General features: G+C 47.5%; 3 protein-coding genes and 2 long non-coding RNA genes across 36 annotated transcripts; 3 read left to right on the plus strand and 2 right to left on the minus strand.

The window, feature by feature from the left end:
• Positions 1,094-10,932, minus strand: LOC110261314 (zinc finger protein OZF-like). Of its 4 annotated transcripts, XR_002345364.1 has the most exons (6): positions 10,722-10,908; positions 8,217-8,255; positions 6,431-6,557; positions 3,723-5,087; positions 1,396-1,453; positions 1,094-1,278 (listed from the first exon to the last, which is right to left on the minus strand). XR_002345364.1 is itself a non-coding variant. In XM_021097307.1 (5 exons), exons 1-4 carry the CDS (start codon positions 10,785-10,787, stop codon positions 3,757-3,759), a joined length of 1,563 nt encoding a protein of 520 aa, XP_020952966.1. In that variant the 5' UTR covers positions 10,788-10,851; the 3' UTR covers positions 1,094-1,453; positions 3,723-3,756. The 4 variants fall into 4 exon arrangements, 1 of the variants encoding a protein (XP_020952966.1); XR_002345367.1 differs by adding an exon at positions 5,283-5,874 and having other exon boundaries at positions 1,094-5,087; positions 10,722-10,932; XM_021097307.1 differs by having other exon boundaries at positions 1,094-1,453; positions 10,722-10,851.
• LOC110261312 (zinc finger protein 548-like) lies at positions 10,991-29,298 on the plus strand. Of its 9 annotated transcripts, none has more exons than XM_021097300.1 (6): positions 16,156-17,317; positions 17,719-18,196; positions 20,468-20,509; positions 23,325-23,390; positions 23,806-23,932; positions 25,388-27,295. In XM_021097300.1, the coding sequence occupies exons 4-6, from the start codon at positions 23,346-23,348 to the stop codon at positions 27,007-27,009; spliced, it is 1,794 nt and encodes a 597-aa protein (XP_020952959.1). In that variant the 5' UTR covers positions 16,156-17,317; positions 17,719-18,196; positions 20,468-20,509; positions 23,325-23,345; the 3' UTR covers positions 27,010-27,295. The 9 variants fall into 9 exon arrangements, with proteins under 9 accessions (XP_020952964.1, XP_020952961.1, XP_020952959.1 ...); XM_021097301.1 differs by having other exon boundaries at positions 17,719-17,901; XM_021097296.1 differs by lacking the exon at positions 23,325-23,390.
• LOC110261319 lies at positions 37,163-54,170 on the plus strand. 2 transcript variants are annotated; one of them, XR_002345369.1, is made up of 5 exons: positions 37,163-37,429; positions 49,680-49,823; positions 51,815-51,883; positions 52,589-52,806; positions 53,002-54,170. It is a non-coding gene; the product is annotated as an uncharacterized LOC110261319 (long non-coding RNA). The 2 variants fall into 2 exon arrangements; XR_002345370.1 differs by lacking the exon at positions 51,815-51,883.
• LOC110261328 lies at positions 62,452-78,639 on the minus strand. The gene is made up of 4 exons (XR_002345384.1): positions 78,185-78,639; positions 69,472-69,579; positions 67,939-68,023; positions 62,452-63,092 (listed from the first exon to the last, which is right to left on the minus strand). It is a non-coding gene; the product is annotated as an uncharacterized LOC110261328 (long non-coding RNA).
• LOC110261321 (zinc finger protein 17-like) lies at positions 90,169-107,326 on the plus strand. Of its 20 annotated transcripts, none has more exons than XR_002345373.1 (6): positions 90,170-90,469; positions 93,842-93,968; positions 95,087-96,542; positions 99,975-104,038; positions 104,595-104,955; positions 105,381-107,326. XR_002345373.1 is itself a non-coding variant. In XM_021097323.1 (5 exons), exon 4 carries the CDS (start codon positions 95,164-95,166, stop codon positions 96,526-96,528), a length of 1,365 nt encoding a protein of 454 aa, XP_020952982.1. In that variant the 5' UTR covers positions 90,170-90,469; positions 93,842-93,968; positions 94,681-94,855; positions 95,087-95,163; the 3' UTR covers positions 96,529-96,542; positions 99,975-107,326. The 20 variants fall into 20 exon arrangements, 8 of the variants coding, with proteins under 8 accessions (XP_020952982.1, XP_020952980.1, XP_020952988.1 ...); XR_002345380.1 differs by lacking the exon at positions 104,595-104,955 and having other exon boundaries at positions 99,975-100,053; positions 103,912-104,038; XR_002345371.1 differs by having other exon boundaries at positions 99,975-104,955.

Consider the following 114,328-nt stretch of genomic DNA (forward strand, 5'->3'; position numbering starts at 1 on the left):
AGCTTCTCCAAATGTGAAACTGAGAGAGAGACCTAACCTGCCCAACCTCCCTGTACGGCAAATTATTAGTATAAACAACATAGGACAGCCCAAGCTCTGAGGTAATGAAACAGTCTCGTTAGGCCAAAAGTTTCAGGGATTTACAGGTTATGATCAACAGATTGGACAGCTCAGGCCTGTGATGGAATCCCTCACCCAGGTCCAGTAAAAATACTCAAAACTTGTGCCTTTCCTTTTTAGTACATTTTTCTCTTATCTAAGATTATTTATGGGTGTCTGTACAATGGAAAGAGTAGAAAGGTATGCTGCTGCACATATTCCCAAGTCCATACTAGGTAACCTAGAAATTGTGCCCCACAGCGTTAACAGCAGCTCATGACTAACAAATTCTTGAGCTTGTCTTACAGAACCACAGATAGGAGAACAACATGTTAAGACTCCTCAGCTTGATCATCACCTTCACTGATGAAGCTCGCTGCGGTGTTTTTCTCCCCACCCCCCTCCCCCCGCCTTAGTGGCATACCCTCTAGCTTCACATGGCCTAGGTCTTTTCACAGGACTCCTAGAGATAACAGCTCACTTAGGGATCGCTATAGTATTGGCCACTTCAGTTGCTTCTTAGAACCTTGGAGTCAGCCCTTATCCAGTTTGAGCTGGTTAATACTGACTGGAACCACCAACCCCTAAAACTGGGCCTGCACAGACGTCCAATGAATGCCCTTTTGATAGTGAAGGCCCCCAAACTGCACCCACAGATCAGGGTGTCTCCAATGTTGAAAAAGCATGTAATGCAGATCCACCTGCACACAGATTACCTCAGCTTTTTTCTACCTCTGATCACTGTCCCCACACCTGAGACCATCCTGCCTCTTCATTCCCTAAATATCTCCAGCATCTCAGTTCCATGATGGTAGATCTGAGACTTGTTCTATTGTCTCCATGTTCGGCTGCCTTGTGAACTTTCTCTCCTGCAAACCTTGGTATCTCAGCCTCTGGCTGGATACACCCTCTGGTTCACTAACAACCTCACATTCACAGCTTGAAACTGCCCAGGTTAGAGCACTTATACCAGGGAAATAGGCAAACACCTAAATCAAGGGTAGAATGCTTGTTTTATTAATTTTCTAAACTAAGGGAGACAATGTTAATAATAAGGACTATAATGGTGTGAGCATATTCATTCCACCCAGCAAAGTCTCTGAAGTCAAGTTCCAATGCATTTCTTTTACTGTCTTCTCAATGAATAATCACAGAAATTTTATCAAGAACAATAGACACCTGGCAAATGAACACAAATAAAAATATTCAACATTATGAATCATTACAGAAATGCAATCAGACCATAGTCAGATACCTCTACATGCTTTTAAAACACATAATATTAAAAATACTGACCGTACAAAACAGGTACCGGTGAGGAATGTAGGGAAAATGAAATGTTCCCATACTGTGCCTGGGAATGCAAAAAGGCAGTCATTCATTTTAGAATTTAAAACCATATGTTCATATAAAGAGTTTTTTGTACATGTTCATAAGTAAGTTTATCTGGGGGTAGCAAAACTGGAAACAAACTACAAAACCCTTGAAGTTCCTCTTGTGGCTCAGTGGGTTAAGAACCCAACCTAGCGTCAGTGAAGGATCCGGCATTGCCGCAAGCTATGGCATAGGTCTGCAGCTGGGGGTCCAACTGAACCCCTAGCCTGGGAACTTCCACAGGTACAGCTATAAAAATAAAAAGTCCAAAAAAACTACAAAACCCTATACATTAATAGATGAGTGGATGAACAATCAAATGGTAGTATACCCAAACTGTATTGTTCATAAATTAAAAAATGAACAATTCACATTTGTAGCTTAAATGATCCTCAAAATACTTCTGCATTGTCAAAGATAAATATAAGAAATGAACATTGAGATTCCAATGATATTAGAAGTCTTTCTAGACATTAATTGTGGAAAAAAAGCAAATCAACAGTAGTTGCCTGGGTGACATGTGGTATGAGAGTGATGGGTATTTGTTATGATGATGGTTTGATGGGTTTATAAACATTAAAATTTACCGAGTTGTACATTTTAGGTATGTTCTATTCAGTGTATACTAACTATGGAGCTCGGTTAAGTTCTAATAAAAATTGGCTTCACATAAAAATCTGAATCTCTTGGAGTTCCCATCATGGCTTAGTGGGTTAATGAATCCAACTAGGAACCATGAGGTTTTGGGTTTGATCCCTGGTCTTGCTCAGTGGGTTAAGGATTCAGCGTTGCTGTGAGCTGTGGTGTAGGTCGCAGACAAGCCTTGGATCCCATATTGCTATGGCTCTGGCCTAGGCTGGTAGCTACAGCTCCGACTGGACCCCTAGCATGGGAACCTCCATGTGCCACAGGTGCGGCCGGAGCAAAGATAAAATCTTAATCTATTTCCTGAATGTCTTTTTCAGTAGGGCTCTGGCAACTGCCATGTTACTTCACCTCCTCTCTCTGTGTCGTGGGAGGAATTCTGTCTCAATAGCAATGAAGACTGGTGAGCAAGGAAAGCTGTTTCCACTTGAGTCATCCAGGAACACTGCCTGGATCATAAAACTCAACATTCCAGGACAACACAATTTCTACTCTTTCCATTTTTTTCCCCCTACTGTGCAGCAGTGTCCTTGAGAGAAACAATTTGGAGATGCTTTGGGAATCCTAAACTTTACATTATTCAGACTGACAGGGACTCAGTCCACAGGAGAGAAACACCTCTGGAGCTCCTGAGACTTTCTGCAGAAACCTGATCCTGAACCACCCTACTCACAGGAACATCTGTGGATGCAACTTTACAATGGGTTCATCCCTTTTTGCTTGTTAAACTTCCTTAATTCCCTGTGTGTTTCTGTACCATGTATGGTACCCACTTAATGTCTACAATGTAACACTCAGTAATGCCAGGTTAGAGCGCAAAGCTCTTTTGCAACTGGAGCTAGTCAACATCTTCTCTGGAACAGTATTGGGGTATTATGTGACACCCCCTGTGAAGAAGAGAACAACTTATGCTACTCCAAAAAACACTGGTGGTTCTCAGGGTGACTTCTAGACCCACCAAAAAGTCTGACACCCAGGTCACAAGACTAATCACACAAAGCCCTGCTGTCTACCCCAGGAGCCCTTGGACCACTACGCCAGTTAGACTAAAACTGGAGTGAACTCTATTCTCTGCCATGATGCTATTCCCACTGAGGGAATACCATGTTCCCAAACAAGGTGACTTGGAGCTGGAACAATCCGTCCTGAGCATGACATGAGACAATGCCACTGAAGATAAAACTCTGTAAGCCATTCAGAACCCAGATTGCATTCCCTTGGTCAAAGCTGGTTATGTCCATGTCCTAGTCAGTTAGATACAAGAGAAGGACAACATTCACATGCTCAGGCTGTGCATGCTTCCCTACCCAGGATGGGTGAGCACAAAGGTCTATCTAGCCTGTCAGACTGAGGGGTGATGCTTAGTATGGGGATCTGCCACTCAGTAGAGGCAAGATGACTTCTGCCACAGAACCTCACAGTGACTTAAGTCTGGCAAAGGCCCAGGGCAGGTTAGAAAGTACAGCATGGCTCCTTAGAAGGTTTCTGTCAATCTGGAACTCAGAGTCCATCTCCACACTAGCAATGTTCAGATGTACGATGCTCAGTTGATGACTCCCCCACAGTCTCTTTAATATGATGCACTAACTAAGGACATAGCTCACCCAGTGCTCTCCTCCTCCCATTTGAAGGCCTTTCTTAAGCATGAACTTTCTGGTGACGAAGGAGGTTGGACCTCCGGCTGAAAGCTTTCCTACATTCGCTGCATTTGTAAGGTCTGTCTTGGCTGTGAAGTTTCTGGTGCTCAATCAGAGCAGCTCTTTGACAGAAGACTTTTCCACATTTGCTACACTCAAGAGGTCTTTCTCTGGTGTGCACTTTTCGGTGCTGAGTCAGTCGGGTGCTTTGGCTGAACACTTCTCCACATTTGATGCACTCATACAGTCTTTCTCCAGTGTGAATTCTCTGGTGCTGAGTGAGGCCAAAGCTTTGGCTAAAAAGTTTCCCACATTCAGTGCACTTGTAAGGCCTTGCTCCAGTGTGAACCCTCTGGTGCTTGATGAGAGTAGAGCTTTGGCTAAAAAGTTTCCCACATTCATGGCATTCATATGGCTTTTCACCGGTGTGGATTCTCTGATGTTTAATGAGGCTGGGACTTTGATTAAAGAATTTCCCACATTCGTTGCACTCATAAGGCCTTGTGCCTGTGTGAACTCGCCTGTGCTTAATTAGGTTGGAATTGGAGGTAAAGAATTTTCCACATTCATCACATTTATAAGGCCGTGACCCAGTGTGAATTCTCTGATGTTCATTAAGACTGGAGCTTTGGCTGAAGAACTTCCCACAGTCACTGCACTCATAAGGCCTTTCTCCAGTGTGAATTCGCTGGTGCCGAACAAGTGTGGGTTTGTTGCTAAAAGCTTTCCCGCATGAACTGCACTCATAAGGCCTTTCTCCAGTGTGGACTCTCTGGTGCTGAACAAGTATGTGCTTATAGCTGAAGCTTTTCCCACATTCGCTGCACTCATAAGGTCTCTCTCCAGTGTGAACTCTCTGGTGCTGAGCAAGCCTGTATTTACGACAGAAAGCTTTCCCACATTCACTGCACTCATATTGCCTTTGCACACTAGGAAAGGCCTCCACACACACAGTGTCCTTTTGTGGTGTGAGCTGAAGCTGGACAAGGCCACAGATACCAGGGAAATCCTTCCCAGCCTCCTGGCATGTGGCAGACACCGTGGATGCATAGACTATGTGGCTCTTCATAAAAGCCTTATCCATATCTGTTCTAAACATGTTCTTTCCATTGTGCTGGTGAAATTGCACTCCTGACTCACACAGGTTCTGGCCAGGGTGTGTTCTCAGCTCTTTAGCTACATGCAAACCACCTCCTATGTCCAGGCAACACTTTTTCCAAGCATATGCCTTCTGGGTGGACAGGTCTGCCTTTGAAGGATTTATGTGGGGCCCTTCTACAGAAATAGTCTGCTCAGAAAGTGTCTCCTTGTCATCAACTCCAGGCCAGCAACCTGAAAGAAGAGAAATACAAATGCCCTCGTATAGTTTTCGGTAGAAGGGGGCAGCCCCATCCCAGATATGTGTCTGACATACCAGGGAATAAGTCCATCAGACTATTTTCAAGACAAAGGAGCTGGGTGCAGGGTAGGAGAGGGCTGCTGTGCAGATTCTGGGCCTCTACACATCACAGAACAGGGAAGACTCACCAGGCAAAAGACACAAGGATGGGGTGAAGTGCACGGAGGAGCCAGGGATCCACTACTCCTCCAGAAACGGTTTTCACCAGGGCCTTGGCTGCTAGTGTCCTGTGTGCTGTGTGGAAGGGTGTGTCCAGCCCCAGGAAAATCCAACTGTCCCTGAGGAGCTGGTGTTCAAGGACTATCTTAAGACGGGTGCAGACCTTATGACACATTACGTTTAGGCCACATTACCCAAGCACAGCAGAGTAAGGATGGAGAGGATCAGGGAGGAGTGGAAGACAGAGGTGAGGGACAATCCTGGGCCGGAAGGCAGAGTAGAAATGAGAGAAGGAGCAAAGTGTCAAGAATGGGCAGGAAAGGCAGAAATGAGGTACACAGCCCCTGGCCATGGCACCCAAACAGTGCGGGGCACAGGACATGTTCCTGGTATGGTGTGAACCCAGCTGTGACATCACATCCTCCCCCAGATGTGAATCACCAGGGCCAGGCCCACTCTGAGGCCCTCTTGCTGTGCCTGGAGTCATGTCCACTCTGTCATGTACCCAGGGTTCTCCTCCCAGCTCCAGCTGGACAACATGGGACCTAGAAGATGCAAGTCCTAAGGGAAAGACAGGACAGGTGAGTGGTCAGTACTGGCCCAGGGGGGCAACCAATCCCAAACAATCTCGGGAAAGAAAAATAACACCACAAAACAAATCTCTGCGGGGGCGGGGGGGATGTCCTCACAGAGACAGCCAGGTGGACCCCACAGACAGGGACCCTATTGGGTCCCAACAACTCCCGACACAGTGAGGCCCCAGGAAACGTCAACTAGGAGGGGGCAGAACCTGGAGCCCAGAGGTCTACAGCATGGGGTCTACAGAGTCCCCTTAGCAGAGAGGGGCTGAGACTAATGGAACCCTCTGGACTAATTCTAACTCTCTGGGGGAAGAAAACCTTCACTGAATAAACTTCAGGGGCTGGTACTGGGGCTACTTGTGAAAGGAGGGAGCAGACACACTCACCCAGCCCTGGCACCCACAGCACATATGACAGGGAAGCAGTAACAGACATGTGCCCCTTGTCTAGCTGTGAAAAGTGTGGAGCTGTTCTTACAAAAGAAGGGAAAAGGCACAGACCTTTCCAGGGTGCCGGGAGAGGTATGAGCGCCTTACCCAATGATGCAACAAGTGCAAAGGTCTCCAGCATCACATCTCGGTACAGGAGTCTCTGGGCCTCATGAAGAAGCTTCCATTCCTCCTGGGAAAAGTACACAGCCACGTCCTCAAAGGTCACAGAGCCCTGTGATGACGGGGACAGAGGTGTCCATAAGCAGGCTCTCTCCCCAGGACCTCAGGAGTACCTATAACACCAGCCCACATTCACTCCGTGCTCATCATCCTCTCCAGCTCTCTCACTTAGAGGGCCAATACCTCTCTTTGCTTCCTTGAGCACGAGCTCCACCCCTCAGCAACAGGCAGGTGGAGAGACAGATGCCATCTAAACTGTGGGCCTGGGATCAGGGCCCTGGGTTCACAAGTCCTTCCCACATGCGTATTACTCATCAGACCTCCACGTACATCTGACCCCATCGCTACCACCTGGCCCACAAAACTGCCACATCCCCTGCCTCCTCACATACCCTTCTGCACATGGCATTCAGGAAGTACTTGGCCAATGCAACACAACCCCACTGTACCCCACGTCTCCACTGGCAGCTCCCCAGCCCTCTTCTGAAGGCTTCCCCACCAGGCCTTGTTCGAGACTCCAACTTCCGTCGCACCATGCGGATCTAACGACCTCTGGTCAGGTTCCACTTCTTCCCTGGACATGAGGTCTCTTCATCAGGTACAATCTCTGTCCCTTTAACAGCCACTCAAAATCCACACCCACGGGACACATCTTGGGTAAAGTCACTTGACATTCTGACAGACACTCCCCAGGTTCCATCACAAAATGCTATTAAGTCTATGGGAGAAGAAGTAAGCACCAGCCTGACACTGTTGTCAGTTCACATCTGTTTCTGTTTTACTTCGGCCTCAATGTCATGGCCACTCCCCCACGAAAACCTAGGCCACCTGCTGGACTTTTCATCACAATCTACCTTTCCATAGTAACTCCTCCTCCTTGTCTGTCTTTGGGAGGTCCACAGCCCTCTCCCTTCCTCTCTCCCCTAATGGCATCCTGAAGTCCTCCCTAGCACTCTAGATCTGAATGTTCAGCTCTCCACTGGTCTCCTGTACTGTGAAGTCTCTGGGACATGTGAACCTCAATATAGCCAAAACCCAATTCCTAATATTCTCACTAGAACGTACTCATACCACAGACTTCCCCATCTCAGCTGATGGCACACCCACCCTTCCAGGTGCAAAGGAGACAAAACTTTAGTCATCTGTGACCCCTCCACATTACAACAGCTGGTCAGTCCCTACTTCAAAACAAATCCAGAGGCCAAGTGTTTCTCCTACCTCCACACCCACCACTCTGGTCCTGCCACAACCAACACTCACCTGGATGCATGCAATTGCTTCTGGAATGGTCTGCTTCTTGTCTTCCTTGCCCTCAGTCTATTCTGCACTCGGCAGCCAGGGGTAGCCTCTTAAGTCCTAAGTCAGATCACTTTTGTCTTCGGTTCCAAAAATTCCATGGCTGCCATCACTCTCAAACAGAAACCCCACTTCTCAGGCTACCATCTAGGCCTGACTCTGGCCCCCTTGCTATGTGTTCTCACCAGATAGTAGCAGAGACCTCCAAGTCATGGGACACCCCCATCTCAGTCTCATCCCCAAGCATTTGTACATACTAACCCTTGTGACTAACACAACCTTTCGTATCTCTGTGAAATCTCTCCACATAACCTCAGGCCTAGACTTAGAAACCTGAGCTTAGAGTTTCTCCAGGATCTCCAGATAAGGCCAGGAAAAGCGGCATTAAAAGAGTTCCAAGACACCTGATACTTACTGGAGCGGGGTCCATAAATGGTTCAGCTGAACGTGGAACCTGTGGGAAAGGCAGAGCCAGGCAACTTTAACTCCCATCAGTAATACAGGTAGAAAAGATTTGTGAGTGAACCACTTAATATTTCAAGTGATGATGTATGGTCAAGGGAAAATAAGGCATGTAAAAGAGGGCAGAAGATATTATGGACTGTATCACAAAGCCATGTGGCAATGTCAAGAAAAGGCTTTCCAGAAGTGGGAAAAACAAGTGCAAAGACTCTCTAACAAGGTCATGTGTGGTGTGTCTGAGTAGTATCCATGAGGCTAGTATGTCTGGACCCTAGTGAGCCACAAGAATTAGGAATCAAGCTGTGGAGGAAAAATGGCTGTGGCATATCATATAATACTACTATAATCCAGAACCAGAAATACCAAAATTGAGTCTCATTTTATGTACAGGTCTGTTTCTGACACTTCCACTTGATGCCCTTATTCTTTTTCTCCTTTGCTAATAATACATTCTTTTTTGGTAAGATTTTTATTTTTCCTATTATAGTTGATCAATAATATATTCCTATCTCTTTTTTAATTTTTTAAAATCTTATTTTTTGGGTTTTTTTTTTTTTTTTTTTTTGTCTTTTTAGGGAAGACCTATGGAAGTTCCCAAACTAGGGACCAAATTGGAGCTGCAGCTGCCAGCCTAGGCCACACCCACATCTATTCCATCTGGGACCTCCACCACAGCTCATAGCAACACTGGATCCTTAACCCACTGAGCAAGGTCAGAGATTGAGCCTGCATCCTCGTGGATACTAAATGGGTCTATTACCTCTGAGCCATGAGAAGAACCCCTATTCACATATTGTGATGTTGAAATTTTCCCGAGAATAATTTCCTACATGTTTTTCTTTCCTGTGGTAGAGAGCAGACCACCATTTACTGGCTATACATTCAAAATGAATGTCTGGGAGTTCCTGTCGTGGCTCAGTGGTTAACGAATCTGACTAGGAACCATGAGGTTGTGGGTTCGGTCCCTGGCCTCCCTCAGTGGGTTAAGAATCCGGTGTTGCCATGAGCTGTGGCATAGGTTGCAGATGCAGCTCAGATCCCTCATTGCTGTGGATGTGGAGTAGGCCAGCGGCTACAGCTCCGATTTGACCCCTAGCCTGGGAACCTTGATATGTTGTGGGTGTGGACCTAAAAAGCAAAATAAGGAAATTAATTAATAAAATAAAAAATAAAGAGAATATTTTTAAAAACTTAAAAATCAAAAAAAAAAATAAAGTTGACATCTCACCTGGGAACTTCCATATGCCACAGGTGTGGCCTTATTAAAAAGACAAAAAAAAAAAAAAATCAAGAAATAAAATAAAATTTAAGAATTTTTTTTGGAGTAAGTTTATGAATGCATAAAAAAATGTGCATCAAAAAAATGTGTGTCAAAACATAATATGCAATAGTCTAAATATAATAATTTCATTCAAAGAACGACGTTAGAATTGGTAACATGGATCAAAACAAGATCAAAAAGTGGATATGTTAAATGCAATAATAATTTTAACATATACACTAGAAAAATGTGTGCTTAATATACCCCAGAATGGAAGGCAAGTATGGCTACAGTAACCATGTTTATAAATGCAGAGAACAATTACACACACACACACACCTAAACAAAGAAAATCCTTCTACAGGAGAATTTATAGACTTAAAAAAAAATAATTATTTATTTATTTATTTTTGTCTTTTCCAGGGCCACACTCGCGGCACCTGGAGGTTCCCAGGCTAGGGGTCTAATCAGAGCTGTAGTCACCGGCCTACACCACTGCCACAGCAAGGTGGGATCCGAGCCGTGTCTGCGACCTACACCACAGCTCACAGCAACGACGGAGCCTTAACCCACTGAGCAAAGGCAGGGATCGAACACGCAACCTCATGGTTCCTAGTCGGATTCGTTTCCGCTGCACCACGAAGGGAACTCCAGAGAACTTATAGACATTTTACTCCCATATTCATACTCTATGATACTCTACAAAAATGGAATGAATTGACAGGACGAAAAATACTGGTAAAGTCACACCATACTGAACAAATGAAAAACAGTAATTTTATGATCCCATTCGTTAAAAGTTTTGAAACAAGCGATTGAAACTCCAGTCGTTGAATATTTTCCACAGACGGGCAAAACTATCAAGAAAAGCAAGGACATGTTTACTTGAACATCAGATAATACGTTAACTTTGGGGGGATGGGGTTGTTTTGGAAGCACAGGCGGCTTCTAGGGGCTTATTCGCACATCTAGACCTGAGCGGTGAACGGATATTAATTTTAGAGTTGCTTATGCAACTGCATATGGAGGTTCCGCGCAATTTTTTTCTACGCAGGTTATATTTCAAAATTCGGAAAGCCAAGGTTTGGGGAGATAAATACATATAAACACGGGACACTGGTACGAGAACAATGATAAGAACAAAAATACTGCGGCATGAGAAGAGCGGGGAGAGGGACCGGAGGATGCAGCACTTACCAGAGGCGGGCCCATCAGCGCGTCCGCCGCCAGGGGAGTCTGTGCGCGAAGGTGCGGCCTAGGCATCGCCGCAAAGCGCCTTCCCGATTCGCTTCTCTTAGGCGGGTCAGCGGTCCCAAAGCTCGGGGAACAGATCCCAATTTACAAAATGTCGCCCATGGTGGACGCCGGAAGGCCCGCCCAGACGCCATCATCTCCCCCGGAAGCGCGCACTGCCCTCTGGGTAATGCAGTTCACAGCACCGCCGCCAGGACAGGAGACCCGGCTCCCCACCGGCAGGAAAGGTCCCGCTTCACCGCGAGGGTTGCTGGGAAGGGGTGTCCTCAGGCTCTGAGAATGGCCCTGGGTTCCATGCTTCCCAAGTGGGTCGCGCCCGGATTTCCATGGATTGTCGTCTGGACTGATCACAGGGAGGTAGGGAGAGAGGCGTTTCTCAAACCTACAAAACCAGGTGGGCACTTGATACCAGGTTCTCGCTCAGAGAGCACAGCCTTCCTGAGCTGGAGTCCAATAAATATCGTCTTACTGTTCTTCAATACCTGTAGGTGGAAGCTTTAGACTCAGTTTACAAGTTTTGTTGCTGAAACTTGACCTCTGTATACTGATCCTGAGTTAAATTATGGAGACAGAATTTTGGGTGAAATAGAAAAAAACAGTTTTATTTCTTTGCCAGACAAAGGCACCTACAGCAGCCCTCCCCCCAAACTGGCCCACCCTGGAGGGGGTAGTGAGGAATCTTATAGTGTTCAAGTAGCAGAGCAGGATCAGCTGATGGACATTCTCCTTATTGGTTGAGGTAATTGGGAGTCAGTCAGTGTCATCAACCTTCTGGTTCCAACCTTCTGGTTCTGGGCACTTACATGCTAGTGGGAAGCATACAGTTAACTTACTCCAACTGGTAGGAGTTTGAGTATCTGCAAAACAGCTCAAAGGAGATGGCTCAGATATTTATACTCCTTGAGTCCTTGCCAGAAATAAGTTGCTACCAGTATCTGTTGCAGAAGCCTCCCCTCCTCTACTGTATAGTAATGTGGCACAGGGCTTATGAATCATCCTTGAAGTACTCAGAGGAGGCAGAAAGCTCTGCCTTCCCTTCATCTGGAGGACTCACCAGTCACTTGACTTTTGAGGTGCCTCATTCCCTCCCCATTGAAATGAGGTTTTGTTTTGTTTTATTTTGTTTTTGGCTATTCAGAACGTTGGGCCAGGGATCAAACCCTTGCCACAGCAGCAACCCAAGTCACTGCAGTGACAATGCCAGATCCTTAACCTGCTGTGTCACATGGGAGCTCCCTCATTGAATTGTTTTGGATGGAATATGACCCAGCTTTGGACAAAAGGACTCTAGCTGGCTTCTACAAGCAGCCTGTGGAGATTTCCCTTCTTTGTATATTTGATTGACTTGTAATGGTTGGGTTAATTTTTTTTTCCACCCTCAGAGTCACCCAACCCAGGAGTCTCCAGCTCACAGTACTGGTGTTTGTGATGATAAAATTCTCTTTTTTTTTTTTTTTTTTTTTTTGTCTTTACTTGAGCCGCTCCCACAGCATATGGAGGTTCCCAGGCTAGGGTTCTAATTGGAGTTGTAGCCACCGGTCTATGCCAGAGCCACAGCAATGCAGGATCCGGGCCACATCTGCAACCCACTCCACAGCTCGTGGCAATGCCAGATCCTTAATCCACTGAGCAAGGCCAGGGATGGAACCTGCAACCTCATGGTTCCTAGTCGGATTCGTTAACCACTGCACCACGACGGAAACTCCTGTGATGATAAAATTCTTAATTGACTAAGGGAAGTATACCAGTGGTGTTCTATTTATTATGTGCTGAATGTGGAGATCAGAATTAGACTGCCAAAATAAAAGAGTGAACCTCTAGCTGTATTTACTACTCAGGTGGGAGAAGCAAGAGGATAAAGAATAGTTGTCAATCCATATTTGGTTCAATTTGCCTTGCTGTTCAAAGCCTCCTGGGAAAGTCTGAAGAATGTCACCAATTTCCTTGTCCTGGATATTGAAGATGGTTTGTTTCCCAGAAGAGCTTGAGGACAGGCATTTGGCAATAGCATGTGTTGGGAATCTCGTCCACAGAGGATGTCCCTTATTCCTCATCATTGTTGGGGGATGGCTAACTAGGGCATGTCATTCCACAAGGGGAGGTGTCAGATGAAGTCCCCAGCAGACCACTAGGCCAAACCAAATGAATGGCAAGGCAGCAGGACCATGGAGTAGTTTAGATAAACTCTCAACACCCGAGAAATGAGAGTTGTGGCAAACCTCAGAGGTTCATGGAAAACCTTGTCACATGCAGGACGTAGAGGGTTGGGGGGTATACTGTCCTCCTAAATTAGAAATAAATCCTAGAAAAGACTCAAGCGGGAGTTCCCGTCATGGCGCAGTGGTTAATGAATCCAACTAGGAACCATGAGGTTGCAGGTTCGGTCCCTGCCCTTGCTCAGTGGGTTAAGGATCCAGCGTTGCCGTGAGCTGTGGTGTAGGTCACAGACACGGCTTGGATCCCGTGTTGCTGTGGCTCTGGCATAGGCTGGTGGCTCCAGCTCCAATTCGACCCCTAGCCTGGGAACCTCCATATGCCGCGGGAGCGGCCCAAGAAATAGCTAAAAAGACAAAAAAAAAAAGAATCAAGCGTTATCTTATAGAAAAATAATAGCGTTATTGTTCATAAAGTTTGAAAATCAGGGATATGCAGCTTTCAGCTGTAAATGAAAGTAGTTTTGGGGGTGAAATGAAGGAGGTGAGGGATTTTTAAAAGTAAAAGCTGCAGAAGCCACAGTTGAGAGATTTTGTTTGTTTGTTTGTTTTTGTTTTTTCTAGGGCCGCACCCATGGCATATGGAGGTTCCCAGGCTAGGGGTCCAATCGGAGCTGTTGCTGCCGACCTATGCCAGAGCCACAACAATGCCAGATCCGAGCCGCATCTGTGACCTACACCACAGTTCATGGCAACGCTGGATCCTTAACCCACTGAGCGAAGCCAGGGATCGAACCCACCCGCAAACTCATGGTTCCTAGTTGGATTCGTTAACCACTGAGCCATGACAGGAACTCTGCAGTTGAGAGATTTTTTAAGGAGACTGGATGGCCCTTGCAGCTAGACCATGAGTCTTTGTGGAACTGAGCAGAAAACTATAGAGCTCCCGGTGGACAGAACCTCCCATCCATCCCAGTGTCCCCTGACTCTTATTGTTCAAAAGCTTTAGCCTAGGCCTTCCTACAGTTCCAAAGAACCAATTTAATCAGATAATTAAAATGCAGAAACAATGGAAAGCATTCAAGCAAGACAAAATAATGATAGTTTAGCCATCAAACAAAGTTAAGGGCTTTTTTTTTTTTTTTTTTTTTTTTTTTTTTTTTGGTCTTTTTAGAGCCACACCTGCAGCACATGGAAATTCCCGGCTAGGGTCAAATCAGAGCTGTAGCTACCAGCCTACCCCACAGCCACAGCACCACCAGATCTGAATGTTGTCTGCATCCTACACTGCAGCTTCCGGCAATGCCAGATCCTTAATCCACTGAGGGAGGTCAAGGATAGAGATCCTCCTGGACACTAGTCAGGTTCATAATCAACTGAGCCACAATGGGAACTCCCAGTCAAGGACCTTTAGTTCCTTCTCAAGGTCTGTAGATAATATTCTGAGCCATGTGCTTGAGTTGTTTTGCAGAGTCTAAAATCCCTTCCAGGAGTTCCCGTCGTGGCTCAGTGGTTCATGAATCTGACTAGGAACCATGAGGTTGCAGGTTTGATCCCTGGCCTTGCTCAGTGGGTTAAGGATCCGGCATTGCCATGAGCTATGGTGTAGGTCACAGACGCAGCTTGGATCTGGCATTGCTGTGGCTCTGGTGTAGGCCAGCGGCTACGGCTCCAATTAGACCCTTAGCCTGGGAACCTCCATATGCTGCGGGAGCGGCTCTAGAAAAGGCAAAAAGACCAAAAAAATTAAAAAATAAATAAAATCCCTTCCAGGTGAAGGAAGTTAACTGGATGCTGATCATCAGACCATTTGAGCCATAAAATTGATTTTTGAGATTCCCGAAATATCACCCTGTTAACTCACAATCAACCAATTAGAGAATTTTGCATAAGCTGGTCACACTCCCTGTGACTTTCTCCCTCACTCTGACATTAAAAACCCTTCCCTGGAACCCCATCAGAGACTGGATCTTTTGACCATGAGTTTCCTTTTCTGCTTGCTTAGCATTCTGCAATAAATCTTTTTCCTTTACCACAACCCAGTGTCAGGAGATTGGCTTTACTGTGCACGGGGTGAGCTGACACAAGTTTGGTTCAGTAATACTTGCAGCCTGAGTGCAAGGTTTTGATGATTAGCTGTTATTGGAGCTTCTTTTTGGAGGCCTTTCTAGATAGGACCCTTAGCAGATTCAGAAGTCCTTACAGTTTTTGTTCATAGATATTTTTAAAAAATATTGTAAGTGACTGAACCACAGGTCTGTCATGACTGCCTGACTCCATTTTATGTTGGGTCTCTGTTAAACACAATGGGTCCATTTTCTATGTTTTTTCTTAGGGAATTTATTTTTATTTTTCATTAGAGAAGGTTACTTTATTTTTTCAATGCCTTTATGACCAAAGTATCAGGGAGTACCTAGGAGGGGACATCTCTTACTGAGCAGGAAGTGAACACTATGTTATGGTTTGTTCTTGGGGTGTTTATACTATATGATATTAATATTACATGTGCAATATGTTTGTGATACTGCAAAACATGACTTGCAAGAAAGAAATTTTTAGTTTGGCCTCACCATAAATGAATGCAAAATAGACAAATACAGAATCTAAGAAAACATGTGACATTCCTGCATACACAGAGCAGCTGGCAATCCTATTCCAGATGTGTTATATGCATCTACAATTTTGCGTAAAATCTAGTATGTGCTAAACACTTCTTAGATCTGTAAATACACACCACAACACAGCTTCCACATACATTCTCACCTTTCTAGCAAGACTTTCAAAAGATCCTGCAACCCCTCCAATCAGTTAATTAGACACATTTTCAAGTATAAATAATCATATTGGAATTGTCTTGTGATGCAGCAGGTTAAGGATTCAGTTATAACTGCAGCAGCCTGGGTTGCTGCTGTGGTGAGGGTTTTATCCCTGGCCCAGGAACTTCCACATGCCAGGCCCAACCCATAAAAAAATGAAAAAAAAAATTTTTAAAAAGGAATCATATGGAGTTACTATTGTGGTTCAGCAATAAAGAACCAAGTAGTATCCATGAGGATGTGGGTTTGATTCCTGGCCCTGCTCAGTGGGTTAAGGGTCTGGTATTGCTGTCAGGTACAGTATAAGTCTCAGAGGTGGCTCAGATCTGGCATTGCTCTGGCGGTGGTGTAGGCTGACAGCTGCAGCTCTGATTTGACCCCTAGCCTGGGAACTTCCATATGCCATGGGTGCAGCCCTAAATAAATAAATAAATAAATAACATTTTGAGTGTGGCCACAGGCTCAGCTTCATTCTCTGGCTTTTCTACTATTATTGTTATTACTATTAGCCTCACCCCTTGGCAAGTGGAAGTTCCTGGGCCATGGAACTTAGCCACAGCAGCAACCCATGCAACTGCAGTGACAACGCCGGATCTTTAACCCACTGGGCCACAAGCAAACTCCCCAGATTCTTGAAATAATGGAAGATAGCTCAGATATGGAGAAATATATATTGTTTGAAGAAACATTTTGCTCACTAGGTTTAAACAGAATCACTGCCTATACAACTAGAAAAGCTGATCATTTGAGACCCAAAATCACAGTTTCAAACATTCAACCAATTGTGTATCTCCTGTCATTATTTCTCCATCATCCCCACCATGGCTCTCTCTGAAGTCTTTTCTTTCTTGTCCTGGAACAATATGCCGAATTTCATTAAACCTAATCCAGAACTTCAGTCAACGTGTATTTGAAAAGCGACGATATAGCAAATAGCTATGAGTGTCCCTTTGGACGAGCAGACTTGGGGAGAACTTGCTGTGTTTCGGAGTCTGAAATAAAAGGTCCCTAAATTTTCTGTGAGTATTCCCAGAGAGCTCTCCAGAAATCTGGGAGCGTTCCCTTTAAGAGCAAGGGACGCACCCGCCTCGTGTTTGGAGCCAGGGAACTCCACTTCCCAGAGCCTCTTTTGGAGCCTCTAAGCCTCTACCACACACAAAGGAAGTGAGTAGGGGCTGTGAAATTTACAGGTGTGGCAGAAGCGGAACTACATTACCCAGAGGTCGCTGCGTGCGAGGATGCCCCATTCGACCCAATGAAAACGTAGGGGAGGGACGCACACGTGCGTACGTATTGCGTGGGGAGGGACTTCCGGCGCTTCCTCTTGCAGTGTTTGAATAACTTCGAGTTGTTCGCGGATTAATGGGCAGAGCGTCTTTTGGGGGACACCGAGGTGACGGAGCGGAAAAGCCGGAGAAGAGGCGTGGTTCCCGCTGCCCAGAAGCGGATGCGAGGCCCTCTGAACCCGTAGTTGACGGCGGTGCCCTCGTTCCCGTCCCGCTCACCACCTCCCCAGTCCCCGCTCTTCCCACGGCAGGTGGCAAAGGCAGCGCCGATGAGCCCGGCTCAGGTGGGTCCCATGTCTCCCGGGCCCCCACCTGGCCCGCCTCCCGCCTCCGAGGACCAAATTCGGACCGAGGAGCGCCCGCTCATCTTCTCTGCGGGTCAGCCTCAGAGTCCAGAGCAGAGGGCAGCCTTGGGAGGGTCGCCCTTTAAGCCAGTGGGCTGGGGTGCGGGCGAGAGTTTGCTGGGGGCCGCCTGTGCACGGCTTGCAGGTGCTGCGGAGTCGGCAGCGTTGGGGAAACCCGGGGTGTCTCCCCTGAAAAGTTAGCCTGAGCTTCTGGAATCCATGGAAGGTTGTGAAGGCAGTGGGGATGAGATGACCATGTCCGAAGTGAGTTTATTTTTTTACTTGTTTCTTTTTTCAATGCAGTGGTTTTGTTTTTGTTTGTTTTGGTTTCATTTTCTTAGCATGCAGAATTTCCCCGGCCAGGAATCGAACCCACGCTACATCAGTGACAATGCTGGATCCATAACCTCTAGGCCACCAGGGAACTCCCCAAAGTTAGAAGTTTAAATTTTGGAAAACTGGATGCCAATGGAGGCAGGGAGACTGCGGAGGAGACGACCACGATAGAACCAAGGAGAATTATGGTAGGGGCTGGACGAGGGTGGTTTCGGGACAGGGGAAATACGAAGAGATTCTCCTTCAAAGAAGGAGCAGTTGGATTCCCTCATTTGTAGAATACGATTGTAAGCAAAGGCGGGAATGAAACACCATCCCAAAGTTTTTGCCCGAATATCTGAAAAAGCACGTAGATGGGCAGGTTGCTGCAATGAGTAGGTTCGGGGAGTAAGATGGTGAGTTGTTCTTGGACATGTTGGTCCCGAGATGTTTCGAGATCACCATATGGTTCACCAAATGGAGACACTATACGTGGAGGAGAAGGTAAGAGTCTGGAGGCAGAGGAAGGAGGCGGGATGGGAGACCTCAAAGGAGTGGCGGGTGTGGACGGGCCAGGGCGTGGCCTGGGGATGGGATTGAGGAGGCACTCTTAGGACTGTGACTTGAGATGGACCCTGTGGTGAGGGAGGGCAGGAGATGGGGGGCAGGTGTCCGCATCCCTGATGGGCCACAGACAAGAGCAGGCCTGGCGCAGGAGGATCGTGGCCTGTGTGAAGAAAAGGAGGGCTGGACGGGACAGGGCGCTTCCCTGCAGTGGCGCCTGCAGTGTGTGCTGGTGTGGGTCCTCCACTTGCAGGCTCTGCTGAGCCCAGGGCCACTTGAGATAGAACAAGGGGAAGGCGGGCCAGGCTGGCGCAGCCACTGCGTCCTAGACCAGGGCCCTGCCACCTCACCTCCACCCCCGAGGGCCAGAGAGGTGGTCCCCTGCTTCAGTCAAGGGCTCCCCTGCTCCCTTTTGAGGCTGACTTAGTAGGTAGGCCGGGTTGCTGAATGGACTAATAGCTGACTTACCTGCCCAGCTCTTCCTTACAGCTCATTAACTAAGAGTGTGTGAAAGGCTACTTCCTGTTGTGGCTCAGCAGGTTAAGAACCCAACATAGTATCCATGAGGAGATGGGTTCAATCCCTAGCCTCGCTCAGTCTGTGGCATAGATTGCAGATGGAGATGTGGCTCAGATCTGTTGTTACTGTGTCTGTGGCATAGGCCTGCAATTGCAGTTCCATTTCAATCTATAGCCCGGGCAACTTCGATATGCTGCAGGTGCGGCTGTATTTAAAAAAGGTATGAAACATTTATTAATTTATACATTAATTAGGAGTTCCTTGGTGGCTCAGTGGGTAAAGGATCTGGCACTGTCATCACTGTGGCACTGATTCCCTCCCTGGCGCAGGAATTTCTGCATGCTATGGGTAAGGCCAAAGGGGGAAAAAGATTTAAAAAGTAAATAGGATGTCCCATTGTGACTCATCGGGTTAAAAACCTGACTGATATCCATGGAAGGTGCGGGTTTGATCTCTGACTTTGTTCAGTGGGTTAGGATCCAGAGTTGCCAGAAGCTGCATCATAGGTTGCAAATGAAGCTCAAATCCTATGTTGCTGTGATGTAGCCTGCAATTGCAGCTTTGATTTTAGCCCCAGCCCATGAACGTCTGTATGCTGCAGGTGTGGCTCTAAAAAGAAAAAAAAGAAACTAATTAACTAATATTCCTCTAAATGCATATCTACAGGCGATTAGAAATGATCCTCTAGCCTTGGTTAAACGTATGCAAACATTTTTGATTGGCTCTGCATTGAATTACCTCTAGGTATTTACTTACAATGCAAAGTTTTGTATATAGCAGCCTCTGAAATCTTAAGAAGAAGTGAAAATGGGAGTTGCCGTTGTGGCTCAGTGGTTAACCAATTCGACTAGAAACCGTGACGTTGCGGGTTTGATCCCTGGCCTCGCTCGGTGGGTTGAGGATCCGGTGTGGCCGTGAGCTGTGGTGTAGGTCGCAGATGCGGCTCGGATCCTGCTTTGCTGTGGCTGTGGTGTAGGCCAGTTTCTGCAGCTCTGATTAGACCCCTAGCCTGGGAACCTCCATATGCCATGAGTGCCACCCTAGAAAAAGACAAAAAGACAAAAAAAGAAGAAGAAGTGAAAATGAAGACCCGGAGTTCCTGTCGTGGCTCAGTGGTGAATGAATCCGACTAGGAACTACAAGGTTGTGGATTCGATCCCTGGCCTTGCTCAGTGAGTTAAGGGTCTGGTGCTGCCGAGAGCTGTGGTGTAGGTTGCAGACGTGGTTGGGATCCCACGTTGCTGTGGCTCTGGCATAGGCCAGGGTCTACAGCTCTGATTAGACCCCTAGCCTGGGAACCTCCATATGCTGTGGGAAGCAGCCCTAGAAAAGGGAAAAAAAAAAAAAGAAGACCCCAAACTTCAAAACTCTACCACTTCATTTGCTATGGACATATGTATACAACTGTGGACTCCGTGGACAGTCATAGGTGATACATGGTATGAATTCCTTCCATTAGATACTAACGTGAGCCCCATGAGGTTGGAAGCATTTTATCCCCGTAAGCCTTTACTTTCCCCTGAAGCTCAGGGAGTCCTTCTCCAGGGTCACCCAGCTGCTAAGAGGCAGTACTGTTTTCTGAGGAACTGAGCTGAGGCTGTCAGCTGCGGTCCAGGGCAAGGAAGGGTGGCCCAGCTCGGCTGTAGGGTCCTACATTGTTACCTGTGTCTCATGGCTTCCTTCTTCCCCCAGGGCCCCATGGCAGCGGCAGAAATGCTTACGGACCCCGAACAGGTGAGTGGAGGGTCACCCTGCTACTCAGGCCCCCAGGGAAGGGTAGTGTCCCACGACCTGTGTCCCTTCTCCTGCGTCTGTAGACCTCGTGCTTTCCCCAGGCCTGGGGTCCTGTATTTAGTCTCAGGTATTCTGGAACAGTTCCATTTCTGACACCTGATGGGGTGAGACGGGGCAGGGCCTCCTGACCACCGGACGCAGAAGGTTCACACAGCTGCAGGTGAGACCTGGCGGGCAAGTTCAGGGAACTGCAGGTCTCTGTTACATCTGGTGGAAATGGGAGCTGGGGGAGCAGGACACAGGTCTCAGATCTCAGAGAGGTCCTGGTCCCCCAAGCTCAGGTTGGTGGGTGGTGGGTGAGTTTGAAGCAGAGGAGGAAGGTGCCATGACCCAGGTTTGGACGGGCTTCCTCTGGCTGCAGGTTGGCAGAAGGCGGGGAGGGGGTGGGGGAGAGTGGGGGGAGGTGGAGGCAGGAATACCTGGGGGCAGTTTCCTGCAATAATCCAGGAGAGTGTTGGTGACACAACTTCTACAGTGGTAGCTGTGGAGGGAGAGCAGTGCTTGGCTTCTGGATGTGTTGTGAACTAGAGCTGCCTGTGTTGCTTGTGGTGGAGAGAGAGGGACTCAAGGACGTGGGCCAAAAGGAGGAATCAGGGCCAAGTCCAGGAATCTGGCTGTGCTTGGTTTTGTTTTTTTTTAATTTTAATTTTTTTCTTTTGTCTTTTTAGGGCTGCTTCCCTTGGCATATGGAGGTTCCCAGGCTATGGGTCTAATCAGAGCTACAGCTGCAGGCCTATGCCAGAGCCATAGCAATGTCAGATCCAAACTGAGTCTGTGACCTACACCACAGCTCATGGCAATGCCAGATCCTTAACCCACTGAGTAAGGCCGGCGATCAAACCCACAACCTCATGGTTCCTAGTTGGATTCGTTTCTGCTGCACCACGAAGGGAACTCTTTTTTTTTTTAATGATTTTTATTTTTTCCATGATAGCTGGTGTCCAGTGACCCGTCAGTTTTCTACTGTACAGCAAGGTGACCCAGTCGCACATACATGTATCCATTCTTTTTCTCACATTATCATATTCCATCCTACGTGACTAGATAGAGTTCTCAGTGCTGTACAGCAGGAGCTCATTGCTTATCCATTCCAAAGGCAATAGTTTGCATCTGCTAACCTCAGATTCCCAGTCTATCCCATTCCCTCCCACTCGGCAACCACAAGTCTGTTCTCCAAGTCCGTGATTTTCTTTTCTTTTCTTTTTTTTTTTTTTTTTTTTTTTTATTTTTTTTATTTTTTGTCTTTTTGCCATTTCTTGGGCCGCTCCCACGGCATATGGAGATTCCCAGGCTAGGGGTTGAATTGGAGCTGTAGCCACTGGCCTATGCCAGAGCCACAGCAACACGGGATCCGAGCCGTGTCTGCAACCTACACCACAGCTCACGGCAACGCCGGATCGTTAACCCTCTGAACAAGGGCAGGGACCGAACCCACAACCTCATGGTTCCTAGTCGGATTCATTAGCCACTGCGCCACCATGGGAACTCCGTGATTTTCTTTTCTGTGGAGAGGTTCATTTGTGCCATATGTTAGATTCCACATATAAGTGGTATCATATGGTATTTGATAAGTCATATTTCTTTCTGACTTATTTCACTTAGCATGAGAGTCTCTAGTTCCATCCATGTTGTTGCAAATGGCAGGAATCCGGCCTTGTTAGGAAGGATGGATCCACTACACTCGGCCCGGGGTGGTGGGGTGTCAGGTGTAGAAGGAACTTTCAGATGGAACGAGCAGAGTCGGGTTTTTTCCATATCACAGTTGTTTTAGGGACTCCCAGGAGATGGGGGACACTTTTACACAGAGATCTGGAGTTGAGAGGATGGATTCAGGATGGAGGCAGACATAACATAGTGGCTGGTGTGTAGGCAAGGATGAAGTGGACCAGCTGTAGGCAGCATCCCCTCTAGTTGATGGTGGCGATGCCATGAGAGGATGAGAAGTGGGGATGAAGGGCCTGAGGACTAGTTTCTTGGGTTGGGTACAGGCTGGTAATGGGGGCATCACCAGCACAGATGAGGGAGCAGGCGGGATGTAGGAGGGAGAATGCCTCCTGAGGGCAGAGGGGACACTTGATGGCTCTTGAGGGAGGACATGGGATCAGTTAGAAGAGGTACTATACCTGGGGAGGTTAGTGTAGCTGAGACACTGTGAAGCACAGAGGAGGGAGAGGGCGAAGGGCACAGGGGGTCTCATCTAGAAAAGGTGACTAGCTGAGTGTGGGGGGGCACCCAAGAAACAGGACAGGTAAGGAGACCTTCCAGGCAGGGCTTGGGGCCGGCAGCATTCAGGGGGAGGACTGGGCTAAATTGAAGGCTAGGAGCACTTGCCATTCCCTGCCTAGGTTCCGTGTGCAGAGTGCTCTGGAGGGTCAGAGGAAGGTACAGCCCAACGCGTGCCAGGCGGGTCAGGAGGCGGGTAGATGGTTGGCGCCAGGCCCTGGCCCTGGGCTTAGGAGGAAGGACAACTCTGAGTTTGGTTGTCTGAGGGTCAGCCTGGGGTCCCAGGACACGGGACAGTAGGGGAGGGCTGGGGCCCTGCATTCAGGGCCCCAGCCTAGGTGGTGCTGTCGCTCGACCCCTCCCCCGAAGCTCGTGCCCTGTGGTGGACGCAGTGATCGGTGGTACCGAGGAGCACAGGCCCCAGTGCACAGGACCTGGGGGACCTGGGCCATCTAGGGGGGCCTGGGAGGGGTACGTGTGGGGACAGGGTGGGGTCCTGAGGAGGGCAGGGCAACAGTGAGCGTACCCACAGGATCTTCGCTTGTGGAGCTGAATGGAGACACAGCGAGACCCACATGGAAGGAGGGTGTCATCACGTGTATGTCCCCGGAGCAGAAGGCCCACCGTGTACCACAGGCCCTGTGGGAAGTGCCAGATGTGGTCTGCAGGCCTGAGCACAGGAATAGGGAGGGAGTGGTCAGACCCTTTCAGACTTTGGAGGGAAGTGCAGGGAGGGTTGGAAGGAAAGCTGAGGGGTGGCTATTGGTCGGATTCTTGTGTGCCTGGGACTGGGGGCTGTCCTGGTGGCTGGTTCCTGCCCTGGGCTGATGAGCAGGGGAAGTACTGGCTTGGGGGTGAGAGTGATCACGGAGCAGGTTCAGGGTGTGGGCTCTGGGCCTGGCCGTTCGCTTAGCCCTGTAACTCACGGCTGGCAGGTGGATGAATGCAGAATCCACAGAAGGACAGTTAAAAGCAGAAGCTGTTCATGAACCACACTCTTCCCGTTCTGGCAGGGCCGTGTGGTCTTTGAGGACGTGGCCATATCTTTCTCCCAGGAGGAGTGGGGGCTCCTGGATGAGGCTCAGAGACGCTTGTACCATGCCGTGATGACGGAGATCTTGGCACTTTTGACCTCACCAGGTAAGGTGTGCACTCTCGGCCTGTGTCCTGGGCTGGGCTCTGTCCTCCTCACGCTGAGGCCATGGGTCCCCCTGCCTTCCAGTCTCCTGGCCCCTGTGGTGTTGGTGCCGGGGCTGGATCATGTGTACAGGGTCATCCTTCTCCCCAAGCAGCCCCGTCTCTCCTACTCTGAATGCTCGTGAGACGGGACTGAGGGGTCAGAAATCTGGATCTGGTCTCAGACGCCCTCAGCCTGGCCTGTCCCCGGGTGAGTCACTCGGTCTAGATGCTTGGAACTTGGTGCCGAGGGCGTCCCCTTCTCTTGCTGACATTCCTTTCAGGCACCAACCTAACTGCTCATTTGGGGACCACAGGTTGTTCCCCAGTCTCCCCTGTGAAGGTCTTATGATTTCAGGATGGTGGGTGTCCTGTGTTTGATCTTGTCTGCATGTGGGCTGGCCTCTCCCTTTCCTGTCTCTCACCCAGGACTGGCCTCTCTCAGGTGCCACGTCAGTGCTCACCTGGGGCAACGGGGCAGCCCCTGGGTACCTGCTAGTGTGGGTTTTACAACATCAGTGGCCAGAGATGTTCAAAAGTGCACGACTTTGTTGCAGGGTGGCTGGGAAAGGGTGTGGACAGGGCTGGGTCCTGTGTTCCCTGTTGGTTGATGGTGAACCACCTCATTTCTGCCTTTTCTTCCCCATTTTTGTTTCTTCTGCCACACTGCACGCACACCAGTGTGGCCCTGACTTGTCACATGTTCTGTCTCATTGCTCCCTCTGCAGCGATGCTCGTTTGACTGTGTGTAAGGTGTTGTGACGTCTGCACGTATTCTCATTGCATTTCGTAGTCAGGTGTTTCTAGGTCTAGACACAGCCTCCTCCAAAGAGCTCACTAGTCCCCAGTAGCCACAGGTGTGTTGAGAGCCATCTGCAGAGCACTGACGTGCAGTCCTGTCGCTCCCCCCCGGCTACGGTCTGAATGTTTATGTCGCCCCAGAGTTTATCTTTTGCAAACCTCCTGCCCAGGGCGACAGTGTTAGGAGGTGGGGTTCGGGTTTATCAGGGGCCTGGTCATGGAGGCAGAGTCTTCATGAGTGGGGGTCCGTGCCCATATGATAGGACCACACACAGCTTCCCAGCTCCTCCTCTGTGCGAGGACACAGGGAGACGTCTGCCACCCAGAGGAGTGCAGACTGGCCTCGGGTTCCAGCCTCTGCAAGTGGGAGAGAGATTTCTGTTCTTCAGAGGCCAGCCTGTCTGTAGTACTTTGTATAGCTGCCCAAACAGACCGAGAGTGTACCTCTTTCTCCTCTCCTGACCTGTGTCAGGGCTCTCTCATCATGGGAGCTGCCCAGGTCCATCTCAGCACAGCAGGCCCTCCTGTCGTGGGCTCTGGTCCTGGGTGTGTCACTTCTGATCCGCTGCCCTTCCCACCAGAATCACCATGCACTTCACCAGCATTTCTCTGCCACAGGTTGTTGGCATGGAGCCCAGGATGAGGAGGCACGATCTGAGCAAGCTCTTTCTGTGGCAGTGTCACCAGCCAGGACTCCAGAGCCAGATCCATCCACGAGGACGGCCCGGCCATGTGAGATGTGTGACCCACTCTGCAAATGCCTTGTGCGCCTGCCCAAGCAGGATGGAATGTACCCTGATCGAGGGCCACACGTTGGTGTGACAAACCTTTTCCAGCAGGAAAAGCATCAGGTTAGAGATAAACTTTCCAGAAGGGATGAGGGGCAGCCTTCCTGTCTGACAAAGAGCAGCATTCACATAGCAGATGGGACCTCGACATGCACAGGAGATGGGAAGGACCTCCCAGGCATCACAGGCCTCCTGCAGCAGCCGGGCCCTCACAGTGTGGGGAAGCCACACAGGGACACTGCGTGTGGGGACGCCTTTGGTGGTGGACAGCGTGACTACAGGTGCACTCAGTGTGGGAAAGCCTTCAGCCGAGAAAAGATACTTGTTGAGCACCAGAAAATCCACACTGGTGTAAGGCCTTATGAGTGCAGCAGCTGTGGGCTGGCCTTTGTTCGAAAGTTTCACCTTGTTCAGCACCAGAGAATCCACACTGGAGAAATGCCTTTTCAGTGCAGTGAATGCGGGAAATGCTTTAGGTACAACTCCACACTCATTAGTCATCAGAGAGTTCACCGTGGTGGAGTAAGGTCTTATGAGTGCAGCAAATGTGGGGAATTCTTCAAATACAATGCCAATTTTATGAAACATCAGCGAATTCACAATGGAGAAAGGCCTTATGAGTGCAGAGAATGTGGAAAGTTTTTCAGGTACAACTATCGATTGGTAAGACATGGCCGAGTTCATACTGGAGAAAGGCCCTACGAGTGCAGTGAATGTGGGAAATTTTTCAGGTACAGTTCCACATTCATTAGACATCAGAGAGTTCACACTGCAGAAAGGCCATATAAGTGTAACGAATGTGGGAAAACATTTAGGTACAACTCCACACTCATTAAGCACCAGAGAGTTCACACTGGAGAAAGGCCTTATGAGTGCAGTGAATGTGGGAAATTCTTTCGGTACACCTCTACCCTCATTAGACATCAAAGAATTCATACTGTAGAGAGGCCCTATGAGTGCAGCTTGTGTGGGGAATTCTTCAGGTGCAAGTCCAAGCTTATTAAACATTGGCAGATTCACACTGGAGAAAGGCCTTATGAGTGCAGTGAATGTGGCAAAGCCTTTAGGTACCACTGCAGACTCATTAGACATAAGAGAGTTCACAGTGGAGAAAGGCCTTATGAGTGCAGTGAATGTGGGAAGTTCTTTCGGTACAGCTCCAACCTCATTAAGCACTGGAGAAATCACACTGGAGAGAGGCCGTATGAGTGCAGCGAATGTGGGAAAGCCTTTAGCCACAGGCACATACTTGTGGAGCATCAGAAAATCCATACTGGAGAAAGGCCTTATGAGTGCAGCAAATGTCAGAAAGCCTTCATTAGAAAGTCTCACCTCGTTCATCACCAGAAGATCCACAGTGAAGAAGATGCGAGTGCTGTGATTATGGGGAACTCTTTGGATGCTACTTCAGCCTCATTAAGCAGAGAATTCACAGCAGTAAAGGCCTTATGAAAGGATCTGTTGTACAGCATAGGGAACTATATGCAATATCTTGTAATAATCTATAATGGAAAAGAATCTGAAAAATAATTATATGTGTGTGTGTGTATATATATATATGTAACTGAATCAATTTGCTATACATCTGTAACTCTGTAAATCAACTGTACTTGAATTACAAAAAATAAAAGGCCTTATGAATACAGAGGTCCCGGTACATCAGGTGCTACTCCAAACTCCTTAAACCAGAGAAGCACCTGATGAGCTGATGTCGAAGTGGGCCTTAGGAGTCAGAAAATATGGGAACTTGTTTGGTACAGCTCCACTCATTGGACCAAGAGCTCACACTGGAGGAAGGCCTTCTGAGAACAGTGAATATAAGTCTTTAGGTGAAACTCCAACTCCATCAGAGATTTCGCAGTGGAGATAGGCCTCACTGCAGCGATCATGGGCATATGTTTAGCCGTAACTCCCAGTTCATTCAAGCGCCAAAAAGTTCACACTTGAAGGAGTATCAAAGATAGGGAAGGACTTCAGAAAAATATCTGCTCTAATCTTTCCCTAAGAACTACTTTAATATAGTATGTATATATTTTATTGTAGTAAGATATACATAACAAAATTTACCCTTTACCATTATAATTGCATGATTTAGTGTCTTTAAAAACTCATAGGGGTATGGGGAAGAGTTCCCATCGTGGCTCGGTTGTTAACGAATCTGACTAGGAACCATGAGGTTGTGGGTTTGATCCCTGGCCTTGCTCAGTGGGTTGAGGATCCGGCATTGCCATGAGCTCTGGTGTAGGTTGCAGATCTGGCTCAGATCCTGTGTCGCTGTGGCTCTGGCGTAGGCCAGAGGCTACAGCTCCAATTGGACCCCTAGCCTGGGAACCTCTGTATGCCACAGGTGTGGCCCTGGAAAAGACAAAAAACAAAAACAAAACTCATTGAAGGAGTTCCCTTCATGGCTTGGTGGTTAACAAACCTGACTAGGATCCATGAGGATGCAGGTTCGATCCCTGGCCTCGGTCTTTGGGTTAAGGGTCCGGTGTTGCCGTGAGCTGTGGTGTAGGTCACAGACATGGCTTGGATCCCGTGTGGCTGTGGTCTAGGCCAGTGGCTATAGCTCCGATTCAACCCCCAGCCTGGGAACTTATATATGCCTCAGTTGTGACCCTAAAACAAAAAAGAAAGAAAAACAAAACACCAAACTCATTGTGTTCTCTTGTGTTGCAGCAAGTTAAGAATCCAGTATTGTCACTGCAGTGGCTTTGGTCTCTGCTGTGGTGTCCCTTGCCCGGGAACTTCCATATGTCCCAGTGTGGCCAAAAAATAAGAATTCGCATATTGTGCAACTAATTTTCAGAATTCTTTTCATCAATAACTTTTTGGAGTTCCTGTCGTGGCACAGCGGAAGTGCATCCAACTAGGAACCATGAGGTAGCGGATTTGATCCCTGGCCTCGCTTAGTGGATTAAGGATCTGGCATTGCCGTGAGCTGTGGTATAGGTCCCAGACTCAGCTTGAATCCTACATTGCTCTGGCTGTGGCGTAGGCTGGCAACTGTAGCTCTGATTTGACCCCTAGCCTGGGAACTTCCACATGCCACGGGTGTGGTCCTAAAAAGCAAAGCAAAACAAAACAAAAAGAAACAACTAACTTTTCCTACTCCCTACCTATTCAACTTGGCAACCTCTTTCTCATACTTAGTCTATGAATTTGACTACTCTGGATACTTTCTATACGTATAATCAATCGTTTTTCATTTCTTTGCCACTCGTTTATTTAGCTTAGTGTAATTTTCCCATAATAAGTTTTTCTCGTCATTTTCTCATCTTTTGAGAAGGAATCAGAATTGACCTGCCTAAGACATGGAGATGGGTGCTGATGATCATAAGTTTGACTGATAGGGTATATAGAGAAACAGGAGATCCAGATTTTATATAGAATACTTAATAACAGCTTTACCGACATACACTAAACTTCATTTATTAAAAGTGCAAAATGTTGGAATCTAAAATGTGACAAATGAATTCATCTACGAAACAGACTCACAGACATAGAGAACAGACTTGGGGTTGCCAGAGGCAATGGGGGTGAAGGAAAGAAGTATTGAGAGTTTGTGATTAGCAGATGAAAACTATTAAACATCGGATGGATAAAAAATGTCCTACTATATAGCACAGGGAAATATAGTCAATATCCTGTGATAAAGTGTAATGGAAGAGAATATATTCACTTTGCTATAGAATAGAAATTAACACAATATTGTGAATCAACTGCAATAAAAAATTTTAAAGTTTTTTCTGTTTTGTCTTTTTAGGGCCACACCCAAGGCACATGGAAGTTTCCAGGCCAGGGGTCGAATCAGAGCTGCAGCAACTGTGACCTACACCACAGCTTAAGGCGTCTCGGGGTATTGAACCCACTGAGTGAAGCCAGGGATGGAACCGACATCCTCATGGATACTAACTGGGTTCTCACCCTGCTGAGTCACAACGGGAACTCCAAATGTTTTAAAAGTTTAAAATGTATTTTCACATATCTGCACAAGGGAACCATCACCAAAGGCATGATAAAGTGCATGCCCATTACTTAGAGAATTTCCATTGGGCTCTTTGTTCTTTGTTATCCTCTCTCTCCTAACCCTACCCAACTTGCCATCTCAGGTACATGTTACAGTTTGCATTTTCTAGTTTTTTATATATGCAATTACTCCTATATGGCTGTTTGCATTTTCTAGTCTTTTTCTAGTCTTTTATATATGCAAATACTCCTATATGGCTGTTTTCACTAAGTGCATAAATGTATTTTTTGTTTTATTCGTATGTACAAAGGAATAACATCAAATAAGAATAAGCAAGTCTCTTATATGTGAGCGTTGCATTGTTCCTAAGCAAATATGCTTTTCATGTTCTGACAGTCACTGAGAAAAAGTTGTTTAAAGTATGAAGTGAAGTTGAAACTAAGTAATTTATTTGTCTGCCAAGACCAGCTCAGTGGGTTAGGGGTGAAGAACAGGTGCTGTGAAACTTAAGGAAAAAGTTAACATAAAACAAGACACAACAGAGACATTTATCTTAATTAAAGGTGGGAACTGGGGGACTCAATGTCTCTGGGACCAAGAGCCCCGCCTCAAGAAACCACACTGCTTTTATTGTGCTCTTTAGGATGACGTCAAGGGAGGAGGGGGCTATAGGTGCGGGATATAGGTTTTTTGTTTTTATTATTTTAAAAGTCACATAGTTGACAGATGGTTAAGCTTTTACTCTGACCTTTAGGTATTTAACAATCATTAGCATTTGAGGAAGCTTGGCCTTAGCTATCTAAGCATAGCATCTAGAGAATCCTCACTGTGCTTCCGCAAATGGCCTGCCTAGCTTTGCACCTTGGTTCTCTTTGCTAATGCACATTCTGCTAACGACCCCTCATAAACCACTAGGGGCCGTGAGGTTGTGAGGTTCCTCTTTCTCTTATTCTTTTTTTTTTTTTTTTTTTTTTTTGACTTTTTGCTATTTCTTTGGGCCGCTCCCGCGGCATATGGAGGTTCCCAGGCTAGGGGTCGAATCGCAGCTATAGCCGCTGGCCTACACCAGAGCCACAGCAGCGCAGGATCCAAGCCGAGTCTGCGACCTACACCACAGCTCACGGCAACACCGGATCCTTAACCCACTGAGCAAGGGCAGGGATTGAACCTGCAACCTCATGGTTCCAAGTCAGATTCGTTAACCACTGCGCCACCACAGGAACTCCCTCTTTCTCTTATTCTTAAGAGGGAATATCATGCTGTGCGAATGGCATGCCAATCGGCACAGGTCTGGCGTGCCTAGACCAATGCATTAGGTCCTCATTCAGCTGACCCTGTGAATAACTTACGCCTTTAAGTCTTTGTTCTTAAGCTTAAGTCTTTTACCAGCACTGCAACTGTTTTTCAAGCAGGAAGATGGGGTAAAGCAGGACAAGATGGAGTGTTCAGCAAAGAAGCTCAGAAAATATTGCAGAAGATGGCTGGCAACATTTGTCCTCTTTTTTTTTGGCCACATGGGCCAAGGATTGAACCCACGCCACAGCAATGACCTGAGCTGCAGTTGTGACAGTGCCAGATCTTTAACTCGCTGTGCCAAAAGGGCATTCCCTGAAACTAGTAAGTTAAAAGGAAATTCAGTTTCATATGAATGTATTATCAATAAAAGAATTTTGAATCAATTGCCTTGTACACAAGAGTCCACTGATGTGTCTTTCTAAATTTTTCCCTTCTTTTTAGGACTGTACCTGTGGCATGTTGAAGTTTCTGGGCCAGGAATTGAACCGACACAACAGGTGCGGCAACACTGGGTCCATTTTTTTTTTTTTTTTTTTTTTTAGAGACCCACCCAAGGCATATGGCGGTTCCCAGGCTAGGTGTCAAATTGGAGCTGCAGCTGCAAGCTTACATGACAGCTCACAGCAACCCCGGGTCCTTAATCCATTGAGCAAGGCCCGGGATAAACCTGCATCCTCATGGTTACTAGTCGTGTTCGCTACCGCTGAGCCACAATGGGAATTCCAATACCAGATCCTTCACCAGCAGCACCACAAGGGAACTTCCTAAATTTTCCTCTTCTTATTTGACTTCCTTTTACTGGTAGTGTCTTTATTTTTTATTTGTCTTTTGCCTTTCTATGGCCACAGTCACAGCATATGAAGGTTCCCAGGCTAGGGGTCTAATCAGAGCTGTAGCTGCTGGCCTATACCACAGCCACAGCAACGTGGGATCCGAGCCATGGCTGTGACCTACACCACAGCTCACGGCAACGCCAGATCCTTAACCCACTGCGCAAGGCCAGGGATCGAATCCACAACCTCATGGTTCCTAGTCGGATTTGTTTCCACTGCGCCACAATGGGAACTCCTTTTTTTTTTTTCAGTAGGGTCTTTAAGCTTTGTTTTTGTGTCATAAAATTTCTTAGTGAATTTTTAAAATCACTAAGAAATTTTAATTTTAATTTTAAAATTAAAAAATTTTTAGTAAAATACACAACACAAAAAGTTATCATCTTACCATTTTAAGTGTTCAGGTCTATGATGTATTGGGATCTCCAGAGAAACAGATCTGTGTGTGTGTGTGTGTGTGTGTGTGTGTAGAGAGAAAGGAGAGAGGTGTATTTTTTTTTTCTTTTTTAGGGCCTCACCCATGGCATATTGAAATTCCCTGGCTAGGGGTCAAATCAGCTGCAGCTGCAGGCCTATGCCACAGCCACAGCAATGCCAGATCCGAGTAGGACCTACATGTGGGACCTACACTACAGCTCACAGTAATGCTGGATCCTTAATCCACTGAGTGAGACCAGGGATCGAACCCCGAATCCTCATGGATACTAGTTGAGTTCTTAACCCTGAGCCACAGTGGGAACTCTAAGAGGTGTATTTTTAAAGGTCTTAGCTGGTGATTGTGATGGCCTGGAAAGTCCAAAATCTGCAGGGTAGGCTGGCAGGCTCTGGACCCAGGGAAGTGCTACAGTTCAAGGCCAGAGGCAGTTTGCTGGTATAATTCCTTCTTTGAAGTTCTCATTTAATCCTCAAACCAAGTGCCTCTTAAGAAAGTGAAAAATTACGAAGGTCAACAGGCATTATAGAATGGGAAATCAAAAGAGAATAGTTTTCAAGCGACAACTAGGAAACAAATGCAGATGCCACTGTCTGGTTGTATTTTTAAAATCTCAATGTGCTCAAAATATTAACTGAAAAATTTAAGATAGTTATATCTAAATTTAAGGCTTTCGGAGTTCCCATCATGGCTCAGTGGTTAACGAATCCGACTAGGAACCAGGAGGTTGCAGGTTCAATTCCTGGCCTTTCTCAGAGGGTTAAGGATCTGGCGTTGCCATAAGCTGTGGTATAGGTCGCAGACACGTCTCGGATCTGGCATTGCTGTGGCTCTAGCGTAGGCCAGCGACTACAGCTCCAATTAGACCTCAAGCCTGGGAACCTCCATATGCCACAGGAGCAGCCCTAGAAAAGGCAAAAAGACATAAATACATACATACATACATAAACTTAAGGTTTTCTGTTCCATAAGGCTCATGACAGTCAAAATTTAGAGATTTGAGTGGTTGAGAGAAAATGCTTTAAATGTGTAAGTGTGCCTATTTGCAGATAATTTTATTTTATTTATTTATTTATTTATTTATTTATTTATTGTCTTTTTAACTTTCCTAGGGCCGCTTCCCGCGGCATATGGCCAGAGCCACAGCAACGCAGGATCCGAGCCGCGTCTGCAACCTACACCACAGCTCACCGCAACGCCGGATCCTTAACCCACTGAGCAAGGCCAGAGACCGAACCCAAAACCTCATGGTTCCTGGTTGGATTTGTTAACCACTGCGCCATGACGAGAACTCCTGCAGATAATTTTAGACATACAAGTTTTAGATTCTTAATAGGAAAGAAGAACTCAAAGTCCTTAGAAATGAACAAAACAGGAACAGCTAGAGGGAATTCCATTTTCTGTCCTGGCGTGTAAGAAGATACACTTGACCACTCCATCCTAACAGCAAGTAAAAAGCTGAAAGTACTGGACAAACAACTACTCTTGTTAGGTTCCTAAGAAAAGGCGTGAGTTCCAGTTTATATTTGCCGTGTCCACTGTCAATGTGTATAGTCAACCTCACTCACCTGAAAAAGGAAAAGGGTATCTATAATAGTGAGATGTCTTATTTTCTTAACCGGTCACATGTTGAACATTAGTTTAATTTTCACCCATTTTTCCAATTTGTCTCTGCCAGGCCTTCAGGTAGGCTGAGGTTTCTTCATTTTTGTTTGTTTTTCAACTTGGTGGATATACCAAAAATTCAAATCGAGAACAGTCTGACTCCAAGGGGTTCTGCCTTCATCATGTTGCTGCAGGTTTATTTTTGGACATGCATTTACCGTGACCTTCTCCAGGGTATCCCCTCGATCTGGGACATCTTGCTCTAGGGACCCACTGAGAGCAGCAACTCTTGGTAATAAAGAGTACTCATCATCACCCAGGCAGTAAAGCACTTCCCCTTTTGCCTACGTGAAGGAGCCCAAAATGACCAAGTGGCTGTGTCATGTTCCACTTCATGTTCGGAATATTATTCTTCTGGTGGACGTTTTCTCCCTTAAAGAACAAGGCCTCTGGGAGTTCCCAGTGTGGCTCAGTAGAAATGAATCTGACTAGCATCCATGAGAATTCAGGTTCAGTCCCTCAGTGTTAAGGACCCGGTGTTGCCATGAGCTGTGGTATAGGTCACAGATGCATCTTGGATCTGGCATGGCTGTGGCTGTGGTGTAGGCTGGCAGCTACAGCTCTGATTCAGCCCCTAGCCTGGGAACCTCTATATGCCGCAAGTGCGGCCCAAAAAGACAAAAGATAAAATAAGACAACAATATCTGGTCGTGTAAAATTTGAAATTTTTTTCTAACTCCATATGCACATATACATGGAAGTAAAGGAGAAATATTGCATGGGACATGCTTATTATAAAAACTATTTGTTGTGTTTCTGAAGGAAATTATAACTCAGTTTCATACCTCTTTAGTGATACTTCCCTGGGAATTTGCCTCTCCTTAACATTTCCTTGTTTTGTAGTATTTGTTCATAAATATCCTTGTAGTTACCCTCAATATTCCATTTAGTTTGTTTCATAGCTTCCAGTGTAGTCCTACCCAACTTATTTCATTCCTTTGTCCATTGAACACTCCTTATTGAGACACGGGCATAAAAGAAGCACTGCGAAAAACAGCAAAAAAAAATAAACAAAAGAGAAGCACTGTGAGATGAAGGGCAGATGATGATGTACAGTGTTGCAGACCATGACGACTTCTCCTTTGATTTTCAGAAATCTTTTGTCAGGAGTTCCCATTGTGGTGCAGTGGAAATGAATCCGACTAGCATCCATGAAGATGCAGGTTTGATCCCTGGCCTCACTCAGTGGGTTAAGGATCCGGTGTTGGCGTGAGCTGCGGTGTAGGTTGCAGATGTGACTTGGATCCCGAGTTGCTATGGCTCTGGCATGGGCCAACACCTGTAGCTCTGATTTGACCCCTAGCCAGGGACTTCCATATGCCGTGGTTTCAGCCCTAAAAAGCAAAAAATATATACACATACATATATATGTATATATTTATCCACATCCCTGTTAATAACAATCTTATTTTATCATCTTCTTTACTAGTAGTGGAAAACTTACATCTCTCATGCTTAACTGTTCTTACATGCTGGTTGATAGTTAGCTGCCCATCATTTCCAACATTGAACAATTGCATTGTGGCAGGTTTTTGTAAAGCATTGCAAAATCTGACTACAAGATAATTAAGGCATCCTCACAAATTAGTTCTGGAATTGGGATAGAAATCATTAAATACAGGAAATTCCCTGTATATGCAGAATTGGCCATACAATTGCAGATATGTGTCATGAACATACCACTGTGCCTGAAACCAAGTAGGGGCTTACTGAACATGTGTTAGAACAGTAAATACACATGGCATTACAGTACCTCTATTCCTTTTTACTTTTAGAGCAGTAGCTTCAAAATGTCACCTCGACCTGTCACTCCAAGATGTAGAGAGCAATGTTTTCAAATCTGAATAGGAATCATTTTTTAGATTAAACACTGATTGTGGCCAAACTTCCAGGAAATCCACAGGTTCAGTTTCATTTTCTGACATTTCACACTTCACTATGTCTCACATCAATTTCACTATCTTCACCTTTTTTGGTCTATAACAAATGTTTCTCTAGAATATTGTCAATTTTGTTGAATAACTATAATCATTATTAATAACTTCTTATAATATCCATTTCATAAGAAATTTTAAGAGGTAATTTCAACTCCCTGTGCATTCACTGTTGCTGCAATTTCAGGTGAATTGCTAAATCAGTTCTCATGCAAGGAGATGAGATCTTGAAATCCCAAAACTTTGTCTCCTGGATAAGATGCCCCCTTTGCACCTGGGCTTCCACGGTTAGAAGGTCATACACTATCTTGGCACGAAATGTGATCATTGGTTCTTCTGTAGAGAGAGGTTTCAGATTTTAAAAGAAATGGATGATATCTCAGGTAGAGAAAAATAAAACATCTCAATAAAAGTGTTGCTTGCTAGGTTGGGACACAATCACTGATTATCCAGGCAGGAAAGACATCCCTCTCCAACTCTCTCTTATGCCCTGTCTGGGGTATTTTCTTTTATACTGGTCATGAAACAGCCTCCAAACTTCAGTCTACATGTATTTGACAAGCAACGAGAGAGCTGACAGCCATGAGTGGACCTAGAGTGTCATCATGATGAGGCCTGACCATTTGGGTGTGTAGATTTGGGAACTTGCTGTGTGTGGTTTTGTTTCCTTTTTTCGTCTTTTGTCTTTTTAGGGTCGCACCCCTGTGGTATATGGAAGTTCCCAGACTAGGGGATGAATTGGAGCTGCAGCCGCCGCCTTACACCGCAGCCACAGCAAGCAAATCAGGAAACCAGCTGTGTCTGTGACCTACACCATAGCTCACAGCAACACCTGATTCTTAACCCACTGCGCGAGGCCAGGAATGGAACCCGAGTCCTCAGGGATACTAGTCGGGTTCCTTAACCGATGAGCCAAGACAGGAACTCCTCGCTGTGTTTCATAGAATCTGCAGTAACAGGTCTCTAACTTTTCTGGGCTTTTCCAGTAGTGCTCTCCAAAGCTGGGTACTTCCAGCTTTAAGAATAGAGGAAGCTCGGTTTCATCTTTTTTTTTTTTTTTTTTCTTCCTTTTTACGAGGCACCCATGGGCATATGGAAGTTCCCAGGGTAGGGGTGCAACAGAAGTCTAAGTCACAGCACAGCAACACCGAACCCCAGCCACATCTGCCACCCACTCCGCAGCTTGCAGCAACCCAAGATCCATAACCCACTGAGGGAGGCCAGGTATGGAATCCGCATCCTCACGGAGACTATAGGGGGTCTTGAACCCGCTGAGCCAAAATGGGAACATCTCCCGCCCCAACTTTGAAGGCAGGGAAGTCCCAGAGCGCCTGAAGAAGCCCTCAACAGCCAGACTTTGGGTCCTCAAAGATGAGCAGCTGGGAAAACCAAGTCTCCAGGTTGCGCTCCTTCCGAGGCGGCGACTGAGCCAATGAAAGCCTAGAGGCGGGACGTACACGTGCGTGCGCATCGCGCGGGGGCGGGACTTCCGGCGCTCCGTGCAGCCTTTCCGTTACTCTCCGGCAGTTATCCCGTTCTACACGCCGATGTCCCCTAGGTGGGCACCGAGGTAACGGAGCGGAAAAGCAGGAGGAGAGGCGTGGTGCCCGCTGTCTAGAAGCGGATGCGAGGCCCCCTGAGCCCGCAGTTGACGGCGGTGCCCTCGTTCCCGCCCTGCTCGCCGCCTCTCCCGGCGCCGCTCTTCCCACGGCCGGTGGCCGAGGCCGCGCCGATGAACCCGGCTCAGGTGGGTGCTGCGTCTCCCGGGCCCCCACCCGGTGTGACTCTCGCCTCCGAGGACCAAATGCGGACGGAGGGGAGCCCTGTCAGTTCCCTGCGGCTCAGTCCCAGAGTCCAGAGCAGAGGGCGGCCCTGGGAGCGGTCGCCCTTTCATCCAGTGGGCGGGAGTGCGGGCGAGAGTTTGCTGGCGGCCGCCTTTGAACGGCTGCAGGTGCTACGGAGTCGTCAGCATTGGGGCAACCCGGGGTGTTTTGTGTTGGGGAGAAGGTGTCTCCCCTGAAACGTCATCCTGAGCCGATGGAATCTATGCAAGGTTATAAATGCAGTGGGTAAGAGAGGCTGCGATGTTGTGATTTACAAGGAATATGTTTGTTCATTCAGGTGGCCAAAATGTATTTTTCATGTGAATATGTTTTTGGTTCACAGTTTCAGTCTCACAGCTCCCAAAACCCTTGGAATTTCCTAAGTGTTGAGAGTGGTGGTATCCTTTGCCATGTGAATGAGGTGACTTTTGGAGACACCTAAGAATAGGAGGTGGTTACCAAGAAAACCAAACATATGACTAGAGGCTTGGCACATTCGGTCCCACCTCTCCCCCCTTAAAGGAGAGAAGAGGGCCTCGAGGTTGACTCTGGATTCAATAGCCAATTATTGAATCAATTATGCCTGTATAATGAAGCCACACAAAAAATAGGATTCAGAGAGCTTCCATGTCGTGAAGACATGGAGGTGTTGGAAGGGTAATGCTGCCTGGAAGCCCCTGTTCATATTTTCCATCTGGCTGTTCTTGAGTTGTGCTCTTTTATCACCTACCAGTAATCTAGTAAGGAAAATGTTTTTTGTTTTGTTTTGTTTTTTGTCTTTTTTAGGGCTGTACCTGTGGCATATGGAGGTTCCCAAGGTAGCGGTTTAATCCGAGCTGTAGCTGGCGACCTACACCACAGCCACAGCAATGCCAGATCCAAGCCGCATCTGCAGCCTACACCACAGCTCATGGCAATGCCAGATCCTTAACCCACTGGGCGAGGCCAGGGATCGAACCCACAACCTCATTGTTCCTAGTCGGATTCGTTTCCACTGCGCCGAGGCGGGTATTTGGGTCAGTCCCATTTCTGACCATGGACAGGTTTTTGTTTTTTTGTTTTTTTTGTTTTTTGTCTTTTTGTCTTTTTGCTATTCTTTGGGCCGCTCCCGTGGCATGTGGTGTTCCCAGGCTAGGGGTCGAATCAGAGCTGTAGCCACCGGCCTACGCCAGAGCCACAGCAACGCGGGATCTGAGCTGCGTCTGCAACCTACACCACAGCTCACGGCAACGCCGGATCCTTAACCCACTGAGCAAGGCCAGGGACCGAACCTGCAACCTCATGGTTCCTAGTCGGATTTGTTAACCACTGCACCACAACGGGAACTCCATGGACAGGTTTTGATGTGACACGAGTGCTGGGCACAGGAGCCAGAATGGTCAAAAGCTTTCAGGTGCCTCTTCGCTGAGATATTTAGGAAAGTGCAAATTCCTATCATAGCAGATGGTACAGGGAGCAGGCCTAGAATGACAGCCTTGGTTTTATGCCTCTCATCTGAGGACAGTGGGAAATAGGGAAGGTTTGGAACAGAGGAGAGTGGTGTTTTGACCCAGATTTCAACAGACTCCCTCTGGCTGCAGACTGGGTGGATTGCGGGGGTGAAGGTACAGTTTGGGTGACCTCTGAGTGAGTTCCGGCCCCTGTGCTGGTTCTCGTTCATTGGATGGGAGTGCTCATTGGACGGGAGTGGTGGCCGTGCAGGTGGGGGGAGTGGTTGGCTTCGAGTTGCATGTTGCAGAGAGCTGGGCACGCTTTCTTTGTGTGTGTGTGTATGTGTGTGTGTGTGTGTGTGTGTGTGTGTGTTGAATTAATGAACAAGTGGATAAGTGAATAAATGGGAGATGAAACTGTGTAAAGGTATATATGTATTCAAATATGAGGGCTGGAGTTCCCATCGTGGCACAGCGGAAACAGATCCACTAGGAACCATGAGGTTGTGGGTTCGATCACTGGCCTTGCCCAGTGGGCCAAGGATCCAGCATTGCCATGAGTTGTGGGGTAGGTGCGGCTAGGATCCCAAGTTGCTGAGGCTGTGGTGCAGGCCGGCAGCTGCAGCTCGACCAGACCCGCAGCCTGGGAAACTCCACACATGGTGAGTACAGCCCTAAAAAAAAAAAAAAAAAAAAAAAAAAGCAGGCACGCTTTCTGATGTGGCGCGCGAAGGAGCCGGAGAGATGAGTTGGAAGTGGGATTTGGGGACAGCCTCAAGGTTTTGGCCTTGTTGGGAAGAATGGATGAATGTTCCATGAATTAGGATGTGGAAGATCAGCCGTGGAAGGAGGTTTCAGAGGGATTATGAGGAATCCAGTTTTTGCCCCTCTGGTGTTCCAGAGACTCCAAGTGGACACGCCTGGTGAGCTGTGGGCTGGCGGATCTGGAGTTGAGTGGAGGCATTCAGGTTGCAGACAGCCACGATAGAGCAGCCAGTTTGTGGACCCCTATAGAACTGTGGGTCAGATTTCAGAGGGGGCATCATTTGTGGTGATAGTGCCCTTAGGAACAAGGGACGGGAGGATGGGGCCGAATCTTTGTCTCAGGTGGGCCCCTGAGCGGTCGTGCGGGACATCACACACAGCAGGGAGGAGCCAGAGTGGCTGGGGGCAGTGGGGTGCCTGTGTGGGGGGGTGTTACAAGGTCAGGGGGCCATCTTAGGGGACGGTGGGCATGAGGTGGATGCTGAGTTATGTCAGGAAGAAGGGTAGGTGTCAGTGAGGTCAAGGCAGTGTTTATCACCCCTCTGTGGACTCAGCAAGCTTTCAGAGTGACCCTTACCTGGACGGATGCACTCGGACTGGCAGATTAGGTACGGGGGAAATGGGATCATCTACGGGGGTTGCTCGTCTGCAGTTTTGTCTTCTTCTTTTTATTTTTTTTGGCTGCACCTTCAGCATGAAGAAGTTCCGGGGCCAAGGATTGAATGCTCGACACAGCAGAGACCCGAGTCACTGCCTTGACCATGCTAGATCCTTAACCCGCTGGGCCACAGGAGAGCTAGTCGGCAGGGTTTTTGTTTTTTGTCTTTTTAGGGCACATGGAAGTTCCCAGGCTAGGGGTCACATTGGAGCTGTATCCGCTGGCCTACACCAGAGCAAAACCAGATCCCAGCTGTATCTGCAACCTACACCACAGCTCATGGCAACCCCGGATCCTTAACCTACTGAGGGAGGCCAGGGATGGAACCTGTGTCCCCATGGATACTAGTTGGGTTCCTTACGGCTGAGCCACCACAGGAACAGTTTCATAGTCTGCAGTTGTGAATGAGGGTTCATTGGAGAGAGACAGTCAAGCCTGCTGCTGAGGCGGCCTGTGGAGAAGGGCAGCAATGGCAGAGTGCCAAGAACCTTGAGGTCCTCACAGAGGTTTCTGTGGCTCAGGTGGTTTTTTTTGGTCTTTTTGTCTTTTTAAGGCCACACCCACGGCATATGGAGGTTCCCAGGCTAGGGATCTAATCGGAACTGTAGCCACCGGCCTACACCACAGCCACAGAAAACGGGATCCCAGCTGCGTCTGCGACCTACACCACCACTCATGGTGACACCGGGTCCTGAGCAAGGACCCACTGAGTGAGGCCAGGGATCGGACCCTCGTCCTCATGGATGCTAGTCGGGTTTGTCAACTGCTGAGCCACGATGGGAACTCCTGTGGCTGAGTTTTAAAGCAAGAAACAGGGCCAGAGGGAAGACCTTCAGGTGAGGGCTTGGTGCCCTCTGGCACCAGGACACTTTGGTGTTTTGGGGCAGGCCTGGGACGGATTAAGATGCTGGATGCATTTGCTGTGCACTGCCTGGGTTCCACGTGCAGGGTGGAGAAATGCACTGCTGTGGTCTGGGAGTTTGGCCAGAGTCATGAAGGAAATGGGTCCACAGAGTGATGTGCAGGTGAGGGGTGAGCGTGGTTGACCCCGGCCTGTGGCACTTACTGTGGAATGAAGTGACTGAGTCTGCTTGTCTGGGAGGTACCTTCTGGGGATCTCTGGGAAGTCACCTGACAGAAGAGGGGTGGAGTCCACGTCTCAGGCCAGAGCCTGGGTGGTGCTTTTCTGCCCCCTCCTTTGCCTTTGTAAACTCTGGATACCAGACCCAGTGATCAGTGGCAGTGAGAGAACAGGCACCGTTGCCACCAGGACCTGGTAACTCTTCCTGATGGGGAAGCTGGGGGGAGGAGGCCCGGATGTGTGGGAGAAAGTTATACAACCATTGTACCTGCCAGATTTTCATTTATGGACATATACATGAGTAAATGACAACATGGAGAGGCCAATATCGTTGAAAGATGTTTTCTTTTTTTTTTTTTAATTTGTTTCTTGTCTTTTTTGTCTTTTTTTAGGGCCGCACCTGTGGCACATGGAGGTTCCTAGGCTGGGGTCTAATCGGAGCTGTAGCCGCTGGCCTACACCAGAGCCACAGCAATGAGGGATCCGAGCCACGTCTGCGACCTACACCAGAGCTCATGGTAACACCGGATCCTTAACCCACTGCGTGAGGCCAGGGATCGAATCCGAAACCTCAGGGTTCCTAGTCAGATTCGTTTCTGCTGTGCCATGACGGGAACTCTGAGAGGGATTTTCATTATTTATATTTCCCTGGTGTGCAGTGAACACCGTGTCCCACAGGGCCATGTTAGGAATACCAGATTTGATCAAGGGGAGGCCTAGGTCAGATCCTTGATTGGGGTTTTCCCAGAGCAATTGTGGAGACCAAGGGGGAGAGTTGAGGATTGACTAACCCAACAGGGTGGGAACACAGACCCACCTATCAGCAGACAGTCTGCCTAAAGTCATCCTAGGTACACAACCCCCTCTAATGACACCCCTCCCCTGCCCACCGGAGGGACAAGAGCTGCTCCACCCACCAGGGGGCAGGCACTAGTGCCTCCCACCAGGAAGGCTGTGCTAACCCTGGATCAACTTCAACCGCCATGGGGCAGACACCAGAAGCAAGAGGGGCTACAGTCCTGCAGCCCACAGAAGGGAGACCACAGATACACAAAGCCAGACAAAATGAAACAGCACAGTGATATGTTCCAGACAGTGGAACAAAAGAAAACTCCAGAAGAACAAGTAAGTGAAGTGGAGATAGGCAAGCTACATGAAAAGTCAGAGTAACCAGAGTAAGGATCATCCAAGATCCCGGGGCGGGGAGAGGCACAGATTGAAGGATTTCTAGGCTTTCATCTGTATTAGTGTGTTTAGTACTGTTGACCCGTTGTCGTTCAGAAGCTGTGTGGTCGAGTGAGGCTCTTGCTGATTGACCATTGCATAGGGGCCTAGGGCTGTCACTGACTGGATGTCTTTCAGGACCTGGTGGGGTGCAATAGTCTATTACTGTTTGGTCGAATTTCAAAAGCTTGTTCCTATCAATGATTTGCTAACTTCTAGAAGCTTAGTTTCTCTGTTGAGGCTCCCATTGACTTGATGAATTTCAGAACACATGTACTGATCAGAAATTATCTCTTCTAAACAATGGTTATTTGTTCACAACTTTGGATTGTGGCCAAGTGAAAAATCTTTTCCCTTTCCTGAGTATGAAGAATAAGACCTTTAATTCTCAGTGTCCTGTTTTGGTTTTCCCTTAGCCAAGCCGGAGGGAAACCATGAGGCACTGGCCAAATCTAACTGCCAAGTTTTTGGAAAGCATTACAAAAAGCTGCGAATAGGATGTTTTCATTGTGCTGACAAAGTCAATGCAGGACCCAGGGAAAAAATCTTGAAATACATGACGTGTGCCGTGTATACAGAACGGCTGTCAAGCCTACTCCTAATCTGTTCCGTGCACCTACCATTGTGACTGAAAGCCAGTAGGTGCTCATGGTACATTTGTCAGGGCAGTGAACACACACCACAGCATAGCTTCCTTATTCGTTTTCAACTTTCTAGCAAATCTGAATTTTTGTCCTCACCTCTCCTGCCAAGCAGTTAGTTGGCAATGTTTTCAGGCCTGTGAAGGAATCACATTTTGAAGACCTGTATGCTTCATGTGGGAACTACAGTACCCAGAAGCCACAGCTTGCTCCATTTTGTAGTCCAGGTGAACACATTTCAGGTGCTTCTGGAATGAATCTGTGTCTCGAAGGCTGTAGTCCCAACAATCCCCAGATACATGCTGCTTTAGTTCATCAGGTCTTCGTTTCTAAAATTTTGATTAATACTCATAACACATAAAAGTATTATGTAATTGACTGTGTTGTCATTAATGTTTACTTTCCATCTCCTTTGACTGGAATGACTGCGTCATAAGGGCAGAGGGGTCTTGACTCTTTGGATCTCGATGTGTCCTGTGCAGCCAGATTGGTGCCTTGAATGGGGAAGGCACCTAATGAGTGTTTGCTAAGGAGGGGATAAATAGGAGGCCACAGATGCCCTGTTTGTTTTTAGTGTTCTGGCAAAGCTGTCTGCTCTCTTTACATTTCCCCTTAAACTAAAATAAGAAGATATAAATCAATAATAAATCACAATTTTGAGAGCCTTCGTCACTACCAGCTCAGCTTCATTTCCTCACTTCTTAGACTTCTGCGTCCCTTCAAACTTCACTGAGAGCCTAACCTTCTTTAAATAACTAAATAATGATTGATTTCAGCAATTTCAACATTTCGTAATTTTTTTTTCTGAGATAATCTCACCTCTCCATGCACTGTCACTGTATTTGCAGTTGAAATGGTATTAACTCCCCAGCAGGGAAGGGAGATCACGGGGAGTTCTCCTCATGGCTCAGCGGTTAATAAACCTAACTAGGATCCATGACCCCTGACCTCACTCAGTGGGTTAAGGATCCGGCGTTGCTGTGAGCTGTGGTGTAGGTCACAGATGTGGCTCAGATCCTGCGTTGCTGTGGCCGTGGCTTAGGCCAGCACCTGTAGCTCCAATTTGACCCCTAGCCTGGGAACGTCCATATGTCGCGCAGGTGCGGCCCTTAAAAAAAAAGCAGGAGAGAAAAAAAAAAAAAAAAAAAAAAAACAAGAAAAGAGATCATGTAGTCCAGTCCTTTATCTCAGGGTTCAGATGCCCCCTTTCCAAGTAAGCTGTGACTGTGACCATGGAGTCACTGTCCAGACGTAAATCACTCTTCTTTTTAGATAGGTAGACCTTAGTTTTTAGAAAAAACTTGTGTTCCAAAACAGAGAGTTCCACTTGTGGCACAGAGAAACGAATCCAACTAGTTAGTATCCGTGAGGATGCGGGTTTGATTCCTGGCTTTGCTCAGTGGGTTAAGGATTCAGGGTTGGTGTGAGCTGCGGTGTAGGGTGCAGACATGGCTACATTGTTTCTAAAGTACCTTAAGGAGTTCAGTCCTTGCTCAGCAGAAACAAATCTGATTAGCATACATGAGGATGCAGGTTTGATCCCCAGCCTCACTCAGTGGGTTAAGTGTCTTGCATTGCTATGAGCTGTGGTATAGGTCACAGATGTGACTAGGATCCCACGTGGCTGTGGCGTAGGCCAGGAGCTACAGCTCTGATTGGACCCCTAGCCTGGGAACCTCCATATGCTTTGTGTGGCCCTAAAAAGACAAAAAAAAAAAAAAAAAGTTAAGTGCCTTTCTTGGATTGTTTAATTTTTAAAAAAGTTTTTATTTCTTCTTTGTAGTTGACTTACAATGCTGTGCCAATTTTCTGCTGTATGACAAAGTAGCCCAGTCATACATATATATACATTCCCTTGCTTATATTATTTTCCATCATGGTCTATCCCAAGACTGAATATAGTTCCCTGTGGGTTTGTTTTTTTTTGCGGGGGGGGCTGCACCCAAGGCACATGAAGGTTCCCAGGCTAGGGGTCTAATTAGAGCTGCAGCTGCCGGCTTGCACCACAGCTATAGCAATGCCAGATCTGAGCTGCATCTGTGACCTACACCCCAGCTTACAGCAATTCCGGATCTTTAACCCACTGATCGAGGCCAGGGATCGAACCGGCAACCTCATGGTTCCCAGTCAGATTCATTTCTACTGCGCCATGACAGGAACTCCTAGCTCCCTGTGTTATGCAGTAGGATTGCATTGCGTAAACATTCTAAATGTAATAGTTTGCATCTACTAACCCCAAACTCCAGTCCATCCCACTCCCTCCTTCCTCCCTTGGCTGCCACAAGTCCGTTCTCTATGTCTGTGAGTCTGTTTCTTTCCTGTAGGTTAAGTTCATTTGTGCCGTATTTTAGTTTCTCTTCCTGATTTACGTCACTAAGTATGAGAATCTCTAGTTGCATCCATGTAGCTGTAAATGGCATTATTTTGTTCTTTTTTTTTGGCTGAGTACTCTTCCACCGTATATATGTACCACATCTTCTTTAATATATTTATCAGTCAGTGGATATTTAGGTTGTTTCCATGGCTTGGCTATTGCAAATAGTGGTGCAGTGAACACTGAGGTGCATGTATTTTTTATTTTATTTTATTTTCCTGCTGTACAGCATGGGGATCAAGTTACTCTTACATGTGTACATTTTTTCCCCCACCCTTTGTTCTGCTGCAATATGAGTATCTAGACATAGTTCTCAATGCTACTCAGCAGGATCTCCTTGTAAATCTATTCTAAGTTGTATCTGATAACCCCAAGCTCTCATGTATCTTTTTGAATTGTAGTTTTGTCCAGATATATGCCGAGGAGTGGGGTTGTTGGATCATACGGTAGTTCTTTCTTTCTTCTTTTTATTTATTAATTTTTTAAAAAGTACTTATTTATTTTGTCTTTTTGCCTTTTTTAGGGCTGTACCCGCAACATCTGGAGGTTCCCAGGCTAGGGGTCTAATCGGAGCTGTATCCGCTGGCCTACGCCAGAGCCACAGCAACGCGGGATCCGGGATGTGTATGCGACCTACACCACAGCTCATGGCAATGCCGGATCCTTAACCCACTGAGCAAGGCCAGGGATCGAACCCGCAACCTCATGGTTCCTAGTCAGGTTCGTTAACCACTGAACCGCGATGGGAACTCCTTTATTTATTAATTTTTTTTGGCTCTTTAGGGCCACACCTGTGGCACATGGAGGTTCCCAGGCCAGGGTTCAATCGGCCACAGCCATAACAATGCCGTATTGGAGCCCATGTACTACCTGTGCCATAGCTTGTGGCAATGCCAATCCTTAACCCACTGAGCAAGACCAGGGATGCAACCTGCATCCTCATGGATACTAGTCAGGTTATTAACCAGCTGAGCTGCAAGGGGAACTCTTCATATGCTAGTTCTCTATTTGGTTTTCTAAGGTACCTCCATATTGTTTTCCGTAGTGGTTGTGCCAGTTTACATTCCCATCAAGTGTAGGAGGGTTCCTTTTCCCCTACACTCCAGCATTTGTAGACTTACTAATGATGGCCATTCTGACTGGTGTGAGGTGGTACTTCACTGTAATTTTGATTTGTATTTCCCTAGTAATTAGTGATGTTGAGCATTCTTTCACGTACCTACCCACCATTCATGTCTTCTTTGGAGAAATATCTGTTTAGGTCTTCTGCCCATTTTTCAATTGGGTTCTTTTTTTGTTGTTGTTGAGTTGTATGAGTTGTTTGTATATTTTGGAAATTAAGCCATTGTTGGTTGATTCATTTGCAACAGTTTCCTCCCATTCCATAGGTTGTCTGTTCATTTTTTTAAATGATTTCCTTTGCTGTGCAGAAGCTTGTAAACTTGCTTATTTGCCCCCCCCCCCTTTTTGGTCTTTTTTAGGGTCACACCCACAGCATATGAGGTTGAATCAGAGCTGCAGCCGCTGGCCTACGGTAGTCAGAGCAATGCGGGATCCGAGCCTATACCACATCTCACAGCAACGCCGGATCCTTAACCCACCAAGCAAGGCCAGGGATTGAACCTACATCCTTGTGGATGCTAGTCAGATTCGTTTCCACTGAGGAGGACAGGAACTCCTGTCCCATTTGTTTATTTTTGTTTTTATTTTTATTGCCTTGGGAGAATGACCTAAGAAAACATTTGAGTGGTTGATGTCAGAATGTTTTGCCTGTGTTCTCTTCTTGGAGTTTTATGGTGCAATGTCTTATATTTAAGTCTCTAAGCCATTTCGAGTTTATTTTGGGGCATGGTGTGAGGGTATGTTCTAGTTTCATTGATTTACGTGCAGCTGTCCAGTTTTCCCAGCACCACTTGCTGAAGAGATTGTCTTTTTCCCATTTCATATTCTTGCCTCCTTCGTTGAAACTTAATTGACCGTGTCTGGGTTTATTTCCAGGTTTTCTATTTGGTTCCATTGATCTGTATGTCTGTTTTGGTAACAGTACCACACTGTCTTGATTACTGTAGCTTTACAACATTGAATGAAGCCTGAAAGAGTTATGCCTCCTGCTTAGTTTTTGTTCCTCAGAATTGTTTTGGCAATTCTGTTTTTTTTTTTTTTTTTATGGTTCCATATAAATTAAACCTGCATCCCATTGCTGCATAGAAGCCACCAATCACATTGTACCACAGCGGGAACTCTGCTTTTCTTTTTGGGGGGCTGTGCTTGTAACACTTGGAAATTCCCGAGCCACTGTTTGAACCTGAGTTACAGCAGTGACAACATCAGATCCTTAACTACTAGGCCACCAGGGAATTCTCTCTTTGGTTTCCTTGATAATTTTGCTAACTCTGTGGACTGTAGTTTAGTTTCACTTGCTTGTTTTTTAAAACTTTTTATGAGAGCTCCTGCTGTGGCGCAACAGGATTGGCAGTGTCTTGGAAGCATTAGGACTCAGGTTTGTTCCCTGGCCAGGCACAGTGAGTTAAGGATGCGGCATTGCCACAGCTGCAGCTTAAGTTGCAACTGTTTCTTGGATCTGATCTCTGGCCCAGAAGCTCCATGTGCAGTGGGGTGGCCAGAAATGAAAAAAAAAATTTTTTTTAAGTGACACTTTTTACGAATGGATTCATCTAAGTAATATGTGTGTTTTACTTCATTTACACAATATGGTGTGACTTTACCCATGTTTTTAATGGATATCAATTCATTTTCCTTTTTGAGCAGTATCCTATAATATAAATATATGAATAAATATCTTTATATATTCTCCTGTTGAAGGCTTTTCTTTTTTTCAAGACTCTTGAGGAGTTCCCGTTGAGGTCCAGGGGAAACAAATCCAATTAGTATCCATGAGGATTCGGGTTCTATCTCTGGCCTTGCTTAGTGGGTCAGAGATCCAACATTGCTGTGAGCTGCAGTCTGGATCCTGTGTTGCTGTGGCTGTGGTGTAGGGCAGCAGCTGTAGCTCCAATTCAACCCCTGGTCTGGGACCTCCATATGCCACAGGTGCAGCCCTAAATAGCACACACACAAAAAAACAAAACAACCTTTTTTTGGAAGGGGTCATCTGCATATTTTTCTTTTTTTCTTTTTTTTTTTTTTTTTTCAGTTTTTTTATGGTTGCATCTTCAGGATACAGAAGTCCCCAGGCTAGGGGTTGAATTGGAGCTTCAGCTGCTGGCCTATGCCCCAGCCACAGCAATGCCAGATCCAAACCGCATCTGTGACCTACTCAGCAGCCTGCAGCAACACTGGATCTAACCCACTGAGTGAGGCCAGGGATTGAACTTGCATCCTCATGAATACTGGTCAGGTTCTTAACCTGGTGGGCCACAAGGGGAACTCCTGCTTTCTGTATTTATAAATATTCCTACTGTAGCCATACTTACCATTTGTTCTAGGGTATATAAAGCATGCATTTGTCTAATATGTAAGTTAAAATTATTATTGTATTGTGTGAGTATATGTATTTTTAAATATTACACATTTACTTATTTTAATTGGGTTATTCCTAGAAATAATTCCAGCAAAATTTGATCAGACATAAAAACCCATCAAATCTGATTAAATATAAAAATGCTGAATTGAGATTTTTGGAGGAATCTCCCCAAAATGAGGTTCTTGGAGGATAAAGTCAGTATAAAAGATGGGAGTTCTAGGAGTTCCCCTTGTGACACAGTTGGTTAAGGATCTTTCATTGTCTTTGAGGTGGCATGGGTTTGATCCTTGGCATTGCCAAAGCTCTGAAATTTCTCTAGAGTTGCCCTGGAATTTCCATATGCCATGGGTATGGCTGAAAAAGAAAAAAAGATGAGAGTTCTTTTTAGCACAATGGGTTAAGGATACAGTATTGTCACTGCAGTGGCTCAGGCAGAAGATGTTTCGCATACTGTTTTTGGTGTATTTGTGATATGCAGTTTCAGGAATACAGTGAGCATTTTTTTTTTCTTTTATAGGAGGCAAGTCTCTAACTGAAGACAAGGGTTTGATAGACTACGGACATTGGTTTGTACATTCAGATCAGTTCCAGCTGACCCCTAAGATATGTCAGTAATTGGTTTAATCTAGAGAGACATTCTGTATTGCTTCTTGCTTTAACTGTAAGTAAAAACCTTTTTAAAAATGTATTTTATTTTCAGATTGATATATTTTGTTGTAAATCTTTTAAAGTTTAGTTTTTCTAAGTGTTATAGGATTTTGGGTTCTTGTCTGTCTGCAAGGTGAAAAATAAGACTGAAGCAGGTGGAGGAGAATGGACGAACAGGTCAAAATTCTTATTGTATTTAAATGACTATTTCTTTTTACTCCACATTACTAATTTTTTTTTTTTTTGTCTTTTGTCTTTTTTGTTGTTGTTGTTGCTATTTCTTGGGCCGCTCCCGCGGCATATGGAGGTTCCCAGGCTAGGGGTTGAATCGGAGCTGTAGCCACCAGCCTACGCCAGAGCCACAGCAACGCGGGATCCGAGCCGAGTCTGCAACCTACACCACAGCTCACGGCAACGCCGGATTGTTAACCCACTGAGCAAGGGCAGGGATCGAACCCGCAACCTCATGGTTCCTAGTCGGATTCGTTAACCACTGCGCCACGACGGGAACTCCCACATTACTAATTTTAACTTCGTTCTCTGAAATTACTATATTACTCCTTTTCTTTTTACTCACTGCACCACATGTGTTTGACAAACACTTTTGCATTTTGTAAACTTTTCATTTTACAGTATACACACACTTAGAGGTTTAAAAGTCAGAAGTGACATCCAGTTATTCCAAACAACTGGATGTCAAAACTTTTAACCCCTTCATGCGAGATTTATCATCAGTACAAAGTTACTACATGGTGGTTTTGTTCTCTACCATGGGAGATAAAAGCATGTAGGAAATTACAGGAGTTCCCGTTGTGGCTCAGTGGTTAACGAATCCGACTAGGAACCACGAGGTTGCGGGTTCGATCCCTGCCTATTTAAAAAAAGAAAAAAAGAAAAAGAAATTACAGATGATCTCTATGAATAGTTATGGATCTGTGGTGACCTAGCAGTTAAGGATTTGGTGTTGTCACTGCAGTGGCTAGGGAACGTGCTAAAGGCACAGCCAAAAAAAAAAAAAAAAAGCTAAACGTAAACAGTAGAGGAGTTCTCTTGTGCCTCGGTGGTTTAGGGGTCTGACATTTTCGCTGCAGTGGCTGGGGTCCCTACTTTGGCATGCATTTGATCCCGGGCCTAGGAATTTATGTATGCCACAGGTGTGGCCAAAAAAGACAAAAATAATAAAATGTACATATTCTTGAATTCTTTTATACAATGTTATAATAATTCCACATCAGAATTTAATTTATGGAGTATTTAAGCTAGACTTTTATGTAAGACAATAATTTTCAATATAACCAAAGTAAAATTTGAAAAGGAACAATAGCTCGCAGCCAGCTTTGAGGGCCAACTATGCACAAGAAGAGAAGTATGTATAAAAGATAGAAAAAGGTAATCAAATGGAGGTGTCAGAAACAGACCTGTGTGTGAAATGAGACTGGATTGATATTTCTGGCTCTGGACTGTAATGACGTTGTATGACCTGCCACAACCATTTCCTCCACAATGTGATCTCTTACTCTTCTGGCTCATTGGGTTCCAGTCACACTAGCCTTGTGGATACTACTCAAATACACCAGACATGACCTTGACAGAGTCTTTGTACTTATTTTACCTCTTCTGGAAAGCCTTTTCTCAACATATCCGCATGACTATGGCACAACTCTATCATGCCTCTATGCTCTCTTATATCCATTATTTTATTATCACTCTTCCTTGGCTTGACAACTAGAGATCCTAGAGAAACTCTTAAGCTCAGGTCTGAGGTTATATGGAGAGATTTCCCCGAGATACGAAAGGTTGTGTTAGGTACATGGATTAGTATGTACAAATGCTTGGGGATGAGCTTGAGATGGGGGTGTTCCATGACTTGGAGGTCTCTGTTACTGTCTGGCGAGGACAGATGGCAGGGGGCCAGAGTCAGGCCTAGATGGTAGCCATAGAATTTTTGGAACTGAGGAAAGAAGTGATTTGACTTAGGACTTAAGAGGCTACCCCTGACTGCAGAGTGCAGAACAGACTGAGGGCGAGGAAGACAAGAAGGAGCCCATCCCAGAAGCAATTGCATGCATCCAGGTGAGTGTTGGTTGTGGCAGGACCAGAGTGGTGGGTGTGGAGGTAGGAGAAACACTTGGCCTCTGGATTTGTTTTGAAGTAGCGGCTGACCAGCTGTTGTAATGTGGAGGGGTCACAGATGACTCTAAAGTCCCCTTTGCATCTGGAACAGTGGATGCGCCACCAGCTGAGATGGGGAAGTCAGTGGTAGGAGTACTTTCTAATGAGAATATTAGGAATTGGGTTTTGGCCTTGTTGAGGTTCACATGTTCCAGAGACTCCACAGTATAGGAGACCAGTATAGAGCTGAACAGGTAGGTCTTGAGGACATGCAGAAGGGGGTTGTCACAAAGTCAAGGAAGAGGAATGGTCATCAGCAAGAAAGTAGGGAGCAGGAGAAGGGAAAGTCCAGCAGGAAGCTAAGGTTTTCATGGCTCAGAATTAGTCCAGAGGGTTCCATTAGTCTCAGCCCCTCTCTGCTAAGTGGACCTCTGGGCTCCAGGTTCTGCCCCCTCCTAGTTAACGTTTCCTGGGACCTCACTGTATTGGGAGTTGTTGGGACCCAATAGGGTCCCTGTCTGTGGGGTCCATCTGGCTGTCTCTGTGAGGACACCCCCCCCCCCAGAGATTCGTTTTGTGGTGTTATTTTTCTTTTCCGAGATTGTTTGGGATTGGTTGTCCTCCTGGGCCAGTACTGACCACTCACCTGTCCTGTCTTTCCCTTAGGACTTGCATCTTCTAGGTCCCATGTTGTCCAGCTAGAGCTGAGAGGGAGTGGACATGGCTCCAGGCACAGCACGAGAGCCTCAGAGTGGGCCTGGCCCTGGTGATTCACATCTGGGGGAGGGTGTGATGTCACAGCTGGGTTCACATCATACCAGGAACATGTCCTGTGCCCAGCACTGTTTGGGTGTGTTGCACCCCAACCTTGAGTCTTTTGCCTGGTGAGTCCTCCCTGTTCTGTGACATGTAGAGGCCCAGAACCTGCAAAGCAGCCCTTTCCTACCCTGCCCCTCCCCCTTGTCCTAAAACTAGTCCCGTGGACTTATTCCCTGGTATGTTGGAACACATATCTGTGATGGGGCTGCCCCCTTTCTACCAAAATCTGCATGAGTTCATTTTTATTTCTCTACTTTTAGGCTGCTGACATGGAGCTGAGGACCAATAGACACCTTCTGGGCAGAATATTTCTGTAGAAGTGCCCCAGATACATCCTTCAACGGCAGACTTGTCCACCCAGACGACCTGTCCCTGGGAGAGGTGTAGGCTGGAAGAGCTGCACAGTCCCTGCTTCCACATTGTCGTCACATTGCGGGAAGCTGGGGAGGATTTCCCTGGTAGCTCTGGCTTCCCCCTCCCAGCAGCCCTGGGATCTATTTGCTTTCCTTTAACAAAGACTTCGCCTGCTTGCTGCCTGTGTGTTCCTGGAGTTCATTTCTTTGACTGCCCTGATCAGGAACCCGGATTCCCATATCATCTTTCTGGTGGTATCTTTTGGGGACTAGTCTGGGATCCAATCCAATACATCTGCACTCATAAGAACGTCTGAGTCCCTGCCAGATCTCCAGCAACAGATTCATGGGATGTCTGATCCAGCTCGCCCTCTGGAACTAGTTGACCTCTTCCTCCTGGTGGAAATATTTCATCACCATAGCCATCATCATGATCTTTAATCCTTTTATTTGGACCCTATATAATTAATTGTATTTCTCACTTCATTACATCCCAGTTAAAAACTATGGACCTGGAGTTCCCGTCGTGGCTCAGGGGTTAACGAATCCGACTAGGAACCATGAGGTTGCAGGTTCAACCCCTGGCCTTGCCCAGTGGGTTAAGGATCTGCCATTGCTGTGAGCTGTGGTGTAGGCCACAGACATGGCTCAGATCCCACGTTGCTGTGGCTCTGGTATAGGCTGGTGGCTATAGCTCTGATTTGACGCCCTAGCCTGGGAACCTCCATATGCCGTGGGAGCAGCCCTAGAAAAGGAAAAAAGACACCCCCCCCAAAAAAAAAAAAAAAAAACTTAATTGAGCTATATAGTCAGTTTGCCTTGAACTAACATACCTAAAATGTATGGCTTGGTAAATTTTAATCTGCCTAAGCCCATGGAATGATCATCATAACATTCATCACTCCTCTATCTTTTGACATTTCTCCCTAGGCCCCCAGGCTCTGCCACTTTTTCACCTTCAGTTAGTGTTTTCTAGACTTCTTTTTCCTGAAAATAATACTCTGTGAACATGTACAGAAAATTCTTTATATGAACATATGACTTTAAAATGAAAGCTCTTTTTACATCCCCATGGACAGTATGGGAGTGTTTGTTCACTTTCCCTGTCTATATTCTTTCATTAAAAAAAAAATTTTTTTTTTTTTTTTTTTTTTTTGAATAGGCAGGAAATCTAAGCTAGGACAACTGAGGGGTTCCTGTCCTGGCTCAGCAGTTAAGAAAGCTGACAAATTTGACCCCTGGCCTCTCTCAATGGGTTGGGGATCCAATATTACCCTGAGCTGTGGTGTAGGTTATGGTCGAGGCTCAGTTCCTCTGCTGTAGGCTGACAGCCGTAGCTCTGATTTGACCCCTAGCCTGAGAACCTCTATATGCCCCTGGTGTCACCCTAAAAAGAAAGAAAACCTATCTCTACACAGGCCAAGATAAAGTCCAAAGAAAATGGTGACTACGTGGGGCAAATGCTCTCATGGTCACGTCATAGGAAACATGGATTTCAGCATGACTGACCAACCACAATTGACGGAAAATAAATGCCCTCCACTCCACCCCAGGGGGGTTGGCGGGGGGGGGCCTTAAAGGGGGAGTACATCTGTACTATGTAACACTATGTGTGTTGAAATATGGCAAAAGTGATGGTGAACTGTAATCTCATCAAAAACAAAGCAAAAGGTGACCTGGGCATCTCAGAACATGATTGTGTTAAAAGAACCTGGTTCATAACCGTGAGGATGCTGGATCCCTGGCCTCTCCCCGTGGCTTAAGAAACTAGCATTGCTGTGAGCTGTGGTGTAGGACGGCATTCCACCCCCTAAGCCTGGGAGTTTTCATATGCCATTGGTGCGGCCCTAAATCCATTTCTTGGATTATTTTTGTCTTTTTAGGGCTACACCCTGGCATACGGAGGTTCCCAGGCTAGGGGTCTAATCGGAGCTAGAGCTGCCAGCCTACACCAGAGCCACAGCAAAGTCAGATCCGAGCTGTGTCTGCGACCTACACCCCAGCTCATGGCGACGCTAGATCCTTAACCCACTGAGCTAGGCCAGGGATCGAACACACAACCTCATGGTTCCTAGTCGGATTCGTTTCCACTGCATAACGATGTGAACTCCCAGCCTTCCTTTTTAAACAAAAGAACAAAAATACTACTTAGTTGTGAAGGAAGAAATTTTCACCTACTGAGGAACAGGGACACTTTAGGGGCTGGAGGCTGAGGCTAAATCAGAAAAAAAGATGGGGCCTGTGATGAGACCCTCCTGCGAGCGTAGCCCAGTACCTGGGCCCACGCTCACAGCCCACTTGTCTCCCTGACCCCCAGGCGGTGGGGGGCAGAGGTGCCAGGGGCCCATGGACGTGGGGCTTCAGGTCGCCAAGCAGGTTCGCCCCCAGGAAGCAAACCTCCGCAGAGGCACCTCCGCCCAGGCTGTCGCGCCCTCCTCGGGGCTCCCTGCGTGGCCCGGCCCCAGTTCCATCTCCAGACCCGAGGCACCCGCTCCTGCTCCCAGCGGCGCTGGTCGACCCTTCCCACCGAAGCCTGCGGATACAATATGCTAAGCGAGCACGATGCGCGCCCGTCCCGCAGGACCGGGAGGATCCCGCCAGCGCTGCCGGCCTCCCGGAACTCTGCTTCGGGCACCGCTAGCAAATCCCTTCGCTTATGAAAGTCGCCACCGCTCCGGAGGGAAGCGACGGTATCAAGTGGCCACCACAGAGTCCCCTGTGGCGCAGTGGGTTAAAGACCCGGTGTTGTCCCTCCTGTGGCACAGGTTCAATCCCTGGCAGGGGACCTTCCACAGGTGCTGCCCAAAGGAAAAAAGAGAGAGAGAAGTGGCCGCCAGAAAGCAGCCGCCAAGGGCTCAAACTTCAGCGGGGAGGATCCCCACAGCGGGCCGCCCACACGCCCGACCTCGCCCCAGCCCACCCCCAAGCGGGTCTCACGGGTTACAAATTCCCAGGCTCCAGTTACAGTGTTGCGGAAACCGCAAAAACCGTGGCAACGGAAGGAGACAAACAGCACTCGGAGATATGGAAAAGCAAGGTTTATTCAGCACCGGTGCTGGCTCAGAGGAGTCACCTCCAGAGTCTGAGCAGCAGGTCTTTGTTCTCACTAACTTTTATACACTACAAGGTCTTGATTTTTCCATGTAAGCATCCCGGACCTCCCCCATCCCCAAGCAGACAGTGTTCCTCCCTAGGAAACAGAGCAAGCAAGGTTACAGAAGTGGAACTGATAAGCAATGCTGCGTACCTGATTAGCAGGGCTGCTGGCTTGGACAGAGAGCACATAGTTGTTACATTATTACAAGAAGGGTGGCATAGTGATGAGCACAGCTGGAAAGGCTTGCAGCTGCCTTCTTAGCCAAGGGGGGGTTGTTCTTTAGTTAAAACTCCATTTCGGAGTTCCCGTCGTGGCGCAGTGGTTAACGAATCCGACTAGGAACCATGAGGTTGCGGGTTCGGTCCCTGCCCTTGCTCAGTGGGTTAACGATCCGGCGTTGCCGTGAGCTGTGGTGTAGGTTGCAGACGCGGCTCGGATCCTGCGTTGCTGTGGCTCTGGCGTAGGCCAGTGGCTACAGCTCCGATTCAACCCCTAGCCTGGGAACCTCCATATGCCGCGGGAGCGGCCCAAGAAATAGCAACAACAACAATAACAACAACAACAAAAGACAAAAAAAACAAAACAAAACAAAACAAAAAAAAAACTCCATTTCAACAGCACACTTGGTTTCGCTTCCTGTCCCAGAGGGGAGGTCACTACCTAGCTCTTCCTGACACTGTGGTCCTAAAGGCCCAGTCCCAGGTCCTGCTTCCTGAGCCTGCACGTGACAGGCCTCATGGGGCCCTACCTGGCCTGTGGGGCCTCTCCTCTCCCCAGGGAAGTTGCCATGCTATTAGGCATGCCTGTCCTCACTCGGTCACCACCATAAATTACAATCTCTGACCACATTTTTACAGAGTTGTAAGACTGGCAAGAGATTTATTTAGCTTTTCAAAAGACTGATGTACATCTCAAAGGGACAGAGAATTTACAAATAGAAATTTGTGAAGTTGAATGATCTGAGAAAAGAGATTGGAGGAGATTCATTGCAGAAAGTTCCAAATACCTAATGTTCTGAAAAGGTTACAGCATGTCCCAGTGAACAAGGTAACTCAGCCCAAGCAAATTACCTATGCCTGCTTGCTTGCAGCTTTTGGCAACTCAGAGTAACCATTTCCCTGCCAGTGCTTTCATGAATAGGAAATGTGTGACCCCAGGTTTAGTGCTTTGAGGGCTCTTTCCCTGTGTTCTTACTTGTCACAAGTAATAAATGCTTCTGCTTTAATTGACTTAGTGAGCCAGAGACTATGAAACTCCTAGAGGAAAACATAGGCAGAACACTCTTTGACATAAATCACAGCAACATCTTATTTGATCCACCTCCTAGAATAATGACAATACAGACACAAATAAACCAGTGAGACCTAATCAAACTCAAAAGTTTGGATCGCAAAGGAAACTATTAAACGAATGAAAAGACAACCCATAGAACGGGAGAAAATCTTTGCCAACGATGCAACAGACAAGGGCCTAAATATACAAACAATTCATGCAACTCAACAACAAAAATGAAACAACCCAACTGAAAAATGGGCAGAGACCTAAAATAGACATTTCTCCAAAGAAGACAAACAGATGGCAAACAGGCCTCTGAAAAAATGCTCAATATCATGAATTATTAGAGGAATGCAAATCAAAACTGCAGTGAGGTACCACCTCACACCAGCCAGAATGGCCACCATTAACAAGTCAACAAATAGCAGATCCTGGCGAGGGTATGGAGAAGAAGGTACCCTCCTCCACTGGTGGTGGGAATGTGTTTTTTGGTCTGGGTTTTTTTTTTTTTTGGTTTTGCTTTTTAGGGCCACCCCCATGGCATGTGGAAGTTCCCAGGCTAGGGGTCCAATCAGAGCTGTAGCGGCTGGCCTGCTCCACAGCCACCGCTACACAGGTCTCGAGGTGTGCCTGTGACCTACACTAGAGCTCACGGCAACACCGGATCCTTAACCCACTGAGGGAGGCTAGGGATTGAACCTGCATCCTCATGGATGCTAGTCAGATTCACTTCTGCTGAGCCACGACAGGAACTCCTGGTGGGGGGAATGTTAACTGGTGCAACCACTACGGAAAACAGTATGGAGGTACGGCAGGAAACTAAATATAGAACGACCATGTGATACAGCAATCCCACTGCTGGGTATACATCCAGACAACACTTTCGTTGAAAGATATACACAGGCACCCTATGTTCATAGCAGCGCTATTCACAACAGCCAAGACATGGAAGCATCCAAGGTGTCCATCCAGAGACAAATGGATTAAGAAGACGTGGTACATACTTATACCATGGAATATGACTCAGCCATAAAAAAGACAAACTAATGCCACGGGCAGCAACATGCATGGAACTAGAGACTCTCGTCCTAAGTGAAGTAAGCCAGAAAGCAAAAGACGAATAGCATATATCACTTACTTGTGGAATCTAAAATATGGAACAGCCGATCCTATCGAACACAAACAAACGAGAGAGAGAGAGGTCATGGCCAAGGAGAGCAGACTTGGGGTTCTCAAGGGGGCGAGGGGAGGGAGTGGTGTGGATGGGCATTTGGGGGTGTTTTGGCTGCAAACGGTTATGTCGGGGATGGATGGGCAGTGGGACCCTCCTGTACAGCTCAGGGAAATGTGTGTGATTGGGTCACTCTGCGATGCAAAAGAACTTGAGAAAACACTGTAAATTAATTTTTAAAATTCGTGAAAAAAAAGGTACTGGGTGTGTTCGGTGAGTGTGCACCCCAAGGGAAGGACCCATTGAGTCTGGAAACAATAATGGCACATCGCAGCGCAACTCGGAGGCCATGCGCGGGTGTCCTGGGGACACTGCGAAGGCCGCAGGCAGACTCCCCTCAACAAGCCTCTGCACACGCGTGCGTTAGACCACGTCCACGACAGAAAAGACGTGTGACCGGGGTGCCCTGGTGGATCCCTGAGCCACTGCAGGGACAAGGCCATGTCCTTAACCCGCTTCGCCACAAGAGAACTTCTGCCCACGCCAGCTTTTTGAGCTCAGCTCCTTGTTGCCGACCAACCGTGAGCTCGCATATTCATCAGAGTGACTCCATGGCGGTAGAGACCGCCGGCAACCGCCTGGTCAAGGAGCATCCGCGGGCCTGCTGCATCTGCCCGTCTCCGGCCTTTCATTTCCACCGCGACCACGCGGCTCTGCGGGGCGAGGGCCACTGGGTCTGCCGCCCACTTGGAGGAAGAGGACCGCAAGGGCGCCCGCCGAGCTCCCTGGCAGATGCAACACCAGCGCAGCGGCGGCGCGTGTTCGGGGAGGTTCAGGAGCTGCCGCCGAGGGGTTAAAACCCGGGACGACAAGGAAGCCTGTGCAGGCCCTGGGTTCTCCACGCGCAGACGCCCACCTCGCGCACTTGCTGGAGAGCCCGGTCCCGGGTGAGCCGGTGAACCGCCTCGAGAAGATCGGCGACCGCCTGCCCACCCTCTGCAGGCTGCCCGGCCCCCAGCTGGGCCGGGTGAGTTTCTCCGGGAGGTTTCACCCTCAGGCACCGCGAGGAGCCTCCGGCGCCGGTGCCTCTGAGGAGCCCCTCCCGTGTCGGGGCTTCTGCCTGATGCCTCTCTCTGCAGCCCCGGGGCAGCCTTTTCACCACCCTAGAGCCCTCTCCCAAGCCGTGATGCAAATGGGAACAGCAGAGCTTTTTGCAGGGACAGAAAGTGTCTGCGAAGGGTTGTAAAGTGCCTGGAACTTTCGGAGGCAGACTAGGATGCCTGCAGGCAGGCGTGAGTGGGTTTCCCCGTTACTCCTCCAGCCTTATTTCCGGGACGCTCTTACCAAGCAGGGTGTTTTGAAATTCCTCCCTTGGGATTGTCTTTGGTGCTAACTTCAAATATGCATGAAAGAATCAGTGTGACCTTTGGTTTAATAAAACTATTGTCCAGGAGTTCCCTAGTGGCTCGGCAGGTTATGAACCCGCGTTGTCACTGCAGTGGCTCAGGTTTGATCTCTGGCCTCAGAACCTGCATGCTGAGGGTGTAGGGAAAAAAATATTGTCCAGAAAGACATAAAAGTAATCATGTCCTCACTTTGAACCCTCCTTGGAGCCTTTTATATGATCAAATACATAACTCTGTAGGGTTTTTTTTTTTTTTTTTGGTTGCAATTGTTTTATTTTTAAATAATTCAATGAATTTTATATTTATTGTTATACAACCATGATAACAACCTAATTTTATTTTATCTTATTTATTTATTTTTGTCTTTTTGCCATTTCTTGGGCCGCTCCCGCAGCATATGGAGGTTCCCAGGCTAGGGGTCCATTCGGAGCCATAGCCCCCAGCCTACGCCAGAGCCACAGCAACTCGCAATCCGAGCTTCCTCTGCAACCTACACCACAGCTCACGGCAATGCTGGATCGTTAACCCACTGAGCAAGGCCAGGGATCAAACCCGAAACCTCATGGTTCCTAGTCGGATGCGTTAACCACTGCGCCACGACGGGAACTCCCACAACCTAATTTAAGATTATTTCTATCCCAACACCCAATCCACCCTTCCCTCCCCCTGCCTGTCCCCTTTGATAACCATAAATTTTTCAAAGTCTGCCAGTCTCTTTCTGTTCTACAAATAAGTTCATTTGTATCCTTATTTTATTTAGGGCCACACCCAAGGCATATGGAACTTCCCAGACTAGGAGTTGAATTGGAGCCGTAGCCCCTGACCTACACCACAGCTCATGGCAGCACCAGATTCTTAACCCACTGAGCGAGGCCAGGGATCCAACCTGTGTCCTCATGGATACTAGTTGGGTTCATTACCACTGAGCCACAACAGTAACTCCGTGTAAACTTTTTGATGATGTCCATTCTGACTGATGTAAGATGGTACCTCATTTTAGTTTTGGGGTTTTGTGTGGCGGGTGGGGGGGTGGGTGCTTAGGGCTGCACTGACGTAAGATTTTTAACTAAGGAACAACGCCCCCCCCCCCCCCGCCTTGGCTAAAAAGGTACCTGCAAGCCTTTTCAGCTATGCTTGCCTCATACCACCCTTCTTGTAATAATGTAGCAACCATGTACCCTATGTCCAAGCCAGAAGCCCTGCTAATTGTGTTCCCAGCATTGCTTATCAGTTCTGCTTCTGTAACCTTGCTTGCTCAGTTTCTTAGGGAGGAACAGTGTCTGCTTGGGGAAGGGGGGAGGTCCGGGATGCTTAAGAGGGAAAATCAAGACCTTGTAATGTATCAAAGTTGCAGAGAACAAAGACCTGGTGCTCAGACTCTGGAGGTGACTCCTCTGAGCCCGCACCAGAGCTGAATAATCCTTGCTTTTCCATATCTCCGAGTGCTGTTTGTCTCCTTCCACTGCCATGGTTTTTGTGGTTTCCACAACAGCACCAGCAACATATGCAGGTTCCCAGGCAAGGGGGCAAATCCGAGCTGCAGCTGCTGGCCTACATACACCACAGCCACAGCAATGCCAGATCCGAGTTAAGTCTTGGACCTACACCATAGCTAATGGCAACACTCGATCCTTAACCCACTGAGTGAGGCCAGGGATCGAACCCAACTCCTCATGGATACTCGTCAGGTTTGTTACCAGTAAGCCACCAGGGGAACTCCCCTCATTGTAATGTTGATTTTCAATTCCCTAATAGTGCTGTGGAGCATCTTTTTATGTCTTTTATTTTTGTCTTTTTGCCACTTCTTCGGCCGCTCCCGCGGCATATGGAGGTTCCCAAGCTAGGGGTCGAATTGGAACTGTAGACACCGGCCTACACCAGAGCCACAGCAAAGTGGGATCCGAGCCGTGTCTGCAACCTACACCACAGATCACAGCAACGCTGGATCATTAACCCACTGAGCAAGAGCAGGGACCGAACCCACAACCTCATGGTTCCTAGTTGGATTCGTTAACCACTGCGCCATGACGGGAACTCCTTTTTATGTGTTTTTTGCCCAGGTTTTTGTCTTTGGAGAAATGTCTGTTTAGATCTTCTGCCCCCTCCCCCCTTTTGGTCTTTATAGGGCTGCATATGCGACACATAGAGGCTCCCAAGCCAGGGTCTAATCAGAGTTACAGCTGCCGGCCTTTACCACAGCCACAGCAATGTAGATTGGAGGTTCGTCTGTGACGTACACCACAGCTCACTGAAAGGCCAGATCCCTAACGCACTGAGCGAGGCCAGAGATTGAACCCGCAACCTCATGGTTCCTGGTTAGACTCGTTTCCGCTGCGCCACGACGGGAACTCCGAGAGCTATTCTTTATCCTCGATTTTCCCTCCTGAGAGTAAATACAAACTAGAGGTCCCCAAAAAATCTGTTGACTCTTTTATTCTGGCAGAGCAGGGAGTATCTACTCTCAGTCCGTCCACAGCAGATATTAAATAGCATCCCACGAATAAACATCCTTCATCTATAAGAACCTTATCACCACACACACCTGCAGGGTGAGCTGGGCAGTCCTGGGGTGGGTGAGTCTCAGGGTGGAAAAAAATCAACCCAACTCTTACAAGTCAGTCAAATATACTAAGAAGGTAAATCTCCATAAGCCACTTGCAGAAGCCAGCTAGAGTCCTCTTGTCCAAAGCTGGGTCATAACCCACCAAAAACAATCAGTGGGGAGGGAAAGAGGCAGCTCAAAAGTCAAGCAACTGGTGAGTCGTCCAGATGAAGGAAAAGCAGAGCTTTCTGTCCTCTCTGAGCACCTCAAGGAGGATTCTTGAGCCCTGTGATCCCCTGGTATACAGTAGAGAAAGGTTCCTATAACAGCTACTGGCAGCAGCTTATTTTTGCCAAGGACTCCAGGCAGGTCCGAAAGTGCAAGGTGCATCCTGAAATCTTCCAGTCTTCTTGGTACTTAAGAGAATTTCCCTAGGATGTCTGGATGCATGAGGTTCCATGTCTGGCTGATTTCTCCTCCACAAAGGCTAATCTCCAGAGCTTTGCTCTGAAATTGTAGAACAAGGGAAGAGGACATTGCATGCATTTCGAAGACGTTTCTCCAATTTAAATTTATTAGAGTTGTTGGAGTTTAGGTTAAGAGCTGAATAACTGTCAGCAGTCACTACACTCACAATACTCTTCCGGGTGCATCGTTGCTTTGCAAGATTTAAACATTCTTTTTTGGCCGTGCCTGTAGGATGTGGAAGTTCCCGGGCCAGGGACTGAACCCGCACCACAGCAGTAACCCAAGCCACTGCAGTGACAATGCTGGATCCTTAACCCGATTTTGCCACCAGAGAACTCCCAGATTTAAATGTTCTTGATAGTGGGACACAACACAATGACACCTGGGCAGATAAAAGGCAGAATTCTCTGTGACTCAGGGCTTAAAAAGAGAGAAGGGCATCAAGGAAGACCACACACTGGGCCGTCCAGCAGACACAGCAAGCAACCTGGAGCTGCAGAGAGCACCCTATATATAGCAAGTCTCCTGGGGCCAGCTAGGTGTCCTAGGCTCCCTGAGGATTGCTTGTCTGGAATAACTTCATGGGGTCAGGGGCATACAGGCTGACTCTAGTTGCCTGGTACCCTGCCTCTGGGACAGAAGGAATGGTGTACAGCAGCCCAGAGGCTGAGCGCCTGATACAGAGAGTGGTTGGCTGTGGACTTAATCAGCTGCTCCAAAAGGGGAAATGAGTAGCCTCAAGCCAGGGACTCAAAGCTGGATCAAGACACTATTTTCATAAAAGTACAGAGCAAAACACTGTGGAACTGCCATAAAGACAAACATCTAGACCACTGAAACAGAACAGAGGGCCCAGAACTGAAAGCCAGTATACTTGATCAAATAATTAACAAGAGTGTCAAGACGATTCCATAGAAGAACAGTCTTTCCCACAGATTGTAGGCAAGTGGCTCTCTCCATTCAAATGAACAAAGTTGGACCCTGACCTTAACCACATCCAAAAATGTGCTCAAAATGGATCAGACCTAACAAGAAGAGGTAAACTCATAAAACTCTTAGATGAAGGCATGGGGGAAAGCTTCATGACATTGGGTTTGGAAATAACTTCTTGGCACTGACATGAAAAGCATAGGAAACAAAAGCAAAACTAGGTAAAGTTACAAACGTCTGTGCAAAGGACACAATCAGCAGTGAAAAAGCAACCTAATAAATAGAAGACAAACATTTGAAAATCCTATGTGTGATAAGTGGTTTGTATCTAGATTGTATAAAGAACTGCTATAACGCATCCATAAGAACACAACTTGATTTTAAAAGGGGCAAACATAAGACGTTTTTACAAAGAATGAACACAAATGGCCAAGAAGGCATGATCACTAATCAGTAGGGAAATGCTATAACAAAAAACAAAAAAACCCCAAAACCCACAATGAAGGAGAAACTACCTCATACCCATTAGGACAGCTACTATGAAACCTGAAATGGAAAGCAGAATTAAGTTGATGAAGATGCAGACATTAGAACGATGTGAAGTTTTGATGGGAATATAACATGCTCAAGCTGGTAAAACAGGTCGACATATTAAAAATAGCATGATCACATGATCCAGGAATTCTACTTCTGTTTATACCCCCAGAAGAACTGAAAGCAGTATTTTCAAGGAGGTATGTGTGGAAGTTCCCTTGTGGCGCAGCAGGTTAAAGATCCAGCATTGCTGCAGCTGTGGCACAGGTCACAATGTGGCATGGGTTCAATCCCTGGCTCAGGAACTTCCACATGCCAAACAAACAAAAGAACAAATCAAGGAGCTATCTGTGCAGTCATTTTCACAGCAGCACTTTTTGCGAATGAGTTTTTTTTTTTTTTTTTTTTTTTTTTTTTGTCTTTTGTTGCTATTTCTTGGGCCGCTCCCGCGGCATATGGAGGTTCCCAGGCTCGGGGTCGAATCGGAGCTGTAGCCACCAGCCTACACCAGAGCCACAGCAACGCTGGATCCGAGCCGCGTCTGCAACCTACACGTCAGCTCACGGCAATGCCGGATCGTTAACCCACTGAGCAAGGGCAAGGACTGAACCTGCAACCTCATGGTTCCTAGACGGACTCGTTAACCACTGCGCCACGACGGGAACTCCGAGTTTTGTTTTTTAATTGCTACACCGACGGCATTTGGAGGTTCCCATGCTAGGGGTCGGAATCCGAGCTGTAGCCACTGGCCTATGCCACAGCCACAGCCACAGCAGTTCAAGCCACATCTGCAACGTACACCACAGCTCATGGCAGATCCAGATCCTTAACCCACTAAGCGAGACCAGGGATCAAACCTGTGTCCTCATGGATACTAGTCAGATTCGTTTCCCCTGAGCGATGATAGGAACTCCTACAGCAGCACTCTTGTAACAGCCCAAAATATGGAAACAAGGGAAGTGTCCATCCATGGATGAGGGGATAAAGAAGTGGGATACACACACGACAGAGTATTCTTCAGCCTCAAACAAAAAGGGCCTCTGAAACATGATGTGTGAGAGATGAAACTTGAGACCATGGTAACTGAAGTAAGCTATTCACAAAATAAACAAAAACTCTATGAGTCTTCTTACAGGAGGCAGCTAGGGCAGTCAATTTCAAGGAGCCAGAGAATAGAACAGTGGTTGCCAGGGGTCAGGGGAGGAGAGGAGAAGGAGTTACTCTTTCATGGGTACAGAGCTTCACTTCTGCAAGAGGAGAGTAGCTCTGGAGATGAGTTAGCTGCACGACAGTGTGAATGCACCTCACAGGATTGAACTGACACTACACTAGGATGCAAATTTTCTGTATGTGTATTTTAACGCAATAAGAAGGGGGAAAAAACCCCAAAGTACAGAACGTGTACTTCACAGTGTCCATCAGAGCAGACTTTTGGCTGAAGTCCTTTCCCCATGTGCTTCCTTCCTAAGCCCTTTTCCTGGTGTGAACTTTTTGGAGCCAAATGAATGGGAGCTACAGACTCTCCAGCATTCACTTCACTTAGAAGGCATTTCTCCAGTGTCACCTCAACAATGTTGAAAGAGGCCAGAGTTGTATATAAAGATGTTCCCATATTTGCTGTTCTCATAAGGCCTCGCAGCAACATGAATTCGCTGCTGTGTGCTGAGGCTGGAGTTGGACTGTTAAAAGTTCCCACAGCAGCTGCACTCCTAAGGCATTTCTCTAGCGGCATGTGTCCAGCGTCTAATGACTATGGAGCTGCAGTAAGAGTTTCCTACGTCAATGCCTGCAGCAGGCCTTTCTCCAGGATGAGTTCTCTGATGTCTAATGAGCATGAAGCGGTACCAAAACAATTTCCCACACTTGCCGCCCTCTTAAGGCCTTTCTCCAGTGTGGACTCTCTGATGACTAATGAGTGAGGAGTTGTCCATAAAGCATTTCCCACATTCGCCACACTCCTAAGCCCTTGCTCCAGTGTGGATTTTCTGGTGCTCCACAATTTTGTCTTTGCGGCTGAAAGCTTTCCCACATGCTCTGCACTCAAAAGGCTTTTCACCACTGTCGATTTTCTGATGCTCAGCAAGTGTATATTTGCGGGTGAAAGCTTTCCTGCAGTCACTGCCCTTGTACGGCCTTTCCCCAGTGTGAACTCTCTGATGTCTAGTGAGTGTGGAACGGTTCCTGAAGAATTTTCCACATTCACTGCAACCATAAGGTCTTTCTTCAGTGTGGGTTTTCTGGTGACTCAGGAGTTGGGACAGTCTAAGGAAGGCCTTCCCACACGGGCTGCATTCAAGAGGCCTTGGCTGGGTGTGAATTCTCTGGCGGTCATCAAGGCCAGATATTTCTGTAAAGAATACCCCCCAGGAGTTCCCGTCGTGGCGCAGTAGAAATAAATCCGAGTAGGAACCATGAGGTTGTGGGTTCGATCCCTCAGTGGGTTAAGGATCCGGAATTGCCGTGAGCTGTGGCATAGGTCACAGATGCGGCTCGGATCCCGTGTTGCTGTGGCTCTGGTGTAGGCTGGCAGCTACAGCTCCGATTCGACCCCGAGCCTGAGGACCTCCATACGCTGTGGGAGCAGCCCAAGAAATGGCAAAAAGACAAAAAAAAAAAAAAAAAAAAAAAAGAACACCCCACATTCTGAGTGCCCATAAAGCCTAGCTTCACTGTGGATTTTCTGGGGCCGGCTGAGGTGGGACTTTCTAAGGAAGGCCTTCCCACATTCCCTCTTCTCAGAAATCTTTCATCCAGCATGCATCTCTTCATGGTCAACCAGTATATGGTTACGGCTGAAGGCTTTCCCACACTGAGTGCCTGTTGTGAAAGGCCTCTCCACCTGCGGTGTCCCCACGTGGCTTTCCCACAGGGTGAAGAGTCTGTTGTTGGAGAGGGCCTGGGCTGGCTGGGAAGTCCTTCCCACCTTCCCTGCAGGCCAAGGTCTCCTCTGTCATGTGGACAACGCAGTTCCTTTCTGGAACGTTTCTCTCTAATGTTGCACTTTTGGTGCTGGTAAAGTCTTGCCCCCCAAGTGGACAGTCCTCGCCCAGAGTGCGTTCCATCTTGCTCGGCCAGGAACATGATGGCTTTCAAGAGTGAGCTACAGGAGTTCCCGTCGTGGCTCAGTGGTTAACGAACCCAACTAGGAACCATGTGGTGGCAGGTTTGATCCCTGGCCTTGCTCAGTAGGTTAAGGATCCGGTGTTGCCGTGAGCTGTGGTGTAGATGAGCTGTGGTATAGGTTGCAGACTCGGCTCAGATCCCACGTTGCTGTGGCTCTGGCGTAGGCCAGTGGCTACAGCTCCGATTGGACCCCTAGCTTGGAAACCTCCATATGCCATGGGAGCGGCCCTCAAAAGGCAAAAAGACGAAAAAAAAAAAAAAAAAAAAAAAAAAAAAAAGAGTGAGCTACATGTCTCACAGGGCTGGGTCTTCCAGATGGTGACACTCCCTAGAAACGCCTTGCGCTGAGGGTGGCTCCTCAGGCTGGTCTCCATGCCAACAACCTGTAAACAGAAAGAGGCTGGTGACACAAGTTGACATCGGTGGGAGGGGCAGCCCCACCACAATGTGTGTCAGACACACCCACGAGCAAGTCCACAGGACTGCTGACAGGCAGCAGGGATGAGAGCTGTGCAGAGCTGGGCCTGGGAGGCTCATATGACAGGAAAGCCCCAATGCAGGTAAAGACACAAGGAGAAGCTACAAGGTAGGGAGAAGGGTCCCCAGTTGACTCCTTTGCAAATGGCTTTGCACAGACCACGGCTGCTGGGGAGAGTGAGCACTGTGTAGAGGGCTGTGTCCAGACCGAGAAGTGTCTGATCATGACCCAGGAGCTGCTGTCTACGGACTGTTTCAAGATGAGTGCAAATGTCGAAATACCTTGAATATCAGTCAAACGTTGAAAACATGGCAAAGGCAGCAGTTAAAGGGAACGAATGAGACAGAGGCTACAAAAGTGGGGGAGATGGGGATTGGAAGATGAGAAACGACAACGGGGAAAGAAAAGATGGAAAGAAGTGTGACCACTGTCCTCAGCATTACCCAATGGTGGAGACGGGCATGGTTTCCAGTGTGGTTTATAGCCAGGTTTTTTTTTTTTTTTTTTTTTTTTTGTGGGGGGGTTGTCTTTTTAGGGCTGTACCTGAGGCACATGGAGGTTCCCAGGCTAGGGGTCAAATCAGAGCTATTCTGCCAGCCTACACCACAGCCACAGCAACGCCAGATCCAAGCTGCATCTGTGACTTACACCACAGCTCACGACAATGCTGGATCCTTAACCCACTGAGCGAGGCCGGGAATCAAATCCACGTCCTCAGGGATACTAGTCAGGTTCGTTAGCCGCTAAGCCACAATGGGAACTCCCATAGCCAGTTTTGATGACACACCCTCTCCCCTCTCCCAAGCTCCAGAGCCTTTTCCCTTTGGCCCCGATGGGAGTAACATCCATCCCGTCAGGCACCCAGGGCCCTCCCTCTTCCTCACGGTGAGCATCTACATGGGGCCCGGCACACACCAGCACAGGTGAAACACAGGGACAGGGAGGGGACAGCATGCCCCAGAGCGGGCCAACACAACAGCCCACATTCTACAATCACGAGAACGGCACAGGAGAGTCTTGTAAAGTTGGGAGTCTCTACCAGTGGTGCCCACGAATTTTGGCATAGGCAGGTCCCTAAAAAATGTCAGCAAGAGGAAGGAAGAAGACCTCCATGCATCTGAACAGAGTGTCCTGACCAGGGACAGGCACGGCTGCAGAGCAGCAGCGAATGGGGCTGCTTGGGGAGAGGTGGCTGGGCGCACCCAGCCTGGGAATGCCTCCCACACGCATATGCAAGGGAACCACGAGAGGAAGTCTCCACCCTTTGTCTGCTTGTGGGAAAGCCAGAGCTGCCCTGGGAAAGGGGAAAAAGACAGCCCAGCCCAGGACACTGGGTGGGTGCGGGGGCCTTACCCAGTGAGGACAGAAGCGCCAAGGTCTCCAGCATCACGTGGTGGTCCAGGCATTTCTGAGCCTCATCGAGGAGCCCCCACTCCTCCTGGGAGAAAAGTACAGCCACGTCTGTAAAACACACAAGTCCCAACGTGAGAAAAACAATCTAAAGTATTCCTTCCAGCTATGTGAAAAAAAAATAAATAAATAAAAGAAAATAAAAATGCAGACCTACATGAAAAAAAAAAAAAAAAAAAAAAAAAAAAGAACCCACACAAGTCCTGGCCAAGATGGAGACGGTTCAATCAAGGATCCTGGCAGCTCCTCTCCCAGGATCCTTGGTCTCCTCCCCCACTCCACTCCCTCCTCCCCTCCGCCCCAGCTCGCCAAGTGCGGAAGAGACACAAGGTCTGGTGGTACCAGTGTCTCTGTCCCTTCTTTTCACAGATCACTGTGCCCAGAACACAATAAAGACAAGTGGCGGGGTGACCATCATCTAAATTCTGGTACCTGGATTTCCCATAGTCGCTCAGTGGTTAACGAATCCAACTAGGAACCATGAGGGTGCGGGTTTGACCCCTGGCTTTGCTCAGTGTGTTAAGGATCCGGCATTGCCGTGAGTTGTGGCGTGGGTTGCAGACACAGCCCGGATCCCATGTTGCTGTGGCTCTGGCATAGGCCGGTGGCTACAGCTCCGATTCGACCCCTAGCCTGGGAACCTCCATATGCTGCAGGTGTGGCCCTAGACAAGGCAAAGAGACAAAAACAAACAAACATAAATAAATAAATAAACTCTGGTCCCAGAAGGGGAACGCTACCCCACTTTTAGTCAGTTACTCGCAGGCCCCCCCCAACGCTCCTTCCAGACAACCGAACTTGAACTGCCATCCTCCCTGAAGTGCCCAGGGTCAGGGCCTCGGGCTACACGCTCCCGCTCCTCCCCACCTGCACAGCATTTAGAGGGACCCTCTCTGCACATCTGGTCCTGCTTCCGCAACTCCGTTCCTGACAGCCAGCAGCCCGCCATGCCACTGTGCCCGTGGAAGCCACACAGTGTTTTATAAATGGGATCAGAGGCCTATTTTGCCCCAGCCTCCCCTAGAAGGCCCAAGTTCCCCGGTGCCAGAGAGCACCAGGCTCCCTCTGTAGTCCTCCTGACCTGGCCCTGTCACTCACGTCACACTCACAGCCCCAAACCTAACATGAAGCCCTCTTGACTGGGCCCTCGACCGTGTCTCCACACGCTGTCCCACAAGCATTCACAGCCTCTCTTCATCTGACCCTCATTCAAAGCCCAGCTGCACCTAACTCCCCGCCCCTACCTCAGGCCTAGCAATGCTCCCGGCTGATCCACCTAAACTCCCCTCCCAGCTGGAATTAAATGATGCAGGCCTGACCAAGAGTCCCCACAAATCCCAGGTGGGTCACAAGAGGGGTAGTAAGCCCTGCTGATGCCGGCAGCACACTCACCAACACCTGAGCTCCTCACGGAGATGCCTCCATGTCTATCTCAGGTCTGCGGCCCCTGGAAGCCGTTTACACTCGTCTACCCTGAAACCCTCAGGGGCACATCCCCTTTCTCCGACCACCAGCCGCTCCACTTCCTCATCTGTCTCCGTGACACACACCAACACCATTCAGGTTGCCAACAGAGACACACACCTCACCTCCTCCTTCCCATTCCTGCCACCAAAACCCTCACAAAGTTTCCTCCAAAACCTGATGCACAGCTGTCCTTCTGTCCACTGCGCTGGGGCTGTCTGCGACCTGGACACGGCTCCTCAGTTCCAGACCTGTGTTCCTTTCTTTTTCTTTCTCTCTCTCTTTTTTTTTTTTGTTTTTGTTTTTTTTGGCCATGTCTGTGGCATGTGGAAGTTCCTAGGGCAGGGATCAAACCCACACCACAGCAGTGACCCAAGCGACTGCCGTGACAATGCTGGACCCATATCATGCTGAGCCAAAGGGAACTCCACATTCTGCTTTTTAAGGTTTTCAGAGAATGTGATGTATATTAACTATTAGCAATTACTATAGATAAGGAGATCTTGTGGCTCAGTGGTCAATGAACCTGACTAGCAGCCATGAAGATGTGGGTTCGATCCCTGGCTTCACTCAGTGGGTGAAGGATCCGGCGTTGTCATGAGCTGTGGTGTAGCTCGCAGAGGTGGCTGGGATCCCTCATTGCTGTGGTTGTGGCGTAGGCTGGCAGGTTCAGCTCCCATTGGACTTCTAGCCTGGGAACCTCTATATGCCGTGGGTGAGGCCCTAAGGAAACAAAAACAAACAAACAAACAAAAAAAACCCCATAACACTATAAGTAAATTAACATTACAATAAATTTTAATAAACGGTCCCCATATTTAATTTACTGAACGTATTCCTTGCTCTCTCTCTTTTTACTTTTTCCGCCGCCCCTTGGAAAATGGAGTTCCCAGGTCAGGGATGAGTTCCGATCTACTCCACTGGAGCTGTGGCAATGGTAGATCCTGTAACCCACTGTGCCAGGCCTGGGATTAAACCTGTGACCTGGCGCTGCAGAGATGCTGCTGATTCCATTGCCACCGCAGGAACTCCTGAATGTATTCATTTCTAATCGCCTCTCAATGTGTAAATATTTTTAAATTAAAAAAATCTTTATGGCTGCACTTGGGGCACATGGAAGCTCCTGAGCCAGGGACTGAACCTGAGCTGCAACTGGGACCTACACTACAGCACTGCCAGATCCTTAGCCAACTGTGTCTGGGTGGGGATCAAACCCATGCCTCCACAGCGACCCAAGCTGCTACAGTTGGATTTTTTTTTTTTTCTTTTCCATTTTTGGACACCTGTGGCATATGGAGTTCCTGGGCCAGGAATCAGATCCAAGCCACAGATGTGACCTACACTACAGCAACACCAGATCCTTTAACTCACTATGAGGGATCAAACCCTCATCCTGGCGTTACAGAGACACCATGGATCTCATTGTGCCACAGCAGGAACACCTGCAGTAGGATTTTTTTTTTCTTTTTGTCTTTTTGCCATTTCTTGAGCCACTCTGGCGGCATATGGAGGTTCCCAGGCTAGGGGTCCAACTGGAGCCGTAGCCACCGGCCTACGCCAGAGCCACAGCAACGTGGGATCCAAGCTGTGTCTTCGAACTACACCGCAGCTCACGGCAACGACGGATCCTTAACCCACTGAGCAAGGCCAGGGATCGATCCTGTAATCCCATGGTTCCTAGTCGGATTCTTAATCACTGCGCCACCGCAAGACCATTGGTTAACTGACATTTTGATTCGTGTTTCATACATTGTGAGTTCAAGGAGTTGTCGGGAGAGTTTCAGCAGGCAGGGCTGTTGCTTTTCCTTTATACAAACAAGCCAGTCTCCTGTTTGCAAAGATCCCCTCCAGTGTACCTGCAGGATCCACTCACTATAGCACTTTCATTCCTCTTGCCCTGAGCGGTGGAGGGCGCGAGCCAGCAGTGTGCTTGTCGGGAACGCAACTCCTCCACAAAGCTGGCTATTTCTTGGACCTGCAGGGGTGAGTCTACACTTCCGTACACTTCCATCTCCACCCAGGCCAACAATTTGCCACAATCAAGCATCCTTTTCTACAGACACAGGACAGAACACCTCCCGAGCTGGATAGGTTCCTTTATGGAGGGAACATCAGGGATGAAGAAACCCCTAGGCCCTAAACTGAGAGTCTCAGCTCTTCTCCCACTTCAAGGCCCATCAAAAGTGGCATCCTTGAGACACTTTCTCCTCAGTCCCATTCCCAGGTCATGCTCTGGTTCAGCCCACACCCTCCAGCCCTGGAAGAGCCTCAGCCCAGCGCCTCTGCCCAGCAGCCAGATCTTTATGTCCACATACACATGGGATGCCTCAAGCTCGAGAGATGGCAGGAGCTCTCATCTAAAATTCCTCTCAGGATCTTCACGCTGGAATATGCTCCTTGTCATGACTTCCCCAACTCAACTCTTCCAGATGAAAAAAAAAAAAAAAACACAACAAAACAAAACCTTGAAATGGTCTTTTACTCCCTACTGCTGCTCACAGCTGTAGGTGGTGCATGAAAAAGTCCTGTAGACTCTAGGGATGAAATTAGGGCAGAATCTCATCCAATCACGCATGTGCCACGACCTCCGGGTCTTAACATAATTTTCCAGGAGTCTGTGGTGGTGGTCTTCTCTTGCAGTCTCCCTGCCCACAGCGCACCCGGTCTTCCAAATTTTATTTTATTATTTTATTTTATTTTGTTGTCTTTTTGCCATTTCTTGGGCCGCTCCCGCGGCATATGGAGATTCCCAGGCTAGAGGTCCAAGCAGAGCTGTAGCCGCTGGCCTATACCAGAGCCACAGCAACGCGGGATCCAAGCTGCGTCTTCGACCTACACCACAGCTCACAGCAACTCGGGATCCTTAAACCTCTGAGCAAGGCCAGGGATCGAACCCTCAACCTCCTGGTTCCTAGTTGGATTCATTAACCACCTAGCCACGACGGGAACTCCCAAATTTTAAACTTCTATCTCTGGACACAGTTATCTTATCCCCACTCCTTTCACAATTATCCGTGGATCCCAGCAGCTCAGGCCGACGTTCCAAGGGAGACACCTCCTACCCCCTGGCCCCGATACAAGACACCCTGGGTTGCCCCAATACTGCGGACTCCGTGTACCTGCCAGCCGCACACAGGCGGCCCCAGCCAACTCTCGTCCGCAGTCCAGCAAATGGGCAGAAAGGGCGACCCTCCCAAGGCCGCCCTCTGCTCTGAACTCTGAGGCTGATCCGCAGGGAACTAAGCGGACGCCTCTCTGTCCGAGTTTGGTCCTCGGGCTGGGTGGGGGCCTGGGAGACACAGGACCCACCTGAGCCGGGCTCAACAGTGCAGTCTCGACCACCGGCAATGGGGTATCGGAACCTGGAGAGGCGACCAGAGGGGCGAGAACGAGAGCACCGCAATAAACTCCGGGCTCGGGGGGCTTCACATTCTCCTCTGGTCAGCGGGGAACACGCCTCTCCTTACACAGATGGAAATAACAGGTCCTGAACCTTTCTGGGCTTTTCTAGGCCCACTCTCCAAATATGGTTGAATCTCCTTTAAGGGTAAGCAATGCCCCTGCTGGAGTCAGGACCTCCTTTGCCCAGTATTATTGTGGCTCCCTCTTGCCTTTAAAAAGAAAAGTAAAATTTCTTCACTGCACCTGTGGCCCTTGGAAGTTCCTGGGCCAGGTACTGAACCTGTGCCACAGCAGAACCCAAGCCACAACAATGACAACACCAGATCCCTAACCCACTGAGCCACCAGGGAACTCCCCTTTGCTTTTCATAGACCAGGTAGGAAGTCACCTACTCGGTGAGAGATAGTAGGTAGTGGCAGTAAACCACATTACCCAGAAGTCTTTTTGGTGCCAGGTCACTCAGGTGGCACAGCCTTCTGGGTGGAGTAGTTTCCACTGCCTGCATTACCTGGGCCCTCTAAGAACATCGCCCAGTGGTCATTCCGGGTTGTAGATAAAGGGCAAGGGAGGATGTGAGGGTCTGGGGAATGGAATTCTGGGGCTGAAAACCTGGTGGGGCTTTGGCTGGCTCTTAAAGGAGTTATACTCAGATTTCCTTGCAATGCAGCCTAGGTTACATCATAGAAATGTTTAGACCTGTTATTTCAGACCCCGTGAATCATGGCAGATTTCCAAAGACTGCACCTAGAAAGGGATGCCCCATCCCGTAATGTTTGTTACTCGGTATTCTCTCATAGCCGATGGCTATATTGATGCTTGTCAAAAACTTGTATGCTCTAGGAGTTCCCCGTTGTGACTCAACTATAATGAACCCAACTAATACCCATGAAGATGTGGGTTCAATCTCTGGCCCTGCTCAGCAGGATAAGGATCTGGCATTGCCGGGAGCTGTGGTGTACGTCACAGACGCATCTTGGACCTGGTAGGCCATCAGCTGTAGCTCCAATTGGACCCCTAGCCTGGGAACCTCCATGTGCCATGGGAGCGGCCCAAGAAATGGCAAAGGAAATAAATAAATAAATAAATAAATAAATAAATAAATAAATAAAATAAAGACACAATGTGAGATACTCCATTCTACATTTAACGCACAGCTCCAGCCTACTTCACATGTTTTGGCCACCAATTTGAACTTCAACCAGAGAACCCCTGCACAGCATTAAGGACCTGTGCCCCAGTTGATCCCTCAACTGAGGGGTGTCTGGGACCTTGTACACTAAACACAATGAAGCCTAACTCCCGACATAGACAGTGAAAACCACTCTGCTTCCACCATTTACAGCTCAGACGATGGCACTTCCATCATCCTATCAGGTGGAGCAAAAAATAACATAAAATTAAATAAAATAAAAATAAACTTGGGGTCATCCATGACTCTCTCATCTATCTTGCACATCAGAAAGTCCAGATACTGGGAGTTCCCATCATGGCGCAGCAGAAATGAATCCAACTAGGAACCATGAGGTCATGGGTTCGATCCCTGGCCTCCCTCAGTGGGTTCAGTATCTGGTGTTGCCGTGAGCTGTGGTGTAGGTCGCAAATGTGGTTTGGATCTGATGTTGCTATGGCTGTGGTGTAGACCAGCAGCTATAGCTCCAGTTCAACCCCTAGCCTGGGAACCTCCATATTTTGTGGGTACGGACCTAGAAAGACAAAAAGACAAAAAAAAAAAAAAAAAAAAAGAAAAGAAAAGAAAATCCAGATACAAACTACACCAACTCCTCTTGCTCCCACAGCCACCACTCCAGGAGCGCCACCATCAGCATTTACGTGGACGATTGGACGATTGGACGATTGCAGTAGGCTCCTCCCTCATGCTCACCCTCTGTTCCCAACCACTCAGCTTCCAGAGAGAGCTCTTCAATGTCTTTCACCAGCCTCAGAATAGAAGCCCAGGTCCTCAGCTTACCATTCTTGCCTGATTCCTGGCTCTTTAGCTACCAGAAATATCGGAAGTTCCCCTGCAGTGCAGCTGCTTAAGGATCCAGCATTGTCTCTGCAGCTCCTCAGATCACTGCGGGATTGCAGATTTGATCCCTAGCCCAAGTTTGATCCCTGATGTGTGAACTTCCACATGCCAGTGGTGCAGCCAAAAAAAAGAAACCCTCCACACAAAAACTGCTCAAGCTGATCAATGAATTCGGCAAAGTAGAAGGATACAAGATTAACATTCAGAACTCAGGTGCATTTCCATATACTAACAATGAAATATTAGAAAAAGAATATGTGGCTCAGATCCCACAGTTGCTGTGGCATGGGCCGGCAGTCGCAGCTCTGTTTGGACCCATAACTTGGGAACTTTAATGTGCCACAGGTGTGGCCCTAAAAAGCAAAAAGTAAAGTAAAATAGCACTCCCAAAAATTAAATACCCAGGAATAAACCTGACCAAGGAGGTAAAGACTTATATACTGAGAACTATAGAACATTAATTAAGGAAATTAAAGAGGATTCAAAGAAATGGAAAGATATTCCACGCTCCTGGACTGGAAGAATTCCTATCGTTAAAATGGCCATACTACCCAAAGCAATCGACAGATTCACTGCAATCCCTATCAAGTCACCCATGACATTTTTCACAGATCTAAAACAAACAATCCAAAAATTTAAATGGAACTATAAAAGAGCCAGAATTACCACAGCAATCCTGAGGAACAAAAACCAAGCAGGAGGCACAACTCTCCCAGACTTCAGACAACATAACAAAGCTAATCAAAACAGTATGGTCCTGGTACAAAAACAGGCACATAGACCAATGGAACAGAACAGAGAACCCAGAAATAAACCCAGACACCTATGGTCAGTTAATCCTCATGAATACCTGCCAAGTTCATTCCTGCTGAGCCACAACAGGAACTCCTCCATCGGCTCTATTTTTAAAACATACACAAAATTGGAGTTCCCGTTGTGGCTCAGCAAGTTAAGAATCTCACTAGCATCCATGAAGATGTGGGTCCAATCCTTGGCCTCACTCAGTGAATTAAACATTTGGCGGTGCCACAGGATGTGGCGCAGGTCGCAGATATGGCTCTGATTCGAAATTGCTGTGGCTGTGGTGTTGGCTGCCAGCTGCAGCTCTGCTTCAAGCCACAGCCTGGGAACTTCCATATGCTATGGGTGCTGCCTCCCCCCTGCCCAAAAAAAAGGAAAAAGAAAAAAAAAAGAAAGAAAAAAAGAAAAGACAAAATCCATACACTTCTCTAATCTCCACTGCCACCACTCTGGTCCACCCACCATCAACACTCACCTGAGGAGCTATTTCAGCAGACTCCACCCTGATCTCCCTGCCCACCCACAGGCTTCCCCCAATCTTTCCATTCTGCAGCCTGTCAACACCTGAGTCAAAACACTTCCCTTCTCAGTTACAAACCTTCCACGGTTCCACCACCATCAGAAAGAGGACAAGCTCCTCAGGCTGCCATGCCAGACCAGACCCCTGACTGCCGGCTCTCTGTTCTCAGCAAACAGCACACTGACCTGCTGTTTCCAGACACTCCTAATTCATTCTCACCTCCAAGCGTCTGCACAACTGGCTTCTGTGTCTTGGAAACCATTCCACACCTCATCCCATCCATACTGGGAACGGGAGCCTCAGCACATAACCGCCGAGAATGACGCCCTCTGCTCCTTTACCCGCCAGAGAAGGGAGCGATGAAGGCGAAGGGGTGAAGACCCTAGAACACACCATCCCCTACACCCGAGAGGTGAGGGCCTGAGGAACCCTCCACTCACCTGAGCCCGGTCCATGAGCCCAGCGGCCGCCATGGGATCCTGTGAGCAGAAGCGGGTTGAGGAGCCGGGGAACGGAGCGGGTTCTGTGAGAAGAGCCGAACCCCCACAAGCACAGTGGGCGGTGACCTCAGGATGACTGTCGCCCTCCCAGCCCCAGTCTCCCCCTTGTAGAAACGCGCACAAGGATCAGGGTGCCGCCTCCGGAGGCGGACGAGGCCAGAGAGCCGGGACGAAGGCCTCGGAAAGCGCGCAGCCCCGGCCGACACCTCCGCGCAAGGCGGCCCGTCCCACGACGGACACCATGGATCGTAATAACGCCGCAGGGTGAGAGCCTATCCTCGTTACTGTCCGTCCCTGCTCGGCTCCTAACAGCGGCATGAGAGGGGACCCGGTCCAGGACTCCCAGCCTCCACAGCCGCTCTGGACAGCCTCGGCTCGCGCAAAAGACGTCACGACGGCGCCGCCGGAAGTCCCGGCTCCGACCGCAGGAAACGCCCATCTTCCTTGCTGCCTTTGGCGCAGTACAGAGGCAGCCGGCACAGACTTCTGGGTAAAGGAGCTTGTGCCCAGCTTCCAATCAGGGGAAGGGTTCCTTTTCTCGACGACTGCTGAGCAGAGTCAGGTCGGGTGGGCTGAGAAAGGTCGGCGAGTAATTGCGTACTTAGGTGGTTAAGCTCCTCTTAAAGGCAACGCGAACGGATTTCCTTGGTCCCCTGAGACAGCGCTTGTTTTCTCTTGTCGCCATCGATTGGAGCATTCTTTCAATCTGAGAGCTGTTTCATCCTGAGCCTTAGGAAATGAGATTTAAGTGGAACGTTGAATATCCCTTGCTCGTGCAGTCATCGTGTAAAAAGATGAAATGGTCCCCTTATTCGTTCATGCCCTAATTACTTGTGAACTAACTAAAAATGCAGGTTCACAGATCTAACTTTGTGCTTTCTGACACAGAAATCCAGGGGATGGGACCCTAGATCACGTCTAAGAACTGGAGCTGTGGAGTTCCCATCGTGGCTCAGTGGAAATGAATCTGTCTAGCATCCATGAGGACAAAGGTTCGAGCCCCAGCCCGCTTCAGTGGGTTAAGGATAAGGCATTGCGCGAACTGTGGTGTAGGTTACAGATGCGAGTTGGCCGGCAGCTGTAGCTCCAAATCGACCCCTATACTGGGAACCTCCATGTGCTACAGGTGCAGCCCCCCCAAAAAAAAACAAAACTGGAGCTGCCATTAAACGTTATAACCCCTTCCTCCCCTGAAGTATGGCAACTGAAATGGGAAAATACTACAACCCACCTCATAGAAAGTGAAAAGAAAAGTGGCACGGTGCCAAATACACACAAGCTATTGTTATTGTTCATATCTCCAAAGAGTCTCAAATATATAGCTGTAGGATGATGCCAGAGGTTCTTCTTGGCAGAATCACTTAATTTATATGCATTTCCCCAGAGTCCCTGCATGTAGAATTCCTGGGCAGGGATCCAGCCTGAGCCACAGCCAGTGACAAGGCTGAATCTATAAATGCCAGGCCACCAGGGAATTTAAACCGATCATATTTTTTAAAATATAAACACAGGAGTCCCAGGAGTTCCTGCTGTGGCTCAACAGGTTATGTACCTGACTATTATCCATGAGGATGCAGGTTCGATCCCTGTCCTTGCCGAGTAGTTTAAGGATCTGGTGTTGTGAGCTGAGCTGTGCTGTAGGTCGAAGATGGGGCTGGATCCCGCTATGGCTGTGGCTAGGCTGGCAGCTGCAGCTCTTATTCAGCCCCTACCATGGGAACTTCCAAATGCCACAGGGCCGGCCTTAAAAAGAAACGCACGCACACGCACACACGAGTTCCCTGGTAGCAAAGCAGTTTTAGTATCTGATGTTGTCCTTAGAGTGACTCTATTTACTGCCGTGGCATGGGTTCAATTTCTGGCCGGGGAACTTTGGCATTTTGCACGTGTGAGCAACAACAACAACTGCAAAATACATAGTCATTTCCGGACTCAGCAAGTAGTATTATTGATAACAGTTAAGATTTTTGCATAAAGCACACCCCTATACCTTCAGACTCGTTTTTTAAAAAACATTAGCTGTGGAAGCTTACATAAACTACAGGTATGTCTATTGTCAATGGGATACACTTTTTACAGGCCATATTCAAAACCGAGAACTATCAAAACTAATTGTCCTTAGATTTAAGTGGACAGTGGAGTTAACATAGTTTCATATCATGGTTTATTTCATAATATAACATAATAATTCACATCTCATTCATAACAACAAAGGCTCAAATTCATCCTTCTTTACTCTTGAACTCTCAGGGCAGGCAGACCCAGGTATAAATGTATGATGATGAGATAGCTCAGCCTGATATCTAGTGGCTCAAGGTCACCAGGTCTGGTCCTCTTTCTCATCAAGATGTTATCTTCCCATGACTTGGACCTGGAGCTCACAAAGGAGCAGTAATTTCTGGGGAGCTGTGAAAACTGCAAGCATTGAGGCCTAAAGAGGCAACTTCGAGAAGGAACACAAATGAGAATATAAATAGAATAAAATTTTTCACATTCACACCTGCCCATTTCTACTGGACAAAATTCATTTGCATGGTCCCAAGTTAAGTAAGGGAAAATGGGATGTGCATGTCTTCTTGGGTGTGCAGAAGAAGAAAACAGTATCGTTGAACATCTAGCTAGTTTCTTGCACAATATATTGATTTAATCAACAGATGCCTATTTTATTTTTATTTTTTGCTTTTTAGGGTGGCACTCGTGGCATATGATGTTTCCCAGGCTAGGGGTCGAATCTGACCTGTAGCTGCGGGCCTACACCACAGCCACAGCAATGCCGGATCTGAGCTGCATCCACGACCTACACCACAGTTCACGGCAATGCCAGATCCTTAACCCACTGAGTGAGGCCAGGGACCAAACCTGCATCCTCCTGGATGCTAGTCAGATTCATTAACCGCTGAGCCACGATGGGAACGCCAGATGCCCATTTTATTATTCATCCTTTACATTCTATACGCTTATGGTTTAATTGACGTGATACCTAAAATCGTATCCATCCCCTGACAGCATCACATATTTAGGAACTCGCAACTTAGGTATATATATATAGTAGAAATATAGTGTATGATACAGTAGAAATACAGTGTACTATCACTCAAAGTTGTGGTCAGGGGAGTTCCCATTGTGGCGCAGCAGAAACGAATCTGACTTGGAACTATGAGGTTGTGGGTTCAGTCCCCGGCTTCGCTTAGGGGGTTAAGGATCTGGCGTTGCCGTGAGCTGTGGTGTAGGTGGCAGACGCAGCTCGGATCCCGCTTTGCTGTGGCTCTGGCATAGGCCCACAGCTGTAGCTCTGATTCGACCCCTAGCCTGTGAACCTCCATATGCCACGGGTGTGGTCATTAAAAAAAAAAGTTGTGGTCAAGGTCACAAATCCGACTACTATCCATGAGGATTCGGTTTCAATACCTGGTCTTGCTCAGTGGGGCGGGCGTCAGGCATTGCTGCGAGCTGTGGTGTAGGCTGGTAGCTGTAGCTCTGATTGGAACCCTAGTCTGGGAATTGCCATATGCCACGGGTGCGGCTCTAAAAGACAATGAAATAAGAATACAAATGAACTTATTTGTGCAGGTAATTTCCTGGTATCTTTATTTTATTTTATTTTTTTGTCTTTTTGCTATTTCTTGGGCCGCTCCCGCGGCATATGGAGGTTCCCAGGCTAGGGGTCCAATTGGAGCTGGAGCCACCGGCCTACACCAGAGCCACAGCAATGCAGGATCTGAGCCGAGTCTGCAATCTACACCACAGCTCACAGCAACGCTGGATCGTTAACCCACTGAGCAAGGGCAGGGACCGAACCCGCAACCTCATGGTTCCTAGTTGGATTCGTTAACCACTGCGCCACTACGGGAACTCTTAATTTCCTGGTATCTTTCAAACAGCCCTCCCCTCCCAGTATCTTTCACGTGAGAGGGCAGGTACCTGTTACACATCTCCAAATAAAATTCAGAATCATGAATGAATATGGGATACCAGAAAACCAGGAGAGACTCACCCACATTCTTTTGGACGCCTGGAGGAGGCTGATGAACACAAGTGGCTTCTGCTGCTACCAAGACTCCAGTTCCTTGTAGAGTTCAGAACAATGAGAGAAATGAGCTCTGGGTCCTTTTTCATGGTCTCCAATATTCGTTGACCTAAAACAGCCATAATCTAAAAGTTGAGGTTTACCTTTTATCTGTGGACAAAAAGGGGACTATAGTCTGGGAAGCAGCATTTCAGAAAGCTACGAAAAACTGCTGCAAAGAGGTAGAGAGGGGAGTTCAGTGTGTATATGATTTTGGTGAAGGGGGAGGTACGTTCAAACAAGCACACATTTTTAGAGAAGGTTGCCGCTAGTCATAAGTTGCAGACATGAAAGATTTTAGTGCTTTTCTAGATACAAAGACATGCAAGAATTGGCCTCATAAAGTCTCCTCCTGAAAATATCTATCTGAGGACCTGTTCTGCCAGCTCTCCCAGAGCACATCGGCCTCACTCCTGATGTTCCCCTGGAACCTCTTTCGGGGTGTCAAAGGTCCAATCACAGTGGCTCATGATTGAATCTGTGCAGAGGCAAATTGCAAGTCTCAGTCTCCAGTTTACAAAGTTCATAAATTGAGTCCAAAGCTTCAGCCTACATGCATTAGAACAACGATGAGACCAGGTTTTCTGGACTCAAACTATGGGTGGATGCATTTTGTGTCTGGCATGCAACCTGGTATCACATGCCCATTTTGTTTTGTAGGTTTGGGGAACATCTGAATATTTTGTCTCTACACCTACATGATCAGCTCAGACTATTCCACGGAAATCTGGGTGCGGCTCCTTTAAGAAGAGTGGACACCTCGCCCCCTCCCTGCAGCCCCCAGACCATCCTTCCCAACAATCCTCATGGTGGGCAGGGACCTTTATCTGACGCCCTGGCAGGAATGCTTGTAAATGCATTACCCAGAACACTTACACGTCGGGCGATATTTTAAAACAGGGATTTATTCTCCCGGTGGGAGCTTTGGGACGCTGGACCAGCCTGAGGGAAGCAGCTAGGAAGGAAGACCTTGTGCTCGCTGCTCAGTGTGGGGCGATGCCCCAGCCTCGGCCTCACCTTTGCCCACAGACACTGCTGGAGGCGGCTGCGTTGAAGAGTCCAGTTCAGGTGAGTGCTGCTTCCTCCGCTTATCAATGTTCTCTTACCAGCGTCCTGTATTTATTTCTCCAAACTTTGGATTTCCGAATTTTGAACTATAACCTGCGTGGAAAAAAAGTCGTAGGGAACTTCCAAGTGCAGTTGCATAAGCAGCTCTAAAATTAACATCCATTCAAGGCTCAGGTCAAGTCATTGAGATGTAAATAGTCGCCCAGAAACCTGTCCGTCCTTCTAAAACAACTAACCCCGTCCCGGAAAGTTAAGGTGTTGTCTGATGTGTCAAGTAAGCATTTTCTTGCTTTTCTTTTTCTTTATTTTTATGTGTTTTTTTTCCCCACTTTTTAGGGCTGAGCCTACGTCATATGGTAGTTTGCAAGGCAGCCACAACTGCCCGCCTACGGCACAACCACAGTTACCGGGGATCCCAGCTGCATTTGCACCCTGCATCAGAGATCAGGGCAAGGCGGGATCCCCCCCACTTACCGAGGCCAGGGATGGAACCCGCCTTCTCATGCACAGGAGTGAGATTGGTTTCTGCTGCCTCACAAGGGGAACTTCTTGCTTTTCTTGATAGTTTTGCCAACTCTGAAAAACATTTGAAGACTGTATTTTAGTTTCCCTTGGTCGTTTTTAAAACTTTTTATGGGGAGTTCCCGTCGTGGCGCAGCGGGAACAAATCCGACTAGGAACCATGAGGTTGCGGGTTCGGTCCCTGGCCTTGCTCCGTGGGTTAAGGATCTGGCATTGCTGTGAGCTGTGGTGTAGGTTGCAGATGTGGCTCAGATCCCACGTTGCTGTGGCTCTGGCATAGGATGGCAGCTACAGCTCTGATTTGACCCCTAGCCTGGGAACCTCTGTATGCTGTGGGTGCAGCCCTAGAGGACCAAAAAAAAAAAAAAATTTTTTTGGTCATTTTAGGGCCACACCCTCAGCGTATGGAAGTTCCCAAGATAGGGGTCGAATTGGAGCTGCAGCTGCTGGCTTACGCCACAGCCACAGCAACACCAGATTGGAGCCCCTCTGCGACCTACACCACGGCTCACATCAAGGCCAGATCCTTAAACCAATAAGCAAGACTAGGGTTCAAACCTGCATCCTCATGGATACAAATTGGGTTCGTTACCACTGAGCCACAGTAGAACTCCAAAAACAACATATATATATATATATATATTTTTTTTTTTGTCTTTTTGCTATTTCTTGGGCCGCTCCCTCGGCATATGGAGGTTCCCAGGCCAGGGATCGAATCAGAGCTGTAGCTGCCAGCCTACGCCAGAGCCACAGCAACAGAGGATCCGAGCCGCGTCTGCGACCTACACCACAGCTCACGGCAACGCTGGATCCTTAACCCACTGAGCGAGGCCAGGGATCGAACCTGCAACCTCATGGTTCCTAGTCAGATTCGTTAACCACTGCGCCACGATGGGAACTCCCAAAAACAGTAATTTTTAATATAACCAAAAAAAAAAAATTTGTAAAGGAAATGTAAGAACCTCTGGCCAAGTAAGCAGTGGAAGAGAAGAATGTATTATTGGCCATCGAGAAACAGACAGCATGAGGAAATCGAATGGAAGTTTCAGAAACAGACCTATACGTAAAAAGAGACTGAATCTTGATAATCTGACTCTGGACGGTAATGGTGTAAACACAAAACATGGCTTTGATAATGAGTCTTGGCACTTGTTTGTCCCCTTTCTAGAAAGCCTTTTCTCAACATAGCCACATAACTTTATGACACAATGCATAACATCTTCTGCCCTCTTTTACATCCTTTATTTTCCCTTAAGCATTTATCTTAACTTGAAATATTAAATGCTTCACTCATAAATCTTTTTTTTTTTTTTTTTTTTTTGGCTGTATCACTAATGGGAATTAAAGTTACATGGCCCTGCTTTTCCCACAGAGTCCACGTTCAGCAGAACCACTTATGGCCCCTGCATGGGTGAGTGTCAGGTGACCTGGAACCCTTTTACTGTCACTCTTCCTGTCCTTAAGTCGGGAGACCCTGGAGAAACCTTAAGCCCAGGTTTCTGAGTCCAGGCCAGGGGATATATATGGAGCCATTCCATAGAGATATGAAAGATGGTGTTAGCTTCAGGGATTAGTGTGTACAAATGCTTGGGGATAAAATTGAGTTGGGAGTGTTCCAGGAGACTTGTAGATCTCTGTTAATATCTGGAGAAAACAGAGCAAGGGGGCCAGAATCAGGCCTAGATGGTCACCTGAGAAGTTGGGCTTCCATCCTTTTTTGGGGGGTGGGGAGCATTCTGTTCTGAGAGTGATGGCAATCATGGAATTTTTGGAACAGAGGAGAAAAGTGATCTGACTTAGGTCTTAAGAGACTACCCTTCGGAGGTCCCGTCATGGTGCAGCAGAAACGAATCCGACTAGGAACGATGAGGTTGCGGGTTCGATCCCTGGCCATGGTCAGTGGGTTAAGGATCTGGCATTGCCTTAAGCTGTGGTGTAGGTCGCAGATGTGGCTCACATCTGGCATTGATGTGGCTGTGGCGTAGGCCTGCAGCTGCAGCTCGGATTAGACCCCTAGCCTCGGAACCTCCATATGCCAAGGGTTCGGCCCTAAAAGGACAAACAAACAAACAAACAACTCCACCTGTGGGCAATTTCAATCTGTACATGTGAAGTCGTTACCAAACCAGTCACACAGGAAATGCTGAGATGCCAAGATTTGCAGGAGAGATCATTCACTGGGTAACCAAGTGAGGAGACGTAAGAACACATCTCAGGAGTTCCCATTTCGGCACAGGGGAAACGAATCCGACTAGGAATCATGCAGTTGTAGGTTTGATCCCTGGCCTCGCTCACTGGGTTAAGGATCTGGTGTTGCTGTGACTGTGGAGTAGGCCAGTAGCTCTAGCTCCAATTTGACCTCTAGCCTGGGGACCTCCATATGCTGTGGGTGTGGCCCTAAAAAGCAACAAAACAAAACAAAACGCATCTCAGATCCACCTTCCTGGAGGTGACATGCTTGAGATATTTAGGTTTTAAAGAAGTAGGGTGGTGTTAGGTGTGGGGACAGGGGACCAGAAGCAGAGCAAAGGTGAGGTAACCAGCGTATGCATGCATGACTGCGTTACATGCACGTTCAGCAGTGGAGGCACTTTACATCGTAATGAGGGTGGCGTTTCGGCTATCTAAGGTCAAAACGTCTTTCATCGGACATCTGGGCAGTCCCAGTTTGTGGGTTGGTGGTTTTAGTCAGTCTTCACCAGCTTGAACCTCATGAGAACTAACTCCCAGTTCCTAAACAGCTTAAGTCACTGTTACTGTTGTGGCCCATACATCAGAGGTGTTATCTACAGGGATCATAAGAATCTTGTGATGTTACCTGGGCCATGCAAAGCTTGGACAGTATGCAACTAGAGAGGAAAAACACGGACAAAGCGAGGTGAATCAGTGAAGGCAGTTGATGAGTAGAGAGGTTTGACATGCTCTTCCCTCATCTGTGGTTCTGTAAGATGAGCTCAAAACTTAGTCTCCTGGAGTTCCCCTGTGGCACCGTGGGTTAGGGGTCCAACCTCACTCTAATGGCTTGAGTTCCTGCTGTGGCACAGGTTTCACCCCTGGTGAACTTCCACAGGCCATTCCTTGGGCACTGCCACACACAAAAAGTCTGCTTCTGTTAACCTTATTGGGCATGGTTTCAAGGTCACCAAATGTTGATTTGGTTGTGCAGTAGTAGCTCATCATTATATTCTGTTTGTGTTATACAGATACCCCATAAATAACCTGGAGAATATAGATAAGATTAAAATACAGTAAAAGAATTAGGAATGGCCAAATTTTGAGTATTTTTATGTGGCCTCTGTAAAGGAGGACATCATGGACCTGGGTGGTCCAATCTCGATGCATCCGAAGAAGTGTGTAGCAAACACTTCCCCAACTCCTGGGAGACAACCTCTTAAGCCCTTGACACATTTGTCCTAATAATATGTATTTACCTTTGTCTTGGGCTGTGCTAGGCAATTTATGCTAATACTGCAACTACGGCTGGGTGGAGGGGGACTTAGTTCTCTCTATTATCAATTTGACATTTGGGGAAGCTGGAAATGAAGGTCAGCCACACAGGTGCCTCTTGCCTCTGAGACAGATACTCAAAATACCTGGACCACACCAAGGTATGTGTGAGGTTCCCTGTTTGCAATACTTCATTTGTATTGTCACACATTGATGCTGTGAAACACAAGTGAGAGCTCAACTAGAAGCTGGCAATGTGGTCCCTCCTGGACCGGGTCCTACTGGGCTGTCTTTGCTGACTTTCACATGTATCCTTCCACTGTAGTCAACTGTAGCCACAGAAATCTTAACTTTCTTTAACCTTCTTTCACCTGAAACAGATGTTTCTCTAGAACTATTTTTTGTCAATTTCACCGACTACATAATCATTTTAACGACTTTTTATAGTATTCATTTCATAAGTTTTTTTATTTTTATTTTATTTATTTTTATTTATTTATTTTTTTTGTCTTTTTGCCATTTCTTGGGCCGCTCCTGCGGCATATGGAGGTTCTCGGGCTAGGGGTGGAATCGGAGCTGTAGCTGCCAGCCTACGCCAGAGCCACAGCAACGCAGGATCCGAGCCCCATCTGCGACCTACACCACAGCTCACGGCAACGCCAGAACCTTGACCCACTGAGCAAAGGCAGGGATCGAACCTGCAACCTCATGGTTCCTAGTCAGATTCGTTAACCACTGCGCCACGATGGGAACTCCTCATAAGTATTTTTAGAGATAATTTCAACTCTCTGTGCATTTACTGTTGCTGCAGTTTCAGGTTAATAATATATTAGTCCCATCAAGATGAGATCCTAGATGAGTTCCCATTGTGGCTCAGTGGGTTAAGAACCTGACTAGTGCAGGTTCTATCCCTGGCCTCACTCTGTGTGTTAAGGATCTGGCATTGCTGCAAACTGCAGCATATAGCAGATGCTGCAGTTGTGGCCTTAAAAGAAAAAAAAAAAAAGATGAGAAACTGGAACCCGAACTTTTGTCTCCTTTTGTGCTCTCTTGGCACAGAGCCTTGGAAAGTTAGAAGGTAAGAGGTTTTCATGTGACAAGGCCTGCTTGTCAACCCAGGTCCCAAAGTCAGCGGTGCCACAAAAATAAGAAGAAAGAGACAAAGAAATAGAGTGGGGATCAGGGGGCTACCGCCTTCAAGAGGCAATAGCAACCCTCTAAGCCAACTCATGGTTTTTATTTACGATTTTCTACTTCCTTGTATGTGCAGGGGATACATGGGTATTTTACTTCAGACAGATTGGAAGCAATATATGCTAGGACAGTCATTCCTAAGCACATAAAGTAATCATAAATGTTTGAGCCCTCCCAGGCTGTAATTTGTTGTCTGCTTCAAGCCATCTATGGCCTCTCCCACAAATCCCCCAAGGCCCCAGTCCTGAGAATGTCAGAGTTGATGGTTTTCCCTCAGCAGCGTCAGTGCTTCAGCAGTCTTGTTTTCAAGATGCCATTCTTTGATGATGTTCTCATTCGTTTTGCCTCAAGGGTCACGAGAGAGTCACAAGACTTTGGAGAGTATAGACTGACTTCTACAGCCACTCTATGGCGCCCGTCTTTTCTTTCCATTCTGTGTCACGTCGCATATTCATGCCTCCAACATTTATGGCAGGAAATGGCATGTGATAAATTTGCTCTCGTTAGAGAACTTGCAGATTTTGAAAGAAATCGCAGATACAGGGTAATAAATATAATCTCAATAAAAGTGCTGCCTAAAAAGAAAAAGTGTTGGGAGTTCCTGTTGTGGCTCAGTGGTTAACGAATCCTACTGGGTACCATGACGTTTCGGGTTCGATCCCTGGCCTTGCTCAGTGGGTTAAGAATCCGGTGTTGCTGTGAGCTGTGGTGTAGGTTGCAGACTCGGCTCCGATCTCACGTTGCTGTGGCTGTGGCATAGGCCGGCAGCTACAGCTCTGATTAGACCCCTAGCCTGGGAACTTCCATATGCCATGGGTGCAGCCTTAGAAAAGACAAAACAAACAAATAAAAACAGTTTAAAAAAAAAGGAAAAGAAAAAGAAAAAGTGTTGATTGGTTGGAATACAATCAGTGATGATTCAGGTGAGAAAGACATCCCTCACCACTCTCCGTCATCCCCCTTCTGCGGTCTTTTCTTCTAATATTGTAGGTCATAAAACATCCCCCAGAACTTCAGTCTGCATGTTTTTGATAAGCAACAAGATAGCTGATAGTTCGAATTCCTGTTGTGACTCAGCGGTTAATGAATCTGACTAGCATCCATGAGGACGCAGGTTCGATTCCTGGCCTTAATCGGTGGGCTAAGGATCCAGGGTTGCTGTGAGCTGTGGTGTAGGTCGAAGACGCAGCTTGGATCTTGTGCAGCTATGGTCTAGGCCGGCAGCTGTTGCTGCAGTTCAACCCCTAGCCTGGGAACCTCCATATGCAGCAGGTTCGGCCCTAAAAAGCAAGCTTGCAGTTATGAGTGAACAGAGAGCGTTACTGTGATAAGGTATTTCCCTTTTGTAGATTTAGGAATCTAATGCACTTCATAGAGTCTGAAATTAGAGGTCCCTAATTTTTCTGGGCTGTTGCAAGACTGCTCTCTAAGTCTGGGTGCGTCCCCTTTAAGAGCAAGTCTTTGAAAGGTGGGGACTCTGTTTCCCGCCCACCAGACGGAGCTACTAGGTGGTAATTCCACCGAGACAGTTGATAGGTAAGAGCGACAGCAGCGGAAACTGCTATACCCAGAAGTCTCCACGTTTCACTCCCGGGACGAAGGTGACTAAGCCAACGAAGGGCTGGGGGAGGGGCGCGCGCGTGCGCGCGCATCGCGCGGGGGTGGGACTTCTGGCGCTCGGTGCAGCCTTTCCGTTACTCTCCGGCAGTTATCCCGTTCTACACGCCGGTGTCCCCTAGGTGGGCACCGAGGTAACGGAGCGGAAAAGCAGGAGGAGAGGCGTGGTGCCCGCTGTCTAGAAGCGGATGCGAGGCCCCCTGAGCCCGCAGTTGACGGCGGTGCCTTCGTTCCCGCCCTGCTCGCCGCCTCTCCCGGCGCCGCTCTTCCCACGGCCGGTGGCCGAGGCCGCGCCGATGAACCCGGCTCAGGTGGGTGCTGCGTCTCCCGGGCCCCCACCCGGTGTGACTCTCGCCTCCGAGGACCAAATGCGGACGGAGGGGAGCCCTGTCAGTTCCCTGCGGCTCAGTCCCAGAGTCCAGAGCAGAGGGCGGCCCTGGGAGCGGTCGCCCTTTCATCCAGTGGGCGGGAGTGCGGGCGAGAGTTTGCTGGCGGCCGCCTTTGAACGGCTGCAGGTGCTACGGAGTCGTCAGCATTGGGGCAACCCGGGGTGTTTTGTGTTGGGAACAGAGGGGAGAAGGTGTCTCCCCTGAAACGTCATCCTGAGCCGATGGAATCTATGCAAGGTTATAAATGCAGTGGGTAAGAGAGGCTGCGATGTTGTGATTTACAAGGAATATGTTTGTTCATTCAGGTGGCCAAAATGTATTTTTCATGTGAATATGTTTTTGGTTCACAGTTTCAGTCTCACAGCTCCTAAAACCCTTGGACTTTCCTAAGGGTAGGGAGTGACCGTGATATTTGTCATGTAAATGATGTGACTTTTGAAAACACCTAAGGACTGGAGTTCCCATTGTGGCTCACCGGGTTACCAACCCAGGTATCCATGAGGATGAGGGTTCAATTCCTGGCCTTACTCAATGGATTAAGTGTCTTGTGTTACTGTGGCTGCAGTGTAGTCCAGCAGCTGCTGCTCTGATTCCACCCTTAGACCGAGTGCCACCCTAAAAAAGCAAACAAAAACAAGGTACTTAAGGCTGGGGGTGAGTTACCTGGACGGCCACCTCAGGACTAGAGGGTTTGCAGTTCGAGTGTCATGTCTTCCTCTTCAGGGAGACGCGAGGGGCTAGAGGTTGTCTCTGGCTTCACTAGGCAATGATTGAATCAATTTTATGCTTATATAATGAAGCCACATATATATGCTTATATAATGAACCCAAGGGACAGGGTTCAGAGAGCTTCTGGGTTCGAGGCGCTGGGAGGGTGATGCAGTGAGAGAGCGTGGAAGCTCCTGCTCTTCCATCTGGCTGTTCTTGAGTTACGTCCCTTTTTTTTTTGTCTTTTGTCTTTTGTTGTTGTTGTTGCTATTTCTTGGGCCGCTCCCCCGGCATATGGAGGTTCCCAGGCCAGGGGTTGAATCGGAGCTGTAGCCACCGGCCTACGCCAGAGCCACAGCAACGCGGGATCCGAGCCGCGTCTGCAACCTACACCACAGCTCACGGCAACGCCGGATTGTTAACCCACTGAGCAAGGGCAGGGACCGAACCCGAAACCTCATGGTTCCTTGTCGGATTCGTTAACCACTGCGCCACGATGGGAACTCCACGTCCCTTTTTAATAAACCAGTAATCTAGTAAGTAAAATGTTCTTTTTAGTTCTGTGATCCACTCTTACAGTTGATTCGAACCCAAGTTGAGAGTCTTGAGAATGCTTGGGCTTTTGACTGAGATCTAAAGTGCTGAAGGGAGGGCAGTTTTGTGGGACTGAACGTTTAACCTGTGGAATCTGATGCTGTTTCTTGGTAGATAGTGTCCGAGTTGAGTAAATGCTTGAGCACCCTGTTGGTGCCTGAGGATTGCTTTCTGTTATGTGGGGAGCAGCAACCCTGTCTCCCACCGTTTTGGAATTGGGTCCAGGAACCTAATTTAGGGGCATATACAGATTTGAAGTTTAAAGTTGTTTGAGAAGAAATGGATGGGGTATGAAGGCGAGAAGACTGGTGAGAACATGAAAACCAACTCCAGGAGAATTGTGGTAGGGCCTGGACCAGAGCAGTGACAGTGTAGGAGAGATGTGACAAGAGTTGGGATAGATCATAAAAGTAGAATCGACAGGAGTTCCTGTTGTGGCGCCGTGGGTTCAGAATCTGGCGTGGCAGATGAGTACGGTGTGCCCCAGGTTCTCAGCCACCTATTGTCACCCTGATGTTTAGGCGCCCCAGTCAGTGCAATGGTAATGTTCTGAAACTCCTCATCTGTGCTCCTCTTTTTTTTTTTTTTTTTTTTTTGCTTTTTTGGGCTTCACCAACGGCATATGGAGATTCTCAGGCTAGGGGTCCAATTGGAGCTACAGCTTCTGGCCTACAATGCAGCCACAGAAATGCCAGATCTGAGCCGCATCTGTGACCTACATGACAGCTCAAGGCAATGCCAGATCCTTAACCCACTGAGTGGGGCCAGGGATTGAACCCATAACCTCATGGTTCCTAGTCAGATTCGTTTCTACTGTGCCAGGACAGGAACTCCCTGTGCTCCTTCTTGAGTCTGAAGATGCTGTGGGTCCACAAAAAACTCCTGGTTCTGAACTCAGTCCTGGCTTACATGGGTCAGTCCCATTTCTGACAATGGACGGGTTACAATGTGACATGGGTGCTGGGCACAGGATCCAGAATGTTTGAAAGCTTGCAGGTGCCTCTGTGGTGCCCACATCTCAGGCCAGACCCTGGGTGATGCTTTTCTGCCCCCTCTTCTACCTCTGCAAGCACTGGGTGCCAGACCCAGTGATGAGTGACAGTGAGAAAGCAGGCACTAGTGCCACCAGGACCTGGTAACTCTTCCTGGTCAGGAAGCTGGAGGTAGGAGGCCTGGATGTGTGGGGAAAAGTGCTAAAGATCTTGAAGAGAGAAGTGTAGTAACCATTGTATCCAGCTGATTTTGATTTATAGATAAAAATGAGTAAGTGATAACATGGAGAGGCCAATATTTTTGTAAGAGTCTTGTTTTTTTGTTTTGTTTTGTTTTGTTTTAGGGCTGCACTCTCGTCATATGGAAGTTCCCAGACTAGGGGTGGAATCGAAGCTGCAGCTGTGATCTACACCACAGCCACAACATCGTGGGATCTAAGCTGTGTCAGTTCATGACAACACAGGATCCTTGACCCACTGCTCGAGGCCAGGGATTGAACATGTGTCCTCTTGGATACTAATCCGGTTCCTTTCTGCTGCACGACAGGAATGCCAAAAGAGATTTTTATTATTTATATTTCTCTGGTGTACAGTGAATAGTGTGTCACACAGGGCCATGTTAGGAGACACCAGATTTGATCAGGAGACAGAAGCAAGGGGAGACCTAGGTCAGATACATTTTCGGGTTTTCCCAGAACAAATGTGCAGAATAAGGGGGAGAGTTTGGGATTGACCAGTCTGAGTAATTCTGGTGTGTTTCCCAGCTGAGGAGCTGCCCCTGCCTATCTGGTATGTGGCTTTGGGCTGATTTAGGGCAGAGGAAATAGTGACTTGGTGTATGACAGATCAGGAGGTGGTTCAGACCATGGGCTCTAAATGGCAGGGGAGATATAAACACATCTGGCTGTAACTTTGGCTCTGGAATTGATGGATGGAAAATAGACAAATACAGAATTGAAGGAAATACAGCACAAGCACTGAGCTACGCACATTTTTACAGGGCCGTGTGGTCTTTGAGGATGTGGCCATACATTTCTCCCAGGACGAGTGGTGCCTCCTGGATGAGGCGCAGAGGCTCCTGTACTGGCGTGTGATGCTGCAGAACATTGCGCTGTTGTCCTCTGTAGGTAAGGCCCTCACACCCAGCCCACAATCCCGGGCTGGGCTCTGTTCTCCCTCACTTCCCAGGGCCACCTCTGACCTTCCCACTGTGAGATCATGCTTTCTGATTCCTTTGTGGTTTCCCAGCATGTGTGTCATTGGTGCCAGGGCTGGGCTCCGTGCTCTCTCCCTTCTCTGCCAGCAGCCTGATGCTCTGAGATGCTGTAAGAAAGGGCTCAGGTAGCAGAAATCTGGAAGTTTATCTACAGGATCCCACCAGCCTTGCCTGCACCTTGGGTGACTGTCCAGGGGCATAGAACCTTAGTGCCTATGCCACTGACCTGGTTGCTACTTGTGAATCCTCCTATGATGTCCTTCTAGCTTAAAATGTGAGGTTTCATGGGGTGGGTCCCATCCCCTTCCCCAGACTGGCTTCCTCAGGCCCAGCTGGTTGCTCACTGTGAACAATAGAGGGGCCCTGGGTCTCTGACAGGGTGGACGTTACTCTCACAACATCAAGAGAGGCTCAGAAAGCCCATGATCCTGGTGCACAGGAGTCAGGAATTTGTGAGAAGTCAGAGCTGGGTTCCCATCACGCTGTGCATCTGTCCTGTGTCCACCATTGTGTGGTGCCAGAGAGTCCACACCTCATTTCTTTCTTTTCTTTCCCATTGATATTTCGAATCTGAACTTCTAGCCCTGGTTCTTACCCATTCCCTTCCACTGCTCCCTTTGCAGTGCTCTCAACATCTGACTACACGTAAAGTGTTGTGACATCTGCCTGTGTCCTTAAACACTCCTTGGATCCTGGCTGCTGTCTTGCATCCAGACATTCTGAGTCTGGACACAGCCTTCTACTCACTGTTCGCCAGTCACCAGCAGCCAGGCCTTGTTGAAAGCCATCTGCAGAGGAGTAAGTCTTAGACCCTGCCCTTCCTCCCTGCATTGTACCCCTTCCTTGTGTCTTTACCTGTCTTCTGGGCTCTGCCATCACATGAGCTTCCCAGGCTCAGCTCTGCACAGCAGGCCTTCCTCACACTGGCCCTCATCCCACACCTGTCAGCCACCTCACGGACTTACTGCTGCCTGTGTCTGACACACATTTCTGATGGAGCTGCCTTTATCAGCATCTCTCTCCTTCCAGGTTGTTGGCACAGAGCCCAGGCTGAGGAGGCAGAGCAAGGGGATTCTGTTAGAGTGTCCCAGGTCAAGACTCCAAAGATGCATAGCCCACTCTTGAAAGACATTCTGCGCCTGGCTGAGCATGATGGGACACAGCCTGAGCATGAGGTGTACGTGTGTGCGGCAAGTCTTTCCCCACGTTGCAAGGCGCAGAGTAGGAAGAAGTTCTCCAGGTGGGATGAGGGGAGGGCTTCCTTTGTGAAGAACCGAGGTGTAGCCATGGCAGAGAGGACCGTGATGGGCAGGGAGGGAGGGCAGGACCTTCCAGCCAGTCCAGGCCTTCTCCAGCACTCGGCCCCTCACAATGGAGGGACGCTTCCCTCTCAATGGAGGGAAACCTTTGAAAATGGACATAACGATTATAGGTGTAGCCAATGTGGGAAAACCTTTAGCCACAAATATGTGCTTGTTGAGCACCAAAAACACCACACTGGAGAAAAGCGATACCATCCAAGCGAAAGTGGAGAGCTCTTCATTTCAAGGTTCCGTCTGGTTCAGCACCAGGAAATCCACACTGAAGTGAAGCTTTTGGAGCACGTTGGATGTGGAAGATTCTTTACACGAACGTCTGGCCTCATTGAGCACCGGAGAGTTCGCACTAGACCAGTGCCTTACAAGTGCCACCAGTGTGGGAAGTGTGTTAAAGATAGCGCCACACTGCTGGTTCATCAGAGAGTTCACACTGGAGAAAAGCCGTATAAATGCAGTGAGTGTGGGAAATTCTTTAGGTATAGCTTCACACTCAAAAGACATCAGAGAGTTCACGCTGGAGAAAGGCCATATGAGTGCAGTGTGTGTGGGAAATTTTTTGTAGACAGCTCCACTCTCCTTATTCATCAGAGAGTTCACACTAGAGGAAGGCGTTTTGAATGCAACAAATGTGGACAATTCTTTAGGTACAGCTTCACACTTGAGAGGCATCAGAAAGCACACACTGGAGAAAGGCCTTATGAGTGCAGAGAATGTGGGAAACTTTTTAGGCACAATTCAAATCATATCAGGCATCGGAGAAATCACACAGGAGAAAGACCTTATGAGTGTCATGTATGTGGTAGACTCTTCAGTCAAAACTCCCACCTCATTCGGCACCAAAATGTGCACACCAGAGAAAAAACTTACGAATGTAGCCAGTGTGGGAAATTCTTTATGGACAGCTCCACACTCATGGTTCATCAGAGAGTCCACACTGGTGAAAAACCATATGAATGCAGTGAATGTGGGAAAGTCTTTAGATACAACTCCAGCCTCATTAAACATCGGAGAATTCACACTGGGGAAAAGCCTTATGAGTGCATCAACTGTGGGCGAAGCTTTAGCCAAAACTCCCACCTCATTCGACACCAGGAAGTTCACGCTAAAGAGTATTGCAGACAGAGAAAGACTGCAAAGAAAAGTCTGGTCTGATTTAGCACTGGGAGGTACTGCTATGGAACTTTTTTTTTTTAAATGTGTGTGTGTGTGTGTGTGTGTGTGTCCCACCCCCCGCACCTATGGCATGTGGAAATTCCTGGCCCAAAGATGGAACCCAAGCCACAGAAGTGACAGTGCTCAATCTCTAACTGCTAGGCCTTTGGGGAACTTCCTTAAATTTTTTTTAATCATGGCAAAATACATAAGAACATAATTTACAGTCTTAACTATATTTAAGTGTGAGTTCAGTAGTAATAATAATTCACATTTTGTGCAGATACAGCCTTTCCATCTCATAAAACTGAAACTAAACCCATTAAGCAACAACTCATCCCCTGTCCCTTATCTCCTGACAACCACTATACTATTTTCCGTCTATGAATTTGTCCACTCTTGGGTACTTTGTATAAGAATCATGAAGTTTTTCTTCTTTTATGTCTGGCTTATTTCACTGAGCATGTGTCAGAATCTCCTTTTCTGACTAAGTAATACTCTGTTTCTTGCTGTGGTGCAATGGGATTGGTGGCATTGGGACACAGGTTCTCTGGTGTGTTGGGGTGCAGGTTCTATCCCTGGCCTGGCACAATGGGTTAAGGGTCTGGTGTTGCTGCACCTGTTTTGAAGGTCGCAACTACAGCTCAGTTCTGGTCCCTGGCCCAGGAACTCCACATGCCATGAGGTGGCCAGAAAAGAAAAAAAGGAAAAAGAAAAAAATACTTTGTTTTATGTATATATCTCCTTTTCTGTATCTCTTTATCAGTAGACTCTTGGCTTGCTTTCACTGTTTGGCTCTTGCAGATAATGTTGTCATAATCATGATTGCACAGATATTTCTTTGAGGCCCTGTGTTCAGTCCTTTTTAGATATATACCCTGATGTAGACTTGTTGGGTCATGTGATAATTCAGTATCTAAAATTTTTCGGGATCTGAGGAGCTATTTTCCATAGTAACTGTACCTTTTTACGCTGGTATAGCTTGAAGATTCTAATTTCGCTGTAATCTCACCAACACTTTTTATTTTCTTCTTGTTTTGTTTTTTTATAACACTATCCTAAGGAATATAGGTAAAGTTTAATTGTTTTGATTTGCATTTAATGATGTTGAACATTTTTTCACTTGCTTGTTAGCTATTCTTTGTATATGTTCTTTGGGAATATGGCCATATGGGAATATGGTTAGGGTTAGGCTGGAATATTAGCCATATTAGAATGAAATCTTGCCGTTTGTGACAACATGGTTGGATTTAGAGGGTATTATGCTAAATAAAATAAAGACAAATACCATATGATTTCACTTAAATGTGGAATCTAAAAAGCAAGACAAATGAACAAACAACCCCCAACCCAAAGCAGAAGCAGATTCATAGAAACAGAAAACAAACTGGTGGTTGCCAGAAAGAAGGGGGTGGGGAAGTGGTTGAAATAGCTGAAGGGGATCGAGAGATACAAATTTCCAGTTATAAAGGAAGTCAAGGGGATGTAATATACAGAATAGGAAATATAGTTAATAATGTAATAACTTTAAATATGACAGAGGATAACTAGACACTGTAGTATCAGCTTATATATGAATGTCAAATGAGTCATGTACACATACAACTAATATAACATTATCCATTATTTTTCAATTAAAAAACGTTTTTCCTAAAGTTTTAAAAGGCACCACTAAAAAAGGTGAAGGAGGAGTTCCCCTAGTGGCTCAGTGGTTAATGAAGACGACTAGGAGATTGTGGGTTCGATCCCTGGCGTTGCTCAGTGGGTTAAGGATCCGGCATTGCTGTGAGCTGTGGTGTAGGTCACAGATGTGACTCGGATCCCGAGTTGCTGTGGCTCTGGTGTAGGCCGGCAGCTACAGCTCTGATTAGACCCCTAGCCTGAGAACCTCCATATGCTGTGGGAGCAGCCCTAGAAAAGACAAAAATAAATAAATAAATAAGTACATAAGTAAATAAGTAAATAAGGTGAAGGAGTTCTCCTGTGGCATAGTGGGTTAAGGATCTGTTATTGTCACTGCAGTGGCTTGGGTTGCTGCTGTGGTGTGGGTTCTATCCCTGGTGCCATGGTGCAAGCTGCAGGCACAGCCAATAAAAAAAGGATGAGGAGAGTCAAAAGGCACAGGAGTTCCTGCTGTGGCACAGCAGTTTAAAGATCCTGCATTGACTCTGTGGCAGCGTGATTTTGATCCCTGGCCCAGTGCAGTGGGTTAAGGATCCAGTGTTAGGACAGTTGTGGCATAGGTCACAGGTGTGACTCAGATTTATCCCCTGGCCTGGAAACTTCCGTACACTGTGGGTGTGGCCACACACACACAGAAAAAGGGTATAAACTTCCAGTTATAAAAATAAGTCACGGAGCTATAGTGTACAGTTTGATGACTATACTTAATAGTACTTACTGTCTTGCATATTTGAGAATTGCTAAGAGAGTAAATCATGACAGTTTTCAACACAAAAAAAAATTCTGTAACTGTATGGTGACAATGTTAAATAGACTTACTGTGATCATTTGCGATAAATAAAAATACAGAATCATGTACATATGAAACTAATAAATGTTATATATTAATTACATATAAATTTCTTTCAAAAGCAGGAATAACAGATTTCTGTGCTTTTTGGCTTTATCTGGAGTATTTGCCAGCCTTTTGAACCCTTTGGTGAGACCTAAACTCTCACCCCCTTGATTTGTTTGGGTGTGGACCTTGAATCAGAGCTGCAGCTGCCGGCCTACACCAGAGCCACAGCAATGCAGGAACCGAGCTGCGTCTGCAACCTACATCACAGCTCACAGCAACGCTGGATCCTCAACCCACTGAACAAGGCCAGGGATCGAACCCGAAACCCCATGGTTCCCAGTTGGATTCGTTAACCACTGAGCCACGACGGGAACTCCTTCATTTCTGAAATTTTGGTTAACACTCATGATACATAAAAGTATTATGTAATTGACTATGTTGTCATTAATTTTTACTATCCATCTCCTTTGACTGGAATGACAGCCTCATGAGGGCAGGGGTCTTTGACTCTTTGGATCTTGATATATTTCATATAGCCAAAATGTTGTCTGGAATGGGGTAGGTACTTAATAACTATTTAGGAGGGAGTAAATATGAGGCCACAGATGCCCTGTTTTTAGTGTTCTGGCAAAGCTATCTGCTTGCTTTACATTTCCCCTAAAGCTAAAATAAAAAGAAGATATAAATAATAAATCACAATTTAGAGGGCCATAACCACAGGCTAGCCAAGATTCCTTTGTCACTAGATTCCTTCATTTCTTAGACTTCTGTTCCCTTCAGACTTCATTCAGATCCTAACCTTCTCTACCTGGCTGAGGCCTATTTTGGCCACCAAGTTTAAATACCTAAATACTGATTGATTTCAGCAATTTCAACATTTCACAAATTCTTTTCTGAGATAAACTCACCTCTTCTATATTTGCAGGTGAAATTATATTGACTCCCCGGCAAGGAGATCATGTAATCCCGTCCTCTATCTCAGGATTCAGATGCCCCCTTTCCAAGTAAGCTATGCCTGTGACCACGGAGTCATTGTCCAGGTAGAAAGCGGTATGTGGTAAATCACTCTTCTTTTCAGAGGGGTAGATGTTAGCTTTTAGAAAAAAACTGACGAGTTCCTGTCATGGCTCAGCAGAAATGATTCTGACTAGTATCCATGAGGATGTAGGTTCGATTCCTGGCCTTGCTCCGTGAGTTAAGGGTCTGGCATTGCTGTGAGCTGTGGTGTAGGTTGCAGATGTGGCTCAGATCCTGAGTTGCTGTGGCTGTGGTGTAGGCCAGCAGCTATAGCTTGGATTTGACCCAGAGCCTGGGAACCTCCATATGTCATGGGTGTGGCCCTAAAAAGACAAAAAGAACTGACTGGGAATTCCCATTGTGGTGCAGCGGAAACAAATCCAACTAGTATCCATGAGGATGCAGGTTTGATCCCTGGCCTTGCTCAGTGGGTCAGGGATCCAGCATTGCAGTGGAGCTGTGGTGTAGGTTGCAGATGTGGCTCAGATCCCATGCTGCTCTGGTCGTGGTGTAGGCCAGCAGCTGTAGCTCCCATTTGGCCCCCAGCATGGGAACTCATATATGCCGTGCATGTGGCCCTAAAAAGAGAAAGAAAGGAAAGAACTGACTATCAAAATGTAGAGTGAGGAGTTCCCGCTATGGCTCATGGGTTAATAATTCAGCTATGTTTATGTGGCAGCGCCGGCTCCATCCCTGTCCTGGCACAATGGGATAAGGATCTTACATTGCTGCAGCTAGGCACTGGGAACTTCCATATGCGACAAGGGCAGCTGAAAAAGAAAAAGTGGAGTAAGAACTATATGTTGGTCCCTAATGGGATACAATATTGGCTCTATGTTTATTCTGAGGGAACCCGAAACAAAGCACATGGTTCACCTGCTTCTTGAAGCTCCAGATCCCTCTTCTGTCTTGCCTACCATGGCTCTGTCTGAAACCAAACACGGTGAAGTCATAAATTTAGTCTAAAGCTTCTGTCTTACTTGTATTGGAAGAACCTTAAGGCACTATTGATTAGACCCCAGATATGGATAGATGCACTTTGTGTCTGACCCACAATTTAGTATTACGTGCCTTTTTGGTTTTCTAGGTTTGGGAAACATCTGAAATACTCTGTCTGGTTAGCTCCTGTGATCTGCACAAATTATATTTCACAGAAATCCAGGAGCGTCCCCTTTAAGAAGCGTGAACCCCAGCCCTGTTCAGAGAGCCTCGCAAAACTCCTTCCCAACAACGCTTGCGGCGGGGCGGGACCTTTCCCTAAGGTGGGAGGGCCGGGACCCAGGCCCGGGCGAGAGCTCTGTGAGCTCCATTACCCAGAAGACACCACGCCACGTCGGCACTTCCGAGTCAGACAATGGCTTCTGGGCGGGCCTTCCGGCGTCAACCACGGGTAACACTTCTAAATTCGGATTGTTCCCGCGCTAGAGTTTCGAGAGGCCAGGCCAGCATGAGGTATGGGAGGTAGGCAGGCGTTGTGTACGCGGCTCTTTGCGGGGGAGGGTTGTCTGAGGCTCGGCGTGGCCGCTGGAGGCCGGCCCAGCTTTCGCCCACGGACGCCGCTGGAGGCCGCCGAGCTGTTGGACCCGCCTCAAGTAAGTGCTGCGCCCTCCGGGCCCTCTCCCTATTCTATTCATTCAACAGTGTTTTTATTCTTATCAGTGTTCTCATAAGGTGTGTCCTGTGTTTATATTTTTTTGTCCCTCCCAAACCTTGGTTTTCCGAATTTTTAAATACCACCCGCACAGAAAAAAAATGCACGGAACTTCTATGTGGAATTGAGTAAGAAGCTCAAAAGTTAATATTCATTCGCAGCTCAGGTCAAGAAATGGGATTCAGGAGTTGACTGATGGCTCAGAGGGTTAAGGATCTGGCAGTGTCGCTGCTGTGGCGCAGGTTCAGTCCCTGGCCCCCCAACTTCTTCTTGGCGGCGGCTGCCACAAAAAATGAGCTGTAAATAGGACCCCAGAAGCCGCCTCTGCGACCCTTCCAAAACAATTATCCCCAACCCCCCAAAACGTAAAGTATTGCCTCATGTTTCAAGTAAACATTGACTTGCCTTTCTTTAGTTTTTTGTTCGCGCCTGGGTTACGTGGATGTACCAGGGACCATGATTCCAGCACGGGCCTTTAATATTTACCAGAAGTTCCCTCAGTGGATTATGAACACACTAATAACCATGAGGATGTGGGTTCGATCTTTGGCCCCTGCTCAGTGGGTTAAGGATCCAGCGTTGCCTTTAAGCTGTGGTGTATGTCGCAGACGCTGCCCAGATCCCGCCATTGTTGTGGCTGGCACCTGCAGCGATTTAACTCTTAGCCTGCCCGGTAACTTCCTTATGCCTGGTTCGGTCCTAAAAAAAAGGGGGGTAGGGTGGGGGGAGGTCCCATTATGGCGCAGCAGAAACGAATTCGACTAGGAACCATGAGGTTGCAGGTTTGATCCCTGGCTTCACTCAGTGGGTTAAGGATCCAGCGTTGCACTGAGCTGTGGTGTAGGTCGCAGATGTGGCTTGGATCTGGTGGTGTTGTGATTGTGGTGTTGGCCAATGGCTACAGCTCTGATTCAACCCCTATCCTGGGAATCTCCATATGCCACGGGTGAAGCCCTAAAGACCAAAAAAAAAAAAAAAAAGACTACCCCTGGCTGCAGAGTGCAGAACAGACTGAGGGAGTGGAAGACAAAAAGGAGACCATCCCAAAAGCAATTGCAGTCTTCCAGGTGAATGTTGGTTGTGGCAGGACCAGAGTGGTGGATGTGGAAGTAGGAGAAATACTTGGCTTCTGGATTTATTTTGAAAGAGGGACTAACCACCTGTTCTAATATGGAGGGGTCACAAATGACTCTAAAGTTTTGTTCCCTTTGCATCTGGAAGGGTGGATGGGCCATCAGCTGAGATTGGAAAGTCAGTGGTAGGAGCATGTTCTAATGAGAGTATTAGGAATTGGGTTTTGGTCATGCAGAGTCTCAGATGTTCCAGAGACTCCACAGTATAGGAGTCCAGTGGAGAGCTGAACATGTAGATCTAAAGTACTGGGGAGGACTTACAGGAGAAGGAGTTACTATGGAAAGGTAGATTGTGATGAAAAGTCCAGCAGGTGGCCTAGGTTTTCGTGGGGGAGTGGCCATGACATTGAGGCCGAAGTAAAGCAGAAACGGACGTGAACTGACAACAGTGTCAGGCTGGTGCTTACTTCTTCTCCTGTAGACTTAACAGCCTTTTGTGGTGGAACCTGGGGAGTGTCTGTCAGAATGTCAAGTGACTTTACCCAAGATGTGTCCCGTGGGTGTGGATTTTGTACCTGATGAAGAGACCTCATGTCCAGGGAAGAAGTGGAACCTGACCAGAGGTCGTTAGATCCGCATGGTGCGACGGAAGTTGGAGTCTCGAACAAGGCCTGGTGGGGAAGCCTTCAGAAGAGGGCTGGGGAGCTGCCAGTGGAGACGTGGGGTACAGTGGGGTTGTGTTGCATTGGCCAAGTACTTCCTGAATGCCATGTGCAGAAGGGTATGTGAGGAGGCAGGGGATGTGGCAGTTTTGTGGGCCAGGTGGTAGCGATGGGGTCAGATGTACGTGGAGGTCTGATGAGTAATACGCATGTGGGAAGGACTTGTGAACCCAGGGCCCTGATCCCAGGCCCACAGTTTAGATGGCATCTGTCTCTCCACCTGCCTGTTGCTGAGGGGTGGAGCTCGTGCTCAAGGAAGCAAAGAGAGGTATTGGCCCTCTAAGTGAGAGAGCTGGAGAGGATGATGAGCACGGAGTGAATGTGGGCTGGTGTTATAGGTACTCCTGAGGTCCTGGGGAGAGAGCCTGCTTATGGACACCTCTGTCCCCGTCATCACAGGGCTCTGTGACCTTTGAGGACGTGGCTGTGTACTTTTCCCAGGAGGAATGGAAGCTTCTTCATGAGGCCCAGAGACTCCTGTACCGAGATGTGATGCTGGAGACCTTTGCACTTGTTGCATCATTGGGTAAGGCGCTCATACCTCTCCCGGCACCCTGGAAAGGTCTGTGCCTTTTCCCTTCTTTTGTAAGAACAGCTCCACACTTTTCACAGCTAGACAAGGGGCACATGTCTGTTACTGCTTCCCTGTCATATGTGCTGTGGGTGCCAGGGCTGGGTGAGTGTGTCTGCTCCCTCCTTTCACAAGTAGCCCCAGTACCAGCCCCTGAAGTTTATTCAGTGAAGGTTTTCTTCCCCCAGAGAGTTAGAATTAGTCCAGAGGGTTCCATTAGTCTCAGCCCCTCTCTGCTAAGGGGACTCTGTAGACCCCATGCTGTAGACCTCTGGGCTCCAGGTTCTGCCCCCTCCTAGTTGACGTTTCCTGGGGCCTCACTGTGTCGGGAGTTGTTGGGACCCAATAGGGTCCCTGTCTGTGGGGTCCACCTGGCTGTCTCTGTGAGGACATCCCCCCCGCCCCCGCAGAGATTTGTTTTGTGGTGTTATTTTTCTTTCCCGAGATTGTTTGGGATTGGTTGCCCCCCTGGGCCAGTACTGACCACTCACCTGTCCTGTCTTTCCCTTAGGACTTGCATCTTCTAGGTCCCATGTTGTCCAGCTGGAGCTGGGAGGAGAACCCTGGGTACATGACAGAGTGGACATGACTCCAGGCACAGCAAGAGGGCCTCAGAGTGGGCCTGGCCCTGGTGATTCACATCTGGGGGAGGATGTGATGTCACAGCTGGGTTCACACCATACCAGGAACATGTCCTGTGCCCCGCACTGTTTGGGTGCCATGGCCAGGGGCTGTGTACCTCATTTCTGCCTTTCCTGCCCATTCTTGACACTTTGCTCCTTCTCTCATTTCTACTCTGCCTTCCGGCCCAGGATTATCCCTCACCTCGTCTTCCACTCCTCATACGTCTACTCCATCCTCACTCTGCTGTGGTACGTAATATTGGTGAAAACGTAATGTGTCATAAGGTCTGCATCCGTTCTTAAGATAGTCCTTGAACACCAGCTCCTCAGGGACAGTTGGATTTTCTTGGGATGGACAAAACCTTCACACAACACACATGTGTCACCAACAGCCAAGGCCCTGGTGAAAACCTCGACTGGATGAGTTTTACAGCTGTGGCTCCTTCATGCCCTCCACCCCATTCTTATGTCTTTTGCCTCCTGAATCTTCCCTGTTCTGCGATATGTAGAGGCCCAGAATCTGCATGGCAGCCCTTATCCTTCCTTGCCCCAGCTTCTTTGTCCTGAAAATAGTCCCATGAATTTATTCCCGGGTATGTCAGACACATATCTGGGATGGGGCTGTCCCCTTCTACCAAAATCTCGTGAGTTCATTTGTATTTCTCTACTTTCAGGTTGCTGGCTTGGAGCTGAGTACAATGAGACACCTTCTGAGCAGAATATTTCTGTAGAAGTGCCCCAGATGAATCCTTCAAAGTATTTTGAAGATGGCCTGCCCCTGGGAGAGATGTAGGCTGCACTTAGTGGTTTGCATCTAGCTGAGGTTGCAGGAACAACCTTTGCCAGAATATGTGGGGGCAGGAGTGAAGCACAGTGGAGAAAAAGTCTTTGGAAGTGATGTGGGTAAGGCCTTCATGAAGAGTCACACAGTCCATACTTCCAAGTTGTCTGTAACATGCCAGGAGGCTGAGAAGGGTTTCCTGGGTAGCTGTGTCCTTCAGCTTCAGGTCCTGTCACAAAAGGACACTGAGTGTGAGGAGGCCTTTCCCAGTGGACAAAGGCAATACCAATGCAGTGAATGTGGGAAAGCCTGCTGAAATACAGGCCTGCTGAACACCAGAGAGTCCATACTGGAGTGAGGCAGTTTGTGTGGGAAAATCTTCAGCTCTAAAGGCAAACTTTTTCTGCACTGAAGAGTCCACACTGGAAATAGGCCTTATGAGTGCAATGAATGTGGAAAAGCCTTCTGCTATAAAGATTCACTTGTTCAACGCCAGAAAACCAGCTCTGGAGATTTGTTCCATAAGTGCTGTGAGTGTGGGAAAGGCTTCAGCTGCAAATATTACTTGCTCAGCACCAGAGTGTCCACACTAGAGAAAGGCCTTATGAATTAAGTTGCTGTGGGTAAAACCTTTAATTAGAAATACCAACTTGTTGAGCCCAGGGGAGGCCACACTGGAGAACATCCTTATGATGAATGCAGTCAGTGTGGGGATGTCTCCAGCTCTAAAGGCAAGCTTGTTCAGCACCAGAGCATCCACACTGGAGAGAGGCCTTATAAGTTGTCAGTGTGCCAAGTTCTTTAGGCAAAACTTCAGTCATATGAACCAACAGCGAATTGACACTGGAGCAACACCTTATGAATGTAGTGAATGCTTGAAATCCTTTTGCCAGAAGTCCTCCCTTAATCAACACTGTAGAGTTCACACTGGAGCAACACCTTATAAATGCAGTGAATAGGGGAAATTCTTTTCCTCCCACACTCATCTAATTAAACACTTGTGAATCCACACTGGGGAAAGGCATTATGAGTATATTGAAGGTGGGAAATCCTTTAATCAATGTTCCACCCTCATTAGATATCAATGAATTGGCACTGGTGAAAGGGCATATGAATGTACTGAATGCGTTGAAACCTTTAACCAGAGCACCCAGCTTACTTTATAATGAAAAGTTCACACCATAGAAAGGCCTCATAAGTGCAGCAAATGTGGGAAAGTCTTCTGTCCAAGGTTTGCTTTCATTGAGCACCAGAAACTTTACAGCCTTTATAAACCTTATTAGTGGAGCAAAAGCAGGAAAATAATGATAATAAATACATAATACTAAGTATGTTTGTGCAGTTGTCATCAATTTGAGATTGAACTCCATATATCTGAACATCCCTGGTGTGGAGATAGCTTCTGATTTCTGGGTCATAGGAAGCTTTTAAGAAGCTATGCTATACTTTATAACCTGCCCAGGACTGTTGCCAGACTTATGTCACTGTGAGTGTCTTCCACCAAGTTTCAGATCCCCATAGTGGGCAACACCCCTGAGGATGACCAAGCTAGGTAGACCTTGTGCTCTCACAGCCTGTGGAATGAAGCATGTGTAGCCTGAGCAGATGGGTGTTTGTCATTCTCTTGTGGCTGCCTAGCCCATGGACCTAACTGCCTTTGACCAGGGGGATCTTCTCTGGGTGCTCCTGGTGGCTTACAAAGGTTTACCTTGTTTAGTGGCATGTCTCATGTCATGCTCAGGTTGGATTTTTCTAGCTCCAAGGTACTGTTTGGAAAGTGTCTCCTTCAATTTGCTCTGTTCTCTGCCATAATAAAGTTATTATTTAAGCTACATTTCATCCTGGGTATTTTGCAATGGTTTTGAGAACCAAATTGAACCATCAAGATGAAGAGGAACAGGTTTTGTGGGCATTCTGAACTCAGTATACCTCATTGAGAATAGCATCATGGTAGAGAACAGTTTGCACTCCAGTTTTGCTCTAATTTGTATGGTTATCCAAGGCTTCCTGGGAAAGACTATGGATTTGTGTGACTAGTCTTGTGACCTAGACAATGTTACAATTTTTGGTAGGTCTAGGAGTCACCCTGACAATCATCAGTGTTTTCTGGGGCAGCACTTGTTCTCTTTTTCACATGGGATGTTGCATAATACCCCCAACACTTTAAAAAAGAAGATATTTTCTAGATCCACCTGGAAAAAACCTTGTTCCCTAATGTCCAAATTTAGTAATCTGGTGCTACTGAGTATAGACATTAAGGTGGGAACCATATATGCCACAGAAACACAGGGAATTCATAGGGAGTTTAGCAAACAAGAGGAATGAGCCTATTCTTAAATTGTATCCAGGAGTTCCCATTGTTTGTTGGGGGTAAGAACCCAACTAGTGTCCATGAGTTTGCAGGTTTGATCCCTACCCTTTCTCAGTAGGTAAGGATCCCGTGTTGCTAACAAATTACCCACCCCTCCCACATACACCTTCTGATATCTCTTCTATCCAACTATTTTCACATTCAGCTATTTTATCTAGACTTGTATTCATCTTTTTCTTTCATAATGAATGCCTAATTATGTCAAGAATCATCTAAGTTGTAAATGTGAAGTCTTCAATAATTTCTGAAAAATATACAATTTGGATATACTATCCATTTGACTGTTTATCCTCATTGATCTGTTAATGGATAGGGTTTTGTGGTTTGTTTCCAGTTTGGCTTCCACATATAAGCTTCCTGTGAACACTTACATAAAACTATGAATATATGGCTTTATAGTCTAAAATGAATGGTTGTGCTCTTTACTTTTCCCCTGGACAGTGGGGGCATTCCAGTTCCCCTACATTCCTCACCTACACGTGGTTGGTACAGTCAGTGTTTTAAATATTTGCTTCAAAGTGTGTAGTGCTTAGTATTACCTAACCCTTCCCTAGTGATTCATGATGTTGAACAAAAGACAATGTTTTGGAACTCCCTCTTCAGTGACTGCTGGGTGGAATCAATGTTTATGCTCTTCCCAATGTATAGTGCTCTTTTCTTTTCTTTTCTTTTCTTTTGCCACTTAACATACCTAGTTAATCTATAAGTCTTCCTAAGGCAGTGTTCCAATGGTGGGTACCTACACTCTTGTTTAGGTCCATTTGTCCCACTAGGATGTTGAGGAAAAACACTTTCTTGCAGGGAGGAAGTTTTTTTTTTTTTTTAATTACATCTGTAGTTATATAATGAAGGGAGGAAGTTTCTGATCCTGGCTGGCCCAGGCAAGTGCCTGAGGGGCATTTAAGAATCAGGATCTCTTGAGTTCCTGTTAGGGCTCAGTGGTAACAAACCCAACTAGTATCCATGAGGATACAGGTTTGATCCCTGGCCTCATTCACTGTGTTAAGAATCCAGCATTGCTGTGACCTGTGGTGTAGGTCCCAGATGCAGCTCAGGTCCCACCCAAGTGGCCATGGCTGTGGCTAGCAGCTGCAGCTCCAGGAAGTTCTATATGCTGCTGGTATGGCCCGAAAAAGGGAAAAAAAAAAAAAAATCAAATTCCCAGAACCCGGAGTTCCCTTTGTGGCTCAATGGTTAATGAACCCCGACTAGGATCCATGAGGATGTGGGTTCAATCCCTGGCCTCACCTTTAAGGCTCCAGCGTTGCCATGAGCTGCGGTTATAGGTCACAGATGACCCTAAAATCTGGCTTTGCTGTGGCTGTGGTGTAGGCCAGCAGCTGTAGCTCCAATTTGACCCCTAGCCTGGGAACCTCCATATGTATCCCACATAGCCCTATTTATTTAAAAAACAAAACATCCAGCGACATGTATCAACATACCCCAACGTGGACTTGAGGAAGGCATGCAGTAGTACACACCTTCCTACTTTTATTTCTATTATACAGACTCCCATAAAGGGCCTTGAGAACACAGATAAGAGTAAAACAAAAATTGGGAAGGGACAAGTTTTGAGTGTTCCTACTTGATCACAGGCCTGAGTTGTCTAATCTCTCTCTCTCCAAAGAACTGTGTGACTCTTACTCTCCAACCTCTAAGTCCTTGAAACAGTTTAAGAAGAGTATTTACTTGGGGCTTTGCATGCTAGGCAGTTTATGCTGATAATGTAATTTATAGCAGGGGCTTAGGTCTCTCTGACAGTTGGAGATGCAAGAGAGTAACTAAGCTCAGCCCCACAGGTGCCCCTTTTCTATGTGACATACTCCAAAAATCTAGAGCACACTAAGACGTGTGCTTAGCAATCCTTGATGTGTATTGTCACACATTTACAATGGACTACTGTTGGGGAGTTAATTAACAAAATGTGGCAAGCCAGAAAATAAGAGGAAACAGCTTTATTGTTCCGTGAACAGGAAAATAAACTGATGCACAGTACAGATAACCTACTGAAGAAGGTGTAAGGATAGAAAGTGATATCACTCCTTGTACAGCATAGAAAGTCCATCACACGCAAAAGCTCCTGATAAAGCGCTAACTTGTTTTCAAGTGAATGCCCCATCTGTTGCAGTTTATTCTAAAAGTGCCTGGTAATTGTGTAATGATTAAGAGCAGCTATTTGCCTTTATACAAAGCAATCCTAGGAGTTCCTGCCCAGGCTCAGTAGAGGAACCGGACTAGGATCCTAGAAGACACGGGTTCCATCCCTGCTCTCCCTCGGTAGGTTAAGTATCCTGTGTTGCTATGAGCTGTAGGCTAAGTCGCAGACGGGTCTTACCTGGGAGTTCTATATGCCACGCGAAAAGAATGACACACTACACGCACAGCCCCTCAAGGAATCCTAGAACTTGTCCATCTCTCTATGGCTGGAAAGAAAGGAACCTCATGCCGCAATCAGCTCAACATCTCCCTTGATGTTTTCTTATTTAAACTTTTGGTTATGAGTAAAAAAATGTTCACCTATTGAGGAATGGAGACGACCTAAACAGGCTGGAGACTGAGGCTGACCCCGCAATTTCTGGGGGAAAAATGACGGCGCCAGCGAGGACGCGCAGGTAATGACAGCTTCCTGGGTCTTAGGCACAGTCCCCGTTAACGAATTCCCAGAACGTCAATCCCCCCAACGCCAGAGGCAGCCAGGGTCCCCTGAAGCTGGAGCTGCTGCTGTGTCCTCCCCACCGGCTCCCCGACCTTGGGATCTGAACTTCAGAAAAACTGTAAAGGCGCCTCTGGGCTTACCCACCAGGCCTGACTTCCACCTCTGGTGCTGGAATACCCTCTCCCGCTTCCCGCGGCGCCCAGAAAGGCTGGCGGGCTGGTCGAGACAGGAAGCCTGCGGCGCTGACCACCTCCCCTATGAGCCTCCAGGTACAGTCTCTGGAGAGAGGACGAGGCACACTCGCCCCGCTTGACCGGGAAGGTCCCGCCAGCGCTGCCGGCTTGCTGGAACTCTTCCTCCTGCATCCCGGCCGAATCACATCCATTGCGAAGACCTCTGGAGAGAAGCGAGGATATAAAGTGGCCGCCAGACAACAGCAAAGAGGGCAGTGGTGTGGATCAGATTCTGGACCCGCGAGGGCGCACCGAAGGCTGCCTAGATGCCTGACCTCACCCAGGCCCACCTCTGAGCATGGCTCCAGGTCACACACAACCTCTCAGCCTCCAACTACAGCGCACATGTTCTGGCTCCCACTCCATAGAGGAAGTCACTAGCTAGTTGTTCCTTGCCACTGAGGTCATAAAGGCACAGTCTCCGAGCCTCTCTGCTTCCTGACCCCTGCCCGTGACAGGATTTGTGTGGCACTCCTTGGCCTACGGTGCCTCTCATTTCCCCAGGGAACTTCAGTGGCATTAGCCTCCCCTGTCCTCAGTCACCTCCATAAATTTCAATCCTCCACAAATGAGGCACATTTTTACACAACTGTAAAACTGGCAAGAGGTTTAGACTTTCAAAAGGTATACCGACATCTTGGAGTTCCCATCAGGGCTCAGCAGAAACAAATCTGACTAGTATCCATGAGGATGCTGTTTTGATCCCTGGCCTTGCTCAGTGGGTTAAGGATCCTGCGGCTGCTGTGAGCTGTGGGGTAGGTCGCAGACTCAGCCTCATATCTCCAGTTGCTGTGGCTGCAGTACAGGCTGGCAGCTGCAGCTCCAATTTGACCCCTAGCCTGGGAACTTTTTTTTTTTTTTCTGTCTTTTTAGGGCTGAACCCAGGGCATATAGAGGTTCCCAGGCTAGGGGTTGATTCAGAGTTGTAGCTGCCAGCTTACGCAGTAGCCACAGCAATGCCAGATCCAAGCCTCATCTGTGACCAACACCACAGCTCACAGCAACACCGGCTCGTTAACCCACTGATCAAGGCCAAGGATTGGACCCGCATCTTTGTGAATCCTAGTCCAATTTGATAACCATTGAGCCATGATGGGAACTCCCTAGCCTGGGAACTTCTATATGCCATGGGTGCAGCCCTAAAAAGCAGGAAAAAAAAAAATATATATATATATATATATACACACACACACACATCTCAAAGGGACAGAAAAAATTTACAATTAGAATATTGTTAAGGGAATTGCTCCAAGAGAAAGGGTTGCAGGAGACTCTCCTTTCCCTCCCCCTCCCCTTGATTGTGCAACAAGGAAAACTTTTTATTTTCTAATTCATTTATTATTTTTTGTCTTTCTAGAGCTGCATCTGTGCCATATGGAAGTTCCCAGACTAGGGGTCGAATCCAAGGTGCAGCTGCCAGCCTACACCACAGCCACAATGACTCAGGATCAGAGCTGCATCAGTGACCTACACTCTATCTTGTGGCAAGGCCTGATCCTTAACCCACTGAGCCAGGCCAGGAATCGAACTTGCCTCTCCATGAATACTAGTCAGTTTCTTAACCTATTGAGCCACACGGGAACTCCCAGAACTATTTTATTATACTTAATTTGCTTTTACCCTTACACCTTGCCCCTATATTTCCTGTAAAATGGATTTTGCTGGGATGGGGGATTCTGGTCTCGTCTAGGTGGACAGTAGTGCAGTGGTGACACTCCTGGAGATAAACAGGCTGTGAAAGATGTGTGATAATGTTAGCTGAGCAGCAGTAAGGATGGAATGGAGTTAGAAGTGTGCTTTGTTTTCCAGAAACTCACTGTTACAATGATTAAAGGTCCAAATAGTTTATGTTCCAAAAAGGTTACAGCCTATTCCAGTGAATAAGACAACACAGATCAAGCAAATAACCTAGCACCTGCCTGCTTGCAGCTTTTGGCAACTTAGAGTAACCTCTTCCATGCCAGCCCCTTCATGAATATGCATGCCCCCTGGGTTTATTTTTTTATATTTAAATAAATATAATATTATTTTAGTCACACCCACGTCATGTGGAACTTCCTGGGCCAGGAATCAAACCTGAGCCACAGCAGTGTCCAGAGTGGGTGCAATGACAAGCAGATTCCCAACTTGCTGAGCCACCAGGAACTCCAATAACTGCCTATGATTTCAGCACTTCCCATGACCCCCTCAGGCTTGATAATTTGCCAGAATGACTCTTAGAACTCACTAAAAGTGCTATACCTACGATTCCAGTTTTGTTAAATAGGGCGAGGTATGGGAGGGTCCCATGTGTGAAAGCTTCCAGGCCTCTCGCTAAGAGTCAAGGCACATCACTCTCCTGCACATCTATGTGTTCACCGACCAGGAAGCTCCATCAAGACTCAGTGCCTGGAATTTATTTTTTTTAGTTTTATTTTTTTGCTTTTTAGGGCCACACCTGTGATATATGGGAGTTCCCAGACTAGGGGGCAAATCAGAGCTACAGCCGCTGGCCAATGCCACAGCCACAGCCACATACACAACCTATACCACAGCTCATGGCAATGCTGGATGCTTAATCCACTGAGTGAGGCCAGGGATTGAACCCACATCCTCATGGATCCTATTTGGGCTTGTTAACCCCTGAGCCACAAAGAGAATTCCAGTGCCTAGAATTGAGATTGTAATCTCATTACATAGACACAACTGATTAGACCATGGCCATAGCCACAGAACTGAAGTCAATCTCTAGACCCTCTGCCCTCCCCACAGGTCTCTCAGGCTTAGTTTCAAACTTTCTTTTTTCTTTTTTATGGCTGCAAAGGCAGCATATGGAGGTTCCCAGGCTAGGGGTCAAATTGGAGCTACAGCTGCCGGCCTACACCACAGCTACAGCCAAATCATATCTGAGCTGCATCTGTGACCTACACCACAGCTCATGGGAATGCCTGAACCTTAACCCACCGTGCGAGGCCAGGGATTGAACATGCATCCTCATGGATACTGGTCGGATTCATACCCTGATTCATGAAGGGAACTCCTAGTTTCAGTCTTCTAATCATATGGTTGGTCTTTCTGGTAACCAGTCCCTATCCTGAAACTTTCTAGGGCCTTACTACTAAGTCACCTCATTAGCACAAGGAAGACTCCTATTACTCCAGGAAATTCCAGATTTTTACAGTTCTGTGCCAGAAACCTGGGATAAAGTATAGTTTTATTCATTATACCACACCTTCCAGTTTAACAAGAATTCTATATATATATATATATATATATCCCCCCCCCCCAGTTTTTTAGGGACAGATCCTCAACCCACTGAGTGAGACCAGGGATTGAACCCGCGACCTCATGGTTCCTAGTCGGATTCGTTAACCACTGTGCCACGACGGGAACTCCCAGATTCATTTCTGCTGCGACACGATAGGAACTCCTATGTTTTCTACTATTAAACCTTTACATTCCTGATAAAACTCACTCGATTGAAAATTTTTTTTTTTTTTTTTTTGGTCTTTTTGCTATTTCTTGGGCCGCTCCCTCGGCATATGGAGGTTCCCAGGCTAGGGGTCGCATCGGAGCTGTAGCCACCGGCCTACGCCAGAGCC

The sequence above is a fragment of the Sus scrofa genome, chromosome 6 (assembly GCF_000003025.6).
Source record: "Sus scrofa isolate TJ Tabasco breed Duroc chromosome 6, Sscrofa11.1, whole genome shotgun sequence".
Taxonomy (NCBI): Eukaryota; Metazoa; Chordata; class Mammalia; order Artiodactyla; family Suidae; genus Sus; species Sus scrofa.

Bases quoted from the DNA above. Each gene is read 5' to 3' on its own strand.
- LOC110261321 (XM_021097321.1), top strand. From the start codon at position 90,347: ATGCGAGGCCCCCTGAGCCCGCAGTTGACGGCGGTGCCTTCGTTCCCG. The intron at 90,470-93,841 runs GTGGGTGCTGCG...ACATTTTTACAG, and splicing joins CGCCGATGAACCCGGCTCAG to GGCCGTGTGGTCTTTGAGGA. The intron at 93,969-95,086 runs GTAAGGCCCTCA...CTCTCCTTCCAG, and splicing joins TGCGCTGTTGTCCTCTGTAG to GTTGTTGGCACAGAGCCCAG.
- LOC110261314 (XM_021097307.1), bottom strand. From the start codon at position 10,787: ATGCCTAGGCCGCACCTTCGCGCACAGACTCCCCTGGCGGCGGACGCG. The intron at 6,558-8,216 runs GTAAGTATCAGG...CCGTCATCACAG, and splicing joins CATTTATGGACCCCGCTCCA to GGCTCTGTGACCTTTGAGGA. The intron at 5,088-6,430 runs GTAAGGCGCTCA...CTCTTCTTTCAG, and splicing joins TGCACTTGTTGCATCATTGG to GTTGCTGGCCTGGAGTTGAT.
- LOC110261312 (XM_021097305.1), top strand. From the start codon at position 11,058: ATGGCCCTGGGTTCCATGCTTCCCAAGTGGGTCGCGCCCGGATTTCCA. The intron at 11,136-20,467 runs GTAGGGAGAGAG...TTCTTCCCCCAG, and splicing joins TCTGGACTGATCACAGGGAG to GGCCCCATGGCAGCGGCAGA. The intron at 20,510-23,805 runs GTGAGTGGAGGG...CCGTTCTGGCAG, and splicing joins TGCTTACGGACCCCGAACAG to GGCCGTGTGGTCTTTGAGGA.